General features: G+C 41.6%; 1 protein-coding gene across 1 annotated transcript; it reads left to right on the top strand.

Annotated features, from left to right (window-relative positions):
- The first annotated feature begins 52,619 nt into the window (after positions 1-52,619).
- Positions 52,620-109,602, top strand: LOC132397726 (deleted in malignant brain tumors 1 protein-like). Its single transcript, XM_059976521.1, has 16 exons — positions 52,620-52,713; positions 60,462-60,776; positions 66,996-67,307; positions 75,499-75,813; positions 77,283-77,597; positions 88,005-88,322; positions 89,692-90,009; positions 90,098-90,163; positions 90,261-90,572; positions 94,884-94,940; positions 95,526-95,618; positions 96,016-96,123; positions 98,682-98,771; positions 107,999-108,106; positions 108,524-108,641; positions 109,216-109,602. Exons 1-15 carry the CDS (start codon positions 52,620-52,622, stop codon positions 108,604-108,606), a joined length of 2,904 nt encoding a protein of 967 aa, XP_059832504.1. The 3' UTR covers positions 108,607-108,641; positions 109,216-109,602.
- Positions 109,603-144,179: the final 34,577 nt, after the last annotated feature.

The raw sequence follows: 144,179 nt of genomic DNA, 5'->3' as shown, positions 1-144,179 counted from the left end.
GGGAAATTCAAAGTTCAAATTAAAATTTATTATCAGAGTACATACATATCTCCACAGATAACACTTCTACTGCATGCATACTAAGCACATCTATAGAAAAGTAATTGTAAACTGCAAACATCAGTAAGTGTAAACACACTGTGCAAATGCAGATATAAATAAGCAATAATAAACAACAAGCATACAGCAACAATATATGTTTGTAAATGAATCTTGACGTGAGTGTATCTTTCAGTACAGTAACTAATCTTTCAGGCCAACTTTTTTCTCACTGCAGACATCACGTAGAAAGTACAAGTGCCTTAGGACTTGCACCTCCAGATTCAAGGACAGTGACTACCTCTCAGCCCTTAAGGTATTGAACAAAAGGGGATAGATACACTCACTGAGGAATTAATTATCAGTTATATATGGATGTTGATAAGGTGAGGCTGTTGTATTTTGTATACTGGTGAATCAGATGGGTTTGCACTGCAGATTTGTAGATTCAAAATGCTTATTGACAAGTCTACGATTTCATTCCATGATTTTATGGTTTATTGAACTACAATAGTCCAGATGCAGGGATAGGGAACAAAGCAACAACCCAGATATGTGGACAACAGCTGAACAATTTAACTGATTGAAGAATAAGGCAGGGAATGATTTACTTTCCAAGAATAGAAGCATGTCAGATTGTGGACTATCCAAATCAGCCATGAAGTAAATATGCCACCTCAGAAAGTTCTGCACATGGAAACTTCCGGTTCACTGTCTGGTCCGTGATGTCTGGATTCTGGTTCACGGTCCGATTCATGGGATCCTTATTCAGGTTATTTCTTTTTCTCCTTTTCTGCCAAGCCCGAGTTCCCAGCCAAGTCTGTGTCCAAGCCAAGCCAATGCTGAGTTTTAGTCAAGAGCCCAGTCAATTCCCAGGGACCGAGTCCCTGCCAATACCCAAGTTCTGATCATGATCCGAGTTCCCTGTCAACTCCAAATCCCATGTCCAAGTCCAGGTTTTCTGATTTGTTATTCTGCATATATGTCCATGTTGACATTTTGTCCTCGCTTCTTGGCTTCCCCAGTATTCTTAATAAACATAGTTCAGTTCATACTACTTCAGTGTCTGTGTCCTGCCTTTGGGTCCGCTACCACTGCCCACTTACGACAGAACGGCCGAGTCAAACAAGAACTTAGTAACACAGACACTCGTGAAACTCTTGCCATCCAGGCTTCCCTATTGTTGAAAACAACCCCACACACCCGGGTCGTCAATAATCCGGGCAAGCCTGTTGCATCACCAGGAGGCTCCCATAGAGGGTAGGGTATTGTCACTATCCGCTTCGTGAAGCCTGCATACAGGTTCATGGTCCAGTCCATGGATACCGTATTTTGGTTATTTATTTTCCCCCTTGTTCATTTGGGCATCTTGATTGAGGCAGCTGATCTTCATTTCAAGCTTGCAACATAAATAGCTCTTCCATTGCTGGACCATCCCCATCAGAATCTACACCCAGAAGCTCAGCATCAGAAACTCATCCCAAGAACCTTGGCATCCGAGTCCCATACTCGGCATACTCCTGGGCTCGGCATCAGAAACTCATACCAAGAAAGGTCCTGGCCCCATCTCCATGAAAGGTCTCAGCCCTGTGTCAAAGAAGAGTTCTGGCCCTGTGTCAAAGAGGGGTCTTGGTCCAGTGTCTCAGAGGTCCAGACCCTGTGCCTTAGAAGGGTACTGGCCATGTGTCCTGTGTCCGAGAAGAACCCCTGGTCAAGTCAAGCCTGAGTTCTAAGTCAAGTCAAGTCAAGTCTCAGGTACCAAGCCCATGCCAAAACCCATGTTCCGAGTCATGACTTGAGTTCCCAGTCAAGTCCGTGTCCAAGCCAAGTCAAGTCCATGTCCAAGCCAAGCCAAGTCCGAGTTTTAGTCAAGAGCCATATTCAAGGCCCAGCTACCGAGTCCCTGCCAAGACCCGAGTTCCGAGTCATGTCCTGAGTTCTCTGTCAAGTCCAAGTCCCAAGTCCAAGTCTACGTTTTCTGATTTGTTATTCTACGTCCATGTCCATGTTGTCATTTTGTCCTCACTCCTTGGCTTCTCCAGTGTTCTTAATAAAAATAGTCCAGTTCATACTATTTCTACTACTACTTCAGTGTCCTGCATTTGGGTCCACTACCAATGCCTCCTTGTGACCCTTCCCTATAATGTTATTATATTGATCAATTCCCAAATTCAGTCTGGACACATGAGTATTTATTCTGTTCTTCTATGAAATATATTGGTGGGGGCTGGTCTTGGTGGGAGGGGTTCCATCAACATTAAGGAACCCAGAGCTGGCATGATGAGAACTTCCTCTCAGTTTAGCATTTGAAGCTTGTCACGATTTTCATTCAACCAGTCTTTTCACACTAACCTTAATATTCCGTCACTGACTTTTCGGATTTAATGTCTGGATCAAAAATTATACAGATAAGCCTTTTTAGTCAGAACGCGTCCACCTGCGATGTATGGAGTTGGCATATCAATACATCAGAAGAAATGATAAAAGGAATGATATTTTTGGCATACGTCATGATAGCAGGTGTGTCATGATAGCAGGTCTTTCCTGCTAGCTCAACAGATAAACAATTTTTTCAGAGAGCTCGTTGTACCAATGTAGAATGTTTCAAGAGCTTTATGTACACAAAGAATAAAATGTTAAATAACATTTAATAGTTACTGTCTCCAAATCTCCTTTCTAATAGTTTGTAAGAAAAATAAGATGCAGTTTACTTAAGTTGAAAGCTACAATGCATGAGTGCGAGTTATCATATTCCCGAATATCTGTGCAAGTTGCCATGAATACTCAAAATGAACATGCTTGGCTTGTTGTTCTGAAATAGTTCCAGGTGTTGACATTTGGGCAAAAGCAACTGCAATGGAAAATTGAAGTATCCGTGCAATATTGGCTAACAGCGTGAGCACAGCACAGTTGAGTAGAAAATCTATTAAGAACCAAACAGCTCTCTCCAAATGAGTAAATGCAGTAAAACTATCTATACTGTTATATTAAATTAACGGAAGAGACCTGTTTCACCTTGAAGTGTCATTAACACCATAAAAACTTATGGCATTATTTGAATTTTGAGCAACACACAGAAAATGTTGAAGAAACTCAGCAGGTCAGGCAACATGGATGGAAATAAATACTGTTGATGTTTTCTGCCAATACTCTGTAGTCTGTTGTAGTATGAATTATATTGGTAGGTTTGATTTATGTGCTAATTAAAAAGCATATGGTAGAGCCAAGGAAACCTATGATATACATAAATTGTAAATAAAATTATATCAGGTGTTCCAGAAATGGGGAGGTGAGGCAATATTCATTATGAACAGTGGTGATGTGGTAAGTGTGGATAAGGGGTATGCTGAAATCTGGCACGAGTTGGGGAAATCTCCAATAAAAGGAAAGTCTCTTTTGTGAAATGGGTAGAAGTTGCTTCGACTTTTGTCAAATTCTGCGTGTGCATGTCTCAGTTAATTTTTATGATACGGTCCAATCAAGGACACTTTTACGTCAGAAGGCTTAATTTGCATCAATATGCTTCTGCTGATGTATGGAGAAGGAAGACAGAATCATGATCAAATGACTCTGGTGTAATTTACTCTGAGGCTTTTTCCATAACTGGATGGAAATTCGGCTTCCATTCTGGTCACAGTGCCGCCTCTTTTTCTCAATTTCCCGGAGTTTATTTTTCCAAACGGATAATACTGTACTTCAGAACATATAACTTGCTAACACTTTTACATCACCCATCCAAGCTCCTTTCATTGAAAATATCTCTGGAAGCTTGAGGATCAGGACATCATTTATTTGTTAGGCGCATTGCACATTTAATATATAAATTAACATTAAATTCATAACTGTCTGTTTGCAGATACATCTAAACTTTTCAAATAAAAGATGTTATTAACTCTATAGTTTCTGATCTGTCTAGGATTTCAAATTCCGGACATTATATTTACTCATCCATTTTCATTTTCCTTTTTTTTCTGTTAGCACTTACTTGAAACCTTTCACACTGATCACTTTATTATGGTGTAAGTTGGAGGACAATTGCAACAATTGCAACATTATTTTTGAGTCAAAAACTGCTATCTGGCTTACTGGCATCTTCTAGTGTTTACCACATGATTTGCTTTCCTTTTACATTGCAATGACTTTCTACTGTGCTCCACACATCTCTTCTGAATTATTGTACTTGAGACAACTGCTAGCAATGTGGACTATATATTACCCAGCTGTAATTTCCAGAAAAATGGTCACTTCTATAATATCTTGTTATACCATATCCCAGAAGCAGGAATTAACAAAATAAAGAATGTTTAAAGTGAGATCTCTGGTAGTGGGAACACCGGAAATAGAATGAGTGTAGTTAGACCATTTTGTTCAAGAGCCTGATGGTTGAATTGCAGTAACTGTTGTTGAATCCTTTGTAGCGAGTCCTGGAACACTTGTACCTTCTACCTGATGACAGCACTGAGAAAAATGCACGGCCTTGTTGATGATGATCTTTGATGACAAATGCTGCTTTTCATGTCAATGTGCTCAATGTTTGGACGGTGATGTACTGGCTAAACTTGCAGTACCTTTTGAAGGATTTTCCACTCAAGCACATTGGTGTCCCCATACCAGGCCATAATGAAGCCAGTCAGTCCAATTTCCAGTACAAATCTACAGAATTTTCCAAGGATTTTATGACAGGCCTTATCTCTACAGACTCCTGAGAAAGAGTTGCTATCATGCATTCTTGGCAATTATATTTATATAATGAGTCCGTCAAATGTCCACTGATACCCAGGAATTTAAAGTTATTGTCTCTCACTGCCTCCAATCCTCCAAAGATCACTGGCTCATGGACTGATGGTTTCCTTGTCTGGACATGCTACAATTAGTTCTGTGGTTTTATTGACATTGAGTGAGAGGTTGTTATTATTACACCACTCAGCCAAATTTTCAAGCTCCCTCCTGGATGCTGATTCATCACAATCTTTGATACGGCCCACTACAGTAGTTTCATCAGCAAACTCGTGTACAATGTACTGTGTATGTTAATCAAAATGGCTTCTTTGGCTTGCTAGTGTAGGAATGCTTTTATGTTTGATAAGTGTTTTCTCTCACAGTTGTTTAGCTTTGTACCTGCTGATATGGGGATTGTATTCATTTTTCACCCAATGGGGAATGTTATTTTGTCTCGTGAGGCTGGGAGCTTGGGTGTTTTGCGGTCTTTTCAGGGGAGGTGGGAAGGAGATGCCGAAGAATGCGGACGTGCGCTGCACTGCTCAGTCGACCACCGGGGGTGGTCTCAGGTGTGAGGACGTGGAGGTCGGAGGAAAGTGATGAGGGGTCCACTGGTTCGATGGTTGAGCTCCAACGATGTGCACTAAACTGACTGAACTTTGATAAGTTGGCGCCTTTTGCTTTATTTTCTTTTCCTTCATATATACTGTATTGCATAGTACTCTTTTAGATTTAGTAAAATCTTTAAAGTGTATTACACAATGGTATTTGTTGTGAGTTTGATAATGTGTGTGTACACGCGGCATAAACATGATTCTCACAGCAACTGCATGTATGTTAGGTGGGGTTGGTGAGTTGGTGGATCTCCTTTTCTCCTAGACATATGCCAGCCTGTTGGGTAAGTGTTACATTTGTGGGGCTCATCCGGGATTGGATTGTCAAGGGCTGTGGAATCGCTCAGGCAGCAGAGCGAGGATGGACAGAGATAGGATTGTTAGCTGGTGCGAGTTGGAAGAAGTACCGGTGCAGTATTCCTGTGTAGTGAGTGGGGTGGACTTTCGAGTTTCGGTAGATGTGTTAGTGCGGGGGTTAAGTTTGGTAAAAGTTATTGGGCAGGTACAATTGGTAGCTAGACAGTGTGGTAAAGAGGTAGAGTCTAGTTGGGTGTTGGTTCATATCAGTGCTGACGTCATGATGTTCGAACTGCTAGCGACGGTCAGTGTTCTGGGAGAGGTGGGGCGATGGGGGCTTCACACCCTCTCCCAGGATGAAGATGACGAGACACCGGAGGAGGAGCTAGAGCTAGTGCTGGCCACCAGAGAGGTGCCCGTCACTAGTAAAGGGGGGTTGGAGGAGGAAGGCGTGACTGGGCCCTGCCCCCCAGGTAGGGTAGAAGCCTCAGAGCTGGCACCCGCACTTAACTCCCTGGTGGGAGTGGCGGAGAGGCCACGGCTGAAGCTGGGGGTGTTCTCCGGAGCCAAGCCTACCCCGGATGGGGAGGTGGACTATGAGACCTGGATCGAGCATACGTTTTTAATGTTAGAGGAGTGGCCAGGCTTGGAGGAGGAGAAGAGGCGGAGATTGGTGGGAAGTTTGACGGGTTCGGCAAAACAATCCGGGAGTTGAAAGCTGAAAAACCTGTGGTTTCAGTGGAGGAATGCATAGAAGTTGGGTAAGTGTTACACTTGTCTATAGTGTTAGAGCTGTTCATAGCCACAGAGTCAAAGGTGTAAAGTGAATAGGGCAGGGGGCTAAACACACATCCCTATGATGATTCTGCTGATGGAGTATGGACAGTAATTTTTTTTTTGACAATCTGAACTAACTGGGTTGTGCAAGTGAGGAAATCCTAGATCAAATTGCATAAGTGGGTATTGTGCCCCAGGTCTTGGAGTTTACTGATTAGATTTGAGGGAAGATAGTGTTAAATGCTGAGCTATATTTGATGAAGATATGCATTCATCTTGCTTGTCCAGATGTAGCAGGGTTTTATAAAGAGCCAATGACATGGCATCTGCTGTTCAAATTGGGGCAGGTCCAATTCGTCATTCAGCCAGGAGATCAGATGCTTCAACACCAGACACACAAGACACTTCATTGCGGTGGATGTATGTATAGAAGTGCGCCCGATGTGCAACACGGAGCTTAGTGCTGCACCTCTCGATTTTTTATAACTCAACGTATATGAATAGGTTAGACAATATTTCACTTTATGGCTAAAGAAGCAAATACATCACATGGGATCTCCGAGATATTTTCACAGGAAGTGCCTCATTCTGGTTTGGCACTAACATTACGGCTGTGAGCACATGTGTTCTTAATATCACAAGACTGGATACAAGACTGTATCACAAGATACAAGAGCAGAATTAGGCTATTTGGGCCATTGAGTCTGCTCTGCCATTTCATGGTATGATCACCACTATTATCCATGTCAGTGCATTCCAGGCACAGATCACACGCTGAGTAAACGACTTGCTCAGTACAGCTCCTTTAACCTTTCCCTCCCCTCATCCTCAAACAATAATTTCTAGTATCTGATAATTATAGCAAAGAATAATAATTCTGGGTGCCGACCTCATTTGTGCCTCAGACAGTTGTATATATTCTGATCAGATCTCCCCATAGCCTCTGACACACCAACCAAAATAATTCTCTTTTATCTAACCCCTCTTTAGAGCTAATACAATCTAACACAGGCAGTCACCTCATAAAACTTATCTGCACAATGTTTAAAATACCCATGTCTTCGTGAAGTGCGTGATCATAATGGAACCTAGTGTTCCAGGTACTAAGCAAATGTTTCGTACAACTGCTTCATGAATTCCTGAATCGTTAGAGCACGGATGCGATGTGCTATCCTTTGATGACCTTCTCCACTTGCCACACTTCATCAATACCTGGGACATGCACAAACTTACAAAAGAAACCATTTATTACATTACATACAACAGAGGTCTCAGCACCAATTGCTGTGGAACACCATAGGATGCTCTCTTCCTGCGAGACTATTAGCCTTCAATCACAACCCTCTGTCATTAATGGCTGAGTCAAATCTGAATCCAAACAAACAAATTACTGTCCATTTTATTCATTTTAATCTTCCTGATCAACCCACCAGAGGGACACATTTAAATGAGTTAATAAAGTCCATGCACACAACATACACTATTCTACTGACATCAACAACTTTGGCCACATTCTGAAAAGCTCTGTGCAGTTGGCGAAAGATGACTTGCTGCACAGAAGGCCATACAGTGCCACTCATATTATTTTTTTTAATGCCATCAAATTAATCCTATTGCTTAGAACCATTTAAAAATGTTTACCACAGATGGACAACAGCCTAAAGGTTCTTGGATTAACCTTTTTGCCTCCTTAAACAATGGTAAACATTCCCTTCTGTCCTATTCCCCTGACAGCTGGTTTTTTGGCAGAGAATATCTTCATCAAATCCGCAACATTCTTTCCTTTTGCCTGTCTCCCTAAAGCAGGATAAAAATCATATCAGGCTGTGCAGATTTATCTATCTGAAGTCTCTTCAAGATACTCAATGTTATCCACTTCTTGGTCTAAAGAGAGTCCGACGTATTGGAGTAGCTCAAACCGATCTTATTTTCCTCTCTAAATTCCTCATTGGTGAATAAAGATGCAAAAATGCTAACTTTGTACATTTACAATAGAGTCACTCTCCAAGCATAAATTGTCTTCGGTTTTGTTGTGCAGTAGTAAACTCTCATTGGTTACCCTGTTGATTGAATTTATAATTCATTTTATTTAATGAAGTTTAATTCATTTTATCAAGTTAATTTCACGTTCATTTTATCACAACCTCTCACTCCTCCACCAATATGAATATGAATTTTCTCTTGTCTGGATATTGTTTCAAGAACCAGTCTTTCAGGAACATTATAAATTCTGCCCCAGTTCAGCATCTTCCTCTACTGATCTTCTATCATTATTGGGTATGTTAAATACATCTACTGTTGCAATATCAGTTCATATGGATATTTCCATTCTCTGTCTCCATATCTGTTCCCAAATCCAACAGGCTATTTGGAGGCCAATAATATAATTCCACCTGGGTGACTGCAGTTTTTGTAGTTCTTGGATCTGCCCATATTACACCAGTGGATAAACCCTCCAGAATGTCCCCTGTGAAGGCAGCTGTGGAAGGCCTCCTAATTAGTAATACAAACCCTCCACCTTTTTCACTAATTTTTTTCATCACTTTTGCAACATTGAAACCCCAGAAAATTGAGCTGTTATTCCAGTCCCTCTCGCAACGATAATTTTCTCATTGAGACAACATCATAGATAAAGAAATGATACAAGCTGTGTCCAGCTGCCTTACATCCAATATGCCTTGTTTTGGAATGAGCAGACTTCAGTCCGCCAGTTCCACAATACATACCCCTTAAGCTTTGTCTGCTTGTCCTTCCTTTCAGATTTGAATTTCATAACCTTTTAACTTACTCCACAAATTCTAATATCTGCTTTGGATCTCAACAACTGGCAATTTGGCTTAAACCATCCCAACGAGAAGGAGTGAAGATTGATTGATTGATTGATTGATTGATTGATTGATTGGATTGATTGAGCAATCTACCTATATATTTGCTTATCTATTTTTTGAGATACAATGTGGGATAGGCCTTCTGGCTCCTTCTGCAACTCCTCCAAGCAAGCCCATAATTTCAGGGCAGCATTAGCAAATTTTTCACGGGTCGCCTCTAAAATCAAGTGTAGTGCTAACCATCTTCTATTTAGATATAATCTGAATCTCCTGAGCATTTCCAGCTGTCCAGGACATCCAAAAACCTACATATCTGAAGCCCTCCATGTTGCAATGACATGGCGGTGGAAGGACACTAAGTGTTGAACATGGGCACGGAGGCCGAGTCAGGAGGCATTACGGTTGTAGTGAGCATGGAATTGGTGCCAAGGAGTCTTTACCCGGAGCCTTGGTCTTAGTGGAGAATTCAGGAACGGTGCTAGACTTAGAACTGATAGTCCTAAGAGCTATGGAACGAAGTTATTCATACACGAGTTGACCAACGAACTGGCAGCTCCTTGTGGTCATGGAGTTTTTATGCTGCATTTGCTGATGGAAACCTTATGTTTGTAGTTACTGGAACCTGGGAATGATTGGAATTAAACGAGGTGATTGAGGCCCAATTCCTGAGGAAAATAGCCAGGTAGGCAATTGCCAGAAGAGACTACGACAGTACCCCTCCCTCTCCGGGAGCCTCCAGGCTATCCTCCAGGCCTGTCTGGATGATTCCAATGAAAATCCTGGATGAGGGAAGGGTCTAGGATGAAGGAGTGGGCGACCCAGTAACAATCATCTGGACCGTACCCTTCCCAGTCCACCAGGCATTGGAAACTCTTGCCCCGACAGCGCACATCAAGTAGTCTTCGGACGGTGTATGTCGGATGGTTGTCGATGATAAGGGCAGGTGGGGGAGTCTCAGCTGGGGGAGACAAGGGGCTGACGGAAAATGGCTTTAACTGAGACTCATGAGAAGTTAGATGGATGCGCATGGACCCTGGCTGCTTTAGGCGGACTGCTATGGGATTGGTAACCCCTTCAACTTTGAATGGTTCCAGGAAGCGAGGGGCGAGTTTCCGATGTTCGTTTTTGAGCGGGATGTCCTTGGAGAAAAGCCACACCGTCTGCCCAGGTTGTTACTCCGGCGCCGGAGTCCGGAGTCGGTCGGCTGTTTTCTTATTTTGATTTGTTGATGTGAGTAGGACCGTGCGTGTTTCCTCCCAAATCTAAAGTCACCGATCAATATTGTCCCGAACCGACGGTACCGCAACCTCCTTTTATTGCGCGGGGAGAGCGGGGGTTGGTACCCAAGGGAGCACTCGAACGGAGACCTCCCAATGGCAGAGCTCACCAGTGAGTTGTGAACGTACCCAACCCACGGAAGGTGGTCCTCCAGGTCGACAGGCTGTTTGCCGTTACTCAACGTAGCGTCGCCTCCAGGTCTTGGTTGACCTGTTCCGTCTGCCCGTTCGTAAGGGGGTGGAAGCCGGATGACTGGCTGACCGATGCACCCAAGGCATGACAGAAGGCCTTCCATACCTGCGAGACGAACTGGGGATCCCGATCGGAGACGACGTCCGCGGGGATTCCGTGGAGGCGGAAGACGTGGGGGACGAGAAGATCTGCGGTATCTTCAGAGGAAGTGAGTTTAGGGAGGGCCACAAATTGCACCGCCTTGGAGAATCGGTCTACCACAGTAAGGACAGTGGTGTTTCTGTGGGAAGGCGGTAAACCGGTGACAACATTTATGGTGATGGGTGACCAGGGACAGTTAGAGGACGAAGTAGACCCGCATGTAGTCGATGAGAGATGTTTCCCCGGGCACAGATGGAACAAGCTGAGACATAAGAAAGGGTGTCCCACTCCATAGACGGCCACCAAAAGCGCTTCCTCAGGAGTGCCAGGGTCCTATCACTGCTGGGATGGCAGGCGAACCAGGATGTGTGACCCCACTGGAGAACCTGAGACCTGACGGAGACGGCATGTACAGGCGATCGCTGGGTCCATTGCCAGGGTCGGGGTCGTCCCGCTGGGCTTCCTTTAGTTTAGCCTCGATCTCCCAAGTGAGGGTGGCCACCATGCAGGATGGTGGGAGTATAGTCTCGGGGCTGGAGGTGTCATCGTTGGAGTCAAGCTGGCGGGTAACGCGTCCGGCTTCCCAATCTTGGATTCCGGACGGTACGTGAGCGTAAACTTGAACTGTCCAAAAAAACAATGCTGAACGGGAATGGCAGGAGTTCAATCGTTTGGCGGTCTGAATATACGCCAGGTTCTTATGATCAGTCCACACCACAAACGGGTGTTCTGCCACCTCCAACCAGTGCCTCCATTCTTCCAGTGCTAATTTGACAGGCAACAGTTCCCGATTCGCCACACCGTAATTCCGCCTGGCGGAGAGCAGTCGGCGAGGGTATAAGGCGAAGGGGTGAAGCTTTCCGTCCGAATTTGCCCGTTGGAATAGGACTGCTCCTACCCCGGAATCAGAGGCGTCCACCTCAACGATGAATTGACGGGACGGGTCGGGATAGACCAGGATGGGAGCGGTGGTGAAACGCCTCATCAGGTCGGTGAAAGCTGAGTCCGCTTCGGAGTCCCAGCAAAACGGTGTGGAAGGCGAGGTAAGCCGGGTAAAGTGGACCGCCACTCGACTGTAGTCTCTGATGAATCTGCGGTAGAAGTTTGCAAACCCTAGGAATCTTTGAAGTTGTTGGCGTGTCGTGGGTCTAGTGCATTCCTCCACTGCTCGGATCTTCTCGGGCTATGCTTTTACCTGCCCGCTTTCAATGATATAGCCTCGGAAGCTGACTGAAGGGAAGGAGAACTCGCATTTTTCCGCCTTTGCAAATGACTGATTTTCCCACAGTCTCTGGAGGACTTGACGGACATGGTGTACGTTTTCTTGGGGGCTAATAGAAAATATCAGGGTATCGTCAAGGTCAACAAATTCGAACCGATTGATAAAAGTCCCTCAGTACGTCATTGATCAGGGGTTTGAAAACGGCGGGAGCATTAATGAGGCCAAACGGCAAAACCAAATATTCAAAGTGGCCCGGAGGTGTATTGAAGGCCGTCTTCCATTCGTCCCCCTCCCTCATCCTGACTAAATGGTAGGCGTTGCGAAGGTCAAGCTTTGAGAAGATGGCGGCTCCGTGCAGAAGTTCAAATGCCGAACTAATGAGGGGTAGAGGGTACTTGTTGTTAACTGTTATATTATTTAGGCCTCGGTAGTCGATACAAGGGCGAAGCGTGCCGTCCTTCATTTGCTACAAAAAGGAAATCTGCGCCTACCGAGAAGGATGAAGGCCTGATCATGCCCGCCTTGAGTGACTCGCTAATGTATTTCTCCATGGCCTCTCTCTCCGGTCGGGATAGATTAAAATGGCGACTGGTGGTTAGTTGGACCCCGGCGAGAAAGTCGATGACACAGTCATATGGGCGGGAAAGGGCCCTTTGTTCACTGAACACCTGTCCCAAATTATGGTACTCTGTGGAGATGCTGGATAAGTGGTTGTGGGGGTGGGGGGTTCCAAAACTGGCGGGGTCGCGGTAGCTTCTCTGGGAGATGGGAACGATCGCAGACTGTTGGCATGGCAAGGCGGGCTCAATTCGGCTATGCTTCTGGTAGACCAGTCAATATGGGGATTGTCTTAGGTCAGCCATCTGTACCCTAGATCTACCGGGGCTTGAGGTGAATGAATGAGACTGAATCCTACCTCCTCCCGATGGTTGTCGGATAGGATCAAGTTCAGAGGTGTCGTACAGTGGGTCACCGAGCCACCGGTTTTCCGTCCAGGTCCCGGGCCTCCAGCGGGGTGGTTAGCATCTTACGAGGTATTCCGGCCTGGTTGGCTATCCCTTCGTCCGGCAGATTGCCCTCAGCACCAGAATCCATCAAAGAGAATAGGGACAGGGACTGTTTTTGGTAACACACGGTTGCCGGGATCTGCATCCGAGTCTGGGTTGCTGAAGAGAGTATCATGCTGCTCACCAGAGCTCTTTTTCACACTGGTGAGCCCTCCCTTTTGGCAGCTGAGGGCAGGTATCCCGGAAATGTCCTGGCTGGCCACAATAGGAGCAATCCCCAGTTCTCCACCTCCGAATTCGTTCGGCTGGGGAGAGGTGGTTCCATCCCAGCTGCATCGGTTCCTCCCCCAGTGGAGTGTGGACGGTCGTAGCAGGAGCCGCACTGGCAGTGGCTGGGGAAGGGGGTCTGGCTGTGACTTGTAAAATGGACTGGGGGCTTCCCCGAAGAGCGGGGCGACTGGTACTCTCTCTCTCTCTGACGCTCCTGAAGTTGATAATCTAATCGAAAGGCTAGCGAGATCAGACAGTCCGTGTCGTCCCTCGCGGCCATCTCATCCTTTATCTTGTCCGAGAGGCCCTGTCGAAACACCTCCCGTAGGGCCTCATCATTCCACCTGGAGTCTGCGGCTGAGGTCCGGAACTCAATGGAATACTTCGCGAAGCCTGACGAGGAGTAAGCAACCGTTTCGCGGCGTCCTTACCGCGAATGGATTGTTCGAAGACTTTCCTCATTTCACCGACAAAGGAGGAAAAGGAGGAACAAATCTCTGGTCGGCTAACCTATATCGCAGTTGCCCAGGCCACGGCATCCCCTCGTAGCAGCCCCATGAAGTACGCAATCTTTGATTTATCTGAAGTGTCGGTACCTGACTACACCTCGAAGACGAGGGAGCATTGTAACAGGAGGCCCAGTACCTACCTATGTCTCCCGCGTAGGGTTCAAGGCTCGGGTACCTACGGCTCTCGAGGGGATGGTGTTACTAATTCCTGGGGCGAAGCCATCCTGAGCGGTACGGTTTGGGTAGCCCGGGTTCTTGGAAGGAACGGTGGAAGCGGAGGCCCAGTCTATTTGTTCACTGACTTTCTACACATTCGTGGTTAGAGTCCGAAGGTTTTCCGTGATCTCCTGAAGTAGACGGTCATGGGCGCCCAATAGGTAGCCCTGGCTGGCCAGGGCCTCTTGTACGGGATCAGTGTCCGTTGGGTTCATTGTGGTCAGTTCGTTCTGTTGTAAGGACGTGGCGCTGGAATGAACCCAAGTGCTGAACATGGGCGCGGCGGCCGAGTCGAGAGGCGTTACGGTCGTAGCGGGCGTGGAATTGGTACCAAGGGAGTCTTTACCCGGAGTCTTGGTTTAGTAGAGAATTCAGGAACGATGCTAGACTTAGAACTGATAGTCCTAAGAACCATGGAACGAGGTTACTCATACACATACATTATACATTATGCAGACTCGGAGAAAAAAATCGAAGCGACATATGTAGAGAGAAGTTGTAAGCTCAAATTAATATACCTTGCGCACTTTTTATGAAACATTATGATGATCATGGATGCTGGAGAATATTCTTCCCTTCGAGGAGATTGAGAAATAGCTGTAAAGTGATTTTTATGCCCGGGAAAAATGACATAATTTTTTCTTGTCATTTCGTATGGAAATAGCATAGAATATTTGGCATGGCACCGAGAGGCGGAGATGAATAAAAATAGATGATAAGATATAATATTTTTTCTTCTTTGGTCCCATCGATATTGGTCACCGAGAAAAAATGTAATTAAAAAGTTTTGGCACGGAGAGGCGTTACCAAGCATCTGCTGATTGCATGCTTCGGAAGGGTAGCACGGAAGTTATTTGTTAAAGTGGTAAACTATGGCGTAGGAAGGTGAGAAGTGAGAAATATGATCACAGACAAAGGCCACTTAACCTAAAACACAGTCCTTGCAATAAGCTGAATAACCCGATCGAGGGCCGAAAAGATATATGCCCAAATGCTTTTACAGTGCAAATATAGATTCAATGACTTTTCTCAGCTCACTGGTTTCTAAGGGGAGGGTAAAAATTGGTCCGAGAAGTCCTTGAAAGGACAGGTCCTTTCTCATTGGCGGGTTTCAGTAACCTGTCGTTCTTGCTTCAATTTAGTGAACGTCTATTGGTAGTCTTTTCTTTTACTATTAAAAAGTAGTGGTCAAAGAGTTAGCATTGACATCAATAGGAATTTTAAAAGGTTTAGAAGGTTTGCTAGTTTAAAATCGATAGCCACCGCTATCACTGTCTACTGGGAGAATGCTGTGATCCTTTTGGGCACTGCTTATGTTGCAGATCTGGAACTGTGAGTTTATTGAGAACATTTAACGTAATAGGTTATAGACGTGTTTTATTTAAAAAACGTACACAGCGCAATCGCGCAATTTTATCGCTTTGTTACCAATTGCTGTGGAGTATGAAATACGTAAACGATTGTGTTTCTCCCTCAAGTTTGTCATTCTGATGAAGTAATGTGGACATGTTAAAATGGCGGAAAATGTGCTTCTCCTGCGAATTACTCGCCTGTCCAAGCGAACTCTTAATTAGAGACAAATGGCAAAATAGACCAGAAAACGAGCCGATAAATTTCTATTTCGTGATGATAGAAATGGTACATTGATATGTCGCATTAACTATAATTAAATTAAATACTTATTTTGCAAGTCTTTCCCCTCTTTCTCTTTTGTTAGGATGGATTCATATCTTTTTTATCCGATTATAAGTGTTTCCATTAAATCGTGGAGTTCAAATTTTGAACTTGTCATTGAGATTTCTATCAAACAGTAAAAGGTGACATTGTACCTGAACAACTCGGTTGTACACCTCAATGTCATAACGATTACTTAAGCTCATCAGACCCACTGGGGCATAGGCAGCCGATAGCAGCTCGTTAGAGTCCTGGCTCTAGGAATGAGGTTTTTAGAGCTTCTGTTGTTGTTTCTATGGTATTGGGTTTCTTTGGGATTGGATTGCTAGCCTCATGCCAACCCTCCTGTTTTCGCTGCCCGGCTTGGGACCGTCCATGGTGGTCGACGTCCACCATTAGTCGTCAGGACTAATATTAGGACTAACATCAGGACTAACTAACTAACTTCGTTAGTCCTGACGAAGTGTCTCGGCCCGAAACGTCGACATCGCTTTTCACTATATATGCTGCCTAGCCTGCTGTGTTCTACCAGCATTTTGTGTGTGTTGTTAACAAGGAGGTGTATGTCCTAGTCTCATAAAATCCCCATTCACAAACTAGCTGGTGACCTGAACCAATATTACAAACAGAATATTGATTGGAGTTATTCAGAACCGAAGAGCAGTCACTGTTTGAGGAACAACATACCAGACAGTAGTGTGTGAAACTCAGTGAATGTAAGCAATACCCAATGTTGAAGCTGTTGCTACCTGAACATTCGAACCCATTCCCATCGCAGGTAATGGTCTGTTACTGCTCTTTCTACCACCACGCGGCACTGTGAAGTGAACGAGTTTGAAAAATGTATTTAGATTCAGGATTTAGCCACGATTTTCATCACTAATATCCTTCTGCTGTACAGAGAAAACTTAATATTATAAACAAGGGAAAATCTGAAGATGCTGGAAATCAAAACAGTACACAAAAATGTCCTGTTGAAAGGACCCTCCCGAATCGTCAACTGTTTACTTTTATCCATAGATGCTGCCTGGCCTGCTACCTCCAGCATTTTTGTGTGTACACTGCATATTAACTTTGTTATTGTTCTTAAATTATTCGAAAGATAGTAACACTGAAACTTCCATACAGTGATGGACTTTAATTAGTTATCAATTATCTTCAGTTATGTGCCCGTATATATCAATCTTACTTTAAAATATATATTTTGTACTTATAGGCAGCCGGAGAAAAGTAACCAAACTTCCTTGCAATGCACATTTCCATGTTCCATTGTGTGCACAGGAGAAATCGCAGTTCTTGGGCTGTTGAAGCTATTCATACGTTGCATATTCCTCTGTCCAAGTAAAACTTATGGTGCATAGTTTAGTAAAAGAAACGCGCGACTTTATTCTTTATTTCCTTTCTAGTACCTTACTTTTTACATTTATTGTTTGATTGTCAAATAACGGGAACGCTCCACCATCATCAACGAACCAAGAAATTGAGTTCACCTTAAGTTGACTCTTCAACATTTCTGGAAAGAATGCGAATAAAATACATGTCAACTTTAAGCCTCGTTTTGGAATACTTCTGTCGTTACCTGCTTCCTTTAAAACAGAAATATGGCACTAATAAGATTTTCATTATAGATGTGTTTCACAAACGTTTCACTCCGAGGAATAGGGACTCACACACTATAAAGGTTTGACCAGGTATATTTCTACTTTAGGATACTAATGCAAATCAGAATACAACATCATGGTAATTTCATCTGTAAGTCATTACTAGAAATTCGATGCAAACTAACAATAATTGACGCTACAATTATTGTTCATCATTTTCGCATTAAGATCATCTATGTGTAACCCCCTGGTAAGCCTCAGGCTCGCTCAGCTTGCTTCCGTCTTGGGGGAGCAGCATTTGGCCTCGCCATACTGAGTAATCACCTTGTGTGGATGCTGTGTGATGTCCCCAACACGCCAAATAACAGAAAGTATACGCTTTGCGATTAAATGATTACTCTTTATTGATCTTACTGGAATTATGTACTTGATAGAGATACAATATAAAAGGAAAAGAAATAGGCGCCAAACTTATCAAAGTCCAAACAACTTCGTGCACAACCGTTGGTGCTCAATGAACGAAGTCTTCTGGCCACCATTCGATCCCCTCAGACCTCCTCGGCTCGTAGATCAGGACCAGCCAAAATGAACAACCAAGTACCCCCGGCTCGCCTGTCATCGTCTCCTGTCCTCGCCGAAAACCCTGGCCTCGGACCCCCACTCGGGGTCCGTTCTGTCGCCCAGCTTACAGCATCGCGTCTGCTCTCTCTCACCCCCTGGCGCCGACTCCCCAAAAGCCCTGATCCAGAAGAGAGAAAATAACATTTATCCCAATTGGTTAAAAAAAGAATACAATACCTATTATCAGCAATCATAACCCAAACAAGCTTCGAGAGAAAACACCCTCTCACCAGTTAGCATAACAAAGAAGCATTCTTACTTTTAACAAAACAAAGCCATTTTGATTAACATAAGCGGTAACATAAAGAAGATACCCCTTACAATAGTAAATTCAAAATCAATTGATTTTATGTAACTAGCAATATATTTAAAACATTTAAACATTTACAAATACGAACTCCTGCGGGATTTTAAATTGCAGCATTTTGTTGCGTGGTATCTCCGATTGCAAATGAAGATAACTTAAATTCACCGCCCGGAAATAGAGTTATAGTGTCATGCAAACAATGATCATGCAAGGATCGCCGTCCGCTCATCGAGTCTGCACCGATCAGCAACCACACCTTTATAAGTTAATCCTGTTTAAAGTTCCTACTTTCTCAACCTACAGCCGTGGATTGTACAATTGACCCACATAAAAGCGATACTTTGCAGTGTTCATTGAACTTATCATAAAACTCGTCTTTCAGAACAGTGCAAAGCTAGACTGTCACAAGGGAAATATCCAAAATCTACAGAGGCAGCTTCAGGGGGCACGACTAAACTGAGATCGCTAGTTACCAAATGCATCGGCTGTATGAGGTACTAAACATTCTACGTATATCCTATCGGCAATTATGGCGTTGTTCTGATGGTCCAAATGCCGAGATGTGGTTTGATTCGAACGGCTCATGAGGTCGCAGGGTCATAGAGTAATTGTTGGAGTACATTGTAACAATGAAAAAGGCCCTTCAGCCAAACTACTCTGTGACTCACAGCTGATCTTCCTATTCCCATCGACCTAAACCTGCAGCATAGCCCCCGTACCCCTCCCATTTATGTAGCTATCTAAATTTCTTTAAAATGTTGAAAACAATCCCGCATCCACCACCTGCACAGGTAGCTCGTTTCACACGCTCACCGTTACCCCATGCCCTCAACTGAAAAAGCCTACTTGCGTTCACCCTTCTGAACTCCTTATCATTTTGTATACTTCTATCAAATATCCGCTCAATCTAAAATCCTAACCTATTCAGCCTTTCCCTATTACTCATGTTGTTAAGTCACGGCAACATCCAAGTTAGTTTTGTTTTCTCTGCACTCCTTCAACATATTTAATCTTTCCTGCAGGCAAATATCCAAAACTACACATAATATTCCAAATTGAGATTCAGCAAGATTTTACAAAACATTCCAACTCCCGTACTCAAAACATTGGTTTATGAAGGCCAAGAGGCTTAAATTATGACCCTATCTACCCGTCACGAAACTTTTACAGGACTATAGATTGTGTAACCTGATCACTCTCTAATACAGCGGTCCTTTGTGCGCCATTGTTTGCCATGTAATAACTAACCTGGTTGGCCATCCTAAAGTGCATCACCTCACACCCGTCTGCATTAAATTCCATCTGCCTTTGTCAGCCTACTTTTCCCAGCTGGTTCAGTTCCTCCTGCAAGCGTTGATTGTCTTCTTCGCTGCCCACTACACTCCCAATCTTGGTATTACCTGCAGCTTTTTTAAACCCTTTTCCCATGTTGTCATCCAGATCGTTTACAAACGCCAAACTACACAGCAACAATCACTGTAGCAAGTAACAAGTCTCAAGCCTCCAGTGTGAGAGGCAATCATCTGCTGTACATCCTCACTCTGGCAGCTTCTGCAAATCCAATGTCTAGTTCAATTTGCTGTCTCATCTTGAACACCAATCGACTAAACCATCTTGACTAACCTTCCATGTATTATCCACATTTCAATCTGGATAACATCCACTGCTTTCTCTTTATCGACTTTCCTCGTAACATAATCGAAAAAAAATCAGTAATATTATTTAGACACGATGTACCACACACAAATTCATATTGACTATCCCTAATCAATCACTGTATATCCACATACTTATATATTCTGCCTCATCGTATACCTTGCAATAACTTTCCCACTGCTGATGTGAGGCTCGCCGGCCTATGCTTTTCCAGTCTACTCCGACAGCTTTTATTAAACAATGGAACTACGTTACCTGTCCTCAAATAGTGCAATACCTCACCCTTGGCTAAGTATCATTTAAATATCTCTGCTATGATCCCTGCAGTTTCTGCACAAACCTCCCACATGTTTCGGTGGAACGCCTTGTTAGGACCTGGGATTTATCCAATCTAATTTGCTTCAAGAGAGCAAAAACTCCTCCTCTGTACACTGTATATGGTCCATGGCCTTGCTGCTGCATTGCCTCAAACCTATAAACTATATAAAAAAAAGATGTAATAATGCCTTCTTTTAGCCCTCCTGATTTCCTTCATAATTGCGCTCTTGCATTCCTTATACTGCTCAGGCGCCTCATCTGTTCCTGTCTGCCTCTCCCTGCAGCAACTCCTTGAACTTAACCAGGGCCTGAATACCTCTGAAAACTGTTAGCAATGCCTTTTATTCTGTTAGAAACATACAAAATGTATTTTCAAATTTTCTCTTTTGAATCCGTACCACATTCTTACCGAGGACGCATTTACCAGTCCACAATGATCAGATCCTTTTTCATAACATGGAAGTTGGCCTTTCTCCAATTTAAAACAGCATCTCAGGGACTAGAATATTTTCACAATTACTTTGAACCTAATGGTATTTTTATAATCAGATGCAAATAAATGCCCTACACAAACGCCAGTCACTTATCCTGTCTCATTTCATAATGTGTGATCTGGTATCGCAGTCCCTCTCGTTGGTACCTCTATGTACGCATATAGGAAACTTTTCTGAACACATTTGGCAACATCATTCCTTCGAGCCCTTTTACAATATGAGTATTTCAATCAATATGTGGAAAGTTAAAATAACCAACGATCACAAACCTATGTTTCCTGAAACAGTCTGTGATCGCTATAAAAATTTACTCCTTTAATTCATTGTTCGGTGATCTATAACAAATCTATAATCCCATTATTAGGATCTATAATCCATTAAGATGGTATTACTTTCATATTCCTCAGTTTTACCCAGACAACCTCACTGGACGAGGTATTCAGGCTGTTCTGTCTGAGCACTGCCGTGACATTTTCCGTGACGAGGAATGCCATCGTTCCCCCTTTAATCTACTCCTGGCCCTATCTCGTCTAAATCAACGAAACCTCGGAATAATGAGACCATCCGCCCCATCGAGTCTGTCCTGCCATTCAATAAGATCATGGCTGGTCTGTCCGTAAACTCAGCTCGAACTATATCCCGTTCCCCGATACTCCTTAATTCCCCCACTGTATAAAAATCTAGCTAACTTTATTTTAAATATATTTAGTGAAGAAGCCTCAACTGCTTCTCTGGGCAGAGAATGCCACAGATGCACCACTCCCAAGGAAAAACAGTTTCTCCTCATCTCCGTCCTAAATCTGCTCCCCTGAATCTTGAGGCAATATTCCCTAGTTCTAGTCTCACCTACCAATGGAAACAGCGTTCCGACTTCTACCCTTTCAAAATGTTGTATGTTTCTATAAGATCCCTCTCATTCTTCTGAATTCTAGAGAGTGCATTCCCAGGCAACTCAATCTCTCCTCATACGTCAACCCACTTCATCGCTGGAATCAATCTGGTGAACCTCATCTGCACTGCCTCCAAAGCCAGTATATCCTTCGTCAAGTATGGAAACCAGAACTGCAGGTGCGGTTTCACAGTACTCTATATAGTTGCAGAATGACCTCCCTGGTTTTGAATTCAACCCCTCTAGCAATGAAGGCCAACATTCCGTTTGCCTTCTTAATGGCCCGTTGTACCTTCAAACCAACTTTTTGCGATTCATACACAAGCACTCCCAAGTCCCTCTGTACAACAGCATTCTGCATCTTTCACTATTTAAATCATAATGTGCTTTCCTAAGTGGATGATCTCGCATTTCCCAACGTTATATTCCATTTGTCAAACCTTGGCGCACTCACCTCACCTATCAATATCCCTCTGCAGACTCTCCACATCCACCGTACAATTTGTTTTTCCACTCAGTTTAATGTCATCAGCAAATTTTGCTGCGCTACACTCAGTTCCCTCTTCCAAATCATCAGTGTAAATGGCAAACAGCTGCATGCCCTGCACTGAACCCAGCGGCACCTCACTCATCACCGACTGCCAACCGGAGAAACACCCATTTATATATACTCTCTGCCAACTATTGGTAAGCCAATCTACTATCCATGCCAATACGCTCCCTCCAACTCCATGCATCTGTATCTTATTTATAAGTCTCTTGTGCGGTACCTTATCGAACGCCTTCTGGAAATCCAAGTATACGACAACCACCTGCTTCCCTCTATCCACTGAACACATTATGTCCTCAAAGTACTCCAGTAAGTTTGTCAAACAGGACTGCTCTTTCCGTATTCCTGCTGTGACTGTCTAATGGAAACTCTCCTTTCTGAATGTTTCGCTATTTCTTCCTTAATGACAGCTTCAAGCATTTTCTCGACTACAGATGTTAAGCTAACAGGCCTATAGATTTTCCTACACCCTTTTTTTAAAAAAAGTGGCGTGACATTTACTGTCTTCCAATCCGAGTAACCAGGCTAGAGTCTGGAAAATCTTTGTTAATGATTACCACTGCGTCTATTATAACCTCCGCCAATTCCCTCACCACCCTGGGATTCATCCCATCAGGTCCAGTGGACTTATCTACCTTCAGGCCCTCTGGTTTGCTCATAACTATCACTTCAGTGACAGTGATTTTATCAAGGTCCTCACCTCCCATTTCGTCCATAACATAATAATTCTTTGGCATAATAGACGTGTCCTCCAGATTGAAGATCAACACAAAATAGTCGTTCAATGCCTCAGCCGTTTCCTTATCACCCAATATCAATTTTCCCTTTTCGTTTTCCAAGGGACCTAGGTTGACTTTTGCCACCCTCTTCTGCATTATAAAAAAACCTATCTGTTTTTAAAAATATTTTGAGCTAGTTTTCTTTCATACTCTCCCTATTTCTTGTTCAGTTGTTCTTTGCATCGTTTTAAAGGTTTCCCAATCTTCCAGCCTCCCATACTCTTTGCGACTTTGTACACATGTGCTTTTAATTTGATATTATGTTTATTTCCTTAGTTATCCAAGGCTGGCTCTCCCCACACTTACTGTACTTACCTTTGACTGGAATATACTTTTGTTGAGCACTGTGAAAAATCTCTTTGAAAGTATTCCACTGTTCCTCAAATGACTTACCAAATAGGCCTGTGCTCCCAATCCGCATTAGCCAACTCCTCCCTCATCCTGTTACTACCTCTCTGCATGCCCTGTCTATAAACCTCTCATCTTTTAGAATGGCACGGAGTTCATCGGTTTCTCATACAATTCTTAAACACTGTCCTTCAGAAACTGCAGCTGGATGAAGTCATGCAGTTGTAGTCGCCAAGGACACTGGATGTCTTTCCTACTTTCTACATTCCGTAAGGGAAACATTTTAGTATCGTGTCTGGCACCCCACTGTTCCAATTGTGCAATAAAAAGCAATGAAAAAATTGAAAAAAAATAACACATTGCCGATGCCAAAGCCCCAATAAGCCAAAGCCTCAACTCCTCACTTCAGCACTGGCCCTGTCACACAACGGCCTCTGAACATAACTTATTTTTATTGGTCCTTCCCAGTGCCTAATTATGTGCAATATGTCTCCTCTGGAGCTGTCACATGAAAAATGTGCCACTGCCTCTAATTTCAAATTCTCTACCCTTCAACCCAATCTGATGACTCCAAGGGAATATGCCACAAAATATGTAAAATTTCTTTGTCATGGCGCTCTGGTTTCCTCACACAGGCAAATCACCTTTTGGTTGGTAGGTTAATTGGCTACAAATAATATTTCCTTAGTGCAATTGTTAATGCTGCCAAAGGACAGTTTATTCGTGAGATATAAGATGTGCAGACTGATGGGAAATAGAGTAATGAAGATAATGATCTTGTTCTTCTGGACTGAATATGGGACCGAAGGATTCAATTAATTTATTTTTTTATCATTAGGTAAGACAATAATTAAAAATCGATTTTCCACTATACACATCGTAGAGTTAAACAAGACGGGGAACTGAAATGATAATGCTACAACTTTCAGGAATCACCTGAAGAATCTTTATGAATTATTAACAAGCAAATATATTCCCCATAATTGCCATTCCACTGAAGGACTAGACCTATAAATATTCCATTCTGTGATATATGACAAAATGTTTATCATGTTAATTACCTCTTCCTAGTCCACATTCAATGAGTCGGAAACAGTAGAGTGAAAAGGGTTCACCAAGTATACCAGTGCACTTGAAGTTTGTGAACATCACCAAACATTTCCCAGTTTGTAGAAATCGGATTCAAGAAAATGGCACTGTGTGAGTTGTTTTGTCACGGGAGCAGGTTGTCCGAGCACTCAGACTTGGGGACAACTCATAATCTGTTGTTGTCAGATAACTAAAAGTATGAACGGAGTGATCTGTAAATGTTGGAATATCATAGCATATTATGCATATAAAATATGAGTTATCTTTTTCCTGCCTAAGTGGAGCTAAAGGAAAACATGATAATCGGAGGCAGCGTCAGGGTAAAGAGTCTGGGTACCTTTTATGCAGTAGGCATCATTGGGAAAGAGAAATGTTATGTTGATCTAACGTAGACAATCCGTTCTGGTCATTTCAAATAAGCAGATATAAATGAGTTACAGTGAAAAAGGGTATTAAGATGACTGAATATGTCAAAGTGATCATTTAATATTGTTTTTACTTTTGAAGGCAAAATTATCATGAACACAAGCAATGCATGGGAACTAAGAGCGGAGGACTGGGCTGATGCATTAGCATAGATTGCAGGAAGCACCATTCGTCTGGAATAAATAAATACCATGGCACCACAACCAATACCCAGGGCTAGCAACCTCTGACTAGTACCTTCTGACCAGCGATGTGCTGCAAGGATCAGCACTGGGTCCGATGTTTTAGTCGTAAAATGGATCAGCAAAGTTGTTGATAGCATCAAGACTGGGGCCTACTGGACAGAAACGAAGGCTGAGAAGTCTTGCAGAGTGATCTGTACCAGCTGGGTTAATGGGCTGAAAAATGACAATTGGAAATTAATGCCAACAAGTGTGAGGTGTTGCACTTCAGAATAATAAACTGGGGTAAGAATTACTCATCGAACGATCGGACTGTGGTATGTGGTAAAGCAAAGGAATATGGGAATACAGATTCATACTTCCCCGAATGTGACATCACAGGTACATAGGATTGTAAAGAAATCTTGTGGCACATTAACCGTCATAAATCAGAGCCTTGAGTACAGGACTTGGGATGTTCCTTCAAAGATGTATTAAGACCTTGCTTGGTGAGGCTGAGTTTGGAATATTGGTTGCAGTACTGGGCACAAATTTAGGGGAAGAGATGAATAAGCTTGAAGGTGTGCAGAGAACAATTACGAGGACGTTGCCAGGGCTGGTGACCTTGAGTGATGGAGAAAGATTGAATAGAGGAGCAGTTTATTCCCTGGAGCGTATACCAGGAAGAGCTTATAGAGATATACACAATTATGCAGGTTATAGAAAGGGTAAATTCATGCAGTTTTTGTTTCCCTTCTGTTAGATAACTCAAGAAATAAAATTCATAGGGTGTGTAAAAGATGAAATATTATGGGGAATATGAGGGAGACTTTTACACTCAGATGCTGGCGCGATTATGGAGGGAGCTGTAGGCTGAAGTGGTAGTTGCGGTTTCAATTGCAAAGTTTAAAAGTTGTTTTATAGGCACATTGGTAGGAATGCTATGAAGGGCTATGATACGGGAGCTGGTAGATGGAACAATTCAGAACACTGCATCGGCATGGACCACATTGGCTGAAGGGCCTATTTCTATGATGAGTTTTCGTGGTAAGCCAGAGAACTTGTCCTGATTTGAGGACAAATAGGCCAGAGTAATCAGCGTGGTCCAAAAAAAAACTAGGACAAAACAAACTACTTTTCTGTGTTTCATTTGTCTTACACTCGTAGAAGCGCACCTACCTTCGGCAATCCACATGTGTTATGGGGAGAACTTAACAGATGTGACCTCTAACCTTGCAATGAGAGCATGTGTCCAGATGTCAGTAGACTGAAAATAATTTTCAATGCTAGAACACAATGTGAATTAGCAGCTACCTACTCGCTATTACAGTGTAATTAAAAATAAATAGTTGAGAAAGTGAAACCACTCTTTTGTAAAAGCCCACTATAGGCCGTCTCACATTATTATTGAGGTATTTCCCACTGATAGTTTCCTAAGTTTCATGGCCTCCGATGAACAACTCCGCTTCCACGTCCAACACGCTGTCCAGAACTAAATCTAATTATGCATTTCTTGTTTTAGGGCAACCAGGGGTTTGTCCACTGGACCCGTCAGGTAATCTTGCGTTATTTTCATTTCGCGTGTGGTTGGGTTTGATTGTCACTGAAGAGCGAACTGAGAGGTGACTGCTGATTTCACATGGAGAGGAAATCTGCAAACTCACAGCAGGTATTCGGCAGAGAAATAACGCCACTGACATTATCCCGAAACTTATAGGAGTTCGTACAGTTTATTAAAAACGCAAACATGTTGTGTTGCTTGAATTTTTAGCATCTGCAGATTTTCTCGTGTTTGCGTTACCAATCAACTTTCCAGCTCTTAGCTTCATCCCCTCCCCCTCCTATCTTCTCCAATTATTTCGGATCTCCCCCTCCACCTCCCACTTTCAAATCTCTTACAATCTCTTCTTTCAGTTAGTCCTAACGAAGGGACTCGGCCTGAAACGTCGACTGTACTTCCTCCTGTTGATGCTGCCTTCCCTGCTGCGTTCCATCAGCGTTTTGTGTGTATTCCTATAGTATATTCTACCTTTGAGTGATGTGATTGAAATCACGTTAAGACTAATTTGGACTCTTTTTCCATTGACCTCCAGTTCCAGGAGTGTCTCCCCACGTCCAACCAAGTTTGGGTTTTATCCCTGAAATGATGAGTGCAACGGGACACTGACCCGAGCAGTCCAAACGCCGTCTCCCCGTTCCCCGAAAAGTTTAAACGAACCAACAGCTCCACTGTCTTTTTTTTTAATTTCTGGGAGCTACCTTGTTTCCCGGAACGACCTGATGACTTCCGGTTCTCCGAATGAACACACAGCACCTGCAGAGTCCAAATGGTTGGGGTGGTTGGGCCGTCTGCGGACAGACTAATTGCCATCTTTATCTAATGTTAAAGACTGATCTTTCACTGACTCATATTTTCCAGAAAGCGTGAAGTTGAGGTTGATGAATGGAAGCAGTCGATGCGCCGGAAGACTGGATGTTTACTATAAGGGAATCTGGGGGACTGTGGTGTTGTGCCGGGTTGTGAACTGCAGCGAAGAGCTGGATGCCCCGCCTTACACACACTTTGGCGGAGGTTCCGCACCTGTTGTGACCGGGGAAATAGAGTGCCACGGGAGCGAAGTAGCTCTACAGGAGTGTAAATCTGCACCTTGGGACCATTAACTGCTTCCATACGTCGGGGATGCTGGTATCATCGGCTCAGATAAAAATCAGACATTTCCCCCCCCCCCACCCATGGATTATTGTGTTTATTACCGGTTACCTAACTATCGGCAGGGTATCAGCAAGATTGAAAGAGTGCAGAGGAGATTTACTAGGATGCTGCCGGGTCTTCAGGAGTTGAGTTACAGGGAAAGACTGAAAAGGTTAGGACTTTATTCCTTGGATCGTAGAAGAAGGAGGTTATTTATATTTGATTTATTATTTGATAAAGGTTTACAAAATTGTGAGGGGTATAGAAAGAGTAAATGTGAATAGGCTCTTTCCACTTAGAATAGGAGAGATAAATACGAGAGGACATGGCTTGGTTTAGGGGTAACATTAGAGTGGTAGGAGTGTGAAACGAGCTGCCATCTGAAGTGGTAAATGCGGGATCACTGTTAAGTTTTAAGAATACAGGGAAAGACTGAAAAGATTAGGACTTTATTCCTTGGATCGTAGACGATGGCATTGCCATCACCCTTCACCTGGCCCTAAACCAGCTGCACAAAAAAGACAGGTACGTTCGAATGTTGTTCATAGACTTCAGTTCAGCATTCAACATAATCATTCCTCTAAAACGGATTGGAAAGCTAAGCCTACTGGGCCTGTACACCTCGCTCTGCAACTGGATCTGGATCCTAGACTTCCTAACTGGGAGACCTCAGTCAGTCCGGATTGGAAGCAACATCTCCAACACCATCACACTGAGGACGGGGACCTCGCAGGGCTGTGTGCTCAGTACATTGCTGTTCACTCTGCTGATCCACGACTGTGCTGCAACACACAACTCCGAATCGCATCATCCAGTTTGCCGATGACACGACCGTGGTGGGTCTCATCAGCAAGAACGTTGAGTCAGCATACAGAGAGGAAGTGCAGGGCTAACGGATTGGTGTAGACCCAACAACCTGACTCTGAATGTGAACAAAACAATCGCAAGACCCTGCAACTGATAGTGAGGTCAGCTGAGGAGATCATCGAGTTCTCTCTTCCACCATTAAGGACATTTACTCCACACACTCCTTCCGCAAAGCAAACAACATTATGAAGGACCCCACGCGCCCATCCTACAAATTCTTCTCCCTCCTGTCATCTGGCAACAGGCACTGAAGCATTCCAGCTCTCACGACCAGACTATGTAACAGTTTCTTCTCCGAAGGCATCAGACTTCTCATTACCGAGAGCCTGACTGTCTAACCTATTTAATTTTTTGAGGAAATTACATGCAGGGTATGCAAAGAAGCTGCGGTAGATGTGGAGTGCTTGGATTTTCAGGTCTCTGTTCTGGGAACAAGCTGCTGCTGTAAGAATAGATAGAGAAGTGAGTCAATTTACGAAAATCTAGAGATGCATTAGACAAGGATGTCTTCTCTCCCCGGATTTACTTGATGTGTGCAGTAAAACAATATTATAAAAAAAAATAAGAGATATCTTGGGATTAAAAGTTGGCGGCGAAAACATTAATAATTTTAGATATGCAGATGACACTGTGTTAATTGCAAGTATGGAGGAAGAACCACGAAACCTAATTGATATAACTGTTGCAGCAAATGCAAAAATGGGTCTGTCTGTGAATTGCAAAAAGACAGAATGTATGTTGATATCCAAAAAGAAGGGGAATCCTATTTGCAGGCTGAGAACAAACGGGGAAGACATAAACACATGCAGGAATTTTGCTACTTCGGAAGCTGGGTGACGTCAGATGGCAGGTGCGACACGGACATGAAAAGATGAATAGAGATGGCAAAAGACACCTATACAAGAATGAAGAGTTTTCTGACCAATACTAATCTAGGCATGCCAACCCACCTCAGAGTACAGAAATATTACGGTTATCCAGTTAACTTATATGGCTAAGAATATTGGACAATATCTACTAACATGAGGAAACGTATTGAAGCAGCAGAGATGTGGTTTTGAGGAGGATGCAAAGAATGTCATGGACAAAATGAATATCCATTGAGTATGTTATGAACAGAGCAAACAGAAAAAGAGAAATAATGAATGAGATCATTAAAACGTAACATAACTTCATTGGTCATGTGATTAGGAAAGAGGAGTTAGAATGCACGGCAATTTTGTGAAAGATTGGAGGGAAGAAAACAAGAGGAAGACAAAGACAAACGGGGAAGGAGACAGCAACTAGAGATCTGGAAATGAATACCAATGAATTGATTCGTTTGACTCGAAACAGGAGTTTGTAGGCCATGACGGTCAAAGCTCAAATGGGGCAAGGCACCTGAAGATACTAATGACGATTTGTCAAGTTGCCACACATGAGGCTGCTTAGGAAGATAAGAGGCTATTGGATTACAGGGAAGTTACTTCCTTGGCTGGAGCATTGGCTGGTCGGCAGAAAGCAGAGAGTGGAAAAAAAACGATCCTACACTGGCTGGCTGCTGATTCCCAGTGTAGTTCCATAGGGGCTGGAGTTGAGACTGCTGCTTTTCACGATATATGTCATTGATTTGGACTACAGAATTAATGGTTTTATGGCTAAAGTTGCTGATTATATAAAGATAGGTGGAGGTGTGGGTAGTGTTGAGGAAACACAGAACCTGCAGAGAGACTAAAATAGATCAGAGGAATGGGCAAGGAAGTGGCCAATGAATTACAATGTTAGAAAATATATGGCCGTGCATTTAGGTAGAAGACTAAAATGGGCAGACTATTATTTATATGGGGAGCGAATTCAAAATGCAGAGATGCAAAGGGGCTTGGGAGTCCTTGTGCAAGACACCTTAAAGGTTAAACTTCAGGTTGAGTCGTTGTTAAGAAGGTGAATGCAATGTTGACATTCATTTCCAGTGGTATAGAATATAAGAGCAGAGATGTGATGTTGAGGCTCTATAAGGCATTCGTGAGGCCACCCTTGGAGTATTTTGTGCAGCTTTGGGCTCCTTATGTTAGAGAGGATATACTGACATTGGAAAGGTTGCTGACAAGATTCGTGAGAATGATTCGAGGAATGAAAGGGTTACCATATGAGGAATGTCTGGCAGCTCTTGGGCTATATTCCTTGGAGTTCAGAAGAATGGGGGGGGGGTGATATCATAGAAAGATCCTGAATGTTAAAGGCCTGCACAGATATGATATGGCAAAGTAATCTCCCGTGTTTGGGAACCCTAAGACAAGAGGGCATGACTTCAGGCTTGAAAGACATCCTTTTAGAACTGGATGTGGGGAAATTACTTTCGTCAGAGTGTGGTAAAACTGTGAAATTTGTTACTAAGAGGTTGTGGAGGCCAAGTCATTGGGCGTATTTAAGGCCAAGATAGATAGGTTCTTGATTAGCCATGGCATCAAAGGGTATGGGGTGAAAACACAGACTTTAAGAATTGTATTAGCCCATGATTGAATGGTGGAGCAGACTCAATCGTCCAAATGGCCTACTTCTGCTCCTATATCTTACGGTTTTATGGTCTTATGGACTAATGCATGGTAGCCTTTCTCCTAGTAGGCCGCAATCACAAGCTGATCTGAGAAGCCCTCTTGAAGGCGTTCAATAAATTCCCTCTTATGTGATCCAGCACCAACCTGATTTTTCCAATACACTTGGATATTGAAGTCCCAATTACAATTGTGACATTACCCTTATTAAATGCCTTTTCCAAAGCTCTTTGCAATGTCAACCCCACATCTTGGCCAATGTATGTTTCCAGGATGTTTGATTTTTAAGCATTGCAATTTCATAGCTCCACCCACAATGATTCAACATTCTCTGACCCTATGTCACCTCTTTATAGAAAATGTAATTCCATCTCTTGCTGACAGAGCCACAGCACTGCCTACGCCTTTCTGCCTTTCCTTTTGAAACAAAGTATATCCTTTGAAGTTAAAGCTCCAAACTACGTCCTGCTTTCAGCCTGCAACGTCATACTGCCCAATCCCTAATTGTGCCACGAGTGTTTACACCTTATTCTGAATGCTATGTGCATTTAAATACAGCACCATCAATCCTGCATCCTTCGACCTTTTGACCATTGTCTCTGTGGTACAAACTACCTCTTTGCTTTTTTCTTCATTTGTTCCGAATCACTGGCTTGTCATCAACCATTTTTGTGTCATCTTCAGCCTTACAAAAGAAGCCTTGCATATACTCATCCAATTATTTGATATTGATGACAAATAGCAATGAAGTCACCACGAAGCCCCAGTGAATAACAGTTTACATGGAGCTCCAATCCAAAATGCAAACTTCTACAAGCAACGTTTGCTTCCTACCATCAAGCTAATTTTCTATCTGATTAGTTAGTTCTTCCTGATTCCATACAGTCTAGCTTTCAATAGCAGTCTACCATATGAAACCATATCTACTGTCCTGCCTTCTGCAACTTTTGTTCAGTACTACTTCAAGAAAAAAAGTCTGTCAAAATCATGAGACATGATCCTCCACAAAAAACCCATGCTACCTATCTGTATTCAACTTCTCTCTTTTCAAATGCTTGCATTTCTTTTACCTATGATTCCCTTCTAGTAACTTATCTGCCAAGCATAATAGGCATACTGGTGTATAATTCTCAGGGTTTTCTTTTCTACATGTGTGGTCGCAGTGATTAAAACTTGTGTATGATGGGATACTTGGCCATTCTGGAACAGCTGGGTTTAAGGCAGCTGTGGTGTGTCAAGAATAATCTTGGTTAATTAGTTCAGTACCCGGAACACCAGTAAATATGATACTAGGCCGAAGGAGCCATGAAGGAGGATGCATCTGGTGGTAAATTATAAGTCCTGATAACAGGAAGCAGGAAGTACTGTTAGAATCGTGCTCAGAGATAACCGGTATGTCCTTTAAACAACTCATCGTGTATTGACCATGGGATGCCAAACAAAGTTATGTGAAGTGGTATAAATATGAGCTCGGTATAACCTAAAAATCAAACTCTGGTGCCAGAGGAGACTGCTGCATTCTATCCATGATATCATGTTAATAAACTCTTGAAACAAAATCGAAGTCACTCTCAGTGTTCTTAGTGTTTCCGCTATGATATGTTTTAATTGAATGCATAACATTAACCATACTGAAGTCTTCCAGAATTTCAGCCATCATAATGATGAGTTAAATCTCTTAGCCTGAGTTCCTTTAATTTTTCTCTAACTTCCCAAAATGTTTTTGAATTTAGCTGGGTTATCTACCTTTGTGTATTTTGAGACATTTAATACATCCTCTCCCTTAATCTGGACAATCTTCCAAACCTCCCCAGTAGCTTTCTTTAGATTGGAGGGAGGTGTTCTTATCTTTCTCTATGGTAAAATCAAAGGAGGAAACTGCACTGAGAATGTTGCCCATCTCTGTGAGTCTGCACAAGTATATATACTTTGGTCTCCGAGTGGCATTACACTCTACCTTATTTCTACTTTTAACATTGAAATAGTTATAAAATCTCTCTTTATTGTGTAAAATCTTCTCTGCCAAACCTACCTCATCCATTCCTTTTGCCCATACAATTTTCTTCCTGAGTATACTCCTGCAAGCCCATCATTCGGAGGTTGATAGTTTCTTGATTACTAAGGGAGACAAAGGTTACGGGGGAAGACAGAAGAATGGTGTTGAGAGGGATAATAAATTAACCATGAAGGAATGGTGGAGCAGAACTGAATTGCCAAATGGCCTAATTCTGGTCTGATGTCTTATGATCTGATGGACATTTTTGAAGCATTTGTCCACATCTCCTTGTTGTTCCTGAAAAGAGTCTCAATATCTCTCATTATTTAATGTTTCATACATTTACCATTCTTTATTTCACCCTAGCAGGAAACCTTGATGGGGAACCATTGATATATTTTTGTTTAAATCTTCTAACATGCCAGATGTCCTCTTGCCTGCAAACAGGATACCCCAACCAAGCTTTGTACTTTTCACTCTAAAACTGTTGAAATTTGCTTTGCCACAACTTAGAACTTCTGAGCGTGGACCAGTTCTTTCCCTATCAGTAACTAACTTAAAATTAATAGAACAATGGTCACTGGTCCCAAAGGGTTCCTCCATGGAAACTGTGGTCTCTAGTCCTATTATAAGTAACTGCATAGTTGGCAATCTGGGTAAAATGGAAAGCCGTATTTTAAATCATTGAGCATTCTGTTGATGCACTTTGAAGATGACATGTGGATTTTGGTATTACATTGTGAATCTCTCATTTTTGGATATACAACATGTTTAGACAATATCTGTGACATATTTCTGATATAGATGAATTCAAGGGTTAAGTAACATGTACAAGGTAGTGTCATAAATTAAAAATACCAGCAATTTATGAAATACCATAGCTGTCATTTTATTCATTTGTTATTATGGGCAGGCCTTTGACAGAATGCAGAGCATATTCAACAAAATGCTACAGGAATAATTCAGAGACAAGGTATGTTGCTTTGCTACGAGTGCAGGAAGCAAAGAGGAGATTAACTGTGATATTTCATGGGATAACTAAAGACAATGACCTTCACTGCAACTGAGTGTGTAATCAGAGGAGAGTGAATAAAGATTAGTATCTGCAAATCTATAACAGAATGAGAAATATATTAGCCTTGAGATTTCAGGAAACTGAGCATGACTTTAATGAACTATCAACCAATCAAATTATAAAGTAGTTTCAGCTCCACAATTCAATACTACTTTAGTTCCTGAAGATATTCTGATTCATCCTCAAAGTAATGCTCATGAGGAAAGTCAGGAGAAATGGTTTCGTCACACTCTACAACTCACAAAATTTCTTGGCATGACAAATTGAGACATCTCAATGGATGTAAACGGTACTATTCATTTTACTTTTTTCACCGGTACAGGCAATTAGAGGTTCTCTCAAATTACTATCCCAATTTGCTCATTTGGGAAACTGACAGTAATTTCTCTAAAATCATGCTTTTGGGAATCCATCTGCTATTACAATGCTGACTACTGGAGGGCTGATGTGGGCCGTGAATACAGTGCGGATAACATGGTCTGAAGCAAAGTTTTATCCTTCCCGAAGATGTTATATTAAACTACAATGTGTGCTGTGATGGCACTGCCTCCACAGCCCAACACTGAACTAGTTCAATCCATACCATCCAGAAGATACTATTGTTCCTCAGGACTTATCACGATGCTTGTATGTTCCATGGTTGCAGATTCTTAGCAGAATCTGCAGAAGTTCCAGGGTTTCCATGGATAGAAGTTCTCATCAATAAGACTCATATCAATGACAGTTCCGTAATGTTCCCTCTGGCACTGCTGTGCTGCAAGGAAGCTAAGTACCGCCTGTCTACCCTCCATTACAACAGAAATATTCCAACTCATGTAACATCATGGTCAGGCTCATCTTAGAGCATAGAACATAGAACAGTACAGCACATTACAGGCCAAACGTCCCACAATGTTGTTCCTACTCTTAAACCTTGCCTCTCAAAATAGAACGTAGAACATCTTCATCCCCTCCAGTGAATTTATATTCTTTCCACTGTGTGGTAGCAGACTGTAAACAAACCTCCAGATCTACTGCCACTTTCTGGACACTGGAAGTTCAAAACAAGGACCCTTTGTTCCTCCGTACTTGTCATTGCCCGACAATTAATGTGTTTCAGTGTTATTGAATCTCACAAAATGTATCAGCCTCTCCAAACATTTTTATGCCAATATTAACAGTTGACTTATAGCTTTCTATGAGCAAAGATTAGACTTTCAATTTCAACAACACAAAGAATTTCGGAATATCTTCAAAACATTACCAATGTATCATTCCTCTTACACTATCTGCATGTACATGAATTAGTGCAGGCTGAGAGGAAATGGAGACAAGTGGGGCTAACATTCTGCTGTGTACCTATTGAATAAAGCCATGCAATTTGTGACAGAGCATGAATGCTGTCACATCAGACAAAAAGGGAAAGCAGGTGACATGTTGTAGGTGACAAGTCTATGCTCCTAGATGAATTTAATACCTTCTATGTTTGCTTTGTCCATCAGAAAATGGAGGCACTTTCATGAACTCACAGAATGACTTAATGGATTGAGTCTCTGAGGCTGACAACAGAGCATCCTTCATGAGGGTGAACTCATGGAAAGCATCTGGCCTAGATGTTGTACTTGGCCGAATGCTAAAGATCTGTGCTGATAAACTGGCAGGTGTTTTCATCGATATCTTTAACCTCTTGCTTTGGCCTGAAATACCCACATGTTTCAAGCAGGCTTCAGTTATACGGGTGTCTAAGAAGAATGTAGTAAAATGCCTCAATGATTATTATCCAGTCTGTCTATTATTCACTGTGATGACGTGTTTTGTGAGGCTTGAGATGAATCACACAGTATCAAATCCTTCCTGAGAAGTGAATTGGATCTACTCCAACTTGCCTATCAGCACAGCAGGTCTGCAGCAGATGCCATTTAATTGGCTTTTCACACAATCCTCGGACAGCTGGACAGCGAAGATACATTCATCATGATGCTCTTCATTTACTGCAGCTCAACATACTATGATCCTCTCAAACTAATCAATCAACTTCAAGACCTCGGCATCTATGTCTCCTTCTGCAAATGGATTCTTGATTTCTTCATTTGCAGACTGAGCAAGTCAGATTGGCAACAACTTTTCCAGCACAATCTCCCTCAAAACTGGTGAACCACAAGATTGCATGCTTAGATCCTGTCTTAGTTGCTTTATGCTTTTGACAATGAGGCTATCTCCAGCTTGGATGCCGTAGTTAGGTTTGCCTATGACTCTACTCTTGTTGGCCGAATCAAAAGTGGAGACGTACATCAGCTGGATGAACTCAGAAGGTCGGGCAGCATCTGTTGAAAAGAGCAGTCAACGTTTTTGGCTGAGACTGCGAAACGCTGACTGCTCGTTTCAACGGATGCTGCCCGACGTGCTGAGTTCATCCAGCTTATGTACATGTTGATTTGACCACAGCATCTGCAGTACACTCTGTGTTTACAGAAGCGGCGACTTATCGGTATTTAGGAAGGAGATTGTAAATGTGACTGCGAGGCACCACGGCAACAACTTATTACTCATTGTGAGCAAAATCGAGGTGGAGAGGGTCAGAAACTTTAAATACCTCGGTGCTATCATTTCAGAGATCTGTCACGGGTCTAGAACAGAAGTGTCCCTGCCAAGGAAGCAAGGCAGTGTCTCTACTTTCTTCGTAGTTTACGAAAGATTGACATGTCAACTGGAGACAAACGCATAGACAGATGTAGCTCGAGCAAGTCGCACCATGAGACAAATCATTCTGAAAATGAGGATCCTCCAATTGGAGCTAATCCGACATCTGCTTCGAGAATAAAGCCGGCACAGAATCTGAATGTATCAAAATAAACTTAAACTTACACAGAGAGCACCAGGAACCTACATTACAAAGAGCGAGTCGCTCCAGAAAAATTCAATAATCTCTAAGATCATTAATAACTATTAAGCACCAATTTACCAATTCAGGTGGTCCAGAAACCTTAGAGCCCAAATTCTTTCTGATGCCCTGCACAGCCCTGAAGAAGTCACTGCAGGTCCATCCCTCTCTGGCACCAAATGGCCCTGGAAATCCTGAATTCTCGAGATCCGTGGAAGACTTGAGAGGGAAGGAAGGGGAAATCGAGAGGGAAGGAGACTTGGGGATCCAGAGAGTCTGAGACCTGGGAACCACTACAGATCTAGAAACTACAGTCAGAGCCAAGAGGAAGGCTTGGGAGTCCGAAATGGAGAGGACATTGCAAAACCCTATACACATTGAATAAGCCTTGGAAAAAAATCAGAAATGATATAACAACCCTGGGACATATAGAAAAGTCCTTGCGAAATATTGGAATCATGAAACCTGAAACCTTGAGAAGGAACCATTACAAATCTTGTTCAGTGTTTTATATTTCACAATTTTTCCAGAGACAATTAGTATATGCTCTCAATTTTACAGATGATGACAGCGTAGACAGTTTTCTTTCATCAATAAGCTAAGTGGTTTTCTGCAGATCGGTTTAATTTGCCGCGGGAGCGTTCTATTTTTTTCCATTTTGTCCCATGACTTTCATCAAGGGGTTAAAATCCTCTTGATGGGTTACTTCACTTGTGATTTGGACACAGCAGCCAGGGTCCAGCTTTTGGAGTTGAGCTCTTCCAGAATTTACGCTTGACTTGAATGCGGAATCAATTGAAAAGCTTACTCGAAGCGCTCATTTGTTACGTAGATCTGAGTGATGAGGCCACATTGCTGGGAACCTGGGTAAATGTGCCTTGTAAAGCTTGGAATGGATGTCGGAGAAACTCAATGTAAACTGAGAAACTCGGTATGCAGATTCGGGGATCCTGGAATGTAAAGTCAGGACATGCTCTGAGAATAGAAGGCACCCTCTCTTCAGGCCACCAATGTCAAAATGTCATTGTTCTAATCTTGCTGATTACATTACATGTCAAGATCCTTCACACTGGAGACAGAAATAAGACTTCACACAGAGATTTTCCAAAGGAATATTGTTGCCTTGAAGAGCCACTCTGGCCGATGAATCTCATGGCCAAGGTTAGCTTATCACTCGCTAATGGGCCCATCTCTGCGTGGTCGAGATTTGCTATCATCAGGTTCAGACAGGCGGAGTGAGAAACTGAAACCGGTGTATATTTCACAGACTTTAATGCGAACAGTGTCAACAGGAAAAGAAAATAATATCCAAACATGATCGTTAGCTAAAACTCCCAACTGGATAAAGAAGCCGACACTGCAGCTGAAAAGAACAGCTAAGAATAAAACGAATTCCTCAGAGTCGGTTGATCTGACTGTCCAATTTCTCAGGCGAGGCGGAATGCAGGCAGCGAAGCGTTGCTGTTCCCTGTCCAATTCTCGAAACAATACAATGGAATGAATGGAGTTAAATGCTATCACAATGATAAAATAATTAGCTGACACATGCATATTCACGAGCGCAATTGCCGTATCTGCTGCGTTGCCGAATCCGTGACAGTGACAGAACCAATTAATTTATACTTACCTCTCAATTTAGTTAAAGCTCCCTGGCCTGCAGAGTTTATCTAGCATTTTGTGTGCATTGTCTAATGATTGATGTGTTGCTTTCCACTGCAGTTAAATGAATTTTATTTATGATCCTGCGTTGGGAAAAGTCTGACGATTAAACAATTTCCACTACTTTTCTAGACACGGCTGACCTACTAGAAATGATGGAATGCTGAGGTCGGCACTTATTGGATATTGTGAATGAATGTACTTCGCATGTTTCTGCAATATGCATAAAAACCTATTAGAAGCAAACTCAAAGATTTCACCATTTTCAAGTTAAGCAGTTACCCTTCCTCCACCATCAACACTGCCCTCAACCGAATCTATTCCACTCCATGCATGTTTGCTCCTACCCCATCCTCTCAACTTATCAGGGATAAGGACTTTCTTGGGCTCACCTACCACCCCACCAGCCTCCGCATCCAACAGATCATTCTGTGAATCTTCTGCCACATTCAATGAGATCCCATCACCAAGCATTTATTTTTAGCACTCCCATTTTCTGCTTTCTGCAGTGATCGCTCCCTACACAACACCTTTGTCCATCAGCACTCCAACTGACCTATCTCCTGGCACTTATACTTGCAGTGGAAGAAGTTCTGCACCTGCCCCTACACCTCCTCCTTCACCACCATCCAGAGCCCTAAACAGTCCGTCCAGGTGAGGCGACCCTTCATCTGTGAGTCTGTTGGGTTACTTATTGTGTTCGGTGCTCCTGGTGTGGCCTGCTCTGCATCAGTGGGACGCGATGCAGATTTCGAGCCCGCTTTGCCAAGCATCCGACAACAAGTGAAATCTCCCAGCGGCCACCCATTTCAATTCCTCTTCCCATTCCTGTTCTGATATGTCCATTCATCTCCTTGTCCACTTTTATGATGAGGCTACAATCAGGTTGGCAGAATACTACCTTATATTTCGTTTGGGTCGCCTCCAACATGATGGCATGAAAAATATTTCTCAAACTTTTGGTAATGACCTCCACTACACCCCCTCCCCAATACTCCATTTCATATCACCATTTCCCTCTCTCATCTCATCCGATTGCCCGTCTTTTGTCTCCCTCTGTAGCCCCTTCTACCTTTTTCTTTCTTCCATGGACTTCTGCACCTTTCACCAATCTGCTTCCCAGGTCATTACCCCATCCTTTCCATCCAAGTTTTATCAATAACCTGGTGGTGCTCCTAACCCTCCCCCACCTCTTAAATTCACAGGTCAGCTATTTTTCCCCAGTCCTGCAAAAGGGTTTCGGCCCCAAATGTTGACTGTACTTTTTTCACTGATGCTGACAGGTATGCTGAGGTCCCCAGTATATTGTCCGTGTTGCTTGGATTTCAAATATCTGCAGATTTTCTCCTTTTGGTGTTTATTACTTGTTTGGACTTGTTTTCAACTTGTAGCTGTTTTGGTGCTTGTTGCCAGATATGTAAAATTGTAAAATTCACTGAGAAAACAGTAATTAGACCTGAAGCAAAATAATTGTGCTGTCTTTCCTTCAAGTACATTAATGGCATTTTATGTTAACGAATGGTAATATGTTTCAGAGCATTCTATTCTTTGCTTCTTTAAGGTAACTAGCCATCAAATCACTGGCATTAAAAGCAATTCAAATTCACATTTCTTTCCAATAACAGTAGTTCTATTTATTGTAATAGTTATGCTCAATGCTTTATTTGCATTTAGTGTCTGGATTAGAAATTTCTTAGTGAGAACACAACCAGCTGCGAAGTATAGACTTGGCTTATCAATACAGCAGAGGAATTGATAAAATAAATGATATTTTTCAGCATACGCCATGTTAGCGGGTGTTTCCTGCCATCTCAACAGATAAACAGTTTTTGCAGAGACCTTCTGGTATCAATGCAGAATGTGGCAAGAGTTTTTAACATACAAGGAATAAATCATTAAAAGCATTTAATGCCACAGTCTCAAAATGTCCTTTCTAATTCTTTGTAAGAAAAAAAAAACAAGATGCAGCTCACGTACGTTGAATTTGAATTTATATTTCCTAATATCTGTGGCAAGTCGCCATGGATACTCAAAAAGAACATGATTGGTTTGTTGATCAGTTACAGTTCAAGGTGTTGGCAACTGGTCAAAATCAATTGCAGTGTCAAATTGTATAATTCCCACAATATTGGCAAACATCCAGAGCACAGTGCACTCAAAGGTTCAAAGGTCCAAGTGGTCAAATTTAATGTCAGAGAAATGTAATCAAATGTAAACGAATCCTGAGATGTGTTTTTTTTTGCAAACACCTATGAAAACAGAGAAGTGCCCCAATGATTGAAGAACAGTTAAACGTGGGAACCCCAAAGTACTCCCCCGCTCCCCGTCCCGTACGTACACGAGTATAGAATCTGACAATAAATAAAGAGCTGTCTCCAAATGATTGCAGCTCAACTGTCTAAGTTGTTATATTTCATTAACAGAAAACAACCTGTTGCATCTTAAAATATCAGTAATACCATGAAAGCTTGTAGCATTATTTGAATTTTGAGTGACGCACACAAAATGCTCGAGGTACAAAGCAGATCAGGCAACCTGGATGGAAATAAATAGATAGTTAATGTATTGTGCCGATACTCTTGTCGTCTGTTGCTGTGTGAAATATATCCAGAGGTTTGATTTATGTGCAAATTAACGAGTATTTGGTGCAGGAAAATAAAGCTATGATATTCGGAAATCGTAAATATAATTATACCAGGTTTTTGTGAAATGGAGTGTGTGGGAATTTTCGTTATGAATAGTGGTGATGTGGGTTTAAAAGGCATGCTGAAATCTGGGACATGAGATGGGGCAGTCTCCAAAAAAGAAAAGAAACGTCTCTTTTTTTAAATGAGTAGAAGTTGTCTGGACCTTTGGCAAATAACGTGTGAGTATAATTCTCAGTTGATTTTTATAACATAGTCCAATCAAGGACACTTGCATGTCATTGGGCTTAATTTGCATCAATGCGATTCTGTTGATGAAAGAAAAATTGTGGCAAAATCATTAAGAAGAGTCTCAGGTGTAGAAAAATCTTAGGATGTTGCCATAAATTCAACTTCCATTCCGGCCGCATTACCCCATTATTTTTTCGATTTACCACATTTTATTTATTCCCCAAAAGGATAATACTGCACTTCAGAGCATATAATTTCCAACCAGCTTTTCCATCACCTATCCAGCTCCTTTACCATGTAACCATATAACAATCACAGCACGGAAACAGGCCATCTCGGCTCTCCTAGTCCGTGCCGAACTCTTAATCTCACCTAGTCATACCTACCCGCACTCAGTCCATAACCCTCCACTCCTTTCCTGTCCATATACCTATCCAATTTTACCTTAAATGACACAACTGAATTGGCCTCTACTACTTCTACAGGAAACTCATTCCACACAGCTATCACTCTCTGAGAAAAGAAATATCCCCTCGTGTTTCCCTTAAACATCTGCCCCCTAACTCTCAAATCATGTCCTCTCGTTTGAATAACATGTCCTTTTGTTGAAAATATCTTTGGAGACTTGAGGATCAGGGCCTGATCTATTTGTTTGGCTGATAGCTATTTAATCTGTAAATCAAAATCAAATGTCCAAATGTCAGTTTGCAAATGCAGCCTAACTTTTCAGATAAAAGATGATGTTATTAGTTCTATAGGTTCTGATCTGTCTTTGTTTGCACAGTCCTGAACTTATATTTTCTTTACCCTTTTCATTTTCCATTTTATTTATGTCAGCTCTTATTTACAACCTTTTCGCATTGATCACTTTTTTTTCTGGTGTAAACAGAAAGTCATCGGACAAATGCAACATTCGTTCTGAGCCAACAACCTCTACATGGCCAATTGAGTGCTTCTAGTACTTGTCATGTGACGTGGTTTCTGTTTAGATTGGAATGACTTTTGGTTATTTGTACTTGTGCATCAAAAGTACGCCGTAGCCTACACTCAAGTCTACGCCAACCCTTCACCGGAGCCTACCACGCACCTCTCCTAAAATGCAGTTACACGTTGCGGCGTCGCGGAATGCAGGAACTGTGATTGGTCTGCTTGGTGGCATCGCACTTACTCCGAAGCTGCAATACCTTGCCATTGGGTAACTGAAGGGCAGGGGAGGATCTCTGGCTGCAATGCTTTGCATTAAGCTTTACAGACCTGCGAAACTACGGAGGACCTTGCGCATGACGCCTGTTTGCAGCACGCGGCTACACCCTGTTGACTTCCACCTGAGGTTAAACTCGAATGGTAATTGCTTGTCTCACAGCATACTGTGCATACACTGATGCGAAATAAATGGTTGGTGACGATGAACCAAATTGTCAAATCTACCTTCCGATCTCCGAAAATACTTGAAATGCATTTCCTCGTCCATGTCTTTCAGTAGCCGGACAGGCACAGACAATTCATCCTTCTTCAGTTTCAGTCGACATTGTTTGAAGTTTGAGTTTTTTGGTGTTGAGTTTTTAAACACGAAAAAACTCAACACAGTGGTATATAAACCCCAACGACAACTACAGAGCGACGCAGACACACCAATGCATAAGTATAAATGCTCACAAAGGCGTAGGCCACTTAGATACGGCGTAAGCTGGTATGCACAGGTATAAATCAGTAGGCTCCACACATCTCTCTTTACAATTTCTGCACTTTACTGCTAGCAATGAGACTCTACATTACCCAACTCTAATTTCCAGAAAAATGGTAATGTCTATAACATTGTTTTATACCCTATCCCTGCAGAAGGAATTAACAAGATGAAGAGTCCTTCAAGTGAGATAATTGGTTGCGAAGACACCAGAAAAAGAATGGTTTGTTTGAAGAACCTGGTGGAGCAAGTCCTGAGGCACTTATATCTTTAGTCTGATGGCAGCAGTGGGAAAAGAGCCTCGCCTGGTTGGTAAGGATCTTTGATGATGCCAGTGTCCAAGAAAAATATTACGGGCAATCTTAATGACTATTGCCTGGTACCACTTTCATCGACAGTGATGAAATGCTTTGAGACGTTGGTCATGACTAGACTGAACTCCTGCCTAAGCAAGGACCTGGACCCATTACAACTTCCTTATCGCCACAGCAGGTCAACAGCAGACACAATCTCAACAGCTCTCCACTCGGCTTTACACCACCTGGACAACCCAGACATGTCAGGATACTGTTCATCGATTATAGCTCAGCATTTAACACCACCATTCCCATAATCCTGAATGAGAAGTTACAGAACCATCTGTACCTCCCTCCGCAATTGGAAGAACGTACTCTGTGCGGATCGTCCTCCTCGGTGACGATCAACACTGTCGCACTTCAGGGGTGTATACTGCTGTACTCTCTTTATACACCTGACTGTGTGGCTAAGCGTAACTCAAATACCATCTTTATGTTTGCTGACGATACAACCATTGTTGGTAGAATCTCAGGTGGTGACACCAGGGCTTACAGGGATAAGATATGCAAACTAGTGAAGGGAAATACGAAGGAACACTTATCTATCCTCACAGAGCAATCCGAAGTGGAGAGAGTGAGCAGTTTCATGTTCGTTGGTCTCTGAAGATCTAACCTGGTCCCAACATATCGATGTTGTTATAAAGAAGGTAAGACAGTGGCTCTTCTTTATTAGGTGTTTGAAGGGATTTGGCATGTCAACAAAGACACTCAAAAACTTCTACAGTTGTACCGTGGACAGCGTTCTGACAGGCTGCATCACTGTCTGGTTTGGAGGGGCTACAACAGAGGACCAAATGAAGCTGCAGAAGGTTGAAAATCTAGTCAGCTCTGTTTTGTATACTAGCGTACAAAATATCCAAGACATCTTCAGGGAGCGGTGTCTCAGAGAGGCGGTGGCCATAATGAAGGATCTCCGGCACCCAAGGCATGCTGTCTGCTCATTTTCTCATCAGATAGGAGGTACAGAAGCCAGAAGGCACACAATCAGCGATTCAAGAACCGCTTCATCCCCTCTGCCATCCGATTCCTAAATGGATATTGAAGCTTCGGACACTGCCTCACTTTTTAAAAAAATATACAGTATTTATGTTTTTGCATGTTTTTAATCTATTCAACATTCTTATACTGTAATTGAATGACTTATTTATTATTTTTTATTTTATTTATTTTTTCTCTCTGCTGGATTTTCCACACACTAGTATTGGTATTCTCAAACAGGTCATATTGATACCAGTTAGTACACTTTCCACCACACATGTGCATACGTTCTCCAGAGATCTGATAACATGTCAAATCTCCGCAGGCTCCTGAGAGTTACTGCTATGCTTCCTTTACAATTATATTTAAATGAATTGTCCAGGAGAAGTCCTCAGAAGTAGTGATCTCCGTGACATTAGGTTAGAAGGGGTTGCTAATAAACCGCTCAGCCCAATTTTCACGCTCCCTCCTGTATGCCGATTCATCACAGTTTTTTTACGGCCTACTGCAGTGGTTTCATCAGCAAACATGTATCTAGTGTTAGAGCTGTGCATAATCACAGAGTCATTGGTAAGAAGTGAATGGAGCAGGGGCCTAAACACACGTCCCTGTAATGCTTCTGTGCTGATGGAGATTGGGCTGTAGATGTTTTTGCCAATCGGAACTGACTGGGGTGTGCAAGTGGGGAAATCTAAGATCCAATTGCATCAGTGGGGATTGAGGCCAGGTATTGGAATTCACTGTATAATTTTCAGTGGATTATAGTATTACACGCTGAGCTTTAATTGATGAGGATGTGTATACATCATTGCTGTGCAGATGTTTCTGGGTTGTGCAAAGAGCCAACGAGATGGCATCTGCAGTTGCTTCGATAGGCAAATTGGAGCAGATCCAATTCGCTACTCAGTCAGGAACTGAGATGCTTCAACACCAGCAACTCAAACAACCTCATCACTGTGGACGTGTGTATAACATGTCTGACCAATGTATCATACAGCATGTAGTGTTGCACCTCATTTAAAAAAAAAACTATACCTGTACAAATAAAGGTTGAAAATGCATATCTTTAACACTAAATAAGTAGAAACACACACGAAGGGACTGAGATATTTTCACAGGATGCGTCTCATCTTGGCTTGGCACCAGCAAGACAATTATAAGCACATGTGTTCATAACACCACAGACCATAAGATATAGGAGTAGAATTAGGCCATTGCGCCCGTCGGCTGTGCTCCTGGCAAAAGCACCATTACTATCTCTGTCAGCGCATCTCAAGTACCTGACACTCTATGTGTAAACAGCTTACCCAGTAAATTGGTTTTATACTTTCATTTCCCTCATCTTCAACTACAATTTCTAGTATTTAATGTTTATAACACAGAATAAGTATTCTTGGTGCCGACCTCATCTATGCCTAGTACAGTTGTACATATTCTGATCACGTCTCCCTACAACCTCTGACACTCCACCAAAATAATTCTCATGTATCTAACCTCCATTTAGGGTTAATGCGATCTAACACAGACAGTAACCTGGTAAAACTATTCTGCACACCATGTTTAAAATACGCACATCTTCATAATGGAACCTAGTGCTCCAGATCCCAGGCAAATGTTTTGTACAACTGCATCATTAGTTCCTGAATCATGAAAGACATGGGTGTGAAACGCTATCTTTTGATGTCCTTCTCCACATTTCATACTTCCTCAGTATCTGTGACATGAAGAAACTTACAAAAGAACCCCTTTGTTATATTACCTACAACTGAGCTCTCAGCACCAATCACTGTGGAACACGACAGGATACCCTCTTCCTGCGAGAATATTATCTTTCAATCACAATCCTCTGTTATTTATGGACAAGTCAATTCTTAATGCAATCCCGACTAACCCACCGGAGGGACACTTTTAAACAGGTTGCTAATGTCCGTGTAGAAAACATCAACTGTTCTACTGTCACCAACAACTTTGGTAACATTCTAAAGATTTTGGTGCGGTTGGCGGAAGGTAACTTGTCCTGCAGAATACCATATCATCTATCCCTCTTCCCATATTATTTTCATGTTTAATTCCATCATATTAATCCTATCCCTTCAAAACTTAAGAAAAACTCTCCACCACAGATGTAAGGCTCCCCAGCCTCGAGTTTTTTAGATTAATCCGTTTGCTTGATTATGAGTAGACAAAATCTTCATCAAAGTCTCTACAATCTTCACCTTTGCCTCTCTCCCTGAACTGGGATAAGTCACACCAGTCTCTGGAGGCTTATACATATGAATGCTCTTCAAAAATACTCAACACTATCGACTTCTTGAACTAAAAATGACCTTGTGTTTTGGAGTGGCTCATACTGATCCTATGTTCTTCTATGAATTCCTCATTTGTGAATAGAGATGCAACATACCTGTTTTGTACTTTTACAACAGACTCTATCCCCATACATAAATTATCTTCATTTTAGTTGTGCAGTTGTAACCTCTCCTGTGTCACCCTCTTGATCTGAATTGATCATTCTGACCAGAACTGATCTTCCAGAGCTGATTGTCTGTCAATATTGGTACATTAAAGACATCCACTTTAGCAATATAGGATCATATAGATCTTTCCATCTTCGTAACTGTTCACAGGTCCTAGTGAACATTGGGAAGCCAATTATACAATCCTCCGGATTAACTGCAGCTTTTGTTGTTCTTCGATCTACCCATGTTACCTTAGGAGATAAGCCCTCCAGTATGGGCTTCTGTGAATTCAGCTGTGGCAATCTCCCTCAATAGTAATGCAAGTCATCCACCTTTTTTACTCTCTTTTCGATCACTTTTGCAATATGTAAATTCTAGAAAGTTGAGCTGTTAGTCCATTCCCTCTCATAACCATATTTATATCATGGAGACAACTTCATAGAAAATGAATTGATCCAGGCTCTGCCTTCACCAGCTTTACATCAAATTCACCTTGTTTTGGAATGAACACATTTCACTCTATCTGTAACACAATATTCTTTAACCTTTCTCTGCCTGTCTTTTCTTTCAGATGTAAATTTTATAAACCCCACCTTACTTTCATTCTCCACAACTTCTGATATCAGATTTGGATCCATACTACTGCCACTTCGATCTCTAGAGATTCACCTCCCTATCATCACATTACATGACCACCCAGAGATTTTGTTGACCTTGGCACCAGCAACCAGCAACCGGAATTAACTTTGAGCCACAGAGCCACAGATTCTCTGTATCTCTGATTTTAGAATTCCATATAATTTTTACTTAACTGAAATTTATATACTCTGGCCGCAGTTGTTGCAGTGTTCTGGTCAGCTCTGCCGTTTACCCTGTGGAGAGCAACCCAGATCTCAAAAACATGCAAAGCCGTATTTTTGAGAAATGCCTAGGCACAAGAGCTTGGTGCGACCACCTCCCTGAGAATGCTATTTAAAGCCATCTCTGAGATAACTGAGATGAGATGTAAATCCTCATGAGACATAATCTGCAGGGACTACTGACCCCTGATCTCCTACATCTGATGGCAGGTGCATATCACTCCATTACTGCTATTACTGCCCGTCCAATAAAACAAATGGAGTGGAATTAAGGAAAAGCAAACTTAGCTTCTGCTTACATTGCTGTTGGCTGCTTTTACTGAAGTCAGGTAGACAAAAAGGAACCCGCAGTACATGGGATCATTCGCCATTATATCACAACCCTTTGTTCTCTCCAAACAAGTACTTAGCTGCAAACTTTCAAATGTCTCCGCTTTCTCCTCTCAGCTGTTCTGTTACTCGTCGTTCTACATCGTTTTAGAGTAGCTGACTCCTTGGAGCTGGATTGCAATCCATGAACTTTAAGATATTTTGAAAAGAAAAATTGACTGCAGTAGAAGTTTGTCACTTACTTAAAAACAATAAGAAGGAAGGTATTCGTCAAGTGGGGCATTTCAGAATCTTTAACCCAGGGTATGCGACAGTGTGAGGAAGAAATCGTATCAGTGAAAGAAGAACGTTACGCAGTCTTGGAGATGATGATCCTAGCGAAATAAATGGAGAGATGTTGAAAGCTCAAAATAATAGATTTAAAGTACATTTTAAAGCACAGTAAAATGATTATGGGTGCTGGAGAACATTATTCTTTTCTAAGCGATTGAGAAATTTCTGCAAAGTGACTTTTATTGCCCGGGAAAATTACATCGTTATTTCTTTAGTCATTTTGTGTGGAAATAACAGAATATTTGGTGTGACATGGAGTTACGGAGAATAAAGATGCAGGATAAGATATAATACTTCGTTCTTTGGCTCATGAATATTGGTCACACAGGAAAAATAATTAAAGTGTGCTTCGAGACGGGATCTCGGAATCATTTGTTTAAGTGATAAACTGTGCCGTGCGTAGGTAACAAATCAGTAACATGATTACAAACAACGATCTTGTTGTTATGATGACAACAACATCATTACAAGTTACACTAAAGTTACACAGGTGTAAGTGTAACACTAAACACTTACACTAAACTAACACACAGCTACTCTAAACACAGTTTTTGTAATGGGCTGAATAATCCTTTAGGCGGTGGTAAATGTATGTGACCGCGCGTGCGAGTATGCAAATATCAGGTCAATGACTTTACTCAGTTCATTGGTTTCTTAGGGGGAGCAAAAATGAATCCGAGATGTCCATGAAAGGACAGGTACTTTCTCATTGGCGCATTTCAGTAAACTGTCGTTCATGCCTACTTATTATGAAAATCTATTGCTAGACTTTTTTTACCATAAAAAGTGGCTGTCATAGAGTTAACTTTCAGATCAATCGGAACGTTAGAACGTTTTAGAAGGTTGAAACTCAAGAGCCACCGCTATCACTGATTACTACGAGAATGCTGTGGTCCTTTTTGGCACTGCTTATATTGCAAATCTGGAAATGTGAGTTTATTGAGCTTTTCTGTTTCAGGCGTCTTGTTTATTATTAACGTCGAGTGTACTTTCGTGCTATGTTTTCTCTCTGTTACCAATAGATATGGAGTATGGAATACATAAACAATTGTGATCCTCTCTCAAGTCTGACATAGCGATGAAAACAAAACGTGGATATGTTTAAACAGTGGAAAATAACTTTCTGGTCTGCATTGCTAACCTATCCAACTCAAACCTTAATATGATTTTATTATCAGAGACGAATTGCAAAAGAGATCAGAAAACGGTTTGATTTATTTCTGTTTTCAGATGATAGAAATGGAGCACTGAAATTTTGTATTAACGTTTTAGTTAAATTGATGCACATTTCGAAATTTCCCCCAACACCTCTTTTTTTTCTTTTGTTAGCATGGTTTCATATCTTTTTGGCCAATTATAAGTGTTTCCATTAAATCATGGAGTTCAGATTTTGAGATACCTATCAAACAGTAAACAGTGAAATTACACCTCAACTTTGTCGTTGTGTATCTTATTGTTACAAGCACTTAATAAAGCCGATCAGACTTACTAGGGCATAGGCCGCCGACAGCAGCTCGCTAGACCCCTGAGCTAGAAATGAGGTTTTTAGAGCTTCTGCTGTTGTTTCTGTCGCACTGGATTTCTTTGGGTTTGGGTCGCTAGCCTCATGCCCAACTCTCCACTTTTTGCTGCCCGGCTTGTGACAGTCCATGGGGATGTTTCTCAAAAACACCACATCCGTAGCATCTGTGAATTGTCATGCTAAATTGATTATTAATTTGAGTTTATCAGACCTGGTGGGTAAGAACTGTTGCAACACAGCGAACTAGAGTTTGGTTCAATAACTGACTGAGCTTGAGCATATGCCGAAACAGTAGACATCAGAGCCTCAATGCTCGCACACATTCTTATCGTTGGAAGTTATGAATTACACCAGTCTCTTCCAACGTATGAACCGGTGAAGTGAACTCATTTTTAAAAAATGCAGTTATTTCAGATTTTGACAAGGCTTTTCAGATTTATTATGTTATACAGAAAACACTGTTGTTAATATTTTTGAATGCAACAATTGAAGTTGGTAACAGTGCAACTTCCATACAGTGCTGGAAATTAATTATTCTTCAAATATCTTATCATCAAATATGCGATATTATTTAATTCTGCATTTTAATTCAGCACTTTTGCACGGCCCGGAGTAGACAAACACATGCTTTTCTTAGAGTATTTTTCGGAGTTCTAAACTATAGATGTGAAGAATCGCAGATGTTATGATTTTGAACATTCTTCCACTTTTGTGGTCTCTCTTTCCGGGTTAAAGTTACGTTGCGGAATATTGTGGAAATGGCGTCTGTATTCTTTATCTCCTTTCAGTTCAGTATTTCTTCGTCTCATAAAATCGCCATCCACAAACTAACAAATAATCTGAAACGATGTTACAAACTGAATAATTATCAGAGTTTTTCAGAACTGGAGAGTAGTCACTATTGCGAAACAACACCCTAGAGTGTAGTGTGTATAACTCAGTGAACGTGAGCAGCAGCCAACGCTTTTGACAATGCACTTTCCCATGTTCCATTGTATGCATGCGAGGAATCGTATTTCCTGAGTTGTTGAACTTCAATCCACATTCCGTTTTCCTCTGTCCAAGTTAAACGATGGGTAGATTTTAGTAAAATAAGCACGCGACTACCTTCTTTATTACCTGCCGAATATTTTATTCAAAACGTTTATTGCTTCACTGTCAAATAGCGGGAATCTTCTGGACGACAGGACCATCAAATAAATGAAACATTGAGTTAACATTAAGTTGCCTGCGCAACATTTATGGTAAGAAAACGGAAAAAAAATATTTCTCGGATATTCGGCTGATACAAACTAATTTGTCGCGTGTTATTATGTATATTATTTACTTTTAGTTTCTTCGTTGCATACTTCTGTCGTTGGCTCCAGCTTTGAAAACAGAATTTGGCTTTTGTAAATTTTTAATAGTAGATGTATTTTACAAACGTGTCACTCCAAGGAATAGTGGTACGCAAAGTATAACTTTTTTTCTCTATGAATGCTTCTTCCGCTGGATTGTGATATCCGAAAGGATACTAATTCTGAGTATTTTAAAGATAACAAAAGCTAGTCAGAATACAAAAACATGGCTATTTCATCCATGAGACATTAGTAGAATTTGGACCCTGACTGATACTATTTCAGGCTGCAATTATTGTTCAGAACTTCTCATTAAGAGAACATCTAAGAAACTTCAATGTTAATTGGTTAATACCAATTTACGTTAGCATTTAAATATACGTACACCTGCGGAACATTAAACAGCTGCATTCTGTTTCGTTAGATTTGCCTTTGCAAATAAAGGTAACTTAAATTCGCCGTCCAAAAACAGGCAGCATGCAGAGATCCACGTCCGCTCACAGAGCCTGCGATGAACAGCTACAACCCCTTTATAAGTTATTCCTTTTTCAATTTCATTCTTTCTCAATGTTCTGGCATGGATTGTAGCATTCACTCAGATAAAATAGATGATTTACAGTGGTGATTGAACTTATCATAAAGCCCGGCGGTGCGTATAATTAAGGCGGAATGTGATCATTTCTATATCGGTCAGGGCATCAAAAGATATTGCGAGACGGCAGGTGTGTGGAGTCGTGTCTGAAATAGGAGAAACTCTGCAGATGGTGTAAATCGAAGCAAAGCGCAGACAATGCTGGAGGAAGACAGCAGGCCAGGCAGCATCAATGGACAAGTGTACAGCAGTCATCCTGCCGAAGAGTCTCTGCCCGAAACCTCGACTGGTTACTTTTAATAGATGCTGACTGGCCTGCTAAGTTCCTCCAGCATTTCGTGTGTATGTACGGGGTTGTGCGGGATCCCAGAAGAGTAAAGATGAAATGGTCGAGCAGACCTGATGGGCTGAATGGCCTTATCCAGCGCCTATGTCTTATGGTCAAAGACTGCATACATTTTTCTAATTTGAACCTCACCAATTTTAAAATAGAATTTCAACATAACAACCCAACTCCTCTACTCAATATATTGTTTTGTGAAGGTTTTCTTTACGACCCTATCTACCGGTGACGCCACTTTCACGGAACGATGGATCTGTATTACGAGATCCCTCTCGTCTACAGCACTCCTTTGTGCGCTTTTGCTCACCTAACCTATCGCTATGGCATGACACAAGACACAGGTCTCCAGTTTGCGAGGCAATGATAAACACCTTCACTGTGGATCCTTATTTAAAACAAATCTCTAATCTAATTTATTACTTCTCCTTGAATGCCAAGCGATTGAAATATCTTGACCAACCTTTCATGCGGGACCTTGTCAAATATATTTCAAAGTCAATGTGGACACCATCCATTGTATTGCCTTAATCGCCTTTAGAAGGAACATAGTCGGAAAGTTCTGTAAAATTGGTTAGCCATGAAGTACAACGGACAAATTCAAGTTGACTATTCCTAATCAATCACTGTCTACCCAAATACCTATATACACGGTCTCGTAGTATACTTTACAATAACCTTCCATTTCTGATGTCAGCCTCACCGGCCTACGATTTTCTGGTGTATTCCTACAGCTTTTCATGAACAATATAACAGCATCACCTATCCTCATATCCTGCGGTATCTCATGCGTGGATAAAATTCTTTTAAATATCCCTGCTAAGGTCTCTGAATTCTCTGCATTAGCCTCGTTAAGGTTTCGAGGGAATACCTTGTCAGGACCCGGGGATATATCCAATCTAATTTGCCTCAAAATAACAAATACTGCCTGCTCTGTACATTGTATATCGTCCAAGATTTCGCTGCTGCATTGGTTCAAATCTATAAAATCTTTTACTTGTAAATACAGATGCAAAAAAATCAGTTTAAGATCACCCCACGCCCCGATCTCTAATTGCTCCTCGCATAGATTAGAACACTGATTTTCCAGAAGACAACTTTTGTCCATTGCTATCCATTTGCACTACTTATCTTTAGAAGCTCTTAAGATCCTACCTCACCTTACCTACCAGAAAAAAAAAATCAAGCCTTCTTTTAGCGTTTCTGATTTCCTTGTCCTGAATTTCTTATACTGCTCAAGTATCTCATTTTTTTTTCAGTCTGCCTATACCTGCTGTGCAACTCCGCCTTCTTCTTAACCAGGGGCTCAACCCTTCTCAAAAACTAAAGTATATTGAACCCTTTACCCTTGACTTTTACTCAGGCAGAAGCATAAAACCTGTATTTTCAAATATTCAATTTTGAATACCTCATTCTTACTTTGTACACATTTGCCAGAAAAAGAAACAACAACAACAACGTGTCTCAGCCTACACTTGCCAGACCCTTTCTGATGCGATGGAAGTTGGCCTTTCTCTAATTTAAAGTAGCACCTCGAGGACCAGACCTAACCTTTTTTTTCATAATTACCTTGAATCTAATTGTATATGATAATTAGATACAAATTGTTGCCCTACACTAAAGGCAGTCACTTGTCCCGTCTCCTTTCCTAACATGAGATCTGGTATTGCAGTCTCTCTAGTTGGAAGTTCTAGGTGCTGATTTAGGAAACTTCTCTGGCAACCTAAAATCATCCAACCCATTAACAGAATGGGAAGATAAATCAATATGAGGAAAGTTAGAATCACCTTCGATCACATCCTTATGCTTTCTCTGTGATCTCCTTAAATATTTTCTCCTTTAAATCACGAGGACGCTTGGGTGATCAGCAATATATTCCCATTAAGATGGTATTACTTCCATATTCCGCAGTTCGACTCAGCGAACCTCACTAGGCGAGATATGCAAACTGTTCTAACTGAGCACTCCCGTGACATTTTCCTGAATAGTAATGCGATCCCTCCTCCTTTTAATCCCTCTCTCCTTATCACGTCTAAGCAACGAAACCTTGCAATAATGAGCTGTCATTCCTCCCGCAATCAATTCTCACTAATCGATATAATGACATAATTCTGCCTGATCATCCATGACTGAAATTCTCAGCATTTCGAACAATATTCCTTGCATTAAAATATACTATCTACAGCTCAGAACATTAGTCCTGCCCTTCGCAGTGTATTAATTCCTGACCGTTTGACGAGGCAGCAATTATTCTCCCGAACCACTAGACTATCTTCGGAATCTTCTGACTCAACGGTTCATATCTTATTGCAACTATAATTTAAATTTCATCAACCATGATCCCTCTTCCCTATGCATCACAAGCCAACCATCCCACAAGGATATTGACCTCTCTCCAATTCAGGTGGAAACCATTCTTCTTGTGCAGATACCAACATCCCTGGAAGACAGTTCAATTATCCAACAAAAGGTGAAGCTCTCACTACAGGGTATCTCTCGTTCAACTTAGTACCTAACTCCCTAAACTCACTTTGTAGGACCTGGTCACCCATCCCACTCATGCCATTATTGCCCACATGGACCAAGAACTCTAACTGTTCATTCTGCTAATTAAGAATGCCGTGGAATTGACAACAAATATCTCTGATCCTGGAAACCGGAAGGCAAATATCCATTCGGGAATCTTGTTCTTGACCGTAGAAACTCATTTCTGTACCCCTAACCGTTGAATCAAATATCATCACAGCTCACCTCTTTCCCCCCTTCCTTATTGAACCAGAGTAAGATTCGGCGTCGGAGACCTGTTATTCCGGCTTTCTTCTGTTAAGTCATCCCTCCCCACAGTATGCAAAGTTTATACCTGTTGTTGAGGATACAGTCACAGAGTATTCTGCACTGGTTGCCTATCCCCTTTTCCCCTCCTGATGGCCCGCCAGATGTCCTGCACCACGGGTGCTAATAGCTTCCTGTGTGTCCCGTCTAACAACCCTTAAAGCGCTTAAATGATCAGGAGTTCATCCAGTTCCAACTCTAGGTCTTAAACACTGTCTCTTAGAAGCTGCAGCTGGATGAACGTCCTGCGGGTGTGGTCGTCACAGACACAGGAGGTCACTTCGCATTTCCACATTCGGCAAGGGGAACATTTTAGTGTCAAAGCCGGCACCGTGCTGCTCCAAATATGCAATAACGGAAATAATACGTTAAAAACGCTGCTTTTACTCGTGGAAGCCTCAATGAGCCAATCCTTAACGCTTCTCTACAAAACTAGCCCAGTCACAAAATGGCGACTTAAACTTAACTTATTTTTATTGGTCCTTGTCAAGCGCAGTCCAATGTCTTCTCTGAAACTGTTTAGAACAAAATGTGCCCACAACCCCTTCTAATTCTTTTAAACTCTTCCACCGCCCGCCACCATAACGCAATCAGATAGCTCCTCGGGACAGCGGCGCACAAAATGTTATATTTCTATATTCAGTTTGTCATATCACAGTCAGTCTCCCTGGTGCTCTGGTTTTCACACAGAAACAAATTACTTTTCGATTGCTAAGTTAATTATCTTAGAGCAGTGATTAATGCAGCCAAAGAAAAGTTGATTTGTGAGATATAAGGTGTCGGGGTAAAGAAAAGTAGTTTAATGAGAATATGATCTTGTTATTCTGAACTGAATAATGAACCGAATGATTCAACTAATTTATTTTTATCGTTAGGTGAGACAAGAATTAAAAGTTTGATTTTTCATTATACAGATCATAGAGTTAAACAACCGTAGGAGTGGGACTGATATTGCTTCAAATTTCGGTAAACCACTGAGGGATCTTTATGAAGTTTTAACAAATAAAAAAGATTCCCCATAATTTCCCTTCCACAGAGGGAATTGCACAGCCAAGAAGGGCCAAAAGGTCTGTTTCTGTGCGGTAATGTTCGATGGTTCTATGGTTCTTTGGAAAAATATTCCATTGAGTGAGATTTGACGTTAGAATGTTTATCATGTTATTTACTACTTTCTTGTCCACATTCACCAAATAGAAAACACATTGTCCACGCAGTTTATCAGTGCCTTTGGAGTTTATGAACATAACCAAGCATTTACGAGTTCGTAGAAATAAGATACAGGCAAATGGCAATGTGGGGGATTGTTCCTGTCACGGGAGCAAGTTGTTCCCAGCACTCAGACGTGGGGGACTTTCATAATCTGTTGTGTAGAGATTATCCAATATAAGGATGAAGCAACCTGTAACCCTTGCAATATCATCTCGCATTATGCAAATCAAATATTAAAATGTAAGTAATCTTTGCAGTGCCTAAGTGGAGATAATGGAATTCATGATATTTTGAAGCAGAGTCTAGTAACTGATCCATTGCCTTTTATGCAGAAGTTAATGCTGGCAAAGAGAAGTGTTATGCTGATATAGCGTGAGCAATATCATCTAGTATTTCAAATAAACAGATATAAATGAATCTCAGCGATCATGATATTAAGATGAACAAATACGGAAAACGGATCAGTTAACGGTATTTCTGCCTTTGAAGACAAACATCATGAAAATCGGTGCTTAAGGCAGACGAAGCACCGAAAATACAATCAGTGCATGGGAACTAAGAGAAGGATTGGAGTGATGCATTCGCAAGGCTTGCACAAAGCACCTTTAGTCCGGAATAAATAATTAGCGTGTCCTCACAACCAATATACTGGGCTAGAACTCTCTGACCGGTACCAGTGGTATGCCGCAAGAAGCAGAGCTGGGTCAATTGTTCGTAATAAGTAAGATGGTTTATCAAATTTGTAGATAACATCAGTATTGGCAACATAGTGTACAGCGAGGAAGGCTGTCAAATCTTGCAGAGTGATCTGGACTGGCGATGAGAATAGGCTGAGAAATGGCAGATGCAATTTAATGCAAACAAATATTAGGTGCGCACTTCAGAAGAAGAACCTGAGGTAACGAATGCTCGGGCTGAGGTGTTAGGTAAAGAAATGAATCTGGGAGTACAGATTCATACTTCCACGAATGTGACATCACAGTTATACAGCATCGTAAAGAAAGCTTTTGGCACATCGACTATTTTTTATAAGAGTTTTGAGTACCGGAGTTAGGAAGTTACGTCGAGGTTGTATTAAGACCTTGGGAAGGCTGAAATTGAAGTGTTGGTTGCAGTACTGGTCATCTACCTACAGGAACGATATTAATAAGCTTGAAGTAATGCAGAGTCAAAATACAGTGGTGCCAAAATGTTCGTGAGCCCTGTAGAATATTCTCTATTTCTGCATATATAAGACATAAAATGTGATATCAGATCTTCACGTAAGTCCTAATACTAGTTAAAGGGAACCAAATCAAATAAATAACACAAAACCTCATAATTGTTCACTTACTTGTTAAGACAAATGGTCAAATATTGATTGTATTTTTTTTTGGAAAAGTATGTAAACCTCTGGGGTAATGCTTTCCACAAAGGCTATTTGGAGTCAGGTGTTCCAATCAGTGAGTTTGTGATTATCCTATCAAGGAGGTACATGTGCCCTGCCCTATAAAAATGCAAACAAGGTCAGCTGTTCTGGAGAATGATCTTTGTCTGCACCCTGCCTCGATCAAAATGTGCAGTTGTCCTTAGAAGAATTGTAGAAATGCATCAAGCTGGAGCAGTAAAATTTTCTAAACATTTTACAAAAGCATTTCTAAACTCCCGAGTGTTCATCAGTCCACAGTAAGAGGAACTATTTACAAGTGGATCATACTCAATACTGTTGATAGTCTTCCAAGAAGTGTCACCCTGCAACGATCACACAAAGAACACAACGTGTAATGCAGAAGGAGGTGAAAAAAGAACCTAAGGGTAACATCAATTGACCTGCAATAATCTCTGTTAATGTATCCACCATGTAGGAAACCGTTGCTCTCCAAAAAAACATTGCTGCAATTCTCAAGTTTGCAAAAGAACACCTGGATGTTCTCTAACAGTCCTGTGACAGTGCTCCATGGACAGAGAAGGCAGAAGTTAAACTTTTAGGCAGAAATGCACATTGTTATGTTTGGAGGAAAAGGGGAACTGCACACCAACACGAGAACCTCATCCAAACTGTGAAGCATGATAAAAATAACGTCATGCTTTGGGGCTGCTGAGCTGCATCAAGGCCTGGAAAATTTGTAATCCTGGAGGGGATATGAATTAGAAATTTTATCAAGACATTTTACACTAGAATGTTAGGATAACAGTCCGTCACCTGAAGCTTGTGATAAGTTGGATAATGCAACAAGGCAAAAAGCCGAAAAACAAGAGTAAATCAATACCAGAAAATTTCAAATAGATGGCAATTCCAGTTTAGAATGGTCGAGTTATGGATGTACAAGGGGGTCATACCAGTTACTGAAAGGAAAGCTTCACATACTTTTTTTCTAACAAATACACGTAATATTGGATCATTATTCTTAATAAAGAAATGAACACGCACGTGTTTTTGAGTTACTTATGTAATTGATTTCTCTTTATCTAGCTTTAGCACATGCAAAGGTCCGATCACATTTTCTACAGGGTTCACATATTTTCACGCACCACTGCTAAGGACGTTGACAGTACTTGCGGATTTGAGTTAAAGGATAGTTTGAATAAATTTGCAGTTTATTCCCTGGATAGTATTTGGGGAAGAGCTGATAGAGACATACACAATTATGTCCAGTAGAGATAGAGTAAATATATGCAGAAACTTTCTCTCAGCTTTAGTGATGGGTTCGGGTAACATATGAAATATTTACTGCGACTCAGAGGGAAACTTCTACACTCAGAAGTTGGCGCCAGCGTGAAGAACAGTGAGCCCCATTGGTAGATGCGGTGTCAATTGTAACACGTAAAGACGTTTGAATAGGTACATATGTCGAGGGTTACGAAGGGCTAAGTTTCGGGTGCTGGTAGATGGAACTAGGCAAAATATTAGGTAGGCACGGAATAATGCGCTGAATGGCATGCTTCTGTGCTGGAGTGCTCTATGACTTTTTGTTTGCTGAGACCAGTTAATTTGGGCTATTTTGAGGTGTCGCTAGTGGGGTGGGGAAATTACCGGGGTCCTAAAAATATTTTTCTGCGTCTCATTTGCCTTGCATTAGTAGAGGCTGAACAATCGTCGGTCATCCACAGGTGTTAGAGAGGAGAAATAAACAGATGTGACCTCTAACCTCATAATGTGCCCAGATGTCAGCACATCGAAATTGATTTTCAATGCAACAACACGATGTAAAATAACAGCTGTCGACTCGTGATTATGATGTAATTAAAACAAATATATGAGAAAGTGAAACCACTCTTCTATGACAGTTCGGTATACACCGCCTCACATCATTAACGCATTTCTGGCTGATGGCTTTGTAAGTTTGCTAACCCGCCTCCGATGCACACCCCGCTTCTATGTCCCAGCGCGACCGCTCCACAGCTAAATCTAATTATATATTTCTTCTTTTAGGGCGTCCAGGGGATTGTCAGCCTGACCGGTCAGGTAATCTTTCGTAATTATCACTACGCGTAGGACTGGATCTGTTTGTCACTGAAAATCAGGCTGAGAGGAGACTGCCGAAATCCCGTGCAGGGATGCGGCATTGATATGACTCCGCCGATATTGTCCCAAATCTTAAAGCAGTTCACACAGTTGAAATCACGTTGAGGCTCAATTTAACTCTTTCTCTGTTGGGCCCCAGTTGCAGGAATGCCTGCTCCCGTCCAAACAAGTTTGGGTTCTATCAGTGAGTTGATAAGAACTGACTGCCCCGGGACACTGACCCAAGCATTCTAACAGCTGTTCTCCGAAAAGAGAAAACGAACTCTCAACACATCCTTTTTTTCTGGGAACCGCTTTGTCTCCGGAACGACCGGATCACTCCCGGTTCTCCGGATGATCACGAGTTTACTGTCTGCTTTTGTCATGTTTAGCAGTTCGTGCGTTGTCTGCCAAGTGCCTGATTGTTAGTATGATCATCACTCAGCACTGGCGGAGTTTAAATGCTTGGGGAGGGTGGGCAGAGGGAACGGTTTGCTGAGCACCGACTAGCTGCAATCTTAAATTGACGTTAAAGATTGATCTCTCATTAACTGATTTTTTTTTCAGAAAGCGTGCTGTTGAGGTTGATGAACGGGGGCAGTCGATGCGCCGGGAGACTGGAGGTACACTACATCGGAAACTGGGGGACAGTGTATGATGGAAATTGGGACCTGAATGACGCGACTGTGGTGTGCCGGGAGCTGGGTTGCGGCGAAGCTGTGGATGCCCCGGGTGGGGCTCACTTTGGAGAAGGCTCCGGACCCGTTTGGACCTACAATGTTCAGTGCAACGGAAAGGAAACAACCCTGCGGGAGTGTAACTCTGAAACCTGGGATTATTATGGGGTTCCTCACTCCAATGATGCTAGTGTCATCTGCTCAGGTAAAAATCAGAATATTGTCCCTTGTATCCAACCGGGTTGATGGCTCCATGTTGTCTCGACTGTAAAATAATGCGGGCTGACAGCTTGCCGCCAGTGACGTGAAACTAAATTGGGCTGTGTCGAAATTATTCCCGTCATGTTGTGATCGCAATTTGTGGTATCGAACGTTTACACCGATATTAATTTGACTCGTACATTTACTACACCGTGCTGGACACGACACAGCATTTGAAAGGGCTCAGCGGTCAAAGAGCATCTATGGTGCAAGATAAAATGCTGTCAGGGCTGACACTGATACGGATCTGAATCAGCGAGAAATGTTATACCAAAATAATGCACATTTCGCTGAGTTCCTGCATAGCATGATTTTAGTTGTTCTGTTTCACAGCATTTGGATCGGTAGAGTCATGGAGTTGTCTGCCCTTAGGGAAAAGCTTTGTGTATTTCCTTCATGATTGATACGACTCAGTAACGGATTAAGTCCTCGTTTCTCCACAATTATAGTTGAGCTAGACAGAAAGAATCTGTGAAAATAGAATAACAATTTCCCAAAAGTCTGTTACTGGAAATGTGAAATAACGTCAATGGATTTTGCAATAAATGCAATCTTGTGTAACAACTGTGGAGCGGAATGTAGAGTTAAGACCTTGCTTGTATCACCGTCTTTGCAAAGTATTTCCCTTCCGTATGTCCATGCAGATCCTGCTGCAAAATAACGTTATAAAGAAAGAACATAGGAACTCCTAATCCCTCCCTACAAATGCTGCTTAACTTGAGATATATTTCCAGAGTTTTTGGTTTAAGATCAGATTCATTGCATTTGCGTTTATGTTATGTTGACAGGACATTGGTTACGGCATTGAATACTGATATTACGCTACGTGAGTCAGGGTAGTATGAGGCTCAATGGCAGATCATCACGCCCCAAGAACCAATTCCCTCGTGGTATTTATATTTGTGATGTTACATTCAGTAACATGGAAATTAAGTGCAATGCACTTGGTCGAGACTGATACTATTACGTGTCGGTAATGGAGAAAGTGAGTGCCCATTGTGGTAGAAAGTTTGGTTAAGATATTGGAAATGGACTCAGATGAGTTACTTCGTTCTGAATTATCTCAAACATCTTGAGCAGTATGGGAGCTTATCCATGTTAGCAGTGCCTGACATTCCTGAATTTTGACACATCAACAATAACATGATATTGGGGAGAATCAAAAGAGAAATTTGCTGCTCGATAATTAAAGATTGCATAATTGTTGTCGCCGTAAAATTTGTGCGTCCGTCCAGTTCAGGTTCTGTTTACGTTTGACTGCTAAGTTACAGATGATGCGATGTACAGTCTCAGAATGTTGAGGAGAGATAATGTGAGCTCCACTTGTATTCCTGACATTTGGTAATTATGAACGCAATACATCACGTATGAGCTCATACTTGATTAATATTTACGCTTTGCACTACCTGATCTACAAATGATGGCAAGTGTTAAAAAGCATAAGAGAAATTCATCTGCTTGCAAGAAATAGAGAAAATGCTGCGCAGGCTGGTGCCTGTGATGAAGCTGACTCAGTCCAGAACTTTCTGTAGTTTCTTTAAATCCTGCGCGGCAGCCCTCCCACCCCCATCCCCACGCACCCCATACGAGAATGTGATGCGGCCAGTTATAATGCTCTCCACGGTACAACTTAAAAAAAAAATCAAGTGCCTTTGCTGTCATATCAAATCTCTTCAAACTCGAATAAAATGTATTCGTCGTCGTGCCTTATTTGTAACTTCATCAATGTATTGGACCCAAGATGTAGTCTAGGAAATGTCACTCAGAAATTTGTAATTGCTAAGTCATTCCACATCTGATCCCCATACGTGGTCTGGTGTATGTGCCCTCTTCTGAACCTTTCTTAAGTTAACAATCATTTCTTTGGTTCAGTGAAGATTGTTGCTACGATACCATACAAATGTTTTATATATATACATATATACGGATTTCAGAAAGACATTCGATAAGGTAGCCCGTACAAGGCTTATTGATAAAGTAAGGAGGCATGGGATCCAAGAGGACATTGCGTTGTGGAAACAGAGCTGGCTTGCCCACAAAAGGCAAAGAGTGGTTGTAGACAGGTCATATTCTGCATGGAGGTCAGTCACCAGAGGAGTGCCTCAGGAATCTGTTAGGTTACCTAACGTGATTTTTATAAATGGCCCGAATAAGGAAGTGGAGGGATGGGTTAGTAAGTTTTCTGCTGACACAAAGGATGGAGCAGTTGTGGATAGAGTGGAGGGCTGTCAGAGGTTACAGCGGCACATTAATAGGATGCAAAACTGGGCTGAGGCGTGGCAGATGGCGTTCAAACAAAATACATGTGAAGTGGTTCATTTGGTAGGTCAAATATGAAGGCATAATATAGTTTTAATGGTAAGACTCTTGGCAGTGTTGAGGATCAGATGGATATTGAGGTCCGAGTCCATAGGACGCTCAAAGCAGCTGCGCAGCTTGAGTCTGTGGTTAAGAAGACTTACGATGTATTGGCCTTCATCAATCATGGAACTGAATTTAGGAGCCGAGAAGTAATTTTGCAGCTACAAAGGAACTTAGTTCAACCCCACTTGGTGTACTGTGCTCAGTTCTGGTCGCCTCACTATTGGAAGGATTAGAAAGCCATAGAAAAGGTGCACAGGAGATTTACAAGGATGTTGCCTAGATTGCGGAGCATGCCCTATGAGAATAGTTTGAGTAAATTCGGCCTTTTCACCTTGGAGGGACGGAACATGAGAAGATGCATAAGATGAAGAGAAGCATTGATCGTGTGGATAGACAGAGGCCTTTTTTTTTGCATGGCTGATATGGTTGCCACAAGAGGATATAGGTTTAAGTTGCTGGGGAGTAGGTACAGATGAGATGTCAGTGTTAAGTGAGTGGTGAGTGCATGGAATGCACTACTGGCAACCGTGGTGGACTAGACACGAAAGGTCTTCTTAAGAGATTTTTGGGTAGGTACATGGTTCTTAGGAAAAATAAAGAGCTATAGGTAAGCCAGGCAAATTCTCAGCTAGGGACTTGTTCGACTTTGTCGGCCGAAGGGCCTGTTTTATGCTGTAGGGTTTCTATGTTTCTATGCTTCTGTATCTCGTTCTGTACGCCTTTTCATTACCATCTAAAATTCAGCCAAAAATTATTGAGTCATCAGCGAATTTACAGATGGGGTTTGAACTGCGCATAAACACAGAGCCATGGGTGCAGAGAGCGTAAAGCCGTGGGCGAAACACACATACTCGAGGTGCGCCAGTGTTGATAATCAGCGCGGTGGAGATGCTATTTCCGACCAGCATAGACTGTACTTTTCCGGTGAGGAAATCAAGGAGTCAGTTGCAGAAGATGGTACAAAAGGCCCAGGTCTGGAAAATTCTAACAAAACGGTTGGAATGTTTGTTTTAAGCCTGAACCATTGTCAATGAGCAGCATCCTGATATAAACTTTGGTATTTTCCAAGTGCTCCAAGGCAGCATGAAGAGCCGGTAAGTGGGATAGCCCTTCTTAAATCGAAACTGGTCTTTTTGTCTTTTAAATGCCACTAATGTTATCATTTGCCCACGAACAGTATGTTCTCTTTGGCAGATGGTCGTCCACACAGGTTTTAAAGTAGTAGAAAGTACGAAACATAGGGATAGGCAGAAGGATATTATCTTAAGCTGCAGCCGTTCATAGATCATATTGAAAAATGCGTGGAATATTGGCAGATTTATCTGGATAAATATGAGGGAATGCAGCTTACTATAGCAAACGAGGACAAGGGATACAAGGAGGAGAGGAAGAAGGAATGTTGAAGAATTTTGATAAATAGAAATATCTTGCGGTTCATAGCATCATAGAAGGACAAAAGTGGCAACAGAGGACGACGGAAGGCATCCGAGATCATATTGCACCTTTGCTCTCAGAGGTCAAAATAAAGCATAAAAGAGTTGGGCCATCGTGCTAAAATTTGTAAAACACTATTTACGCTTCACTTGGAGCACTAACTGCAGCTCTGCAGCTTTTTTATAAGAAACTTTGGAAATGATTTTGCTTGAGGAGTCGTAGAAGAGATGAACAAGGATATTTCTTGGAACAGAGGATTTTATTTATGGAGAAAAGACTAAATTCGTTTTCAACAAAATGAACAAGGCCGACATGCGACCTGATTGATTTGTGCAGAAGTTTGAGGGAAGGATGATTAGATTTTCAGAAAAAAATCAAGAACATAAAACAGGTAATTAAGTTACAATGGATATGGAGATAAAGTTGCCCTGACAGAGGGTGAATGACATCTGGAATGTCCCAATGTATATATCTCCTTCAGGTGAGCTCTCTTCTTAAATGTTGAAATCCATCGGCATTTCAGCTTTGCTGCATTAATAACCCGCGTCTCTACCAAGGAAGGTGACTTTCAACCATCCCGATCTATTGCGTTGTTAAAAAATACCTTTTGTACGTTTTTGAACGCTCACCATTCTCGTTGTGGGTAACGTGAAGAAACTGCGAATATTTGTGTACATTTTTCAGTCGTGTCTGAGGCAGCAGAAGATTGCATGCTGGCCAATAATGTCTTGTTATTACAAACGACGCAGAAATAAGCCACGGAACTAAGTACTGCTGATCCTTGCGCCAGCGAAATGTACGCTTCTAAGAATGGTTTCTGTTACGATAACGCTCTGCATTTGAGATAACCAGATTGGCTTTGTCTTGAGGGAAACAATATACTTTGAATTTGCTCCAGTATTTTTTTTCCTTCTTGAAAAGCGAATCAAGTCGATTGACGAGCGCAAGGCGGTAAGTATTTTCTCCATAGACATAACATAAGTCTTTGACGAGGACCCGCATGGCAGGATAGACCAAGAGGTTAAAGAGTGAGGTAGTTATTTGTATATAAACTCTTATTGGTGATAGGAGAGAGAGGGTAGTGATAGAGGGTTGTTCATTAAGTTTTGAGAACGGAGAAAAGTATTTTCCTTGTACCGGTTATTGCAGAATATTAAAGACTTGGATAACAATCCAGGTGGAATGACATAGAAGTTTGTGGATGCCATCAAAATTGACACTGTGAATTGTTAAGAAAGCGGTACATCGGTACATCACGATCTGGATTAAATTGAAAGATGTGCAGGGGACTGGTAGTTGAAACTTAACTTAGATGGGCACGAAGTGTAATATATATATAGAATTTAAACCAGCGTAAGATATATATAGTGAATTAATAGATCTTGAGGGGTGTTATTGAATAGAGAGAGCAAGTAATTGATTCACTGAAAGTGACAACACGAATAGAGTTGTGTGGAAGCCATCTGCTGTACTTTCCCTCATCGGTCGGGGATTTGAGCACAATTGTGTGTCTTCAGATTACTGATGTGCCCGATGTCGGTCCCAATGCACGATTTAGTGTTGAGTCTCTACGCTACTGCAAAGACGGTCTTATGCTAGAGAGGGTGCAGAGAAGATTCAGATGGATTTTTAATTGAACTAGACAGCTTGAGTTATAAGAAATATGAAAAAGATGAGAGTATTTTTAGCGAAGATAATGGAGATGTTAGCTTATAACGGTTTAAAAAAAATGACGCAGAAGTAGGATATGGCGTCAGAATCTAAACAAAATTAGTGTAGTAACACCGAAAGTATTTTCCACATGTTACAAAGCGGGTTTCATAATCGGAAATGGCTTCATTGAACGCTAATCAAGAACACTCATATTCATTCTTGCAGGGACTTCAGCCTTGGGATAGCAGAGATCTGACGTAACGCCATGGAACTGGTTTATTTAAGGATTAGTATATGTCCCAAATTAATTTGGAAAAAGAAAAATGAGGCCGCCGACGGTATACTGATATCCTGGTGTGAAAGTCGGTAAAGTCGACAAGTGGGGAAAGAGGCTGAATACACTTACCGGAGAAAGATGGTTCAACTCGGAATCGAGAATAATTCCTATCATGACTGTCGCAATTGCTTTGCTGAGACACAACATCAGCTTGTAAAATATGAGTAAAATCTGATCGCTATGGTGTTGAAATTAATCTACCAGTACCAGATTATTGCGGTGCAGATACGAAGAAGAAAAACATGTCATCTGCATGAGATGAAATTTGAATCCCGAAGAAATCGGAATCTGAAATAATCTGAACTCAATTGGATTTGACTGCGCGTTGTTATTATTGTCATTACTACTACTGTCCTTTCTATCTTTGATTTTCAGGTCACAGAGTTCCAAGATTGGAATCCGGACATGACCAATGCTCAGGAAGACTGGAGATGCTCTTTGGGAAAACCTGGGGAACGGTGTGTGACCTGCATTGGGACGTGAAAGATGCCAATGTGGTGTGCCATCAGCTTCAATGCGGAACCGCTGTCTCTGTGCTCAGTGGAGCACATTTTGGAGCGGGGAGTGGAACTATACTGAACGGTGTACTTAACTGTCGAGGTAATGAGTCAAGCATTCAGGACTGTTCATTTTCTTCAAGGAATCATGGTTGCACCCACACGAATGATGTCAGTCTAATCTGTTCTGGTGAGTATTAAATCAATCTGAAAACCTTGATGGCACTTGTAATACAAAAGCAAGTTATCAAAAATTCTTCTTATTGAAGGTGTCTAAATTGTAGTTTCGTTCAGTGTGATATTGATGTGAGAATAATCGACAATTTCGGGTTTGAAGTGTGGACCTGAAGAATTTCGCATTGTTTAACATTAATTATTAAGTTCCATGCGGGATTCTGTAGGAGAAAATTAAGAATACATCTGTTTGGAAACTTAGATCTGATTAAGCATGGGTCAGCCGTCAAAGCCGAACGCATAATTTACGATAGCGTACAATAATGGAAGTTGGTATATTATCAAGGTATTTCAACATCAGAGCGCCGAAGTTCCATAATCATAGGGGATTTGCCTGAAAGAAAATAAAACAAGCTCGGATGGACGACTGAAGAGATACGGGCAACATACGGAATTCAGCAGCACTGATACATAATATTATTTTCAGTAAAATGGAAAGAAATGGGTGCAAGTAAATACGTGAAATTAAGAATGCCGAAGTATGCTATGGGTTTATAGGCTTGCGGGATACAATGTGTCAGCCCTGCAACACTATTATAAATAACAAAACATACTACAACAAATAAAACTAAGAGAATTCCTGGATGTTAACTAATGCTTTTACTACAGAAATTGTATTACACTATACGGGAAACAGATGGCGAACATCTTCAGAAAACATCATTCAAATTAAATCAGAGAATACATAATGTCGAAATGAAGAAAATGAAATAAGAGTTGGAAAATCACTTCCGACCCAAAACTCTGATAAATCGCCGACAACAGATGCAAGATGAGCTAAATTCTGAAGTATTCAACAGACTTCATATTCCTCTCAAGAAAGAGATGTAACAAGTAACACCGTTGCTTTTCATCATGGTTGTCGCAATTAAATTTATTTCGTATCTTCATGAATGTAATGATATTTGTTAGCGTTGAATAAGTTTTGCCTTCCTTGGGAAAAGAAATATGCAAGAGAATTTGTGGAACATTTGGTAGAAAAGTAGAAAGCCTTCGTTTGGGAAAATCTGTCCATTTCAGTGCATAGGAATTACCGGGTCGGGACACAGTCTGTTATTGCAATCGCAGTTTCGCGGTGCAGGCTTAAGCATAATGATGTCAACAATGATGAAACAAAGTGGCTAAGAAAACGAAATCAATGACATAGTCAATACTTGTATAAGAGATGGGTTGTGAGTGCCCTGCAGATTTCTACCAGGACGGGGAACTTCGCTAATTTCGTTGAGAAACTTTCTAAACACCTGAAAGTGGCTTGGGAATCGATAAAGATTTTAGCAGACAAGAGAATAAACGTACAAATATACTTTCGAAATGATTCAAGAAAATTAAAAAAAAATCAAATCCACATCAATTTAAAATGGAATAGTATGGCGACAGTAAAAGGCTAAAACTGAATGCGTTTTGTGTCTACTGAAAGAGGGTGAAATTTAGACCAAGTAAATTATGCATTATGCTATTTTAGTTTAGAATGCGATCGATTAGTAATCAAACACTGTAACTGTATATTCAATATTGTTCGACAGAATGGAAGTAGTGGGGAAATAAGTCTGTGCGGATAGTTTTATTATTGCCAAATTGCATGAAAATGCTCTGAGAATGTTTTCGGCGCTTGGATAAATAAATAGACAGATAGGTAGATACATAGACGTCATTAGGTAAATCGATCAAACAATCGAATAATCAATACATACATACGTTCAGAAAAAATGCAATTATGATTGCAAATTATAATCAACATCCATAGTAGGAATTTCAAAAACGTCACAACAAACGAGAAACTAAAAAAAAATACACATTCTCCGGAAAATATAACGAGATGATTTTTTTCTTTTATAAGCTGAAGAAGTATAAACAATTATTCAGTGATCTACACGTATGCACACTTAATTTATCTTAATTTTGGAAAAGGACTATTTGAAAATGCTGGGATCCATTCAATATATTTATTAATATATTCAGTCAATATATTCATCATATCAGCAATTAATATATGCGAGTCATAAAGTAAATTTAATTTAAACCTTCCTCTTCATCGCAATATGATCTATTTTCTTTGTTTGCCGGAATCGCAGATATGGAGATTATTTTATATTCATCCATTGTTTGTGTTATATCTTGCTGCTTGTTTTTTTTATTATTATTCTTGCTCAATTGCACCTTTCTGTGAGCATTTAATATTGAACTCGGTTCATTGTTCAAACTGATGCTATGTTTGATAAGGCCATAAGAATATAAGCAGAATAAGAGTAACCCCGGACCTCACTCAAACCATTACAGCTGTCTTCTGCTTTGTGGTCATGACCAATCAAGAATCTATCAATTGTTCACTTTAAATGTAAATAAAACTGCGGCTTCCACCGTTTTCTCTGGCAGACGATTCCACATTTCACTACTCTCTGTCTTTAAAAGGAACCTGCTTACCTTGGTTCGAAAGAGTCACCTCTCAATTTTGAGGCTGTACCCTCTCAGACTGGAAACCACCACCATAGCAATCATTCTCTGCACATCCATGTTATCGAATCCTTTCAATATCTGGTAGGTTTCAATTAGAACCCGACCCCTCCCCCCAATCTCACAATCTTCTAAATTCTGGTGAGTGTAGAAGCTGCCAAATGCTCCTCACACGTTCACCTATTCCCGTCTGGAAACATCCTGGCGAATTTCCTCTGGACATTCTCCAATGACGACATCCTCTCTGAGATATGGGGCATAAACCTGTTGACAATACTGCAAATGCAGCTGAACCGGTGTCTCATAAAGGCTCACAATTATCTCTTTGTTTTTGCATTCTATTCCCCTTGAAAGGAATGTCAACATTACATTGGCCTTCTTTACCACAGACTGAACCTATAAATTAATCTTCTACGAGTCTTACCAGATGAACCCTAAGCTGCATTTCTGGACTTCTGCTCCTTTTATCAAAATGCAAGATCATGCATTACCCAATAATGTTTTCCATCTGCCATTTCTTGCTCACTCTTCCAATTTGTCTAAGTCCATCTGCAATCGTATTATTTCATCAGTACTACCTACCACTCCGCTTACCTTCGTATCAGCTGTAAATTTTGCTACAAAGCCATCAATTCTACTTTCAAAATCATTGGCAATCGACGTGAAAAGCGACAAGTATGGACAGCTTACTTAATAGATACAGTCATTCCAAACACATGTACGTTTGTAATATACAGAAATCAATAGGAGTTAAACTGCAGGAATATGCTGAATTAAAAGATGGAATTGAAAGTCTATGCAACATTAACAGGGTATATGTTGCCCCAATAATAATATCTACAGTTGGTATCATCAGAAAGTTACGACACAGCAGCATGATACTATTTGGTTCACAGAACAATATGTGTAGAATTTCAGAGATCAATAGTATTAAACACCACTGGAACAATACGAAAGTTCTCTTAATTGAGAAATGATTATATTTTGCTATGCCAGTACCTCAGATTTTACCAACTTGACCTGAGCGCAAATAATAATGACCTATATGCATTGATACATGGACAATTTGAAGTTATTCGCTCCTTCATCATGAAAGCTAAAGCATTTAACGCAAATAGTCATACCATTTTCTAAAGATATAAATATGATCTTTCGGCTAGGTATATTAAGAACACGAAACATAAAGAAGGATGCAATAGATATAATGCAATAGAAAATAGAAGAACAGGCTACAGTACAAGAGATGTATGAATACGACACATGTAAGTGTCTGGGTTATCAGCAAGCGAAGAAAATAAATCATAGTGTGAAAAGGGAACGACTCAATGGCATACACCAGAAAGCTTAAGAAAATCATACAGCTGCGCTCAGTTGTGTAAGCATAAAGAGGACATTTCACGTTTTTGCTATGCCCATATTAACGTACTCTGTGACATCATATGTTGTTTGGAAACCGATCTGGAAAACCTACAAAGAAAATATAACAACTAAACTATCAGATTTTAGAAAACGCAGTACACTCAAACCAACTTTTATTAACAATACGTAGGACTCGAGGACAATTAGGGGCTCGTCTAGAAAGGCGTTTTGGGTGGAATTGAGGAATGGGAGACTTACAGGGGTATATTATAGACCAGCTAATTGGGAAAGAGAATTGGAGGAGTAAATCTGCAAGGAGATAGCAGATATTTGCAGTAAGCACAGCGTGGTAATTTTCTACACATAGACTGGGAAGCCAAAACTAAAAAAAACGATGGGTGGTTTGGAGTTTGTGAAATGTGTGCAGGATAGTTTTTGCAGCAATACATAGAAGTACCAACTGAAGAAGGGACAGTGTTGGATCTTTTGTTCGGGAATGAAATAGGTCAGGTGACGGAGGTATGTGTTGGGGAGCACTTTGGGTACAGTGATCACAATGCCATTAGTTTCTATATAATTATGGAGAAGGATAGGACTGGACCCAGGTTGAAATTTTTGATTAATAAACTGCTAACTTTGAGGAGATGCGAAAGAATATTGAAGGACTGGATTGGGACTTACTTTTATGGAAAGAATGTAATAGAGGAGGTCATTTAAAGGTGAAATTTTGACGGTAAAGAATCTTTATGTTCCTGTTAGGTTGATAGGAAAGGTTAAAAGATTGAGAGAGACACGGTATCAAAGGATATTGGAAACTTGGTTCGAAAAAAAGAAGAGATATCTACAATGAATATAGGCAGCAAGGAGTAAATCAGGTTCTCGAGGAATATAAAGAATGTACGAAGAATCTTAAGAAAGAAATTAGAAAAGCTAAAAGAAAATATGAGGTTGCTTTGGCAAGCAGGGCGAAAAAATTCCGAAGTGTTTCGACAGTTATATTAATAGTAAAAGGATAGTGAGGGATAAAATTGGTCCCTTAGAGAATCAGAGAGGATAGCTATATGTGTCGAGCCGAAAGAGGTGGGGGAGATTTTAAACTATTTCTTTTCTTTGGTATTCACTGAGGAGAAGAATATTGAATTGTGTAAGGCAGGGGAAACAAGTAGGGAAGTTATGGAAACTATGACGATTAAAGAGGAGGAAGTACAGGCGCTTTTAAGGAATATAAATGTGGATAAAGCTCCGGATCCTGACAGGATATTTCCCAGGACATTGAAGGAAGTTAGTGTAGAAATAGCAGGGGCTCTGACAGAAATATTTCAAATGTCATTAGAAACGGAGAGGGTGTCGGAGGATTGGAGTATTGATCATGTGGTTCAATTGTTTAAAAAGGGTTCAATGAGTAAACGTTGCAATTGTAGGCCTGTCAGTTTGACGTCAGTGGTGGGTAAATTAATGGAAAATTTTCATAGAGCTGGTATATATATATATAATTATCTGGGTAGACAGTGTCTGATTAGGAACAGTCAGCATGGATTTGTGCGTGAAAGGACATGTTTGACAAATCTTATTGAATTTTTTGAAGAGGTTACGAGGAAAGTTGACGAGGGTAAAGTAGTGGATGTTGTCTATATGGACTTCAGTAAGGCCTTTGACAAAGTTCGGCATGGAAGATTAGTTAGGAAGATTCAATCGTTAAGTATTAATATTGAAGTAGTAAAATGGATTCAGCATTGGCTGGATGGGAGATGCTACAGAGTAGTGGCGGATAACGGTTTGTCAAGTTGGGAATCCGGTGACTAGTGGTGTTCCTCACGGATCTGTACTAACTACAATGCTTTTTGTCATATCCATTGATGATCTGGATGATGGGGAGGTAAATTGGATTACTAAGTATGTAGATGATACTCAGGTAGCTGGCGTTGTGGATAAAGTTTTCAAAGCTTGCAGAGAGATTTAGGCCAATTAGAAGAGTGGGCTGAACGTTGGCAGATGGAGCTTAATGCTGATAACTGTGAGGTGCTGCATTTTGGTAGGAGTAATCCTAATAGTACATACATGGTAAATGGTCGAGCTTTGAAGAATGCAGTAGAACTGAGTGTTCTAGGGGTAATGGTACACAATTCCCTGAAGGTGGAATTTCATGTGGATAGGGTGGTGAAGAAAGCTTTTGGTATGCTGGCCTTTATAAATCAGAGCACTGACTTTAGGATTTGTGATGTAATGTTAAAATTGTACACTGCATTGGTTATGCCTAATTTGGAGTATTGTGTATGGTTCTGGTAACCGAATTATAGGAAGATTTCAACAAAAAGAGAGAGTACAGAGAAAATTTACTAGAACATTAACTGGGTTTCAGCACCTAAGTTTCAGGAAAAGGTTGAACAAGCTAGGTCTTTATTCTTTGGAACGTAGCAGGTTGAGGGGAGACTTGATAGAGGTATTTAAAATTATGAGGTGGACAGATAGAGTTGAAGCTGATGTTTTTTTTTTCCTTTGAGAGTACAGGAGATTCAAACAAGAGGACATGAGTTGAGAGTTCGGGGGCAAAAGTTTAAGGGTAACACGAGGGGGAATTTCTTTACTCAGATAGTGGTAGCTGTGTGGAACGAGCTTCCAGTGGAAGTGGTAGAAGTAGGTTCAATATTGTCATTTTAATAAAATGGATGGGTATATGGACAGGAAATGAATAGAGGGTCATGGGCTGAGTGCGGGCCAGTGGGACTAGGTGAGAGTAAGCGTTCGGCACGGACCTGAAGAGCCGTGATGGCCTGTTACCGTGCTTTAATTGTTATATTGTCATCGAAGCAGGAAGAACAATAACAGACATAAAATGCAAAATAACAGTCAGATAAAACTTCTAAGGAAAGCAGGACCTCAATCATATGTAATTCTGGCACGAAGCATACACACTAAACTTCAATGAATGAACAACGCAGAACAATGAGAAAATTATCTCTGTTCAAGGAAGTATGCCAATGGATGATCATGAGAGTACATGGAAGACACCACCACAATCTGAGAAGACTAGACTTCTAAACGGATGCGTCAAATGCCTGCAACAGATTTGGAATTCACTTCTTGTGTCAATAGAAGACAAGGTGATTAACGCTGGAAATATCAAAATACATAATCAAAAACTATAAAATCGTAGTTGGTAAGTGGAGAAAATTCCAGAACAGAACATTCGAACAAATTACAGGATCCTGCATCTGGTTAACCCAATCTGGATATTTATACATGCATAATTATGTGTTTTTTTTGCTATAAATTACAAATACATAAAAATACTTTGCTATAAGTACAGGCCTAAACTTCTTTTAGAGGCAGAGTCCTATGAATGATATTACGACTGGTCTATTATTACAAATAGAACACTCTATAATAACAGACTGCATACAATATTACAGGATAAGTATGAAAGAACCACTGACTTAATAGATATAACCATTCCGTATGGAAATCAATAAGTGAAAAACACCGGAAATATACTGAATTGAAAGAGAAAATTGAAAAAAATTGGAACATGAATAGGACTTGCACTGTCCCAATATTGCAGCTGTTATCACCCTAAAGTTACAACGTAATAACAGTAATCGTTAACAATTGATCAACGTAATAACAACAATTAGGCTGCCACATCAATATTTGTGTATATCTCTAGAAAGGCACAATACTAAACACCACTGGAGTAGTCCCACAGTCCCTAGCACTTGTGAAATGTGTGTACTTGGCGATGACCGGCCATCAGGATTTAAAATCATGAGCTGAAGGAAATAAAATAAGAATAAAGTAAACAGTTTGGACAAGCAAAGTGTTTGTGAACGCTACATACCGACAACGGATTCGGCAACAACATTGCCCATGGAATATGGTGTTGCTCAGCGAGGTTTTCTACTTTAGTGGAAAAGAATGTACATACAGATCAAAGATCCTGAAATTATGGACCATTAGTTAAAGGAAGTGTGCTGTATAACATTCATTGAACGAGCCGAGCTCATTACGGATTCGGCTTCATGTTTGCAGAAATGGTTGTTACTGTGTTAAATATACAAAGGGACCGGATTCCATCCGGAACCTCAGCAGATGTTTAGAAAAAATAATATTCATATATCGGGAATAGATGTTCCAGAGACAAAGACGTGTAAAACAAGGCTGCATTCAGTGCATTGCCTTTCGTTCACTTATACTGCACAGTCACAGCTGGAAGGCGGTCCAGTCATGCAGATGATGAAACATTAAACACTTGTTGTATTTAAATACTTGTTTTTGTTGTATTCATTTCCTCTGCTTTGCTATTGGGAGAAATTAACTGTATTTATTTATTACTAAAACAGGGAAGGATGGACCACGACTGGTTAGCGGGGAGAACAGATGCTCTGGCCGTGTGGAAGTCCAGCATGGAGACCAGTGGGGGACACTTTGTGATGAGTACTTCAGCCTGGAAGATGCAAGTGTGGTCTGCGAACAGCTACAGTGCGGTGCAGTTAAAGAAACTCCCAAGGGTGCTACCTTCGGCAAAGGAAACGGACTGATGTGGAGGGATAACTACCGCTGTCTGGGAAACGAGACCCGATTAGCTGATTGTCCAGTCTCAGCCTGGGGTCAGATTAGCTGCTCTCATGGGAATGACGCCAGTCTTATCTGCACTAGTGAGTCACAGTGAACGAATGACTGAAACAAACTGTTCTTTGGTTGCAGAGATATTCAGAACGGTGGTCTTTTAACCAATTGAAACTAACTGCTTTTAGTGGCGACCAAGCATGTTTTTGATTTGAAGCAGCTGGTTGGCGTTCCTTTGTTTCCCAATGATAGTCTACCTTGCTATTTCCGTTATATTACGAATAGACGAAACTTTAGTATACGGGTGATATTTTCTGATGTTTAGAGAATAATTGCACAAAAAGAAGAACGACACACACAAAATGCTGGGGAAACACAGCAGGCCAGGCAGCATCTATAAGGAGAAGTACTGTCGGGCCAAGAACCCTTCGTCAGGACGAAACGTCGACAGTGCTTCTCCTTATAGATGCTGCCTGGCCTGCTGTGTTCCACCAGTATTTTGTGTGTGTTGTTTGAATTTCCAGCATCTGCAGATCTCCTCGTGTTTGCTCACAAAAAAAAAGAAGGATGGTGACAATTGATATAGTAGGACAGTAGATTCACCACGATGTAAAATACGCAAAGGGAAAAGTAATATTTGCGCAGAGACTACTTTTGTGGTAGATTTTATTGTAAACGTAATGAGAACCAATGCCTGAGGAAGGACTGCATTTAAGCTGGCTGAGTAACAAGAAAATCTGACATTGTTTCATAGAACATAGAACACTGCGGCACGGCACTCTCCCTTCTGCCCACGATATTAACCGACATTTTTAACATGCTCTAAAATTAGTCTAATCGTTCCTTGTTGCACAAATGTACAATTTTTCTACCATCCACGTTCCTATTTAAGAGTTAATTCAAAATCCCTGATGCGTCAGCCTCTATCTGCACCAGTAGCAGGCCGTTGCACGCACATGCCACTCTCTGTCAAGTATTTACCTCTGACAGCCCCGCTATGTCTTCATCCAACCACATTATAATTAGGCCTAATTGTGTTCGTCATTTCGTCTATTGTGAAAATTCTCTATCCGTCGACTCTACAGAACGCTTTTGTCATCTTCAACATTTCTATCGCTTCACAACTTATTCCACTTCATTTCAAAGAGAAAAGCCTTGGCATATTTTCGCCTGTGTGATTTTTTCCCTACACTCCGCTTCCCCACCACCCCAACCCGATACAGAGAAGTAGCAAGTCTATTCTGGGATGCTTGACTTTGCTGTCAGGTAACAAAATAAAGAAACTTCCGAAAGACCGGCCCACGTCAACACAGAAGAGATGGTGAGGTATTGCAATGCGTACTTTACCACATGTCTTTCGTCCAGTTTTCTGCCATAAACTACTGAAATATCTCTTATGGCTCTAATTATGACCAATGACGTTTACTGATCTTGCTCGCATTCTCAGTAACTTTTGGGAAATGCATATATAAAACATGTTTTGCAGGTAATGGCTGAGAATGTGTGGAATGCTTTGGATTTATATTAACTTTTTTACCCGTTTTATTCGATATCGTAGATGAAAGTTGGTCCTTGAGACTGAACGATGGGGGAAGCCGCTGCGATGGCCGAGTGGAGGTGTATGACAATGGTACCTGGCGTAGAGTGCATCATAAATTTTGGACCAGCAAAGAAACAACTGTCGTCTGCAGACAACTGCGTTGCGGCTCCGCGATATCTGCCTACAACTTCTCAAAGTATAGAGAGAATGAACGGCCCGTGTTGGTGACGGATGTTCAATGTGAAGGAAACGAATCACACCTCCAAAACTGCAAGAGCTCCATGTCGAAACCGTTTTCCTCTGACACCACGGACGTTGGTGTCCTGTGTTCAGGTGAATATTGTTAAAAGTTGGCAGTGGAAATATGTAAACGGGTGACCCGATTAATAATAAATCGAGAAATGCAGAGTCATTGCGCCATACAAATATATATTTGGCTAAGTGGTCATGTGGGCAGTGACAATCAACTCCCCCTTTTCAGGATTTCAATTTTATATTACACCTGCATCCCACTACATACCCAGAAATCCATCTGGAGCACCGTCCCGCAGGCTCTACAATTTATTTGGATAACAGAGGGAATTTACAAGACACAACGTTGTTAGGTGAATGAAAACCTAGGTACAAATTAAAGCCACATCTTTCGGACAAGAAAAGACAAAACCTGTACAGATAACGCATTCAGTCTGCTTCACTGTATGCCGAACGTGTGCGTCCTGCAGTGCGAAAGATGAGGAAAACTTGATTATTCCGTTACCATGGATGTAATCAGCCAATTAATATGAGATTTATCTTATCTATCGCAGAGTTTTCAAGCAAGGCCTTATTATGTGATGTAGAAATGATAGCGAAAACGCCTTAAAATTGAAAGTGGAATTCAAGCATTTCAGTGAGCACAGATGGAATTCAGATTTGTGAGTTTGCAAAGTAGTGGTGAGAGGAGGAAGATGTCGTGAATTTTAGAGAACTGTTAGTTTTTCACTGTTATGACTGCTTAAATATCAGAGTTAGCCTAATGCATGTTGGAGTTCGCTGCAATATGTCAAAAGTGACAAATTCTCAAAATACTGAAGCACGATATATCTCTGATGAGTTGTATATATTAGGGAGTCGGCCAGATTTCTATTGATGCAGGGAGAATGTTAAGTGACGAAGCTGCTCAACCAGAAGGGAAGTGAAAGAGAACACAGATATTGAAGTCAGACATGTAAATAAAGCCAATGCGTTTCGAAATCAGACGATCCGAGTAAGAAGTAACAGAATGCGATGCTACTGAGGGACAGGATCATTTGTGATCCGGTACGTAACGGATTGGATATTCAGATAAATCGGCAAATGCGATGCTAAGAGTTATGACAGCTTATCCAATAATTGTTCGCGGATCTGTCGGCTAAGTACTTCATTGAGTTAATGGTATCTGTGTCCGTGTGCACTTAAGTTTTCAAATGAACTTTTTTTATTCGTGCATCAGTGCGTATCACAGGCAGTGTCTGAACGTATTCGCTTTGTCGTATTAATCCTGAGTCAAAATCAGTCAGTCCATAAATTCTTGTTTGTTTAGACTTACAGTTTTGCTGTAGTGCAAGAATAGTTATTGGCGATTTCCATGCAGATGTAATTGTTGTTATTTTTTCTTAAAGTATAGTTCGGTACACAGATACAGTGGCATGCAAAAGTGTGGGCACCCCGGTTCAAAATTTCTGTTGCTGTGAATAGCGAAGCATTTCAATTATGACCTGATTTCCAAAAGGCATAAAGTTAAAGATGACACATTTCTTTAATAGGTTAAGCAAGATCACTTGTTTATTTCCATCTTCCACAGTTTCAAAATAGCTAAAAAGGGAAAGGGGCCTAAAAACAATTTTGGGCACCTTACATGTTCAGTACTTAATAACACCCACTTTGGCAAGAATCACAGCTTATAAACGCATTTTGTAGCCGGCTAAGCATTTCTCAAATCTCGTTTGAGTTATTTCTACCAATTCTTCCTTGAAAACAGCTTCTATTTCTGTGAGATTCTTGGGTCATCTTGCATGCACTGCTCTTTAGAGGTCTACCCCCAGATTTCCGATGATGCGGCCAGAAAGTTCTATTTTAACTTTATCAATACACAGGACATGTTTCCAAAATGCATCAGGCTTGTTTACATGTTCGTTTGCAAACTTCTGAAGCTGAATTTTGGTCGCAATGTGCTAAGGTATGCTTGGAGATATGAAGGTGCAGAATTTTATTAAAAGAGTATCTCTCCAACCTCTCCACGGGGGTGGATCGATCATGTTTTAGGCTTGTTTTGCAGCCAGTGGTACGGGGAATATTCCACTGGCAGAGGCAACGATGAATTGAATTAAATACCAGCAAATTCTGGAAGCAAACATCACACCGTCTGTAAAACAGCTGAAGATGAAAAGCGGGTGGATTCCACAACAGGATAATGATCCTAAACACGCCTCCAAATCCATAATGAACTAACTCAAGAGCCGCAAGATGAAGGTCTTGCAATGACCCTCACAGTCCCCTGACTTAAACATCAGCGCCAATCTGTGGATAGCCCTCAAAAGAGCTGTACATGCAATACCACCCAAGAGTCTCATAGAAATAGAAACCTTTTGTGAGGAAGACTAGGCGAAATTTCCACAAACAAGAATTGAAAGACTTTTCCTAGCTACAGAAAGCATGTACAAGGCGTGATACTTGACAATGGGGGTAAGACTAAGTACTGCTCATGAAAGGTGCCCAAACCTTTGCTTCATGCTCATTTCCTCATTTTTTCCCATTTTGAAACTGTAAAAGATGGAAATAAAAAAAAGTAATCTTGCGCAAAATATTAAAGAAATGTGACTTCTTTAATTTAATGTCTTTTGGAAATCGAGTCATCTTTTACTCGCTCAGCTATTCACCGTAACAGAAATATTGACCAGGGGTGCAGAAATTTTGCATGCCACTGTATGTTCTATACAAAAGCGTATTTTAAGAAAATGTGAACTATAAACAAATGTCAAATTAACAGAGAAACATAGGGTCGTAAAGTGGGATTTGGTCACTGTGATTTTCATAAATCACTTTGGCAGTTGTCATCCTATATTGAAGTCGGCTAAAAAGATTGAGAGATTGAAAGTGATTTATTATCAAAATACGTATCGAGACTACGACTCTCCGATTCGTTCTATCACAGATAGCCAATAAATTTATATATATATATATATATTTATCATATCCTTGCAATTTTCCTGTAATATGAATCGCTGATCACTGTTTTTAAATAAACCCCCCTGAGTTCCATATCATCTTCATCGGCTACACAAACTGAATAGTCAGGTAATGGGGTGGGAACCGAAGTGAAGAGGCAGAGGATGAGGCGGTTAGTGCGCAAATAGTGGCAGCATGTCGGAAATCTATGATAAAATATAAGCAGATGATAGGGCAAAGAAACACTCATCCAGATGGTTTGAGATGTTTCGATTTTAATTCAAGGTGGAAAATAAGCAAGGCGGAAGAACTTAGAACGTGGATCAATACGTGGAACTATGATGTTGTGGATATGAGAAAGACTTGGATATCCCAAGGGCAGGAATGGTTGCTGAGTGTGCCGGGCTTTAGATGTTTCAGGAAAAGACGGGGGGGGGGGGCAAAATTGGTAGGGGAGAGGCACTGCTAATCAAGGACTGCAGAAAAGGAGAAGTCATTGAGGAATTGCCTACACTGTCATTCTGGGTTGCAGACAGAAACAGGAATGCGGTAATGACTCTACAGGTTGTTTGCTTTTTAAAGGACCCGCGCCCCAGTAGTCTCAGAGACATTTATGAGCTGATAGGGAGGTAGGTTATTGAATTGGGTTTATTGAATTGGCATTATTAATTGGGTTGTTGCAAATGGTGATTTTAACTCCCCCAGTATTCACTGGCATCTCCTGAGAACAACAGGTTTAGACAGTGTGGAACTTGTTAGCTGTGTTCAGAAAGGTTTTCTCACGAGTAATGAGCATAGTCCAACTTGAGAAAAAGCTGTACCTTGTCTGATATTGGGAAGTGAACATGGCCAGATGACAGATCTCTAGGTGGGAGAGCATTTTGGAGGTAATGATCACAACTCGATTTCCTTTACAATCGCGCTGGAGTAGGGTAGGAACAGATTTGGAAAACACTTAACTGGGGTAGGGGGAAATATGATGCTCATAGGCAGGAACTTGGTAAAATAAATTGAGAGATGTTCTCAGGGAAATGCACGGAAGACATGTAACAAATGTTCAGGGAAATTTACATGACCTTCTGTATAGGTATGCTCCATTGAGGCTCGGAACCAATGGTAGGGTAAAATAACTATGGTATACAAACGAGGTAGTAAATCTAGTTAAGAAAATAACAAAAGCTTACGAAAGTTTCAAGAAACTGGGGACTGTTAGAAGTGTAGAAAATCACAAGGATGCCAGGAAGGAGCTCAAGAATGAAACTAAGAGAGCAATAAGGGGCCGTGAGTAGGCCTTTCCGAGCAGGATTAAGGAAAACCCCAAGGAATTCGACAAGTATGTCAAAAGCAAGAGGATGAGACTGCAAAAATAGGACTAATCAAGAGCGCTAGTGAAACGTATGCGGAGCTAGATGAAGTAGTGTCGGTACTCACTGAATACTTTGTTTCAGTATTCGTCAGGGAAAAAAAAGGAGTTTGGAATTATGGAAATGACTTGCAGTGGAGGGAAACGCTTGATCGTATATATATTAAGAAAGAGGTTGTGCCTGTGCTTTTGAAATGTTTTGAGCCAGTTAAGTCACACCGTACTCACGGTGTTGTATCTAAATGCACATAGTATAAGAAGAAGGTGGATGATCTTGTTGCAATACTACAGATTGCCAGTTATGTTGTTGTGGCCATCACTGGACCGTGGCTGAAGGATGGTTGTACTTGGGACGGGTGACAAATCTTACAAGTTATGTCGGACAAAGTGAAAATCAGGTGGAATTTTTGGCGTAGCTGTACTGGTAAAGACTGGCAACAAATCAGCAGTAAGACTTTGGATTTGGAAGATATCGAATCCTTGTGGGTTGAGTTAAGAAATTGCAAGGGTAAAAAGATGTTTGCGGTAGTTATATACAGACTTCCCAACACTGGCTGGGAGGTGGAGCACAGGTTACAACAGGAAATAGAAAAGAGGAGTCAAAAAGGCAATATTATGGCAGTTATGGGAGATGTTAACATGCAGATCGATTGGGAAAATCAAGTTGGTAATGGATCTCAAGAGTCCGAGTTTGGTGAATGCCGAAGAGACTGCTTTTTAGAGAAGTTTATTGTTGAACCTACTAGGGGACCAGCTATACTGGATTGGGTGTTATGTAATGAACCAGAGGTATTTAGGAAGCTTAAAGTCAAATAACCCTTAGGAATCAGTAATCTTAATATGACTCAGCTTAATATTTGGTTTGGAAAAAGTAAAGTCTGATGTAGCGGTATTTCAGTGGAGTAAGAGAAATTGCAGTGGTACGCGAGCGGATTTCGTCAAAGTAAATTGAAAGGAGCTGCTGGCAGGGATGTCCCCAGAGCTGCAATGGCGTGCATTTCTGGGATGAATGAGAAGGCGCAGGAAGACATCTATTCCGGATACTCATTTAAAATAGTACAACCATCGGCAACAAGGAAATTCAAAACCACTTTAAAAACAAAAGAAAGGGCATACAACAAAACAAAAATTAGTGGGAAAAAGTGGGAAAACCTACACAGATTAACTAAAAATCATCAGAAGGGAAAGTTGAAATATGAAATCAAGCTCGCAAATAATATCAACGTTTCTTTTCAAGTATTTTGAAAGTTGAAGAAATGAGTGTGGATTTAGGATCGCTAGAAAATAAGACAGGGGAAATTACAACGGGGAACAGGGTGATGGCTGATGACCCAAATTATTAGTTTGCATCAATCGTCATTTTGGAAGCCGCTAGAAGTATTACTGAAGTAGTAGAGTGTGAAGGAACAAAAGTCGGTTCAGTTACTATTACAAGACAGAAGGTGCTCAAAATGCTGAAAGACCTAAAAGTGCATAAGTCGCCCGGACCAGATGAACTGAATCCAAAGGTTCTAAAAGAGGTAGCATTAGATATTGTGGTGGCACTAGAGGTTATCTTTCAGAAATCATTGGTGTCTGGCATGGTACAAGAAAACTGGAAAATTTCAAATGTCACTCCCACTCGTTAAGAAAGGAGCAAGGCAGCAGAAAGTAAATTATAGACCAGTTAGCCTGACCTCAGTGCTTGGGAACATGTGAGAGTCAATTGTTAAGGATGAGATGATGATGACTTGATGACTCAGGACTAGATAGTATTAAGACAGTACAGTTTCCTTCAGGAACAATACTTCCTGACGAACCTGTTGAAATTTTTTTCAGGAGATTACAAGTAGGATAGGTAAAGGGGATGCAGTGGCTGTTGTATATTTGGGCTTTCAGAGGCCTTTTCCAAGGTGCCACAGATGAGGCTGTTTACCAAGTTAAGAATCCTTAGCATTACAGGAAATGTACAAACATGGTTAGAGCATTGTCCCCTTGGTAGTAGACCCCCAGTGGGAATAAAAGGATCCTTTTCTGGTTGGCTGCCAGTGACTAGTGGTGTTCCGCAGGAGTTGCTGATGGGACCACTTCTTTTTATGCAGTATATAATTGATTTAGATGAGGGAGTAGATGGCCTGGTTGCCAAGTTTGAAGATGATGCAAAGATTGGTGGAGGGACAGGTAGTGTTGAGGAAACAGGTCGGATGCATAAGGACTTTGACAGGTTAGGAGAATGGGCAAGAAAGTAGAAAACGAAATACAATGTTGGAAAATGCATGCCTAGGCACATTGGCAGTAGAAATAAACGTGCGGATTATTTACTGAATGGAAAGGAAATCCAGGAATCTGAGATGCAGAGGGACATGGGAGAACTTGTGTAGAACACCCTGAAGGTTACCTTGCAGATTGAGGCAGTGGTGAGGAATGTACCTTAGCATTCATTTCAAGCTGACTAGAATACAAGAGCGAGGTTGTTTTGATCAGGCTACATAAGGTACTCGTGAGGCCTAAACTTGAGTATAGTGAGCTGTTTTGGGTCCTTCATCTTGGAAAAATATGCTGGCATTGGCGAGGGTCCAGAGGAACTTCACAATTATGATTCAAAGAATGAATGTGTTTTCATACAAGGAACGTTTGATTATTCTGGGTCTGTACTCGCTGGAATTCAGAAGGATGAGGGGTCATCCCATTGAATCCTTTCGAATGTAGAAAGGCCTAGACAGGGTAGATGTGTAAAGGATGTTTCCCATGGTGGGAGAGATTAGGACAAGACAGTACAGCCTGAGGATAGGGGGACACACATTCAAAACAGAGATGCGGAGAAATTTCTTTAGCGAAAGGGTGGTGAATTTGTGGAATTTGTTGCCACATGCTGCTCTGGAGGCCAGGTTGTACATTTTTTTTAAATGCAGATATTGATAGATTCTTGATTGGAATCAAGGGCTACGGGGAGAAGGCCGGAAACTGGGGTTGAGGAGTAGAAAAAATGATCAGCCATGATTCTGCTACTATATCTTATGGTCTGATGGACTGAACGAGCTAACACTTAGGCTACTTTGTGCAGCAGTGCCGGAGCCTCTGGCGATGATCATTGCATCATCAATAGGGACCGGAGAGGACCAGATGATTGCAAGGTTACAAACATTGATAACCCAGGAAATTATAGACCAGTGAGTTTTACTTCAGTGTGGACAAGTTGTTGGAGAAGATCCTGAGAGGAAAACCTAAGAACATTTGGAGATAAATAATCTGATTAAGGATAGTCAGCATGGCTTTCTCAAGGGCAGATCATGACTTACGAACCTGATTGAGTGTGAACGTAACAATATACATTGATGAAGGTAGAACAATAGGTATTGTGTATGTGGATTTAGTAAGGCATTTGATAAGGGGCTCATTCAGAATGTAAACAGACATGGGGTCCAAGGGGATATTGCTTTGTGGATCTAGAAATGGCTTACCGAGAGAGAGTTCTTTGAGGACATAACACATAGGGTAGATAAAGAGGAACCAGTGGATGTGGTGTATTTGGACTTCCAAAAGGCATTTGGCAAGGTGCAAGATTATTACTTAAAGAAAAAAAATCATGGGATTGGGGGTAATATTCTGGCATGGGTGGAGGATTGGCTTTCTAACAGATAACAGAGAGTTGGGATAAATGGTTCATACTCAGACTGGCAGTTGATGACTAGTGGTGTTCCGCAGGGGTCGGTGTTGGGACACCAACTCTTTACAATCTATAATAATGATTTGGAGCAAGGGACTAAGTGCAACGTATCGAAGTTTGCTGATGACGCAAAGATGGGAGGGATGTAATGAGTGCGGAGGACATTGAAACCCTGCAGGGGGACATAGATAGGCTGAGTGATTGGGCAGACATTTGGCAGATGAAATATAATACTGACAAGTGTGAGGTCTTGCGCTTTGGCAGGAAAAAGTAATAGAGCAAGTTATTATATAAATGGAGAGAAACTGGAAAGTGCTTCTGTGCAAAGGGATCTGGGGGTCCTGGTGCAGGAAAGACAATAAGTTAGTTTGCAAGTGCAGCAGGTGGTCAAGAAGGCCAATGGAATGCTGGCTTTTATTGCTAAGGAGATGGAGTATACGAACAGGGAGGTCTTACTGCAGTTGTACCGGGTATTGGTGAGACCACACCTGGAGTACAGCGTGCAGTTCTGGTGTCCATATTTAAGAAAGGACATACTGGCTCTCGAGGCAGTGCAGAGAAGGTTCACTAGGTTAATTCCGCGGGTGGGTGGGTTGATGTATGATGAGAGGTTGAGTAGATTGGGACTCTACTCATTGGAGTTCCGAAGAATGAGAGGCGATCTTATTGAAACATATAAGATTGTGAAGGGGCTTGATCGGGTGGATGCGGGGAGAATGTTCCCAGTGATGGGTGAAACGAGGTCTGGGGGCAGAATCTTAAAATAGGGGGATGCCGTTCCAGGACTGAGATGAGGAGAAATTTCTTCACTCAGAAGATAGTGTGGCTGTGGAATTTACTGCCCCAGAGAGCTGTGGAAGCTACTACACTAAATAAATTCAAAACGGAGATAGACATTTTTCTGGATAAATAATGGCATTTGGGGATACGGTGAGCGAGCAGGTAAGTGGACATGTGGCTAGGTTTAGCCATGTGATCTCCTAAATCCAGTTTTCGATAGCCTGGATGGATCGGAGAGGAATTTTCCAGATTTTCTCCTCCTCAATTGGCAAATCGTTTTTTTTTTCCCCAGGTGATCACATGGATTTGGGCGGGATGAATAATAAAATAAAATAGGCGGCATGTGCCCTGTTGGTTGGCACTGTTGCCTTGTGGGATTCGGTGATAACTAGAGTTAAGATTGGATCAGCCATGATCTTGTTGAATGGCGGAGCATTCTTGAGAGGCCGACTGGCCTACTCCTGCTCCTATCTCTTATGTTCTTATGTAATTCAATAATACATGGCAGTTAGTAATTTGACATTGTCCAGTCTAGGGTCTTAACAGAGAGGTGATGACAGAAGAGATGGGGTTGGGATTGTTGATATTTAAACTTAGAACTATTCTTCATACCATTTTGCAGGGAAAAAATAATTCTGCAAAATATTTGCAACTACAGCTTGGTAAGGTCTCAATGTAACTTTTGGAAATATTGAGATTTCCAGAGAAGGTGAACACAATTGTATGCACCAATAGTTGGGAAAGATATTTATGTTTAACCTTTGTTCCCATTATAAATAAATACTGCATCAGTGGGAGAGTCAAGTGAAGTAGTTTGCGATGATTTAGACATTCAAAGATGGCATCCATCTCCCAGACCATTTCTCCAGAAGTGTGATCAACAGCTTAGTTTCTGACAATCAAACATGCATTTTGTAACACCCAATATCCATATGCTGCGGTTGCTCTGTTCTTTGATGTGAATTTTCTTCATTGGTAATTCGCTTTCATGAATCAGTTAATTTTAAACTAATGCCCTATCGGTACGATCAATGAGACATGCAGCGAGAAAAATGTAGAAGACAAAAGCATCCACACAGTAATATCGTAGCATTTTAAATATGGATAAAGCTCGTGTGACTGTGAGGATGACATACATAGGAAGGCACAGCTACATGTTCATTAGTTGCTTATCAGTTGCTGGATAAAGGGCCAATCGAATCATCCTACAATGTCCGTTGTCCGGAAAGTCATTGTAATTTGGCAGCTGGAGGTATTAGACTCCAGTTGATCTTCCCGCTGCCCAGGAAGGGGACCACATCATTCAAGATGCAAGGAATGCTATAGACAGTGAAAATATCCAGCGACAAGATATGAAGCCCCGGAGCAGCATGGCAAATGCTTGACACCGTGATTGATGTATCGGTCTGAATACAGTGTCATTGCCAAAGAAAACAGCACCTGGCAAGTTCAATGTCTGCCTTTTTTTCTGTTGGGTACAAAGGTGGCCTGCGATTACCTGATTCAGACATAAATCAGTGTCTGGTCTCCCGCCTTTGTGGAAAACTGAGAACCCCGCTCTATGATCTATCAGATTCTTTCAAACTTTTTGTTGTTGTTTTGCCTTTAAAAAATATATTTGTGTATCGGTAGCACTAAATATTCGGTGATATCGTTGTCCAATAAGTTTTCAAAAGCTGATTTCTGAAAATGTTGCAGAACTGCGAATGAGGTGATTAGTTCAATTTGTTATGGAAAGAATAACTCATACAATTCTGTTCAACAGATCACTTGCAATTAAGGTTGTCGGGAAGTGATGATACATGTGCTGGGAGACTGGAGATTTATTACGACGGATCCTGGGGAACAGTTTGTGATGACTCCTGGGATCTGGTTGACGCTGATGTGGTCTGCAAACAACTGGGTTGTGGATATGCTTTGGAGGAAAAAACAATTCTTGATTACTGTGGTCAAGCTACTGGAGTAGTTTGGTTGGATGAAGTGAATTGTTCGGGTAATGAATCACATCTCTGGGAATGTCCTTCAGCTGCATGGGGCCAACATGACTGCACCCATAAAGAAGATGTGACAGTTAAGTGTTCCGGTAAGGCTACTTCCATTGTGCTGATCTTTTATCGTGCGGTATGGGCGTTTTCAATTTGAAGACATTGACAAACTATTGGCAAAGGATTTGAGTAGCAAAGAAGATAGAGGGGTTTGTGTGTGTAACAATGTCAATCCACTGATAGCGTGAAGGCATAACAATTAATATAGCAGTTCGTGTGTCCAGATCGGATTATGCCATGTTCTTTTGCCTGATGTGTTGCTTGCGGTAAGACCGTGAGCTGTAGACACTCGGCCAGTATATATAAGGCCCTGTAATGTGGAGGGAGAATGGGGCAGCCAGAGCAAACTCGGTGGTCACGAGCAGAACGTACAAAATCCTCACAGACAGCGGCGGTATTGATTGGCTGGTTCTGAAACATCGTTTACGCTAAGAGCTCTGGTACAGCATTTTAAAAAATGAAGCCAAAATAGGAAATGCAAACGGTCAGTTAGATGCCAACATGTAAATACCTAACTCTGGACAATACGATGTTGATTCTTGAACAATAAATTAAATTTTGAATCAAATTAAGACATTGTTTCTCCAGCTTCTGTTGATTTGACTGTTGAACTATAGGACGGCACAGGGTCGCAATAAAGAGTAGGGGCCGACCAGCGATGTTAATAAGGAACCAAAAGCTCATCTGAGCTACAGTTTTGCAAACTGAATGCAGATGCTGATCAGATCGATCAAGCTGCTAAGGAGAGACCATATAGTGAACACAGCCAATACTATCTGCAAGATATACAGAATCGAAGAAGTGTAGAAAAATCCTTGCTTAAAATTTGAAGTCTGTTTAAGTCCAAGAAGGAGGGAAGATAATTGTCACATCTCATGCCTTACGTTAGAAATAAATCTGCAATTTAATAGACGGAGTCTGTGGAATGGACAGATGATCACTGAGGAGGCGATTCGACAAAAAGTTGTACCGTTGATCGTTATTTATAAACTTTTCAATGGACCTTTATTTTTTTCTTCCGCCCATTTATTTCTATCTCTCTTCTCACTTTTCTTATCATGTTCGATCCAAAGTAAAACAAAATCTTTTTTCCTCATCTTCCGGGACATCAGTACCCAGATTCCGTGAGTGATCCTTCACAATTCCCAGAAAACCTAACACAATGTCACCAATACAACACTTCCCCTTTGCCACTTTCCGCAATCTTGTTGGAATACCTCTCTATTTTATTCCTGATTTGATTATCCTTCCATATGTTCATCTCTCTAATGAGTGTTTTGAGGGTTTTATATTTTTATGTATTCGTAATATATATCACATGTCATTTTCTGTTTTAGAAAAGTAATTTAAATTTATTGCTGAATGGAAACAATGTGACAACCTTTGCATTAACTGCCTTATTTTCAGGACATAAAGAAATATGCCTGGTGAATGGAGATCAGCGATGTGAAGGCAGAGTGGAAGTGCGCTACAATGGGACGTGGGGAACAGTTTGTTCCGAGACACTGGATACAAATGCTGCGAACTTGATCTGTAAACAAATGAAATGCGGCCCCCTGATATCTATAAAAGATGACTTTAAGACATATGGAAAGGGATTTGGTCCAATATGGCTAGATGAGATAAAATGTTCTTCGTATGAGTCGAGTTTTTGGCAATGTCGTACTGACCCGTGGGGGAAACACAACTGTGACCACAGGGAGGATGCAGGAGTTGTATGTGAAGGTAAGAGAAGACATCCATCACCTGATGATTTGCATTTTAAGCGCAGATGTTAAAAACCAACAGGCGTTATTTTCTCTCTTGTCATCAGAAGCAAGAATACCGGAGAGTTGCAGCGTCAAGGCCTGCGATTCACGAAATTTACCTGTTTCTCAAGGTTAGCAGCTGTACCATGCTACAAGTTACATTATCAGTGTTAATCTGGATTCAAAGTTGTGATTGATACATTATAATTGTTTTCTTATTTCACTAAGAATTGCAGTTGCGTCTTTTTGGCGGCAATGGCAATTGTTCAGGAAGGTTGGAGATCCTGTTCAATAATACCTGGGGCACTGTTTGTGATGATTCCTGGGATCTGGCCGATGCCAATGTTGTCTGCAGGCATTTGGGCTGTGGCTCTGCCCTTTGGACACAAGCGCTGGACGGAATTATTCAGAGCGTCAGTGATATCTGGCTGGATGAAGTGAAATGCAAAGGGGGTGAATCTCTGTTGTTCAGTTGTCCTTCCTCTCCACTCGGACAGCATGACTGTGATCACAAGGAAGATGTCTTTGTTGTTTGTTCTGGTAGGTATCTTTGTGCACATTTTATGTTCTATTGAACTGATTTGTTAAATTTGGAATTAGGAACCACCGAAAAATAAAATCCTAAAAAAATGTCCAATACTCGTCTTCACAGCAATGCCGAGGCGTCCCGCTAGTTCCACCGATTCAGCTATTTGATTTTAAAGTTTTTTTATTATTCCAGTTTCCATTTACAATGACAGAAGTGATATTGTTTTGTTACTATTTGTCAATTAATAAGTTGCCCAGAATGTTTAACATACACACTGAAATCCTTATTGCTTCATGAAGTATTTGAACCATGATGTTACAAAATGCTTAAAAAATAATATATCTAACTCGTGTCACATGTTTTGATGAGATTAACTGATGTGGTCATTGGGGTCATTGTCCCATTATAGCTATTCAGACAGGACTGTGAAAAGGTTTCCCATTGAAATTTGAAGAATTACCATTATACATTTGATGAATGATTGCTGATCTTTGACCGAGTGATAATAATTGATTCATATGATGCGCTGAAAACTATTATTAACTCAGATTTGAAGAAAAAGTGCAAGCAGTTAGTTCATTGATATGTCAATGCGGAAACATTTTCAGGTTTGGAAGTTATTATTGATGTCATATAAATAAGTCACATATAGATTACTTTGTTTATCAGTGTTGCAATTCCGTGCAAGTCCATAACGGTATTCCGGAAACTATTGGATAATTCCTCCCTCTGGGACTAGATCTTTGACCTGCCGAGCAACAGACTGCAACTAACCACCGATACTCCACAAGATTGTGTCCTCTGACCATATTCTGCTCCTGGAAGATGCCGCTTTCACTTAATCCACAGGTTTGTGGATGATATCACTTTAGCAGGCCACATCATGATAACAGTGAGTCAATATACAGGAAGGGGAAAAGGACCTTAAGTGGCATGGCGTATATATAACAAACTTTTCCACCAGTGCATATCTTCCTGTTTACACCATCAATACTATTTGTAAGCGGGTGAAAGCTTTGCGTTCCAAGAAGCAAACATCACTACCTGCGTACACTGTTCCAATCGTGTGGACTCCACGTCTCAGAAAGCTGAACAACGCCTCTACTTCCTCAGAAGATTGTATAAGACTATTTAAAAAAGATCCACAGAACAACACGATGTTCTCTTAACCCGACATCTTATTTCGTTATGATCTTGCCTCTATAGTGCACTACTCGCGTTTTCTCTGCAGCTGTTGCAGTTTATTCTGCATTCTGTTATTGTTTTAGTTTGTTCTCCCTCACCATCGAATGGCGTGAGCTGTAGCGCAATATGAAAAACACCAATTCCAATGTACTGTATGTCAGTACATGTGGCAACAATAAAACTATTCTAATTCTAGTTCCATAAGGTTCACATTTTCCTCAGCGTGCACTCGTGCAGGAAGAATTGATTTTTTTTCTATGTCTTTCTATCTCCTAGTAGTTACTCTGATTTAATTTTCATGGCACATACGGTATGCGGTCTGACTGTGCTGAAAGTATATTACCCAAAAGTGCTGTTTTGTGCTGCTTTCAGTCGGTTGTCACTGGTGGTGAAACTGGATCTTACAGGTATCTTCTGCTTTCATCCTATTCCATACAACACGGGGAAGAATGACATTATTTTCACAAAACTGCAGTGCAGTACTTATGGAGCAACAGACAACATAAGGACAGAGGAATATAAGAACTCGGAGCAGGAGTAGGTCATCTGGCCCAAGAAGACTGGTCCCCGTTTAATAATATCAAGGCTGACTTGGCCATAGGCTCACCTCCACCTACCCGCTTTTCCCAATAACCCTTAATTTCCCTACTATGCAAAATGATATGAAAACTTGTGTCAAATATAGTTACTGTGGTAGCATCCACTGCGTTATTCGGCAGAAAATTCCACAGATTCACCTCTCTCTGGTTGCAGCATAACCTCTCTATTCTTAAATATATTCCCTCTGGCGATGAGGGCTCACATTCCATTTGACTTCCTGATAGTCTGCCACACCTGCAAACGAGCTTTCTGTGATTCATGCACAAATACTCCCAAGTCACTCTGCACAGCAGCATGCTGCATTTTTTCCATTTAAAAATAAACTGCTCTTTCATTTTTCCCTTCCACCGTGGATGGCCTTACACTACCAACATTGCATTCCAAAGGCCAAAACCTTGTCCACTCGCTTCACCTATCTATATCTCTCTCTCTCCGTATCTTCAACACAATTTGCTTTTTCACTCAATTTACTTTAAAAAAAGCAAATATAGTTACACTACATTCAGTCCCATCTTCCAGCTCGTAATGAACATTTGCAGGTCCATCACCGACCTCTGCAACACGCCGCTCATTACCGTTTGCCATTCAGAGTAACACCCATGCATCTTAACTCTCTGCATTCTTATTAGTTAAACAATCCTCTAACCATGCAAAAAGATCATCCCCAACTCTAGGCACCTTATCGAGTGCCTTCTGGAAATCCAACTAAGCAACACCCATCTGTTGCCCTCAATTCACTGCAGCCGTTATAGTCTGAAAGAACTCCAGGAAGTTTGTCAAACTGAACCTGCCTTTGATGAAGCCATTCTGTATATGTCTGATGGATCCACTTCTTTCCAGATGCCTCGCTGTTGTTTCTTTAATGATTGTTCCAAGCATTTTCCAAACGACAGATGTTCAACTCACTGATCTATAATTACCTACATTTTACCTACATTCTTTATTGAACAGTGGTGTTATATTTGCCGTCTTCAAAACCGCCGGGTCCTGCCGAGAGTCCAGATAATTTTGGTAAATTACTGTAACTTCTGCCATTTCTTTTCGTACTCCAGGATGCATTCCATCAGGCCAAGGGGTCTTATCTGTCTTCGGGCCCGCAAGTTTTCTGAGCACTACCACTTTAGTGATAGATATTGTATCGTGGTCCTCACCTCCAAACGCATCCACAACTTTTCTCTTTGGCATGTTGGACATGTCCTCCATCATGAAGACCGACACAAATTAGTCATTCAATGTCTCGGCCAGTTCCTCATTACACAATATAAATTTCCCCTTCTCTTCCTCAAAGGAAACTATGTTCAGTTTTGCCACGTTGTTTTCCCGCTTTTTATAATTATAACATTTTAATATCCATTTTCAAATATTTTGTGGTAGTTTATTGTCATAATTGAGTTTCCCTTTATTTATTACGCGATCAGTGGTTCTTTCTTGCTTTATAAAAGTTTTCCCAATCTTCCAGTTTCCTTCTACTCTTGCTACTTTATATGTACAAGATTTAAATTTGATGCCTTATTTTTTTTTTCGTTATCAAAGGCAGTCTCTCCCTACCCTTAATTTCCTTGCTTTTAACTGGAATATACATAGTTAAGAAACGTGGAAAATCTCTTTCAATATCTTCCACTGTTACTAAACCACCCCACCATAGTGGTCCCAGTCAAGAGTACTTTAATCGCCCCTTATCATATTGTAGAAATGTAGTAACTAAATTTAAGTGTGAATGCTATTCCAAGTAATATGTAATTCGCATATTTTTCCCCTGAATAACTGGTGACCTTACAGATATGAGTACTTCAGACCCAGCGGCGCATTGGAAAGAAAGATTGTGGTGATCCTTGAAGTCATCGAGACTTTTTGCAGAAATTGCTTTTCTCAGAGATATTTCGAAGAGGTGAAATCCAAGATTGCAGAACAATGTATCATGGATTAATCTTTGAGTTTGCTTCAAGCATGTTTATCCTGATGCACTGTGATTTAATTTTGCTTGGAGAGAATGCACATGGTTTAGGAGATAATTATGAAATTAGACGACTGATTTTTTTGCTGCTTACTCTAATTAGAAAACAAATAAGATACGACCTGATATCGCAGGTCGAGATAACTGGAACGACTTTCCATAGCTTTCAACATAGCTTTCAACATAGTTTAGAAATTCAAAATGCCATAACCACATGTTTCGGAACAGCATACCAGCTATCCCATAACTTGCAGGAGGGGCAGCCGACAGTCGATCAGATGAGAAAAAAATGGAAACTCTTCTGGCCCAAATAGTGTGTTTTGCGTCGCAGCCTACTTCTGCAAGTCCATTGCATTGCTCTCTATGCTTTCCGTGCATGTCCATTTTCAACAAAGGGTGGTCGTTGTGGGTGGAGGGGGATTGGAATAGTTATGGAAAGTAGAAAGTCATGGGCAAACTTGGATCGGTGCACATTTTTCGAGGATAAATTCCTTTATTACAAAAATAACGTTTTTTTTCTCTCAAAATATACTTTGACGATTTATTTGTGTCTGTTTCTTATTACAATGGAAACGTCTCAAAGACGGATTTGGCATTGCAACAGATTCGGAAATTACGCTCGTGAATATGCACGTGCCAGGTAATTATTTCATTGTGTTAGTATTTAACTTTATCGTTCCGTCGTAGCTTTTGTCTAGACTAGAAATTAGAATATATCTACGCTTCATTATCTACATTCCCCGCCTAGACTGAGAAATTGGACTGTCGAGTCAACTGACTCTGAAGACTCGCTGTATTCATATTATTCTTCTTTGTCCTTTTCAGCCGCAGTATCGGCTGCATTTTCCATTTGAGTATTCAGTTAACGGCCCTGTTTGGCTTAGGATTTAGTGTATTCTTTTCCCTTCAAACATTATTCGCATTTAATTCTGTGAACTATCGAGCTACTTCAGTGACTCTCACGCCGCACTTGGCCATATCCGCACCGGATGACAGGAAAGACAGCCACTTGTGCTTTTTATAACGTCATAACAAACCATTTTATTCACCTCTGGTGCTGTCTACGGAACATTTTTCATCTGTCTACACTTCATATTACACGGATAATTTAGCATTATGCAGACGTATATCAGATTTTAAATTTAAATATTACCCTTTGTAAATGTCAGGACGTAAACAAAATGCTGGTCCAAATTTAAATTTATCTACTAAATTTGCATTTAAGTGTTCGTTGTTGTCTGCATTACCCTTGGGATCATCCTCCTGGCTGAGTTTCTTGCCCTTAATCTGATAATAAAGATACAGTCTGCAAGAAGAGGTAAGAATCCATCCGTGTGCTTTATTATTTTTCAGAATAATATATCACATCTTGATAAGAAGAATGACTGGCTCTTTTACCCACTGCCGTGTTGTTATCGGTTACCATATAGATTACGTCCACACCTGTCTAATAGTGATTAACCTGTCATCAGTTCCAATATAATATATGACTACAGTGGAAAGACAATCAGCAATTATTTATATATATGCAGATATACCCTGTATTCACTCTTTCTGATTTTACTGTAATCCGTTTGCAGATATCAGCAATGTCTAGGGGATCGTCTAGCAGTAGCATATACTTTATTTCCCATTTTTAATTTAGATTGCAAAGGGTTTATTCATCAATTAGAAACTTGTTAATGAACTTGATATTCCGAACTTCACTTCAACAGGTGCAGTGTTAAAAGGTGGAGACTCACCCGATGTATTTTACCAAGCAATATATGAAGAGATTGAGACTAGTCCTCACATCAAAAAGTCGGATAAGACAGGCGATTCAGGTGTGTTTTAAAAATTGTCATTGACTTCTCAAGAGATAAACACTTCTTCCATCCACAAGGTATTAGCGATCAACAAATGTCACGAAAAGTAACAAAACCTAGCTCCAGGGTGAAATTAAAATTCAGCCAGAGCTAGTTATAGAATTTCCTATGATAACATGTGTAACTGGGACTAGAGTGAGGAGTTCAACTTTATCTCCTAGAGTTTTGGGCTAAGAGATGTGAGGGGTGTGCGTAGATATTTTTTTTTGAAACGTTCTGCCCTTTTTTATTGCACAGTTAGAGCAGTAATTAGGCTAGGCAGCATAGTCTAAGTCTCCTGTTGCGTGATGGGGGAAGGCAGAGGGATATCCATTGTTTCGGATGACTAAATCTGTAAGGGGTACTGCTTACTTCAGACCGTATTAAGGAAATAGAGCTCGAATCAGATGATAATTCAGAAGTCTGAGGGGTTGATCGATAGGACTATCAAGGAGGTAATTACACCCAAGGTGCAGAACACAATCAAGAGGCTTCGAGGGGAGAGCAGCGCAGAGTACCCCTGTTGCTGTCTTCGTGAACAAAAGGTGTGCGGCTTTGAGTAATGTTGGGGGATGTCCTTGCAGAAGAAAGCCAAAATGATCAGGGCTGTTTCACTGAGTTCGGCTTGTCACTCAGAATGGAAAGGAAGAGAAGAAGCGAGCTGTTGTGTCACGTACCCCGTGACCGGGTTAAAGAACCAGCAGAAATGAAAAACACTTTAGAGTCTGGTATCCCTATAAACTAATAATGTTTATTAGTAACTAAGCAATACAGTAATATCTCACCGACCATAGCACATACGACCGTTTTTCAATGGTGGAATTATCACCAAGGCAAGGGTGGACACACAAATATTTCCCAACCTGTCGCACCCTTTTCACACTGTGAGTCACTGATTGATTTTCCCGAATCGATCCTCAAAACCGCACCATCGTGTGGGTGCACACAGCTTGTCTAGTGTCCGACACTGTGTGTGTCTAGTCGTGTGTCCTGGCGTGTCTGTCTGTGGAACAGCGGATCTGCTTTTTATCTCCACATGCTGGACACCAGCTGTCCAACAAGCTACTCCGTCCAGCGCTTTCTGCCCACTCTCTTAAGGCAGGCAAATGACCTCGGAGAAAGGTAAACAATCAGCAGAGGAACCATAACATCAGTCTTTCGAGCAGTTTCTGCCTCCCCCCCGCCTCTCTCTCTCTCTCTCTCTCTCTCTCTCTCTCTCTCTCTCTCTCTCTCTCTCTCTCTCTCTCTCTTAATAGCAATAGCAGCCAGCACAGTTCATAGGGTCTCTTCTCGATCCCTTTCTAAAATAGGGTGACCGCTAACATCCCCCTCATTTTAATAAATCTTCACGCAGGGAAAATTTCAGGTTGAATGTGTATTACAGAGTATGAAACAATACATGAGTAAACATCAGATAACACAGAAAAACGGGTACAATGTCCAACCTGGCATCTAGATAAACAATCGGCTATAATGTTGTCAGTACCTTTCACATGTCTAATTTTGGGGTCATATTCTTGCAATATCAGTCTCTAAATCAACAACCTTCTATTCTTACTTTTCAAATTAGCCAAAATACTAGCGGATTATGATCTGTGTAAACTATCAGTGGCTTCTGGGCAGGACAAATATAAACTTGGAAATGTTGCAAAGACAAAAAAAAAATGATAGCAACTCTTTATCCACAGTGCAATAATTTTCCTGGTGTACATTAAATTTCTTGGAGATATAAGCCACGGGGTGTTCCATGTCATCCGTACCCTTTTGCAATAATATTGCTCCAGCAGCCTCGTCACTAGCATCTGTTGCTATGGAGAATGGTTTTGAAAAGTCAGCTGCTCTGAGTATGGGATGAGGACACAGCATATTTTTCAGATTTTTAAACGCCTGCAGGCAAATGTCAGTCCATACAAATCTCTTACTCTTCCTTAGGAGACTTGTGAGGGAGAAAACGATTTCTGCAAAGTTTTTACAGAATTTTCGTTATTACCCCACTATTCCCAAAAACGTTTTCAAAGCTTTCTTGCTGGTCGGAATGGTAACCTCAGCAATAGTCTTTACCTTGGCTTGTACAGGAGCCAGTTGCCCCTGACCTACTACATACCCCAGATACATGACAGTAACGTGGCCAACTTCACTTTTCGCGATGTTCACTGTTAAATTGGTCTCAGACAGCCGCTTGAACAGTTCTTCCACAGCCACAATGTGTTCTTTCCACGTGTCACTGCAGACCACTAAATCATCGATATAAGCCCTTGTGTTTTCTAAACCTCTAATTACCGAGTCAGTTATCCATTGAAATGTCCCTGGAGCATTTTTCGTTCCGAAAAGTAAAACATTATATTCACACAAGCCTGAAGGTGTGACGAATGCTGAATTTTCTCTAGCCCTTTCAGGCTGAAAAACACACCAATATCCTTTCAGCAAGTCAATTTTTGTAAGGTACTTCGCCGTCCCCACTTTATCAATGTAAACATCTACTCTCGGGATAGGATAAGCATCTGTCTTTGTGATGGCATTGACTTTTCTTTAAGCAGTGCGGAATCTCATGCTCCCATCCGACGTCGGGACAATCAGGCGTGGTGACTCCCAGCCTGAGGTAGATCGCCTAATGATGCTGGCAGCTAGTATGTATTCAATTTATTTTTCCACCAACTTGCTTTTCTATAAATTCATTCTATAGGAATGTTATTTACTGGGCTGGACTGAATTTACAATGACATCATGCATTGCCCACGTGCACCGCCTCGGACAATCGGGAAATAAATCCTTATGCCTGTCAATTAAGTCTGTCAGTTGCGTTCTCTGGGTAGTCTCAAAGTGACAGATTTTATCAGTAAGTTCGGTCAAAATAATGGAATTCTCCCGGATGTTTTAGACTGTATTTAACTTACTAACATGCTCCTGCTCCTTTTTATCAGAATCCATCCCCCCATTTGTTTCTATGGCTGTACTAATTGGTACCACCTTGGGGTCATGATATGGTTTCTGCATATAAACTTGAAATAACTGAATAGCCTTCCGCATATCAGGAGTTTTGATAACATAGTTCAAAGAATCAATCTCTTTAATCACCTCATACGGTCCCTGGAACCTAGCGTGGAGGGGGTTGGTCACCAAGGGAAACAAAACCAGGACCTTATCACCAACTTAAATCATCTGTTCTTCTGCTCTTTTATCATACCAATGCTTCATTTTGACTTTGGAGTCTTGTATTTTTTTTTTCCTTGCAAGGCCGCATATCTCATTAAACCGCTCGCGGAATTTCAGAACATAGTCTGTCACACTGACACAAACTGTCGGGTTAAACTACTGCTCTCTGAGTAAGGTCAAAGGTGACACAATATGCTTAGCTCTCAACTCTTTAACAATTCCCTAGAATGCTTTGGAAGTAAAGTTACTACCCTGGACAGATTGGATTTCTTTAGGTAGACCTACCAGTGTGTATAGTTTGATAAGTGATTTTACTACAGTCTTGGCCTTGATGTTCCAGAGGGGCACCACTCCATGGAACCTAGACAGGGCACTGGTGATAGTTAGCCTGCTGCAGGCTTTGGCAATGGGCCCAGACAATCCACTATGACCCTGGAAAATGAATCACCAAAACAGGCATTGGCCTAAATGATACTGCTGGGACCACCTGATTAGGTTCTCCTGCACCCTGACAAGTATGGCAAGTTCTGCACAAGTTCACAACATCCTTCCATAAATTAGGCCAGTGGAATTCCTTCACAATTCTATTTGCTGTCTTTCCCACATCAAAGTGTCCACCTAAAGACATACTATGAGCCACATTTAAAGTCTCAGCTCTGTAAACTTTCAGGACCACCACTTGACGTTCAATCGCCCAATCCTCATCTGCAGGCACAGCAGGTGGCCTCCACTTCCGCAGTAAGACACCATCTTTAATATAATATCCTACTGACTCTCTCTGAACCTCCTCTTCTGTGAGAGCTGTCTCATTTAACGCAGCAATTTCAGAATCTCGACTTTGCTCTGCGGTAAATTCACCCCTCGACAACGACAAACCTTTCTCATTCTCCTCACTCTCCAAATCCTGATGTAACATGAAAGGTAGAAACGTCTCTGACAGACGTCCATAAATTAAACTCCTGTCTTTGCTAACTGTGTCAGTATCTGTGCGTGAGTCTCCAGCCACAAGCTTATTTCCTTTCAGCTGTCCTGCTGAGTTACGTTCACCCTGGATAGGTGCCAATTTAACATTTAACAAACTCAACACCATCATTAAGCTTATGTATACATTCTGAAATTTCCCAAACAATTCATTGATTCTGTTTCTTTGACCCTTACTTCGATTCGTCCCCATAGTAACCAGACAGGTGGTGTCTCAAAACCAAAACAATCATTTTCCTCTACATTGTAATCTTCAACAACAGCTCTATGACGTTGGAGTTGCTTACTTTCAATTTCTAAAATAGCGTTTTACAAGCTGACAAGTTTTCCAACGGACCATTTTGCTGCAAGCTGTGTCAAAATCGCAAAACCAATCCAAACGTCGCAAGTTCTTTCTTTAAATATCCAGACACAGCCCCTTTCGTAGTATTGTCCATCAAATTCCCTTCACCCGCTTTCAACTCATCACCAACTTTTAGAACATCGTCTGACACAAACGACTGAGAATCCTCAATTTCCACTGGCAGCAAGGTTAACCTTTTATTCACTGAATCAACTTCATCTGACCCCCAGAAAAACTGCATTCCTTTACAACCAAGTCAGACCTTAACTGAGTTTTAGCACAAAGTGCAACCTCCTGGACATTCCCAGATGCTTCAGCAACCTGACCACAGGCAAACGGGACAACTGCTTCTTCTAGGCTTTCGATACCAGTCCCATTTTCAAATTCCAGGTTCCCCTGATCCTCCCAGCGACTCTCTGGGCAACTGCTATCCGGAGTAAACTCAAAATTGTGGGTTAAAACAACCTCTTCTTCTAACGCAGCAGACATCCGCTAGGTAGAAGTGTCCTTTTCGTCTCGGAATGCCCTTACATCATCAGGAAAACACTTCTTAAATTTTTCAATTGCAACCAGCTCTTTTTCGTTATAAAAAATCACCAGGGTCCCACACTGGACCTCTTAGCTGCCACATCTCCCTCTCGAACTGCCTCTGTCTTTCCCTGTCTTCCCTCTGTCTTGCTGCTTCTACTCTTTGCCTTTCTACTTCCACTCTCTGTTTCCTTTCCTCCTCAGCCTCGAGCTGTTTTACTGGTAACTCATGTTCATACTTCACTTTATCTGCCTGAAACTGAACCTCAGCCTCAGTAATTGTTTTACACTGAACGAAAATCTCCAACGCCTCCTATTCGAATTTCCCCTCGGCTACGTAATGATGTGCTATTAACAGCTGTACCTGAGGCTTCCTCATGCGAATGGTCACTTTAAACTTTATTTTACGAGTAATTCCCATAGGTACATCCCTTTTAGCCTCGTCCAATGCCACAGGGGCGTTGCCCCAATTTTGTCAAGTACCCCGTGACTGGATTAAAAACCAGCATAAATGGAAAACACTTTGGAGACTGGTATCCCTATAAACTAATAATGTTTATTAGTAACTAAGCAATACAGTAATACAAATGCAAATATATTGAACAGTTTAGCAATCGTGTGTGTGTGTGTGTGTGTGTGTACTGGTTAGGCACGGGAGTACATTCAGCCAGAGACTCATTCCACCGAGTTGTAACACTGAGCGTCATAGGAAGGCATTCCGTCCTGTGGCCAGCAAACTTTACAACTCCTCCCTCGGAGTGTCAGACACCCTTAGCCAATAAGCTGGCCCAGGACATATTTCCACTTGGTTTGATTAACTTATTATTATTTAGTTATTTATGTTTTTATATTGCTATATTTCTTCACTATTTTTGGTTGTGAGGCTGTAACGAAACCCAATTTCCCCCCGGGATCAATAATGCCTGTGTGTGTGTGGAAATAGGATCAAAATAGGCTATTTCAAACCTGGGGGTAAATTGGTACAGTCTTATGATGTAGTGAAAAGAGAGAGAGAAAGGTGAGGGGTGAGCTGTTTCCGCCGATCTTCCCATTGTCTTCCGAAATCCTTTTGTAGTCACCGAATATGACTATAGCACATACGACCGTTCTTCGGTAGTGGAATTATCACCCAGGCAAGGGTGGACACACAAATAATTCCCCACCAGTCGCACCCTTTTCACGCTGTGAGCCACAGAGAGATTTCCCGGAATCGATGCACTAAAACCCCACCTTCATATTGGTGCACAGATCTCGTTCAGTGTCCGACGCTGTGTGTGTCTCGTGATGTGTCCTGTTGTGTCTGTCTGTGTAACAGCGGATCTACTTTTTTCCGACTAGACGAGATCCCGCTGCAATTTCTGACAGCCTTCCTCGCTGCTGCTGCTGCACTCCAAACTTCTTGTCATCCGCAAATTTGCTGATGCAGAGACCTACAGTTTCATCCACATCATTGATAAAGATGACAAATAGGAACAGGTCCAAATCTGATCCCTGAGGCAATCTACTCGTAACAGTCCTCTTGTCAGGCAGCCAACAATCTTCCACCACTTGGCCTCTCCCCCAAAGCCAATGTCGAAACCAATTCACCACCTTCTCTTGAATGACGTGCGGCTGAACCATCTTGATAAAACTCCCATGTGGGACCTTGCAAAATGGCTTTCGAATTCATTCACTGCTTTGCCTTCATTGAAATTCCTGGTAACACCTTCGAAAATCTCTTTGAGGTAGTCTCTTTAATAAATGAAAGTCTCTTTAAGGTAATCTCTAACAATCCTGATAGTGTTCTTCGAGGAGGTGACCAAGCATACAGATGAGGGTAGTGCAGTCAGTGGATGTTATCTACATGGATTTTAGTAAGACATTTGACAAGGTTCCACATGGTAGGCTTATTCAGAAAGTGAGAATGCATGGGATCCGGGGATGTTTAGTCAGGTGAATTCAAAATTGGTTTGCCTGTAGAAGGCAGAAGGTCGTGGTGGAGGGAGTACATTCAGATTGGCGGGTTGTGACTAGTGGTGTCCCACAACGATCTGTTTTGGGGCCTCGATTTTCGTGATTTTTATTAATGACCTGGATGTGGAGGTAGAAGGGTGGGTTGGCAAGTTTGCAGACGACCCAAAGGTTGGTGGTGTTGTAGATAGTGTAGAGGATTGTCGAAGATTGCAGAGAGACGTTGATAGGATGCAAAAGTGGGCTGAGAAGTGGCAGATGGAGTTCAACCCGGGGAGGTGTGAGGTGGTACACTTTGAAGGACAAACTCCAAGGCAGAGTACAAAATAAATAGCAGGATACTTGGTAGTGTGGCGGAGCAGAGGGATCTGGGTGTACATGTCCACAGATCCCCGAAAGTTGCCTCACAAGTAGATAGGGTAGTTAAGAAAGCTTATGGGGTGTTAGCTTTCACATGTCGAGGGATAGAGTTTATGAGACGCGATGTAATGCTGCAGCTCTATGTTCTATCTTTTATGTAGGTTATACTGGTCTTACCACGAGCATAGCCATGACGTCTATCCATAATCTGTCCATGCCTATGCTCATATGTCGAGTCCCTTAGAATACCTTCCAATAACGTTTTCACTACTTATGGGCAGCTCACTCTCCTGTAATGTCCTGCATGATAATTGGACCAATTCATAGCCATGGATCAGAAGTAGCTATCTTCTAAGCCATTAACTAACATTTCCATATAAATATCTCTGCTTGGGCTCCTGCAGATTCTTAACTTGCTTCCCACAGGGTCTGAGGTTACACCTTTTCAGGCTCTAGGGGGAATACACGCTAATATGCCTTAAAATAGCAAATGGCTCCTCCTTTGTAATCTGTATATATTCCACGAAATCGATGCTGCTTTTCCTCACTTCTATAGACTCTGTGTTAATCTCCTTTTAAATACAGAAGATAAAGCTCAATTTACATCTCCACGATCTCTTGTGGTGGTAATAATGAATTATCAATCTTATCTTCCAGAGGGTCAATTTTGTCCCTTGCAGTCTTTTCGATTTTCTTAACATATCTGTCAGATCCCTTCGGATGATCGTCCAGCTTGTATGCTTGCGCAAGTTCATGCCTTCATTTAGTATTTTTTTTCATTATTCAGTGTTTTCCTGAATTTCTTACATACTGTAAGTACTTACCTTGTTATGATCTCCCTTTTCCTGTGAAACACTTCTTTTTTCTCTCTCTTAATATGCCTTATAAACGTCCTAAACATCCGTTGAAAGGGCAGGTTCCGTAGTTATTTTATTCTGCTATGCACATCCAAACTTTTTATTCTGAAAATTTCACTTTTGAAGTCTTTGTAGTGACCAACTACATCTTTGCCAGAAAGCAGCCTTTCCCCGTCCATACTGGCCAGGTCCTTTTGATACCCTGCTCCTTTCTCTAATCAAAGCTCTCGTATCGCACAATCTATCACAGGGGGTTTCTAAGTACTGATGAAGAAAACTTTACTGAATGCAGTTAACAATCTCTATCTCTTCTAGTCCTTTTAAAGTAGGGGAATCCTGGTCAATCTGTGGAGAGTTCAAATCACATAATCTAATGACTTGATGTTTCTTCCGGCATTCCCAATGTCAGTACAATTTTGTTCCTCTAAGTCCATTCGGTTAGACTACAACATAGTCCCAATAACCTGGTCAGAAATTATCTACCTCTCAATTCCATCTATAACGCCTCACGAGACTAGTTCTCCAATCTCTCGTGACAACAATACTGTTACGTTTTTTTTTTCTAACTAGCAAAGCCATCCCTCCTCTTCTAAACGTCCCCGCTCTGACCCATTTGACGCTATGGTATCAGTCTTGCCCCCTTCAACTAAGTCTTGAGAATGGCGACAATACCAAAATACCATGTGTCAATAGATGGCGCAAGATAAACTGCCTTTCCTACGATACTATTTGCATTGAAGTAGGTGCAGTTCAGTGCAATAGTCACACGATGCCCAGCGTTTTGTTTCGTGACATTGTCGAAGGCTTAACCATGTCTGCCTTATTTTAATTATGTCTGCCGATCAATCCCGACCGCTGTTCGAAACACTAAATTGCGCGAGTGGATGCCTGAAGCCAAACTGGGTGAACATTGACTTCTCAGGCTTCCGATCTATAATATGCCACTGTTTTAAAAAATAAAGTAGGGACAGGACTGGCAGCTCATGTTCTGGGGTTCCGTTGTCTTGAATGTATCTCAGCGTGAGCAATATGTCTCAGGGACAATGTTCGGACTGCAGAGGACGTCTACGGACGTGTTATGGGTGGAACTGTGGAATAAGAATGGAATGGTGACTTGAAGGACAATTTTACAGACTACCCAACAATCAGCAGGATTTAGAGGGGCACATGTCTGAAGAAATCACAGGCATGAAGCATGGGAAATGATGACATGTGATTTATATTTTCCACATATTGACTGAGATTCCCATACTATAGAGGGCTGGATGGGACAGAATTTATCAAGAGTGTTCATGAGAGCTTCCCTAATCAGTACATTTAAGTCCCAGCTAGAAAGAGCGCGATAGTAAATATCCTGTTAAGGAATGAAACAAGACCAGCAGCAGAAGTGTGTGCTAGGGAAAACCTTGGAATTTGGCATCTACTGATCATTATGGCACTAGTTCCAAGATAATTGTGATGAAGATTAGATCTGGTCCTCCAGTCAAGATTCCAAATTGGGGAAATACCAAACTTTATGGTATTAAAAAAGGACCGGGCATGTGTGGACTTCGACAAGCTGTTTCCTGGCAAACGGGCACTTGTTAAGTGGAAAGCCTTCAAAAGCGAAATGTTGACGAGTATAGCGTTTGTATTGCTGTCAGAATAAAAAGCGGAAATAACAAGCTTAGGAAACTTTGTTTTCGAGAGGAATTCAGGCCCTGGTTAACAAGAAAGAGATGCATAACAGGAGTAATCAGGATGGAGCAAGTGGTTTCCTCGAGATGTATAAGAAATGCGAGGGAGCAGACAAGAAGGAAATCAGGAGGGCTAAAAGAAGGCACGAGGTTGATCAGGTAGAAAAGTTGAAAGCGATTCCAAAGACTACTACATATATGCTAAGATCAAAGGTACAGCAAGGGACAAAATGTATCCTCTGAAAGATCAGAGTGTTCACATGGAGCTGAGGGAGATTTTGAGTTCTTAAATGATTTTGTTTTGTATCAGTACCCCTGACATACTAGGATTTTTTAGATGTTAATCTAAGCCGACTTGAGGTCTTGAGGCAGTAAGCGTTTGCTGCCTGGAGTCAACTTAGAGTCAATAAAATACGCAGCCCTGACAAGTCTTCCCTGAGACATCTTGGCATTCAAAATGAGGTGGTAAATTTGAATAAGCATTGACTTCACGGGAAAAGCCATGAACTGGTCAGAAATAATTACCTGCTGATTACTTCTCTGTACATTGGTGTGTCACATAGGTCCTTACTGGATGTGTTGATGTTTGTCATCGATATTGACGATCTCGATGATGGCTTTGTCAAATGGTTTAGCAAATCTGTGGATTTCAGTAAGATTGGGGTGTAGTTAACAGCGAAGAACACCTTCAAAGCGTGTAGTTATTCCTATACTAGATAGAAAAGTGGGCTGTAAATCTTCTATGGATTTAATACAGACAAATATATGATGTTGCAGTTTAGAAGGACTTACACTGTAAGTGTTGAATCATTTAGCAGTGCAGGAGAGCAGAGATATCCTCGAAAACAGATGCATTACTCTGTGAAAGAAACGTCACAGGTAGATTAGCTAGAAAAGAAAGCTTGCGGCACACTGAGCTTTGTAAATCAAAGTACTAGGTACAAGAGGTGGGATGGTGGTTTGGATTTGTGTAAGCAGTTATTGAGGCCTAATTTTGGGTATTATGTGTAGGTTTCTTAACAAACTTTCAATAAATGTCAAAGAGATTGAAAGAGTGCAGAAACAAAATACAAAAATATATTGTCGGACTTGAGTTGGAGGAAAAGGTTAAACAATTTAGCTCTTCATTTCCTGGAATGTTTAGGAATGATGGTGATTTGACAGAGATATGAATGGATGGAGATTTGTCTCTGGCAAAGAAGGTGAAATGCGTTCCATCCATCCGTTAGCGTGCAAGTCCCCCTTGGGTAAACAGTAGCACCAGCTTAGCAGAGTGCACTCCCCTCCCCCGCTCACATCTCCACAAAGTGTTGGGAGTAATGAGAAGCTATGGGAGCAGGTGGTGCATGGTTGCACAAACAGCCGCTGGATATCACAAGTCCTGGTTATATTCTACCTCTGTTGCCAGGAAGAATATCACTGAGAGTATTGATAATAGCTAGGCTGAATCTTCTTATTAAGACACAATGCAGATAAAGGCAAAGGCAAAAAAAAAAAAAATCAGAAGGAGAAAAATTACCAAGAAGAATCGTGGTGGTGCAAAAGACCATGATGGCCTACGTCATTCGACATGGTAGAGAATGACGAAATGCAATCAGGCTGTTTCCATTGAGGTTGGCTGAGAAACGAACCAGAGTTAATGTGTTAAAATTGAAAGATTAAATGCTTAAGGAGAACACGAAGATAACTTTCTTTACTCTGAATTTGGTGATGGTGTAATTTCAAGATGAGAAGCAAAGTGTGGGTTCGATTTCATCATCTTTCAGACATTTCTGTTGCTATATTGAGGGCTATGATCTGGGCAAAGAAGTGAGAGTGTTGGACAGAAATCTGATGCTGGTTCTGCTACAAAGGAGAACTGAATTTGCTGGTGGCAGAGCCAGCATCTGGCTTTAATCGTCCACCATACTCTATGGCACGGTCACTGAGATGTTGAACAGTTTATGAATTCTATTTCAAACGTAAAATAAATCATTCCATCAGCTATCATTTTCATTGACTTCCAGGCTCTGGTTCAATTGATTCCATCGATCAAATCGACTATTACACCAGCGACCCGTTTAACGGCACCGTTCATGACCTAGAATGTAGCGAAGGAAAACCCTGTGTTGCCGGTTGGTAAATATTTTGCTTCTGTGTTTATTTTCATGCTGCTGGCGAATATAAGTTTACAAAAGAAGTTTACAGACATGCAGGACGTAAATTTATCTGACATCTGGTACTTTTTTGAGATTTTCGTTAATTGATGTTTGTGCCAAAAAAAAGAAAATAAAAACCTTCTGCAGCCAGCTCAGTAATTGAACGAAATGTTCTTTCATTGTTCGCTGCGTTTTGCTCATTTCCATGTGCGGAATAATTAGTGTGCTATACTCGTGCGCAATACGTTGCCCATAGGCAGAGCACATATAAAGGTTCATCCTTCATTGAAATGCTCATCACACCAGGAACAAAAACAATATCTCTCATTCAGCAGGGTGCACTGTACACAATGTGGTTTCGGGGATATCGATTTCACTTATTTTTCCTTCTAGATCTGGTTCCCGGCGCTGAAAGTAAAACGATTGATATTCCTGATGCTCTGGTCGGGATGGCCGGCGGTGCCGACAATTGCTGATGATCACAGTTTCGAACATTACCACGAAAATTAAGGTGAATTCAGTCTCCTTCATATCTTTAGTACCGAATCTTTGGGGAACAAACTATTGACCGGCCTATGATTTCGAAACACTCAAACTTTATTAGTATTTCTTGAAAATACATGTCCTGGGAAAATGGTTCACGAGCAGTTTTGTTCTCACGCAGACAATGTTGACATCCCCGAGTCTTACCTCAAACACGGTACTCTACGATTTTATTTTGTGCACGCCGATTTCCCATTATACACTGTATTTCCAGGGATTGAAACTGTTTATGTTCATCCCTATCCAGCAAATCTTCCTCCTATTCAGATCAGATGCATTAAATCCGCGCTGCTGATTAAGTCACTGCCGTTGATCTTCAATAGATTGTCCCCAACTTGCGAATTTCTCACTCGCATATCGAGTTTGGTGTTTTTCGTTTTAAATGCTATTTCGTCTAAGAAGACTAATGCTTTCACACAGAATAGGCAAAACCTTACAATTTCGTCAATTAAGTAAAAAAAGGCCAAGTAGTATTTCAAATGTGATTTATTTCCAGTCCACTCTCAGCCGGGATAATATGTCAACTTTGTTTTCATTCTCAGGTAGATTAGCATAAACTGCACGATCCCATATTCTAATGCCAGTCATGAAGGGAATGGAAATATTCTGACTCATATCGAGTTGCTATCCTTTCATCTGTCAAGGAAGATGAGCATGCAGATCTTCATCTTGTTTTCTCCTGCTGAAAAATTACCAAATGTAATATTGACATTTTGAGTATATCTGTTTTGACTCTTGTCCTATCACTTGATAGAAAACATCTGTGCGTAATTGAATGTAAATAAGTCTGACGAAATGGAAAAATAAATCTGGATATCCCTCGGAAATAAATATCATGGCCATTTTATCGATTATTATTAAAAGCCATTTGCATTTCCAGTATGCCATGCAGCTGTTAAAGATTTCTTAGGTGTTCAGATGAATGGATTCATGGCTTTATCGCGCTTTATTTTGTTATGGTTGTTGGCAGTCAGTGCTTCAATTTGCATTGTTTATCGAAGTTTCAAGCAAATTAAATAAATATATCATCTCATTAATGTGTTCACATTTTGTCTGAAACACAAGCCAAATCAGGGACATTGAATGAACACCACGCTGTTTCCTCCAGAATTCTAATATGAACAAGAGATACATACTATTATCCATAGACCTTCTTATGGTTTGAAAATGTTCTGTCAAATTGCCATCTGGCACAATGGATTGGAAGTGAACAATAAAGTTGCCATCAACAAATTAATGGAAAAATAAGTGAAATTAAGAAGTCTGAGTACACCTGGCATTTTGGGGGGGGGGGGTGGTGTGAGAGGAAGGGGGAGAGGGAAAGAAATAACTAATCAGCTCAACCCGATGAGCTAAGAGTTATTAGGAATCCAGGAAATCCCTTATATTTCGAATATAGAGCGATAGAACAGGAGAAAATAAAACAAAAATAACTTTCTAAGGTAATTGATTTGCTATTGCATGGGGAGAAGTGCCAAATTTTCCCTTATTTTGTTGTTCAATTATCCACTTTCAAAGGAATCACATCTGAGATTATCACTTCTTCTTGAATTGCAGTGGCACATTCTTGACAATATAAAGCCCTTACACATAGCCATAAACAACATTCATATTTGCAAATATTCCCATAATGTTGGTAACAAAGTGTCGATCAACGTGTCACTGTGGGATTCATTTAATTCAAAACGTTTTTTTTTTGGTATTTTAGATTATCCTTAGATAATGTGTCATCTTGCACTATTCATCAGAGTTTAATCAGCCAGTGCAGTATCAAATGGGAAGTTATTTCATTTATGATCCAATATAGAATTTCAGATGGAGGCAGCCTCTGGTGAGAAATCGATTGCATTCTGCATGTTCGTCTTAGTGATGCAAAATGGTATTGCCACTTCAACAAACGTCAGTATACTTCATCTAAGGAAATTCGATTGAGAGGTTACTTCCTAACTCTACGCTATTATCTTCAAGGTTGAGGATTTGTATGGATGAAATTTAAGTGGAGCTATTTTGTACATAAATCGTGAATTGCATTAATTGCTCCCATTCTCAGTATACAGTCTAGTTCCATCATGACGTAGAGCCGTTGTTGATGAGCTTAGAGGGATAATCAAGGAATGGGGATCAAGAAACAAGTGATTAAATTCACTATTGCCGCTGCAGTACTGCATTTATTTAATAAACCTGCAAGTGGAACTCCAGCCTGTATTAACATTCCTTTCTTGCCCTGTACATTCACATCATTTGATCATAAATTTTAGGGGAGAGTTCTTGTCAGCGGATTACAGATGTCACCTCAGATTTATCATGTTGCTGAATGTCTGCGGTCTTATGCCTTATATATTAATTGTTTATACATTTTTTTTTACTGTTTAAACTTTTTGAGGACATTCGGGAATCAGTAATACATGTGTTTCTTGACAATGACGTCGAGATTTGTTGAAATCATGAATAAATTGAAAATTGAAGAATATAAATGTCAGTTTCCCTCATGTTAGCAGAGCAGAAATTAGCTGATGCAGTTAAAATAAGTACTCTATAATTTTTCATCTGCAGGAAGACTTACAGATCATTGAATATTAGAATAGACTTTTTTCATCTTTTAGCTGTTGATTGATTAAAGTTACAATTTTTCCAAAATCGATGCTCTATTTCCCAAAGCCGTTATTTTCCTTTACACAGATCTTGTTTTTTTATTATACAAAGTAGCTTCAGGCAATATAGTGCTGATAAGAGTATCAGCTACTTGTGCAGAAAACAATACTTGCCTACTTTCTGGTTCTTTCAGTACAAGGTCAGAATTCCATAATATATGGCAAAATTAGACAATTTGATACATCGAGTCTCTCCGCCATTTCATAATATAAGATCTGTTTCATCTTCAGCCCCAATTTCCTGCGTTCACTCAATTTCCCTTTATTCTCTGATTAATAAAGGCTCTATAACCTTAAATGTACCCAATGACTTCGCCTCTACAACCGCCTGTGACAAGTAACGACACGGACTTACTGCTCTCTGGTTAAGGAAATTCCTCTTCACAAATATACTAAATGAATTAATCTCCTTTCTTTGTGTTTGCGTTCTCTGATCATCGAATCCCGCAACACATGGAACATCCTCTATACGTTGACTGTGCCAGGTCCTTAAAGCATTAGACGATTTCAATGAAATCCCACCCCCACCTCATTCTTCTGAATTCCAATGAGCGCAGGCCATCAAACACTGCCCAAAAGATGAGTCTTTAAATCCCAGAATGAATTTTGTAAATTACCTTTTGTAACCCATCCACTTTCTCGGAAAGTGTGTCAAGAATATTCAAAGATATTTTCAAAGTGAGGCGCCACCAGCGCCTTCTAAAGCCCAAATACTTGGTCCCTGTTTTTATATTCTAGCCCCAGGTAAATGAATGATAACATTGCAGTTGTCTTTACCATAACCGTCTCACCCTGTAAATTGACCTTTCGGGAATCCTGTACGAGGACTCAAAATTTACCGTGCATCACAGATTTTTTTTTGTTTGTTTTCTCTCCATTGAGCAAATACTCTTTGCAGTTTTCTTCCCCTCCATCAAAGTGTATGACCATACTTGATCTGACACTCTATTCCATCAGCCACTTATTTTCTAATTTTCCTGGTCTGTTTAAAACCTTCTGTAGCGACTCTCTATCATCAACTCTACCTCCCCTTCCACCCATCTTCATATCGTACGAAATGTTGGCAGCAGAACCGTCAACTCATTTTAGCAATTGACGTTAATGTAAAAAAAAAAGTCGTCCCATATAGACCCCTGTGGAACGCCTGTAATCATTGGCAGCCAACCAGAAAAAAATGCTGTTTATTCTACTGCTTTTTCATCCGCCAATTAGCCAATGCCCTGTCCATGATAGTATCAGCGACTTATATGCCAAAATATGCGTCATTATATGAGAAATAGATCACCACAAACTGAATCTACATTAAATACAAATATAATACACAAAAATAATTGATTGCATAAATATTCACAATCCCCCAGCCCAATCTTCAATCTGAATCACCGAAACATCTCTGATGCAGTATTTTTTTTTAAGAAGTCAAATAGTTAGTTAAATGGAGATCAGTTTTTAATACACGTGTGTTCTTAAGGTGTTTCAACTGACTGTTGTAAAAGTGCACCTGTATCTGGAAAGCCCAGCTGCTAGTGATTCAGTATCCTCGCAAAAGTTACGCCATGGACACAGAAGTACATTCCAAGAGAACTCAGTGAAACGGTTACTGCAAAGCTCAAGCAGGAGATGGATGCAAGTACATATCCAAGTAATTGAGTATACTTGGCAATTCAGGATGAGTTACAATCTTCAGTGGCCGCGCATACATCTGTTGCCCGTTTTCTTCACAACTGGGGAGATTTTAAGTGGAGAATGACAAAGAGAAATTCACTGTTGAAAAAAAAATGTCTTGTGGTTTGCCAGAGGTTTTAACTCAGCGGGCAGAAGATGCCATGGTTTGATGAAAACAAAAGTGAGCATTTTGCTATCAGATCATAAGGTACGTTTGGTATAAGCCAAATACCGCACATATTCAAAAACACACCATCCCTATCATGGAGCATGGGTTTGACTGCATCATGCTGAGGGGATGCTTCACTGCAACACCCACGGAAGGTTTGTGAAGAAAATAAACAGTAAATAAATGCAGCAAAGTACCGGGAAATCAGGGAGCAAAACCTAATACAGTCTGTGACTGTAAAAAGGACTGTGACTCTGGAGAGGATTTGATTTCCAGCAAGATAATGACCCTAAGCGTACAGCCAAACCTGCACAGAAATGATTTAAAAAACAGCAAATATAAAGTACTGCAGTGACCAAGCCAAAATGCATACCTCAATCCAATTTCAAATTTGCTTCTGGACTTGAAAAGGGCTGTTCACTCACGGTCTCCATACAATCTGACAGGTTGAGCAGCTTTGTAACGAAGAAAGGAGAAAATGCAGCACTCAGAAATGCGAAGATGATAGAGCCCTATCCACAGAGATTCAAGGCTATAATTGTTGTCAAAAGTGCTTTCTACTAAGTACTGATTTGACAGAAGTGAATACTACGCAATCTATTATCTGCTGTTTTGTGTTTGTAATTATTTTCCATCGCTTTGTTTTCACTTTGACACAAAGACTTTTGTTCTTGATCTGTTTAAAAAAAAACAAACTTAATCCTCTGTGAATCAATGTTGTAAAGTATCAAAACATAAATATTTTCAAAGTGTGGGAATACTTTCTGTTGGCACTCTATGTGTTCTTGAATGTCCCTGTAGCTCTTGACGTTCTGTGATATATTCTTATCAGTGTGATTTCACCCTACCTGTTCTTTAGCTCTAGCCAAATCGACGCTGTGTCTGAACCCTCAATTATGTATTCCCTGATTGCAGCTGTGATGTTTTCCTGATATTTAATGCAACTGCCGCTTCCCCTTTTAATTTCTTCTCTATCTTTTCAAAACCTTAGAGAACCTTGAACATTAATCACCTTTGTTTTCTTTTCTCTCAAACAGGGCTCTGCAATGGACGCAATATCGCACTGATCCATAATCTAAGTTCCTAACCTTTACCCACAGTACTACAACATTAAATTACAGAGCTGTCCGCACCATTATACACATTAGATTGATTTTACAAATGAATATTTTCCCTGGCATCTACCTTTCTGTCGGTTACTTCCAGATTCATGCCCCTTTGCAGAATTACATCTAACCCTCCTGAGTAGCATTAGAAAACCCACAGGCCAGGACCCCGGTTCCCCTGTAGCTATGTTACAAACGGTCTTCCTTATGTAGGTCACTACTTCACTAAAACAGGATCCAATAATCCAAGAATTTAATCCCTGACCCCCCCCCCCCCCCGCACCAATTCCTCAGCCACTCATTCATCTGTGCTATCATCCCATTCCTCCCTTAACTGGCCCGTAGCGCCGTGGTGGCCACCACGCTGGATGGTGTGACGATAGTCTCGGGACTAGAGATGTCATCGTTGGAGTCAGGCTGGCGGGATCGCGCGTCCGGCTTCCCAATCCTGGATCCTCGACGGTACGTGAGTGTAAACTTGAAACCTCCAAAAAACAATGCCCAAAAGGCCTGGCGGGAGTTCAATCATTTGGCGGTCTGAATATAACCCAGGTACTTATGATCAGTCCACACCACAATTGGGTGTTCTGCCACCTCCGACCAGTGCCCCCATTCTTCCAGTGCTAATTTGACCGCCATCAGTTCCCGATTCCCCACGTCGTACTTCCGCCTGGCGGGGGACAGTCGGCGAGGGTATAGGGCGCAGGGGTGAAGTTTTACGTTCGATCTTGACCGTTGGGATAGGACTGCTCCTTCCCCGGAGTCAGAGGCGTCCATCTCAACGATGGATTGACAGGAAGGGTCGGGATGGACCAGGATGGGAGCAGTGGAGAAACGCCTCTTCAGCAGGGTGAAAACCGAGTCCGCTTCGGAGTCCCAACGAGGTAAGCCGGGTAAAGGGGACCGCCACTCGACCGTAGGCTCTGATAAATCTACGGTAGAAGTTTGCAAACTCCAGAAATCGTTGAAGTTTTTTGCGTGTCATGGGTCTAGGCCATTCCTCCACTGCCCGGATCTTCTCGGGGTATGCTTTTACCTGTCCGCTTTCAATGATATAGCCTCGGAAGCTGACCGAAGGGACGAGGAACTCACATTTTTCCGCCTTTGCAAATGACTGGTTTTCCCACAGTCTCTGGAGGACTTGACGAACATGGTGTACGTGTTCTTGGGGGATGATAGAGAATAATGGATATCGTCAAGGCAAACATATATGAACCGATTGATAAAGTCTCTCAGTACGTCATTGATCAGGTCTTGGAAAATGACGGGAGCATTGCTGAGGCCAAACGGCATAACCAAACATTCAAAGTGGCCCAGAGGTGTATTGAAGGCCGTCTTCCATTCGTGCCCCTCCCTCATCCTGACTAAATGGTAGGCGTTGCGAAGATCAATCTTTGAGAAAGTGGTAGCTCCATGCAGAAGTTCAAATGCCGAACTAATGAGGGGTAGAGGGTATTTGTTCTTAACTGTTAAATTATTTAGGCCTCGGTAGTCGATACAAAGGCGAAGCCTGCCGTCCTTCTTTTTCTACAAAAAGGAAACCGCGCCTACCGGGAAGGATGAAGGCCTGATAGTGCCCGCCGCGAGGGACTCGCTAATGTATTTCTCCATGGCCTTTCTTCGGTCGGGATGGGTTAAAAAGGTGACTCGTGGGTAGTGGGGCCCAGGGGAGAAGATCGATGACACAGTCATATGGGCGGGAAAGGGCCCGTTGTTTACTAAACACCTGTCCCACGTCATGGTACTCTGTGGAGACGCGGGACAAGTAGGTGAGATCCAAAACAGGCGGGTTCGCGGTAGCTTCTCTGTGAGATGCGGCCGGCCGCAGACAGTTGGCATGGCAAGACGGCCTCCATTCGGCAATCCTTCTGGTAGACCAGTCAATATGGGGATTGTGTTAGGTCAGCTATGTATACCCTAGATCTACCGGGGCTTGAGGTGAATGAATGAGACTGAAACCTACCTCCTCCCGATGATTGTCGGATAGGATCGAGGGCAGAGGTGGCGTATAGTGGGTCACCCGAGCCAGCGATTTTCCGTCCAGGGCCCGGGCCTCCAGGGGGGTGGTTAGCATCTTACGAGGTATTCCGGTCTGGTTGGTTATCTCTACGTCTGGCAGATTGCCCTCAGCACTAGAATCCATCAAAGAGGATAGGGTCAGGGACTGTTGTTGGTAATACACGGTTGCCGGGATCTAATTCCGAGTCTGGGGTGCTGAAGGTAGTATCATTCGGCTCACCAGAGCTCTTTTTCTCACTGGTTAGCCCTCCCTTTTGGTTGCTGAGGGCAGGTATCCTAAAAATGTCCTGGCTGGCCACAAAAGGAACAATCTCCAGCTCTCCACCTCCGAATTCGTTCTTCTGGGGAGAGGCTGTTCCATCCCAGCTGTCTCTGTTCCTCCCTCAGGGAGGTGGGGACGGTCATAGCAGGAGCCGCACTGGGAGCGGCTGGGGAACCGGGGTGTGGCTGAGACTGGTAAAATGGACTGGTGGCTTTCCCCGAGGAGCGGGGCGACTGGTTCTCTGTCTCTGACGCTTCAGAAGTTGATAATCTAATCGAATGACTAGCGAGATCAGACAGTCCGTGTCGTCCCTCACGGCCAACTCATCCTTTATCTTGTCCGAGAGGCCCTGTCGAAACACCTCCCGTATCGCGGCATTATTTCACCTGGAGTCTGCGGCTAAGCACCGGAACTCAATGGAATACTTAGCGAAGCCTGACGAAGAGTAAGCAACCGTTTCGCGGTGTCCTTACCGCGAATGGATTGTTCGAAGACTTTCCTGATTTCAGCGACAAAGGAGGAATAGTAGGAACAAACCTCTGGTCGGCTAACCTATATCGTGGTTACCCAGGCAACGGCATCCCTCGTAGCAGCCCCATGAAGTTCGCAATCTTTGATTTATCGGAAGTGTAGGTACGTGGCTGCAGCTCGAAGACTAGGGAGCATTGTAACAGGAGGCCCGGCACCTTCCTAGGTCCCCGGCGTAGGGTTCAAGGCTCGGGTTCTTCCGGCTCTCGAGGGGATGGTGTTACTAATTCAGGCGGCGAAGTCATCTTGAGCGTTGCGGTTTGAGCAGCCGGATTCTTGGAGGGGACTGTGAAATAGAGGTGGAGGCCCAGTCTATTTGTTCACTGACCTTCTGCACATTCGTGGTTAGTGTCCGAAGGTTTTCCTTGATCTCCTGAAGTAGCTGGTCGTGGGCGCCCAATAGGTAGCCCTGGCTGGACAAGGCCTGTTGTACTGGATCAGTGTCCGCTGGGTTCATTCTGGTCAGTTCGTTCTGTTGTAAGCACGTGGCACTGGAATGAACCCAAGTGCTGAACATGGGCGCGGACGTCGAGTCGAGAAGCGTTACGGTCGTAGCGAGCATGGAATTGGTGCCAAGGAAGTCTTTACCCGGAGTCTTGGTTTAGCAGAGAATTCAGGAACGATGCTAGACTTAGAGCTGATAGTCCTAAGAACCATGGAACGAGATTACTCATACACGAGTTGACCAAGGAACTGGCAGCTCCTTGTTGTGCTCACGGGGTTTTTAAACCGTATTTGCTGATGGAAAACAGGTGTTTGTAGTTAGTGGAACCTGAGAATAATTGGAACTAAACGAGGTGATTGAGACCGAATTCCTGACGAAAATAGCCAGGGCGGCGATTGTCAGAAGGGACCATGACTCTCAAACCCCACTAACTCCTTAGCTCTGTGATGAACTAAAATATCTTTCAGTTTCGTACTTCATGAGCACATGGAAGTAATCCTGTGATGTCAACTATGAGATTGGCTTTATATTTGCTACCTAATTCTCCAAGCAGAGCCACAGCTCTCCTCGTGCCCACGTCTTTGATGCCAAAGCGAACTACGATCTCCAGCAGCACACTCTCCCAATCAGAATGTCACGTGCTGTCCCAGAGACTTTGTTGACCCTCGCACCATGGAAACAGCTTATCATCCCGGAGATAATTTTGTGTCACAGAAAGACCTCTCTGTATCTTTAATTTCGGAATACATATCATTTTTGCGCAACTGAAACCTACATAATCTGCCAGCAGTTGTTGCACTGCTCTGTCAAACTCTGTCATTCCGTCTGAGAGGAAACCAGACCTCAACAACATGCACAACTTTGTATTCTGAGAGTTGCATGAGCACAAGCGTTTGGTGCAACTACCTCCCTGAAACTGTTATTTAAAACTGTCCCTTCCTTATGTGTACACGTCAGCGTGTGCAACTGCTACTTCAAATAAATAATGATGTGTGAGATGAAGTGGAAAAGGAAACACTCCATGAAGACATAAAAGACTCTTGACCCTTGATCTCCCACATTTGACAGCAGGTGCAGAGCACTCCATTACTGCGTTTACTACCAGTCAAATAGAACAGATGCAGTGGGATTAGGAAGAACAAGCTTAGCTTGTGCTTACATTGCTGCTGGTTGCCTTCATTGAAGCCCGTTAGTCAAAAAGAAACCCGCAATACACTGACAGTTTCATCATAGTATTACGGTAATCGAAAAGACCTTCCTTCCATAGAACCATAGAACGCTACAACACATTAAACAGGCCATTCCGCCGTTCCAGTCAGTGCCAAAACTTTATTCCACTAGTCCCATTGACCTGCACCCAGTCCATAACCCTCCCGACCTCTCCCATCCATATATCTATCCAATTTATTCTTAAAACGTAAAAGTGAGCCCGCATTTACCACATCAGATGTCAGCTCATTCAAGACTCCCACAACTCTCCGAGTGGAGGTTCCTCCTAATCTTCCCCCTAAATCTTTCCCCTTTCACCATAAACACATGTTCTCTCATTTTTATCCCTACTGCTCTAAGTGGAAAAAGTCTACTTGCATTTACTCTGTCTACACCCCACATAATTTTGTAAACCTCTATTGAATCTCCCCTCATTCTTCTACGCTGCAGGGAATAAAGTCCTAACCTGTTCAATCTTTCCTAGTAACTCAACTCCTGAAGACTCAGCAACATCCTTGTAAATCTTCTCAGCACTCTTTCAATCTTACTGTTATTGTCATGGTGTAGTCTATGAAAGCCGCATTCTGCTTTGCAGTCTGGTCCATGTTGCTATTCCAGGTTTTTCTGGATTTCCAACTTTCTGTTGAGGCACCTGATTCTTGTTTGGGCTGGTTACAAAATATAGCTTCAGGATTCAGCCACAGGCTGCTGGATTGTTCCTGTCCAAACCCCCTGTCCGTATCCCTTTCCTTAACCTTCCTGCCTGGAGCCTCGCATCTCCTCACCTCGCCTTGCCTGTGTCTGGATCCTCGCCCTGTTGGAAATGTCTGTCCGTGTCCACACCTTCTCTAGGTAGGTCCGGCCTTTTTGCCGCTACTTAGCTTTGGGAACTGTCTCGTCGTGTTCAGCGTTCCATGTAATGAGTACCGGCCCTACGTCTTGTATCCAAGGAGGGGTCCCCGCACTCTGTTCTGTATAATGAGTCCCGACCTTATGACCTGTACCCAAGGAAGGGTCCCCGCACTCTGTTCTGTGTAATGAGTCCCGATCCTATGACCTGTACCCAAGGAGGGGTCCCGAATTGGTATTTCATGTCCCTATCTCTCCTAATGCTCTGTGTTCCCATCATATCCATGAGACGCGCCCAGCACAGGAGTACCTTGTCCACCCCAGTGCTTTGATTCCCTCGTCCTGAGCTGGGATTCCGTTGTCCTGTCCAGGAGTCTCACGCTCAGTCCTCTTGTTTCTCCCTCACCAAGTCTCTGGGTTCCCGTCATGTCCATGTGCCCCGCCTAGCACAGTACCTTGAGAGCCCGGTTCTGGGATTCCCTCGTCCTGTGCTGGCTTTCCCTTCTCCAGGAGTCTCTCGTCCAGTCCTGTAACCTCGTCATGACCTCGCCTAGTTCTGGGGTCCGTGCCCGAGTCAAGACCCAGGTTCTGGTTACTTGTCCAGTTCTGGCTCGGAGTCCAAGCCCAGGTTCATAGCCCCCAGTTCCATGTCCTGTTTCCCTATCTTAGTCAGGACGTAGCCCAGGTCCGGAGTCCATGTCTCCTCCTCCTGTGTCATGTCCAGTGTCCTTTCTTCCCCATTTTCCTTGCTTCCTTCTCACGCCTGGACCTGTTCCTGGTACTTCAGTGTCTGTGTCTTGCATTTGTGTCCACTCCCAATGCAAGCCTTATGACAGATATCCTTCCTATACTTAGGTGACCAGAACTGCACACAATATTCCAAATTTGGCCTCACCAATATCTTATACAACCTCACCTTAACATCTCAAATCCTTTACTCAATACTTTGATTTATGAATGCCAGGGTTCCAAAATCCTTCTTTACAATCTTGTCTGCCTGTGACACCACTTTCAGGGAATAATGTATCTGAACTCCCAGATTCCTTTGTTCCTCCGCACTCCTCAGTGGCCTACCATTTACTGTGTATGTCCTACCTTGATTTGTCCTTCCAAAACGCAACACCTCACACTTGTCTGCATTAAATCCCATCTGCCATTTTCCAGCCCATTTTCCAAGTTAGTTCAGATCCCTCTGTCAGCTTTGAAAGCCTTCATAGCTGTCTGCAACGCCTCCAATCTTAGTGTCATCAGTAAACCTGCTGATCCTATTTACCGCACTATTATCTATATCATTGATATAGACAACTCGCAACAATGGTCCCAGCACTGATCCCTGAGGTACACTACTAGTCACAGTCCTCCAGTCTGTGTACAATCATCCACTACCACTCTCTGTCCTCTCACACACAGCCAATTTTGAATCTAGTTTACAACCTCTCCATGGATACCTATTGTCTGAACCATCTGTACTAACCTCCATGTGGGACCTTGTCAAAGGCCTTACTAAAGTCAATGTAGACAACAACCACTGCCTTTCCTTCATCCACAAGGAGCACTTCCTTCATCCTGACGAAGGGTTTCAAACTGAAACGTCGACTGTACCTCTTCTTATGGATTCTGCCTGTCCTGCTGCGTTCCATCAGCATCTTATGTGTGTTGTTTCCCTTCAACTACCTTCTTTGTAACCTCCTCGAAAAGCTCTACAAGATTCATTAAAAACGATCTACCACACACAGACACACACAAAGCCGTGCTGACTATCCTTAATCAGCCCTTGGCTGTCCAAATAATTGTATATCCGATCTCTCAGAAAACCTTCAAGTAATATACCTATCACTGATGTCAGGCTCACCAGCCTGAATTACCTGGTTTATTTTTGGAGCCTTTTTTAATCAACTGAACAAAATGAGGCACCCTTCCGTCCTCTGTCACCGCATCCATAGCTGAGGACATTTAAAATATTTCCGCCAGTGCCCCTGCAGTTTCTACACTATTGTCTCTCAAGGTCTGAGGAAATATCATGTCAGGCCCGGTGGATTTATCCGCTGTAAGGTAGCAGGCACCTACTTCTCTTTAAACTCTATCGTGTTCCATAACACAACTGCTTGTTTCCGTCCCTTCCATATACACTATGCCAGGTTCCTGAGGAAATACTGATGCAAAAATACTGCTAAGACCTCCGCCATCTCTTGAGGCTCCACACATAGACGACCACGCTGATATTCTAGGGGACCAATGCTATCCCTAACTATCTTTTTACTCATAATATACTTGTAGAAAACCTTTGGGCTTACCTTCAGATTATCTCCCAAAGCAGCCTCGTGTCTTTTTTTTTGCCTTCCTGATTTCCTTCTTTAGTATTTTCTTACATTTTCTATACTCTTCAAGTACCCCATTTGTTCCTCATTGCCTATACACCTCTCTTTTTCTTAACCAGATCACCAATATCCTTTGAAAACCAAGGTTCCCTATGTTTGTTAACTTTACCTTTAGTCCTGAGAGGAGCGTGCAAATTCTTGAATCTCAAAATTTTGCCTTAGAAGGCCTTTCACTTACTGAACACATCCTTGCCAGAAAACAACTTACCCCAATCCACTCTTCCTAGATCCTTTCTCATTTCCACAAAATTAGTCTTTCTCCAATTTAGAACCTCAACTCCAGGACCAGACCAATCTTTATCCATAATTAACTTGAAACTTATGACATTATCATCACTGGCCCAAAATGTTCGCCTACATATATTTCTGTCACCTGACCTATCTGGATCCCTAATAGGAGATCAAGTATTCCATCCGCTCTCGTTCGTACTTCTATATAATTATTTAGAAAACTTTCCTGAACACATTTGACAAACTGCAAGCCAAACAGCCCTTTCACACTGTGGGAGTCACAGTCAATTTGCGGAAAGTTAAAATCCCCTATTACAACGTTCTGTTCCTTACATCCCCTATTACAACGTTCTGTTCCTGCTATCTCTCTACAGATTTGCTCGTCCAATTCACTCTGATAATTGGGTGGTCTGTAATACAACCTTATTAGTGAGGTCCTTGTATTCTCTCCAAAGAAGTACTTACCTAAAACATTCAAATGTCTCTGGATCACACACTCTGCTACAAAATATTCTGTCACTTATAGTTCTACATTACTGTGGAGCAGTTGACTCCTTGCTGCTGGATTCTATGTTTGCACAGTAAGTTATTTTGAAAATAAAACTAAATTGAGGTAGATTTTCGCTACTCACGTAAAAAAAATCAGTAAGTTAGAAGACCTTCGTGATGTGCGGCAAACCAGAGTTTATAAACCAGGGTATGCGACTGGGCGAGGGAGAAAACATATCCGTGAAAGATATACATTATGCAGACTCGGAGAAAAAAATCCAAGCGACATTTGTGGAGAGATGTTGTAAGCTCAAATTAATAGTCCTTGCTTACTTTTTAAGAAACATTATGATGATCATGGATGCCGGAGAATATTCTTCCCTTCTAGGAGATTGAGAAATATCTGTAAAGTGACTTTTATGCCCGGGAAAAATGAAATCATTTTTTCCTTGAGTGATTTCGTAAGGAAATAGCATAGAATATTTGGCATGACTTCGAGGGATGGAGATGAATAAAGATGGATGATAAGATATAATATTTTTTCTTCTTTGGTCCCATCGATATTGGTCACCGAGAAAAAACTGATTAAAAGGATTTGGCACGGAGAGGCGTTGCCAAGCGCCTGCTGAGAGCATGCTTCAGAGGGGGGCACGGAAATTATTTGTTAATGTGGTGAAGTATGGCGTAGGAAGGTGAGAAGTGAGAAATATGATCACAGACAATGGCCACTTAACCTAAAACGCAGTCTTTGCAATAGGCATGATCAAATGCTTCTGCAGTGCAAATATAGAGTCAATAACTTTTCTCAGCTCACTGGTTTCTAAGGGGAGGTTGAAAATGGGTCAAATAAGTCCTTGAATGGACAGTTCCTTTCCCATTGGCGCGTTTCAGTAACCTGTCTTTCTTGCCTCAATTTAGTGAAAATCTACTGGTAGTATTTTCTTTTACTATAAAAAGTAGTGGTTAAAGAGTTAGCTTACACATCAATTGGAATTTTAAAAGGTTTTAGAAGGTTTGCTCGTTTAAGTCGATAGCCACGCTATCACCGTCTACTGGGAGAATGCTGTGGTCCTTTTGGGCACTGTTTATGTTGCAGATCTGGAAATGTGAGTTTATTGAGAACATTTAAAGTAATAGGTTATAGACGTGTTTTTATTAATAACGTACACAGCGGGTTCGCGCAATTTTATCACTTTGTTACCAATTGACGTGGAGTATGAAATACGTAAATGATTGTGTTCCTCTCTCAAGTTTGTCATTCTGATGAAATAATGCGGACATGTTAAAATGGTGGAAAATGTGTTTCTCCTGCGAATTACTCGCCTGTCCAAGCGAACTCTTAATGCAATTTCATAATTAGAGACAAATGGTAAAATAGACCAGAAATTGAGCCGATATATTTCTATTTCGTGATGATAGGAATTGAACATTGATATGTAGCATTAACTGTAATTAAATTAAATACTTATTTTGAAAGGCTTTCCTCTCTTTCTTTTTTGTTAGGACGGCTGCATATCTTTTTTATCCGATTATGAGTGTTGCCATTAAATCATGGATTTCAAATTTTGAACTTGTCATTGAGATTTCTATCAAACAGTAAACGGTGACATTGTATCTAAACAACTCTGTTGTACGTCTTAATCATAACGTTTACTTAAGCTCATCAGACTTACTGGGGCATAGGCCGCCGATAGCAGCTCGTTAGAGTCCTCGATCCAGGAATGAGATTTTTAGAGCTTCTGTTGTTGTTTCTATAGTATTGGGTTTCCGTGGGATTGTATTGCTAGCCTCATGCCCAACCCTCCTGTTTTCGCTGCCCGGCTTGGGACAGTCCATGGCAGTGTTTGTCATAAACACCTCATCCGCAGCACTTGCGAATTAACATTCTAAATCAATTATTTACCTGAGTTTATTAGACTTGGTGAGCAAGCACTGTTGCAACACAATGCACCATGGTCCGGTCTATCTAACTCTCTGAGTTTGAATACCAGCCTAAACTGAAAGCTTGCACACATTCCTATAACTGAAAATTATACATTACAACACTCGCTACAAAAATATGAACACGTAAAATGAACAAATATAAAAGTGCATTTATTTTCAGATTTTGAAAAGGCTTTTTCCATTTATTATGTGATACAGCAAATACTGTTAAGCATAACTCTATTGCTATTATTCTTAAATACAAAATTTGAAAGCTGGCACCAATAAGACTTTCGAACAGTGCTGGAGTTTAATTAGTCTTCAAATATCTTATTGTCAAATGTGCGGTATTATTTAATTCTGGATTTTGAATCTGCACGTCCGGCCTCCCGGAGAAAACAAACACGCCTTTTACTTAGTGCACTTTCCCGAGGTCCAATGGATGGACGTGAAGAATCGCAAGTATTATGATGTTGAACTTTGCACCACATTCGTGTTCTCTCCGTCCTGGTAAAAATCAGCATGCAGCATTCTGTAAAAAAAAAGCGACTGTATTCCTTATCTCCTTTCAGTACTTTATGTTGGATACTTAGTGTTTGAATTTCACTTAACGAAAACCTTCAGAACAGCAAAATGCACATGATTCATGTAGACATTGCTGGTTTGAATTTCCCATTGAGATTTCTGTCAAACAGGTCACTGTGAAATTGCACCTTAACAAGGAGGTGTATGTCCTGGTCTCATAAAATCCCCATTCTCAAACTAGTGGGTAACCTGAACCAATATTACAAACTTAATACTGATTGGAGTTTTTCAGTACCGAAGAGTAGTGACTGTTGAGGAACAACATACCGGAGTGCAGTGTGTGTAACTCAGTGAATATAAGCAGTACCCAATGTTGGAGATGTTCCTGCCTGAACATTCGCACCGGTTCCCATCGCTCTTAATGGTCTGTTACTGCTCCTTCAACCACCACGCGGCACTGTGAAGTGAACGAGTTTGAGAAATGTATTTAGATTCAGGTTTTAGCCACGATTTTCATCACTAATATCATTCTGCTGTACAGAGAAAACTTAATATTAAAAACAAAGGAAAAACTGAAGATGCTGGAAATCAAAACAATACACACAAAAATGTCCTGTTGAAGGGACCCGGCCCGAATGGTCAACTGTTTACTTTTATCCATAGATGCTGCCTGGCCTACTGAGTACCTCCAGCATTTTGTGTGTATACTGCATATTTAGTTTGCTATTTTTCTTAAATTATTCGAAAGATGGTAACACTGAAACTTCCATATTTTGATGGACTTTAATTAGTTATCAATTGTCTTCAATTATGTGCCAGTATATATCAATCTTACTTTAAAATATAAATTTTGTACTTATAGGCAGCCGGAGAAAAGTAACCAAGTTTCTTTGCAATGCACATTTCCATGTTCCATTATATGCATAGGAGCAATCGCAGTTCTTGGGCTGTTGAACCTTTTCATACATTCCGTATTCCTCTGTCCAATTAAAACTTATTGTGCATAGTTTAGTAAAAGAAACACGCGACTGTATTCTTTATTTCATTTCTAGTACTTTATTTTTTACGTTTATTGTAAATAACGGGAACCCTCCGCCATCAGCAACGAACCAGGAAATTGAGTTAACCTTAAGTTAAATGCATCGGCTGTATGAGCGACTAAACATTCTAGGCATATCCTATCGGCAATTAAGGTGTTGTTCTAGTCGTCCAAATGCCGAGATGTGGTTTGATTCGAACTGCTCATGAGGTCGCAGAGTCATAGAGTAATTGTTGGAGTACACTGTAACAACGAAAAAGGCCCTTCAGCCAAACTACTCTGTGTCTCACCATTGATCCGCCTATTCCCATCGACCTATACCTGTAGCATAGACCTCCGTACCCACCCCCCATCTATGTAGCTATCTAAACTTATTTAAAATGTTGAAAACAATCCCGCATCCACCAACTGCACAGGTAGCTCGTCTCACACGCTCACCGTTACCCCATGCCCTCAACTGAAAAAGCCTACTTGCGTTCACCCTTCTGAACTCCTTATCATTTTGTATACTTCTATGAAATATCCGCTCAATCTATGTTCCAGGGGATAAAGTCCTAACCTATTCAGCCTTTCCCTATTACTAATGTTGTTATGTCGCGGCAACATCCAAGTTAGTTTTTTTTTTCTCTCTCTGCACTCCTTCAACATATTTGATCTTTCTTGTAGGCACATATCCAAAACTACACATAATATTCCAAATTGAGTTTCAACAATAATTTATAACATTTCAACATAACATTCAATCTTCCGTACTCAATATCTTGGTTTATGAAGGCCAAAGGCTTAAATTACGACCCTATCTGCCCGTGATATTATTTTTACAGGAATATGGATTGTGTAAACAGATCAGTCTCTTATACAGCGGTCTTTTGTGCGCCATCGCTCGACATGTCATATCTAACCTGGTTGGCCATCCTAAAGCGCATCACCTCACACCGGTCTGCATTAAATGCCATCTGAATTTGTCAGCCTTCTTTTCCCGGCTGGTTCAAATCTCCCTGCAAGCTTTGATTGTCTCCATCGCTGCCCAGTACACCCCCAATCTTGGTGTCACCTGCAGTTTTTTTTTTAAACCCTTTTTCCACGTTGTCATCCAGATCGTTTATATAGATGACAAACGCCGAACTGCACAGCAACAATTGCTGTGGCATGTAACAAGTCACAAGCCTCCAATGTGAGAGGCAATTATCTGCTGTACATCCTCACTCTGGCATTTTCTGTAAATCCAATGTCTAAGTCAATTTGATATCTCATCTTGAACACCAATCGACTAAGCCATCTTGACTAATTTTCCATGCTGAAGTCAATGTGGACAACATCCACTACTTTCTCCTTATTGCCTTTCATCGTAACATAATCGAAAAAAAATCAGTAATGTCATTTAGACTCGATGTACCACGCACAAATTTATATTGACTATCCCTAATCAATCACTGTATATCCAAATACCTATATATTCTGCCTCGTCGTGTATCTTGCAATAACTTTCTCACTACTGATGTGAGGCTCGCTGGCCTATGATTTTCCAGCGTCCCCCTACAGCTTTTATTAAACAACGGAACAATGTTAGCTGTCCTCATATACTGCAAGACCTCACCCTTGGCTAAGTATCTTTTAAATATCTCTGCTAAGGTTCCTGCAGTTTCTGCACAAACCTCCCACATGTTTTGGCGGAACACCTTGTTAGGACGTGGGATTTATCCAATCTAATTTGTCTCGAGAGCAAACACTCCTCCCCTGTACATTGTGTAGGGTCCATGACCTTGCTGTTGCATTGGCTCAAACCTATAAACTTTGTTAACATCCCCTGCAGAATAACAGATGCAGAAAATCATTAAAGATCTCTGCCATCTCTTTTGGTTCCTCGCCTTACGGTAATGGACACATTTTATCCAGTGCTTCTCTTTTGCTCAGAATGTTTGTGTGGAAGTCCTGAGGAATCTCCATCACATTGTCTAGAAGAAAAAAAATGAAATCATGCCTTCTTTTAGCCCTCCTGATTTCCTTCATAATTGTTCTCTTGCATTCCTTATACTTCTCAAGCGTCTCATTTGTTCCTGTCTTTCTCTACCTGCAGCAACTCCTTTATCTTAACCAGGGCTTGAATACCTCTGAAAACTGTTATCATTGCCTTATATTATTTTAGAAACATACAAAATGTATTTTCAGATTCTCACTTTTGAATACATACCACATTGTAACCGAGGACACCTTTGCCAGTCCACACTTATCAGATCTTTTTTCTTAACATGGAAGTTGGCCTTTCTCCAATTTAAAACAGCATCTTAAGGGCCAGAACATTTTCATATTTACTTTGAACCTAATGGTATTTTTATAATTAGGTGCAAAGAACTGCACTATACAAACAACTGTCACCTGTCCTGTCTCACTTTCTAATGTGTGATTTGCTATCGCAGACCCTCTCGTTGGTACCTCTATGTACGCATATATGAAACTTTTCTGAACACATTTGGCAACTTCATTCCCATCGAGCATTTTTACAATATGGGTATTTCAATCAATATGTTGAAAGTTAAAATCACCAACGATCACAAATTTATGCTTCCTACAACAGACTGTGATTGCTGTACAAATTTACTCCTCGGATTAATGGTTCGGTGATCTATAAAATATCTATAATCCCATTAAGATGGTATTACTTTCATATTCCTCAGTTCTACCCATACAACTTCACCAGACGAGATATTCAGGCTGTTCTGTCTGAGCACTGCCGTGACATTTTCCCTGAATAGGAATGCCATCGTTCCCCCTTTAATCTACTCCCCGCCCTCTCTCGTCTAAATCAACGAAACCTCAGAATGATGAGGCCATTCTGCCCAAGGAGTCCACCCCGCCATTCAGTAAGATCATGGCTGGTCTGTCCATAAACTGAGCTCCATCTACAAACCACATTTCCAGAAATGTTGGGATATTTTGCAAAATGCAATAAAAACAATATCTGTGATATGGTAATTCAGGTGAACCTTTATTTAACTGAAAAAATTACAAATAAATGATTTTCAATAGTTTTACTGAGCAACTTAATTGTATTTTGTAAATATACACAAATTTAGAATTTGATGGCTGCAGCACACTCAACAAAAGTTGAGACATTTAAAATAGGATTGAAAAGTGCGCAGAATATTCAAGTGACACCGGTTTGGAAGACTCCACATTTAGCAGACTAATTGGTAGCACCTGAGCAATCATGACTGGGTATAAAAGTAGCATCCATCAAAGGCTCAGTCTTTGCAAACAAGCATGGGTCGTGGCTCACCCCTTTGTGCTGAAATTCGTGAGAGAATTGTTAGTCAGTTCAAAAGGAACATTTCTCAACGCAAGATTGCAGAGAATTTAGTTCTTTCAACATCTACAGTAAATAATATTGTTGAGCAGCTGAAGTCTTATATCAAGCAATAATGGACAAGATCTCCAATTGCAAATCTACTACAATTAGTATCCTCTGTTCCAAAGTGATTAAAAAGTGTTAATAAAAGGAAAGGTGATGTAACACAATGGTAAAATTGCCTTTGTCCCAAATTTTGTTGAGTATGTTTCAGCCATCAAATTCTAAATTTGTGTATATGTACAAAATACAATTAGGTTGGTCAGTAAAACTATTGAAAAATCTTTTCTTTGTACTTTTATCAGTTGAATAAAAATTCACGTGAATTAACAGATCCACAGATTTTAGTTTTTATTGCATTTAGGAAAATATCCCAACTTTTCTGGAAAAGGGGTTTGTACTTGCCTCTCCCCCATACTCCTTAATTCCCCTACTATATAAAAATCTAGCTAACTTTATCTTAAATATATTTAGTGAAGATGCCTCAACTGCTTCTCTGGGCAGAGAATTCCACAGATACACCACTCTTTGAGAAAAACAGTTTCTCCTCATCTCCGTCCTAAATCTTCTCCCCTGAATCTTGAGGCAATTTTCCCTAGTTCTGGTCTCACCTACCAATGGAAACAACTTTCCTACTATCTTATGTATCCCTTTCAAAATGTTGTATGTTTCTATAAGATCCCCTTTCATTCTTCTGAATTCTAGAGAGTACAGTCTCAGGCGACTCAATCTCTCCTCATAAGTCAACAGCGCATCTCTGGAATCATTCTGGTGAACCTCATCTGCACTGCCTCTAAAGCCAATATATCCTTCCCCAAGTATGGAAACCAGACCTGCAGTTGCGGTTTCACCAGTACCCTGCATAGTTGCAGCATAACCTCCCTGGTCTTGATTTCAACCCCTCGAGCAATGATAGCCAACAATCCATTTGCCTTCTTAATGACCTGTTTTACCTGCAAGCCAACTTTTTGCGATTCATGCACACGTACTTCCAAGTTCCTCTGCAAAACAGCATGCTGCAATATTTCACTATTTAAATAATAATGTGCTCTCTTAAGTCGAAGATCTCGCATTTACCAACGTTGCATTCGATTTGCCAAACCTTGGCCCACTCACCTCACCTATCAATATCCCTCTGCAGACTCTTCACATCCACCGTACAATTTGCTTTTCCACTCAGTTTAGTGTCAGCAGCAAATTTTGCTGCGCTACACTAAGTTCCCTCTTCCAGATCAGCAATGTAAATGGTAAACAGCTGCATACCCTGCACCAAACCTATGGCACACCAATCACCACCGACTGCCAACCGGAGAAACACCCATTTATAAGAACTCTCTGCCAACTATTGGTAAGCTAATCCACTATCCATATGCTAATAAAATCCCGACAACTCCATGCATCTTATTTATAAGTCTCTTGCACGGCTCCTTATCGAACGCCTTCTGGAAATACAAGTATACGGAAACCATCTGCTCCCCTCTATCCACAGAACTCATTATGTCCTCAAAGTACTCCAGTAAGTCTGTCAAACAGGACTGCCCTTTCTGAACCCCTGCTGCGACTGTCTAATTCAAACTCTCCTTTCTAAATTTTTCGCTATTTCTTCCTTAATGACAGCTTCAAGCATTTTCTCGACTACAGATGTTAAGCTAACAGGCCTATAGTTGCCCGGCTTTTGCCTACACTGTTTTTTAAAAGAGTGGCGTGACATTTATTATTTTCCAATCCGTAATGACATGGCCAGAGTCTGGAGAATCTTTGTTAATGATTACCAACGCGTCTACTATAACCTCTGCCAATTCCCTCAACACGCTGGGATGCATCCCATCAGGTCTAGGGGACTTATCTAATTTCAGACCCTCTGGTTTGCTCATCACTATCTCTTTAGTGACAGTGATTTTATCGAAGTCCTCACTTCCCATTTCATCCATAGCATAATTACTTGGCATATTAGACGTGTTCTCCACCGTGAGGACCGACACAAAGTAGTCGTTCAATGCCTCGGCAGCTTCCTTATCACCCAATATCAATTTCCCCTTTTCGACTTCAAAGGGACCTACGTTGACTTACGCCACCCTCTTCTGCATTATATATTTATAAAACAATTTTTATCAGATTTTTAAATATATTTTGTGCTAGTTTACTTTCATACACTCCCTATTTCCTGTCCAGTTGTTCTTTGCAGCGTTTTAAAGTTTTCCCAGTCGCCCAGACTTCCATTACTCTTTGTGACTTTGTACACATGAACTTTTAATTTGATACTATGTATATTTCCTTAGTTATCCAAGGCTGACTCTCCCCACCCTTACTGCACTTAGTTTTTAACTGGAATATACTTTTGTTGAGCACTGAGAAAAATCTCTTTGAAAGTATTCCACTGTTCTGCAAATATCCTACCAAATGCGTCTGTGCTCCCAATCCACATTAGCCAAATCTTCCCTCATCATGTTACTTCTTCTCTGCATGTCCTGTCTATAAACCTCTCATCTTTTGGAATGACACGGATTTCATTCGGTATCTCCTACAATTATTAAACATTGTCTCTCAGAATCTACAGCTGGATGAAGTCTTGCAGTTGTAGTTGCCAAGGACACTGGATGTATTTCCTCCTTTCTACAATCCCCAGGGGCAACATTTTAGTATCGTGTCTGGCACCCTACTGTTGAGACCGTGCAATAAAAAAAGAACAAATGAAAAACAAACACACACAAACACGGCCTAACCCGAAGCCCCAATAAGTCAAAGCCTCAACTCTTCACTCCAGCACTGGCCCAGTCACACAACAGGCTCTAAGCCTAACTTATTTTTATTGGTCCTTCCCAGTGCCTAATTGTGTGCAAGCCTATGTCTCCTCTGAAGCTGTCCCATGCAAAATGTGCCACTACCTTTTATTTAAAATTTTCTCCCCTTCAATCCAACCTGATGACTCCTCGGGATTATGGCGCACAAAATGTGAAATTTCTACGTTCACTTTGTTATAGCGCTCTGGTTTCCTCACACAGGCAAATCACTTTTGGGTTGGTAGGTTAAATGGCTACCAATCATATTTCCTTAGTGCAATTATCAATGTCGCCAAAGGACAGTTTAGTCGTGAGATATAAGATGTGCAGACTGAAAATGGGAAATAGAGTAAGGAAGATAATGATCTTGATCTTTCGGGCTGAATATGGGGCCGAGGGATTCAATTAATTTATTTTTTTATTGTTAGTTAAGTGTTCCAGATGGACCAAGTGAATTTAAGGGCTGGGTGAAAGTTAGAAGCAAAGCTGATGAAATTGACGAGCTCAGCATGGGTGCAGGAAGCAGCACGAATGTGGTCGTCAATGTAGCGGAGGAAAAGTTGGGGAGTGGTGCCAGTATAGATTTGGAGCATAGACAGTTCCACATAACCCACAAAGAGGCAGGCATAGCTGGGGCCGATGTGAGTGCCCATGGCTACGCACTTGATCTGGAGAAAGTGGGAACAACCAAAGGAGAAGTTATTGAGAGTTAGAACAAGCTCCGCCAACCTGAGGGGTCTGGTGGTGTTGCGTAACTGGTGGGCTGTGGGAATTATGAGTTTTTTGTCAGAGAGAGGAATGTGATGCCGTAGTAGTCTGGCGGCCGGACCTCTACCACACAGAGGCCAAAGGGCAGCTCTCTGACACCTCCACGCACTTACCCCTACCACAGGACACCACCAAAAAACATCAATCCACTGTCTCCCGCACGATGTCCACCCTTATCAACTCCGGACACATTCCTTCCTCAGCCAAAAAATTCATAATTCCCACACCACGCTCAGCTCGGTGTTACCTCATTCCCTGCCCCACCGAACTTGTGTCTGCCTACCTGGAATCTATTTTATCCCTCCTAATTCAGTCTCTCCCCACCTACATCCAGAATACATCACATGCCCTTCAACTCTTCTATAACTTCCAATTCCGCGACCCCGATCGCTTCATTTTTACCATGGATGTTCAATTCTTATACACCTCTATCCCCAATCAGGAAGGCCTAAGATCCCTCCGCTACATTTTGGATAACAGAGCCAAATTCCCAGCACCACCACACTCCTCCGGTTGGTGGAGCTTGTTCTAACTCTCAATAACTTTTCCTTTGGTTCTTCCTACTTTCTCAGTTCAAGGGCGTAGCCATGGGCCCTCGCACGGGCCCCAGCTATGCCTGCCTCTTTGTGGGTTATGTGGAAAAGTCTATGCTCCAAATATATAATGGCATCACTTCCCAACTTTTCCTCCGCTACACTGACGACTACATTCGTGCTGCTTCCTGAACCCATGCTGAGCTCGTCAATTTCATCAACTTTGCTTCTAACTGTCACCCAGCCCTTAAATTCACTTGGTCCATCTCGGATACTTATCTCTCCTTTCTTTATCTCTCGGTCTCCATCTCTGAAGACAGACTATCCACTGACATCTTCTACAAACCCACTGACTCCCATAACTATCTTGACTATACTTCTTCCCACCCTGCCCAAAGCAAAAATGCCATTCCCTATTCCCGGTTCCTCCGTCTCTGCCGCATCTGCTCTCAGGATGACGCTTTCCATTCCAGGACTTCTCAAATGTCGTCTTTCTTTCAGGATCGTGGTTTCCTTTCTGGCGTCATCAAAGATGCCCTCACACGCATCTTCTCCACTTCCCGCACTTCAGCATTTAATGCATCCTCCCATCACCAGAACAGGGATAGGGTTCCCCTTGCCCTCACCTACCACCCCATCAGCCTTCAGATCCAATACATTATCCTCCGCAACTTCCGCCAGCTTCAACTGAATCCCACCAACCAGCACATCCTTCCCGCCCTACCCCTCTGGCTTTTTGCAGGGATTGTTCCCTCCGCGAATACCTGGTCCACACTTCCCTTCCCACAGAACTCCCACCAGGCACTTATCCCTGTAAGCGCAAATGCTACACCTGTCCCCACACCTCCCCCCCTTACCACAATTCCGGTCCCCAGACAGTCCTTCCAGGTGAGATAATACTTCATCTGCGAGTCTGCTGGAGTTGTCTATTGCATCCGGTGCTCCCTGTGCGGCATCCTCTACATCAGCGAGACCCGATGCAGATTAGGGAACCGCTTCATCGAGCACCTCCGCTCCTTTCGTCACAATAGACAGGACCTCCCGGCTGCCACCCACTTCAAATCTGCCTCTCATTCCCATCTAGATAAGTCCATACATGGCCTCCTCTACTGCCATGATGAGGCCAAACTCAGGTTGGAGGAGCAACACCTCATCTACCGTCTGGATAGTCTACAACCTGGTCGTTTGAACATTGAATTCTCCAGTTTCCGGTTATTCCCTCCCCTATCCCAGGTCCCTCTCTGCCTCTCTCCCCTTTTGACTTCTGCCTCTTTAGCTCTACAGTTCATTCATGCTTATCCCCTCCCCCTTTTATCTTTGCTCTGATTGGTTTTCCAACTGGCAACTCTATCCCTTCACCCTCACCTATCTCTATTACAGGGCTTCGGTCCTCTCTCCCCCCCTTTCCTGATGAAGGGTCTCGGCCCGAAACGTTGGCTACTCTTTTCTCACGGATGCTGCCTGACCTGCTGAGTTCTTCCAGCGTTGTGTACGTATTCTTCAGTTAAGCGTTGGGAGCGGGCAGCGGAGTGAGAGGCAGCAAATTGAAAGGGTTTTTGCTCAACCCGCTACGGCGGTAACTGGACGTGCGAGGTACGAAGTATGTGTGAGGCTACTTTTCTGAGGTCGGTGTCAGATGTGTGATGTTCTGGAGACTCCCAGCGTCCCGGACGCCATATCTGCACCCGGTTGATCGAGGCAACACCTAAGTGACCATGTTAGGGAACCGGAGATGCATCTCGATGACCTTCGTCTGGTCAGGGAGAGTGAGGTGGTGATAGAGAGGAGTTACACGCAGGCAGTCACCCCGGGACCACGGGGGTCACAGTCAGGAGAGAGAAGGAGAAGAGTCAGGTACTAGAGAGTACATTTGTGGCTGATTCTTTTGACAATAAGTACTCCTCTTTGAGTACTGTTGTGGGGTTATGGACAGCCTACAGTGGCTGTGCCTCTGGCACAGAATTTGGCCCTGTGGCTCAGAAAGTTATGGAAAAGAAGAGGAAGGTAGTAGTGATAGGGGAATCTATTGTCAGGGGGTCAGACAAGCGATTCTGTTGTCGCAGGAATGAAACTCGGATGGTAGTTTGCCTCCCAGGTGCCAGCGTCCGGGATATTTCTGATCGCGTCCAAGATATCCTGCAGTGGGAGGGAGATCAGTCAGAGGTCGTGGTATGTATTTGTACCAACAACATATGTAAGAAAAGGGAAGAGGTCCTGAAAGAAGACTACATGGAGTTAGGAAAGAAAGTGAAAAGAAAGACCTCAAAGGTAGTTACCTCGGGATTACTGCCTGTGTCACGCGACAAGGACAGTAGGAATAGAATGAGGTGGAGGATAAATGCGTGGCTGAGGGAATGGTGCAAGGGGCAGGGATTCAGATTTCTGGGTCATTGGGACAACTTTTGCAGCCGTTATGACCTGTACAAAAAGAATGGGTTGCGCGAGAATCCAAGGGGAACCAATAGCCTGGTGGGCAGGTTTGATAGATCCTTTGGGGAGGGTTTAATCTAATTTGGCAGAGGGATGGGAATCAGAATATAAGTGCAGGGATTAAGGTAGAAGGACAAGGCATGATGATAAGAGTTCTGAGTTGATGATGAAGACCAGGCAGGAGACAGAACAGAATTTTAGCCAGTTAAAGGGTTTGAAATGTGTCTATTTCAATGCTAGGAGTATTAGGAACAAGAGGGTGAACTGAGAGCATGGTTTAGCACGTGGAACTACAATCTAGTGGCCGTTACTGAAACTTGGTTGGAGGCAGGGCTGGATTTGTTGATGCATGTCCGGGGTTCAGGTGTTTCAAAAGGAATAGGATGGGAGGAAGAAAAGGAATGGGAGTGGGATTTCTGGTCAGAGATAGTATCACGGCTGTAGAAAGGGAGGACGCTGTAGAGGCAGTGTCCACCGAGTCGGTCTGCGTGGAAGACAGAAAGAGGAAGGGATCAATGACTGTGCTGGGAGTAGTCTATAGGCCTCCAAATAGACCTCGGGACAGCGAGGAGCAGATAAGTATGCAGGTTTTAGAATGGCGCGCAAAATACAGGGTAGTAGCTAAGGGTGAGTTCAACTTCCTTCGCATTGACTGGCACCTCCTGTGTGCAAGGTGGATAGATGGGGCTGAGTTTGTCAGGTCTGTTCAAAATGATTTCTGACAGGGTATGTGGACTGGCCGACGACAGGAGTTCTTGTAATTGAACCTGGTCAGGTGACATACCTCATGGTGGGGCATCATTTTGGTGAGAGTGACCACAACTCCCTTAGCTTCAGCATAGCTATGAAAAGGGATAGAACGCTGAAGTGCATTAACTGGGGAAGTTATACAAGAGTTAATTGGAAACAGATGTTCAAAGAAGTAATGTGGAAGAGGTTCAGGGACCACTTGAGCTGGGTTCAGGATAGGTTTGTCCCACTGAGGCAAGGAAAAATGGTAGGAAAAGGGAACCGTGACTTACGAAACACATAAGGCAACTCGGCAAGAGGAAAAAGGAAGCATATCTTAGATATAAGAAGGAGGAAGTAGGATGGGCTCATGAGAATTATAGGATAGCCAGGAAGGAGCTAAAGAAAGGAATTAGGAGAGCTCGAAGGGGGTATGATAATCCCTTGACATGTAGGAATCAGGAGATCCCCAAAGGCGTTCTATGCGTATGTGAAGAACAGAAGGATGATGAGAAGGAAGGTGGGACCTCTAAAGCATAAAGAGGGAACATGTGCCTGGAGGCGGACGAGATTGGTGAGGTACTAAATGAATACTTTGCTTCATTATTCACAAGTGAAAAAGGATCTTGATCAGGGTGAGTTTGAAATACTCCAGGCCTGTGTGCTGGACAACATGGAGAATAAGGAAGAAGTGCTGGCTGTTCTTAAAGACATCAAGTTTAATAAATCCCCAGGGCCGGATATGATACTCCCCAGTTTGTTGCGGGAATTGAGAGAAGTGCTTGCTGGAGCATTAGCTATGACATTTGGATTCTCTTTGGCTACAGGGGAAGTGCCAGAGGACTGGATAATAGCAAAAGTAGTTTCCTTGTTTAGAAAAGATAATAGAGAGAAATCTGGGAGCTATAGACTGGTGAGTCTTAATTCGGAGGTCTGCAAACTACTAGAAAGGATTCTCCAGGATAGTATCTACGAGAATATGGAGAAATACAGTCTACTCATGGATAGTCATGGCTTTGTGAAGGGAAGGTCGTGCCTCATTATCGGTTATCATAAAACAAACACGCTGCGAGAGAAAGCATTCTGTCTCTAGTTAGTATAACAAAGAAGCGTTTTTACCTTTAACAAACAAAGTACCCATTTTGATTAACATACGCAGTAACATAAGAAACTGTAACATAATAATGGCCAGTTACTTAAGAGTGTGGATGAAGAAAGGGACCTTTGGGGTTCAAATCCATACATCCCTCATGTTCGCTGCGCAGGGTGATAGGTCTATGAGGTGAAGGCCTATGAGATGTTCGGCTTCATTAACAGGAGGATTGAGTTCAAGAGTAGAGAGAGCATTCGCATCTGTATAAATCTCTGGTGAGACCGCATTCCGAGTATTTAGTTCAATTCTGGTCACCTTTTTTATAGGAAAGATGCGGAAGCTATTGAGAGGGTGCAGAGGAGATTTACCAGGATGTTGCCTGGTTTGGAGAACAAGTCAAATGAAGAAAGGTTAGCAGAGCTGGGACTTTTCTCTTTGGAACGTAGAATAATGAGAGGGGACTTGATAGAGGTCGACAAGATGATGAGAGGCATTCATAGGGCGGATAGTCAGTACCTGTTTCCCAAGGCACCAATAGGAAACACCAGAGGGCATATGTACAAAATTAAGGGAGGGAAGTTTAGGGGAGACATCAGGGTTTTTTTTTCTTTACGCAGAGGGTTGTGAGCGCCTGGAATGAATTGCTAGTAATGTTGGTGGATGCTAAAATATTAGGGACATTTAAGAGACTTTTGGACAGGCACATCGATGAAAGGCAATGGGGTAGTGTGGGTATAGTACTTTTATTTAAGGATTATATGGGTTCGCACAACATGGAGGGCTGAATGACCTGTACTGTGCTGTAGTTTTCTATGGTTGTATGGAGATATTAAAAACTTCCAGCTCCTTCCAACTAGAATGGCAAAATCAAGAATCGCTAACTTTGAAAACACGAGACTGTCTGCAGATGCAGGAAATCAATACCTACATACATAAATTATTGAAGGACCTCAGCAATGCAAGCATCATTAATAGAATAGATGATATAGTATAGAATATTAGAATAGAATATCTAATTAATAGATAGTCGAAATTTTGGGATGAGACTAGTCTTCTGGGTCAAGAAGGAACGGGGAAGATTCCAGAATAAAAATGTTGTGGCAGGTTAAAGAGACTTGCTGGAAAGTCCTTGGTAAAGCCACGTGGGTTACCAAGGACAAGGGGTAATGAAGAATATATCTGAAGGGAGAGGAGAGTTGTCTATAGGAGAAACGGGAGTATGAGAGTACCCAGCTGGAAATAGTAGGCAAGTAAGAATAATTAAAAAGTCCAGAGTAGGTAATAGTGGAAGGCATGAATGAATTTGCTTAACAGAAGGAGAATTTAATATTCGCGCCTTAAGGTTGGAGGGTGCTCAGAGAGAATATATGGTGTTCCACCACTTCCCTGGATTTTGGATTTGTCTTGGCACAAGGGGGCATGGACTGAGATGTCATAATGGGATTGGGAATTAAATGAAAATACTGCAACACTGGTAATACTGCTTGTGGCAGTTGAAGCGGTCACCTATTTTACAGTAGGTCTCAACAATAAACAGTAGGCACTATCTGGTACATTGGACACAAGGAACAACTCCAGCAAATGTGCAGGTGAAGTTTTGCCTCTTGTCGAAAGACTGTTTGGGATCTTAATGACATGAGGGAAGAGGTGTATGGGCAGTTGCATGTGCCAGAAGGGAGATTAGTGGGAAGGGCTGAATTGAACATGGTATCACGGAGGGAGCGATCCCTGTGGAAAGTGGATGGGAGGGGAAAAGAAAAAGCTATGATTTGTGGTACGATCTCTTTGGAGATGGTGGAAATTGCAGAGCATAATATGTTGCATACAGGGGTTGATGGAGTATTAGGAAAGGAAAAGAGGAGCTCTTTCAACAGGAAAGATAGTGAATGATGGGTGAACGCAGACGTCGGGAAATTGAGGGGTTAAATGTGAGTGCAGATTCAATAGTGGAGGGCGGAAACAACGATCCTCGGAAGAATGAATACATCTTTGATTCCCGAGAACAGAAAGCCACTTCTTGGGAAGAGATGTGGTAAAGAAACAGAAAAAAGTGTGTATCGTTTTTACTGTAGATAAGGTAAGAAAAGGCATTGTCAGGATATCCATGGGAATCAGTAGCTTTATAAAATATATCTGTTGACAGTTTGTCTCCAGTGAGGGTTCAAGAAAGAGGAGCGGTGGGTAGGAGATGCAACAATTGAATTTAAGATCAGTATTGTATTTGGAGGCAAAGTTGATCAAATTGTTGACCTCAGCGTGGGTGCGTGAGGCAGTGCCAATGCAGCCAGTACTGTAGCAGAAGAGGATTTGGGGAGTATAACCAGCGAAAGTTTCAAACATGGATTGTTCTACATAGCCAATGAAGAGGCAGGGGTAGCTGGGGCCCGTTCAAGTGCCCATAGTTACGCCACAAGTTTAGGGAAAGTTCAAAGTAAATTTTATGAACAAGTACATTTTTTTGCCACAATATTGAAGCCTGAGATTAATTTTTCTGTGAAAATCTATAGATTAATATATATAGCAGAAGTAATGAAAGGTCAACTGGAGTGCAGAAATCTACAGAACTTTCAAGTAAAAATATAAATAAACTGCTATAAACAATCAGAACATGATATAATGAAATAAAGAGCCTTAAAGTGAGATCGTTGTTTGCAGGAACATTTCAGTGATGGGACAAGTGAGTGCAGTTATCCCGTTTAGTTTAAGAGCCTGATGGTTGAGGGGTAAAGACTTCCTGAACCTGCTGGTGAAAGTCCTGAGGCACTTGTACATTCTTCCTGATTGCAGCTGAAAAAAAGATCATGATATGAGTTCTGGGCATCTCGGATGCCGCTTGCTACGATAGCATTTCATGTACATGTGCAAGTGGATGCATGGTTTTTATCCCTGATATACTGGGCTGAATCCATTACATTTTGTAGGATTTTCTGTTCAAAGGCCTTGGATTTTTTTTTCCATTCCAGGCGAAGGTGCAGGCAGACAATGTTCTCTATAATAGACATCTATAGAAGTTTATCGAAATTTCAGATGTCATGTCAAATCTTCACAGACTACCGAGTAAGTAGAATCGCTTCTGTGTTTCATTTGCAATTACACTTATCTGATGGGTCGAAAAAAAGTCCTCTAAAATAGTAACAACCAGGAACGTAAATTTGCTGACACTCTCCACCTGTTCCTGAGAACAGGTGCATGAACCGTTGGCTTCCCTCTTTGAAGTCTGCCATCATTTCCTTGGTCTTGCTGACATTGATTGAGAGATTTTTGTAATGACACAACTCAGAGTAACTTAATCTCCCTTCCATATGGAGGAGCGTAGGAGAATAACAAAGACTCCTTTGTTTGCATCTTCGGAAACAGCTCTATTTATATTTTTAATATCTCTATTTTTCCCTTTTCGGGTTCCTTTGAAGATCATGACCTGGAGTTACATACTGACTTTGATTATTTGTGGGAATGCTCCTGCTCTCGGGGTCTCACATCAGGCCGCTAATCAATAAGCCAAAGACGGGCCCAGAAGACCAGCGCCACTAGGGTTCTGGGATTACGTGGTTCTGGAGGTGGGCGGACTTGAGGTTGGTGTCGTCACAGAAAACTGGTGTGCCGTGGAAGTTAAAACGTTAAAAGTAGTCAGCTGACTGCTGGCCGTGTGCCCAGAGACTGAAGATCCTTGGGCAAGAGAGCTCGCAAAAAGTGGCAGAACGGAATTTTAGCATCGTACATCAGCGAGTTGTTTGTTATGTCTCCCCTCTCACTTTGAAATGGCGACACCTATTTTTCCCTTGTTAGGGAATGTGAGAGCCTGTGGTATGTCGAATTACTGGGTGAATGAGCAGTCTTTGGGGGACTGCAATTCTGCTACAAGCTTGAGTGCTCGGTTGGGGGTGGTGGGGCGCTGATTCTTTTTCTCTGGTGGGAGTGTCATTGCTTTGCTGCTACTTATGCGTGGGTGAGGTGAGCAGGCGGAAGGCGGTCTTTGTACTTCCAACATTTAACTGCCATTGATTCTTTGGGGCACTCCTCTGATTTCGTGGAAGTTTTCAAATAAAAGTAATTGCATGATGTGTATTGCATACATTTCTATGACATGAAATATACATATTGAAGCCAATTGTATGCTGATGCATCACCACTCTGAACACAAAGGTGTCATCGGCAATCTTGAATATGGGATTCAAAGGTTTCAAAGTTTTTTTTTTATGTGGTAGCAGTATATTGCAATACATAATAATAAAATCTGTGAATTATAGTGAGAAGTGTATCCATTCCAATTGTACAGTGTATTACTGAAATTAGCTGTGTATTGCAAAACCAAGTGATGAGGTGTTGTTCACGGGTTCACTGTCTATTCAGAAATGTGATGGCAGGGGTGAAGCTGTTCCTGAATCATTCAATGAGTGCCTTCTAGCTCGTGTACATCCACCCTGATGGTAGCAATAAGAAGAGGGCATGTAATCCTTGATGGGGTCCTTCTTAAGGCATCACTCCTTAAAGGCACCCTGGATGTTGGGGAGACTCGTGCAAAAGATGGAGCTACAACTTAGTTTGATCCTGTCCTGTGCCCCGTCGCTCCAATAACAGACCGTGATGCAGCCAATTTGAATGCTCTCCACAGTATATCTGCGGAGAAATCCACCAGTGTGTTAGGTGACATACCAAATTTTGACAAACTTGCATCATTCCTTCTTTGTAACTACATTGATTTGCTGGGCCCAGAACAGATAATCAGAAATGTCGAAAACGGACTTTGAAATCGACTTGTGATCGCTCTATGTGTGTTCTCTCGTCTTACTCTTTCTGAAGTTCACAATCTATTCTTTGGTCTTAGATGCTGTTGAGTGGAAGGTTAGTGTGGCGACACTACTCAACTCGTTGATATATATCACTTATGTGAGTCTTCTTGTCACCATCTCAAATTCTGCCAACAATAGTTGTGTCACTATCATTATTACAAATGGCATTAGAGCTGTGTATAGACACGTGTGTAGACAGTTGAGCAGCGGGTTAAGCACAAATTCTTGAGGTACGCTAGAGTTGATCATCAGTGAGGGGGAGATTTGACTTTTGATCCACTTAGACTTTGTTCTTCTGGTGAGGAATACCAATCGTAGTAATGTCAATAAGAAATTAAAGTACTACACTTGTTATTTTTCCACAAAGTAAAGTTACTTATCAAACCACAGCTGACAGTATCTTATAGAAAAGCGGGAATTCTCTCCTGGTGTCTTGATCAACATTCAACCACTGAAACAACTTAACTGGTCATTTATCTTGTTACATACGGCGGTTGGTTATGTCCAAATATTCTGCTGACAGTTTTTTCAAAATGTATACACTTCAGAAAAAAACATTGCCAGCAAAATAATTCAAAGCAAGCTGCCTGCAACAGAAAGGTAAAATCGTTATATTACTAAAGGAGCGCACTGTCATAATCCAAAAGCTCTCAACTGACCTGGATTCACGTCTTACCCATCATTTAATGGTCCTCCGCCTCCCCAAATTAATTTATTTTTGGCTATAACTCTCTTTCTTCCCGTCCTCATGCAGTGTCTTAACCTGAAACGACTACTATTCATTTATCTCTGTAGATCCTATCTGACCTGCTGAATTATTCCAGCTTTTCTTTTTCGTCCTATGTATTTATCCATAAAATTCCAGACAAATGCCACTGGATGTAGGACCATGATATTTTCAGTGAGTTATCGGTTTACATTGTAGAACCTATCATTGGAGATTGCATGAGGTGGGATTTTAGTAGATTGCCGAGAGTGCTCATGAGTATGAAAATTCTTGTATCCTTTCCTATTTAGGCAAAGGATACAATATCATTGATCTTCTTACATCAGCACTCTTCAATCGGCTTCCTCTATGGGACTAATTTCAAAAAATGACTTCAAATAATAACTATTTCTTTGCTACTTTATCCCACAAGCGAAGGCTTGTTTCAACGCCACTTAAGTGTTGCTAGTCTCTTCCAGGTCTATCATGTGACTACATCTTCAAAATAATGATTGATTTTTTTTTTTTGCAAAAAGGTGTGGTGTCCGCAATGTAAGATAGAGGTTCTGTTTCTAAACAATCTCAACAACTGAGACACAAGTTCAAATCCCATCATTCAAAGCAGCGGAATTTGATTATTAAACAGACATCTCAGTAAAGAAAGCAATAAGTCTTGAGTTGCAGTAAAATTGATCTGTTTCTCCAAAGCAATCTGGTAGCAATTGTTTGTTATATTTACCATATCTGTGGCTATAAATCCAAAAATGAACTTCTCTTCTTACCGGCCTCCTTATTTCAGATGCACATAGCGATAGGTAATAAATGCTAGCATCACGAGTGATA

Source organism: Hypanus sabinus, chromosome 1 (genome assembly GCF_030144855.1).
Source record: "Hypanus sabinus isolate sHypSab1 chromosome 1, sHypSab1.hap1, whole genome shotgun sequence".
In the NCBI taxonomy this organism is placed as follows: Eukaryota; Metazoa; Chordata; class Chondrichthyes; order Myliobatiformes; family Dasyatidae; genus Hypanus; species Hypanus sabinus.
This window is presented reverse-complemented; position numbering and strand designations above follow the sequence as displayed.

Excerpts from the sequence above, each read along its gene's own strand:
- LOC132397726 (XM_059976521.1), top strand. The coding sequence starts at position 52,620 with ATGGATCTGTATTACGAGATCCCTCTCGTCTACAGCACTCCTTTGTGC. Across the intron at positions 60,777-66,995 it reads TGCTAGTGTCATCTGCTCAG|GTCACAGAGTTCCAAGATTG; the intron begins GTAAAAATCAGA and ends TTTGATTTTCAG. Across the intron at positions 94,941-95,525 it reads CGTGAATATGCACGTGCCAG|TGTTCGTTGTTGTCTGCATT; the intron begins GTAATTATTTCA and ends TTTGCATTTAAG.